This window comes from Periplaneta americana, chromosome 16, assembly GCF_040183065.1.
Source record: "Periplaneta americana isolate PAMFEO1 chromosome 16, P.americana_PAMFEO1_priV1, whole genome shotgun sequence".
NCBI lineage: Eukaryota > Metazoa > Arthropoda > Insecta > Blattodea > Blattidae > Periplaneta > Periplaneta americana.
This window is the reverse complement of record NC_091132.1, coordinates 79064086-79208264: the sequence shown is the minus strand read 5'-3', so window position 1 is coordinate 79208264 and position 144179 is coordinate 79064086. Positions and strand designations below refer to the sequence as shown.

The 144179-nt window shown below is 35.3% G+C and overlaps 2 protein-coding genes across 2 annotated transcripts; one reads left to right on the top strand and one right to left on the bottom strand.

The window, feature by feature from the left end:
- Window positions 1–26700: 26700 nt before the first annotated feature.
- On the bottom strand, window positions 26701–77501 carry LOC138716521 (inhibitor of Bruton tyrosine kinase). Its single transcript, XM_069849669.1, has 17 exons — window positions 77277–77501; window positions 74821–76140; window positions 63613–63834; window positions 62820–63050; window positions 62087–62332; window positions 61778–61932; window positions 58913–59092; window positions 57663–57888; window positions 54610–54732; window positions 54070–54275; window positions 49532–49792; window positions 47978–48179; window positions 43566–43888; window positions 40509–40699; window positions 38138–38717; window positions 32862–33252; window positions 26701–27214 (listed from the first exon to the last, which is right to left on the bottom strand). The coding sequence occupies exons 2-17, from the start codon at window positions 75148–75150 to the stop codon at window positions 27083–27085; spliced, it is 3999 nt and encodes a 1332-aa protein (XP_069705770.1). The 5' UTR covers window positions 75151–76140; window positions 77277–77501; the 3' UTR covers window positions 26701–27082.
- A 7329-nt stretch (window positions 77502–84830) lies between these two features.
- LOC138716519 (SET and MYND domain-containing protein 4-like) lies at window positions 84831–116198 on the top strand. Its single transcript, XM_069849667.1, has 6 exons — window positions 84831–85708; window positions 85802–86066; window positions 89515–89636; window positions 93676–94320; window positions 99629–99792; window positions 101412–116198. Exons 1-6 carry the CDS (start codon window positions 85136–85138, stop codon window positions 101707–101709), a joined length of 2067 nt encoding a protein of 688 aa, XP_069705768.1. The 5' UTR covers window positions 84831–85135; the 3' UTR covers window positions 101710–116198.
- Window positions 116199–144179: the final 27981 nt, after the last annotated feature.

The following is a 144179-nucleotide window of genomic DNA, read 5'->3' as shown; positions in this document are numbered from 1 at the left end:
AGGTAGGGTGTGATGATAGAGACTGGATTAATCTTGCACAGGATAGGGACCGCTGGCGGGCTTATGTGAGGGCGGCAATGAACCTTCGGGTTCCTTAAAAGCCATTTGTAAGTAAGTAAGTAAGTATGTAAGTAAGTAAGTCTCGTAGGATTTAGGAATAAGAAGTTGCTAATTGTATTAACAAATATCAAATGCGAATTGTTTCAGAAGGTTAGGAAATAGAACAAGCCTTGCTAGGTATGCTATTCATAAGATTTGGTTTTGACAAAACCTGGTACATAATATATGATGGTCATTCCGAAAGTAATGCCTGCTATTTTTTTGTTTTGACCTGTAACGTCTGAACCGGATGTTAGTGTCGTTATGGTAAAGGTTGAACCTTCACGCTAATGTTCTGTTAGTTTGGTAGCAAAGCCATCTACCAAAATGGCATCTGGCATAGAGGTGCGTAAGAAACAGAGAAGTGTTATTAAATTCCTCACTGCGGAAAAAATTGCACTCAAGAACATTCATCGACGCTTGTTAAAGGTGTACGGAGACTATACAGTATAGTGGATGCGAGGCACAGTGAGGTGGTGGGTAGTGCGTTTCAACCGTTTCAACAGTGTTTAAAATGGCGGTCCTTTCGGATAGGCGGGGTATGTTTCTTTTGGATGTCTTGGAGCCTGGAGAAACTGTAAATTCTGAACGCTACAAGCAGACGCTGGCTAAGCTGAAAGCCTGAATTTCCGGAGTCAGGCCAGAAAAGAAAATCTTTCGCTTGCAACACTGTAAGTCCAGGCCAATACCAGTTTCGTGACCACCGAGCACGTTGCAAAATTTGCTGAAATGTCCTAGCACAGCCACCATATAATCCGGATTTAGTGCTTTCAGACTTCCATCTCGTGTTGTTGGTGGTGGTGGTGGTGGTGGTGGTGGTGGTGGTGGTGGTGGTGGTGGTGGTGGTGGTGGTGGTGGTGGTGGTGGTGGTGGCGGCGGCTGCGGTGGCGGTGGCGGTGGTGGTGGCTGCGGTGGCGGTGGTGGTACTTGTGGAAAAGAGGAGGAGGTCGACTAAGATACCGATAACAAACACGATTGCCATCTGTCCGGATTTTGTTAAGATTGTCTGGATTAAAAAAAATCCACACCTTGATAATGTTCCGTTATTTTACAAAATGCCGCAATTCCATACATCAATATTAAATAAATTTTCAATATGCTTTAATTTATCCAATTGACGACAAAATTTGAGTCATCCGAATGAGATCATTTGAGACTGAAATGGGGGAATAAAATTTAATTTTGCTTTTTCTTCCGTTATTAAGTGGACTCTTTTTTCATGTTGAGTTGTATGCTTATTATAATATACGTATATTGATGCATTCCAATTACTTAAAATCTGTTTTCCTAGAAATTATTATGATTGGGGAAAATGGAGAAAAAGAGCACAAGAACGAAAACGATTATATTGTCTAAAAATGTATCTAAAAAGCTCAACTCTTTCTTCTTCTCTTCCTTCTTCTTTAATTTATTTTATTTGTTTATTCTGGTAGAGTTAAGGCCGTGAGGCCTTCTCTTCTACACGATTATGTTGTCTAAAAATGTATTTAAAAATCTCAACTCTTTCTTTTTCACCTACTTCTTTAATTTATTTTATTTGTTTATTCTGGAAGAGTTAAGGCCATAAGGCCTTCTCTTCTACACTACCAGAAGTGAAATTATACATTGAAACAATAAAACTTAGTAATATTAGTAATAGTACTTAAATATAAATCGTTATTATGCACATTAGGAAGCTTGCCGGTACATACTGTATAATGAAATATTGACTAAATATGATACATAATTAAGTAATTACAATTTTTATCCTATTTCCACTTTATAACAGATCTAAATGACAATTTATACAAACACACAGAATAACCTATAAAAATAGGCTAACACTCATAAATCAATTCCATGTAAAAGTATGTAGGATAAAGATTGATAATATTGTGATATGAGTAATATTGTGAAAGTTTTTTTTTTTTTTTGAGAATTTATTACAATTTTACTGAGTTAGAGAAAGATCGGTTTTTTTTTGTGTCAACGTATTAAGGGAATGTTCGTGGACAAGATGCTGCACAAAACCGATCTTTCTCTCGCTCAGTAAAATGGTAATAAATTCTGAAAAAGAACTATCTCAATATTACTCGTATCACAATATTACCAACCTTTACCCTAATTTAAATTCATTGACCGTTCGGCAGTCCCTAACATGACTAGGTAAGGAGTTCCATAGGCGATAAACTGACACGGTGAAAGATAATGAATAGAAAGAGGTACGGTGACGAGGAATGGATAATAAAGCCTGATGTTGATTCCGCAATGTTGTAAGGTATTCAAAGCGAGTTCTCAGATATTTTGGAGTAGAAGTGAGTAATATTCTAAACAGAACAGATAAAGAATGTACTGTTCTTCGCACCTTTAAGCGAAGCCAAGAAAGAGCTTCAAAAGATGGCTTATATGTTCAAATCGAGGAATATTGCAGATGAAGCGGACACACACATTATGAACACGTTGTAGTCTTTCAGTTAAATTGACAGTTATATTTGTCAAGAGAGCATCGCAGTAACCGAAATGGGGCATCACTAGCGATTGAACAATGTTTCTTTTTATGGAAAGAGGAAGATAATTTTGGAAATGATTTAGAAACTGGAGCAATGAAAATACTTTCTTACACATGTCAGTTACGTGGCTATTCCAGTTTAGATCTCTGTCCATTAATAACACCAGTCAACAAAATTTAACTTTTTGTCTGTCACAGAAATGAAATCAGCTGATTTTTACTAAATCGACCCTGCTGATTACGAAAATGGCAGCGAAAAATCTGTAACACGTAACATTTTTGTGTGACAGAAGGGGAAGTATTTTGATTTAAAAAAAAGTTTTCGCGCATTTCAAAATACGTAATTACAACAGTGAAAATAAATAAATTCCTAAGATACAAAATTTATACACATAATACACTGACGTTTCACAGAAAAATAATAACGCTGCATAAATAATAATTACAATAAGAAAAAATAGCATTATGTTCCTTTTTTTCCCTTCAAAATAGGCATTTACTTTATTAATTTAAAACTGGATCAAATTAACTATAATTTTGTAAGGTTTATAAATTAAATTGATTAAAATCTCAAATCAAATAACTTAGGAGCCCTACATTGAAGTAAACAACCATATACAGACTTCAAGCTAGATTTAAAAAAATGTATTTATTTACTTACAGTTATTTTTTCCTCTTGTAGTTTGAGTCACCTTCTCTGAACAAACAGTAGTCCCCCATCATACTAGAATCCCACCTTCCTTGATATCGTTGTTCCATCCTGTGTATATCTTGATGAAATCTTTCCCTTTGTTCATCGCTTACAGCTCCTAAGTTCTCTGGGAAAAAGTCCAGATGGGAATGTAGAAAATGTATTTTCAATGATATTCGACAACCAAGCTTCTGGTAACTATGCAGGAGTTCTTGTACAAGCTGTTGGTAATTGTCAGCTTTATTATTACCTAAAAACCCACTAACAACACTTCCAAAGGCATTCCAAGCTTCTAGTTCCTCAACACTTAATTTTTTTTCGAAGCTCTCATCTTTCAAAAGTTTCCTAATTTGAGGGCCAACTAAAAATTCCCTCTTTCACTTTAGCCTCACTGAGTTTCGGAAACATATTCCTTACATATGCAAAACCTTCTCCATTTTTATCCATAGCTTTAACGAAATTCTTCATTAAACCAAGCTTGATATGTGAAGGAGGAAGCAGTACTTTTTCCGGTTTCACTAAAGGGACATGCTTGATATTATGTTTTCCTGGGACATAACTTTCTCTGGGAGGCCAGTCTTTCACTATATAGTGTTCTTCAGTCACTCTACTATCCCACAAACAGAGAAAGCAACAGTATTTTGTGAATCCACCCTGAAGTCCGAGCAATAAGGCGACAATTTTCAAATCTCCGCAGAGTTGCCAGCAGTATGTTTTATATTGGACTGCATCTAGTAACACTGACAAATTTGTACAAGTTTCCTTCATATCCACTGAATACGCCACTGGAATTGATGGTTTAGTGTTTCCATTGTGCAATAAAACTTATTTTAAACTTATTTTGGAAGAATCTCTGGAATGTGCTGAAATCCTAGTTCTTCCATTAACCCTCTATATTTACACACACGCACATAGAATTCTTCATTATAAAATACTTCGAAAACCGTTCATGTCTCTTCCTGTACAATGAAATTCTAGTATCTGGTGCTAGCAGGTTCCATTGTTGCAGTCTAGACCCTAAAATCTCAGCTTGTTTAGTGAGATTAAGATCTCTTATTAAGTCGTTCAGTTCACATTGTTGAATTAAATGGGGTTCTTTATGATGTTCAGGACTATAGGACGGATCAGAGGATGTTGATGGTTGAGCCAAGTCATCTGTTTGTTCTATTGGAAGAACCAATTCCTCCAATTGCGAAGGAGGATTAGGAATTGGGAGTTTTGGTCCATGTGGTACAGGTCTTATTGCTGATGGAACATTAGGATATTCAATTTTAGATCGTGTTTTCTTTTAAAATCCCGTAATCTTTGTTAAACAGAAACAACAGTCTTCTGCATGACTTGTCGGTTCACGCCAGATCATTGGAACTGCAAAGGGCATACTTCGAGTCTTCTCTCCATTCATCCATTTTATCAGTTTTGAGTAACATGTTGTGCAGCACACATGGGGAGCCCATGATTTGTCCTCATCACACACATTACATTCAAAATAGCAATAATACGCTTGTTTTAACTTATCTGATAAAGGCCGACGCTGCGATTTTGCCGTAAATTCTCCACATACGTAACAAAAGCTGTCCGGCGAATTTACACAAGCACGACGAGATTTTTTCATTGTGAGAAAACGTAAATGAACGCGAAGATGAACACTTAAAACCACCGATACAACTTGTCACAAGCTCAAACAATATTCAACTAATCCTAAAATGTAATGTATGTCACTCTAAAAGCCCACCCTCTCAGTGCTTTCTGTGGGTCTAGCGTCATAAAGCAATAAAGTAATACAGATATATATCACCCACTACGCGCCTTATTAATGCAGACTCATGTATTTCAAAGAATCTATTCCTTAAAATACACTTCAAGTATATTCTGAGCAACAATAAGTTATAAAACGTGTAAATATACTGTGTAACCGTATAAATGAAGTCCATAGTTCGATACCCAAGTTCTTTGGTAAATTCATTCTTTTTTTTTTTTTTTTTTCAAAATTTCCAATTTTTCTCTTAAATGGTGCGTGATGGAAAATTTTCAAGTTTAGATCCACTATCAGCACACAAACATTGATCTAAAATGACCTTTTTCACCTTTGTGACAAAAACCTTGTTGACTAGTGATAATCCAAGATTTTTTACAGTGCCGTTATATTTAATAAACGACCCATTTAATGCAAGCATTAGCCTGTTACGTCTCAAGTGGCTGATCACACCACCAGCGTTTCTTCGGACGTCACGAATTCATTCTTCCTTCCGATCTGTAAGACATTCTTTTAGAGATTCGATCTTCATCCATTCATTCCACATGCTGCAACAGGAGTTCCTTTATTCATCAACTGTGTCATTTAGGCTTCAGCTAATGCCAGTATTCCTCCTTTTGTGAATGTATAACATGCTGTGTTATCTTACAATTCTCATCTCCGCTGCTTGCAACCTTCATCTGTCTTTCCGTCTCATCGTCCAAGTTTCACTACCAAACAGGCATTTTGTTATTTCCATTAGGCCTTCTTTGTAATATTTCAGTCAGATATCTCTTACTACTTTCTTCATCAATATTCTTCTTATTGTATCCGTCATCATGTTAAAGCTTCATTTTACCATGGACATCTACTCCTCCATGTTAAGTTACCTCACATTTTAGGAAATTTAAACGATGAACTAGTTCAATTGATTTATTATTATTATTATTATTATTATTATTATTATTATTATTATTATTATTATTATTATTATTATTATTATTTTATATCTTATTGGTTTCGACTCTTCTGAAGAACATTATTCTAATTTTTGCAGTTAAAATATTTAGGTTATAAGTTTCATTTGCTTTTTGTAATTCGTATATCGCTTTCTATAGTGTATCTCACTATCTGCTATACTAAAACTGTTGTTTTAATTTTCATATTTAAAAGTAATCATAGTCATCATCTTCCCTTTATATCTCTCGCAGAAGAAATGTGTTACATTAATTTTAAATATATTCTCTATGAAAAATATATTCTGCAGGATATGCATTAGCTTGAGCAAAATTCATGATCCGCTATTATAATTTTACCGACAGTGACTGTACCTGTACCCCGGGTCTTGAACACTTTGCATAATCTGGTTTAAGTCCGAAGCTTTCATCCTTCAGTGGAGCACAATGAATGTTTATACGACGTCAGATCCAACCAGCCGGGCTCCCACACTCGACTTGCTGAAAACAGCGCGTATCAGACTTCTCGACTGTTGCTCGAAGCAGAAGTCTACCAATCGATTCATCCCTCTGGCTGGATAATATTTCATTTTAAGGCAATACATTTGCAAAGTCTGTTTTGTAAAGTGTATTGTGGCAGTTGTCCGAGCAGCGTCCCCAATTAATTGTTACATAATGTTATATTAAAGAGTCCTGTCTTCGATGCTTATGAAATATCAGCAATGCAAAAATTTCAAGAAATTCTTCACACGATTTAATTACCATACAGAAAAGTTACATTGTTTAAAGTATTCCAAATGTTTCAATGTAATTCTCAAGAAATAAACATCAACTATTTAATTAACTACAAACGAAGTCTTGAAACAGAACTAGATCAGAAATCATAACAGAATAAGAACCTATAAATAGCCTACACGTAAAACTCTAATTCGACTGTAGTATCAGTAATGGAAAAAGACTCGCCGCCTATTCAGTGTAATTATTAAAAAAACAGTAGCACAGGCTACATAGAAAAAGAATATTTTCCCACGAATTAAAAATTGATGCATACATGCATGCATACATACGCACATACATACATACATACATACATACATACATACATACATACATGCATGCATGCATGCATGCATACATACATACATACATACATACATACATACATACATACATACATACATACATACATACATACATACATACATACATACATACATACATACATACATGCATACATACATGCATACATACATGCATGCATACATACATACATACTCACGTACGTACGTACGTACGTACATACATACATACATACATACATACATACATACATACATACATACATACATACATACATACATACATACATACATACATACATACATACATACATACATACATAACAAAAGGAGCAGAAACCAAGCAGTTCTCCCAATCATCAAAGACAGGTTAAAAACAAACATCAGGCCCACACCAAACTTCACTGCAATAGTCACAGGACACGGCAAAACAAGATCATATCTCCACCGCTTCAAGATAGTAAATTCTCCAATGTGCCCCTGCAACAGAGGGAACCAGACTGTGGACCACATCCTCTACAAATGCCAAGTGATATCGAGTGAAAGAGAGAAACTAGTGAATAGTGTTCTAAAAAGTGAAAACTGGCCAGTTTCGAAAAATTGGTTAATAAAGAACTGTAGAAACAGTTTCATGCAATTTTTTAATTCAATAGACTTTGAGAAACTGAATCATATATAGATAACGAAAGGACATGTTAGGCTAAACTAAGTATTTAATAATGATAGTTAAATGTTTAGAGAGGCATGTAGTGTTACCCACGAGTAACGGAGCATGCCGATTATGCGTATTTAAATTAAAAAAACACATACATACATACATACATACATACATACATACATACATACATACATACATACACACACACATATACGCACAAATTACATGCGTAAAACTGAAGTGTAAATAATGCGTTTTCGATTGACGATCCTAGAATTCCACATTAAACTCCATATTACAAACCTAAGGAAATTCTGCCGTCAGAGTATTTTTAAAATACAGAATTAAACCATAACACGCTAATAGTGGGTAATCGATGCCAAGATAGGAGAAACACTGAAATGATTGCATCAAAAAATGTAAGACATCGGTACTTCAGTACATTTCTTAAGACTTTATCTAACCTTCCCATCTTAATAATACAGCTTAATACATCTATCTTTATTTAACTTTTAACAATTATCAAGTTTTGAAGGATTTCAAAAATAAAAATATGAATCGTTACCTGAAATTTCAGACCGCTTATTAGCAATCTAAGAATAAGGAAATCTTAGAACTGATACATTTAACAGACACGCAGTGAGGCTATTTCTCACAGACCTCAGGGATATCCGTCACATACCTCAGAATACCTGTTACTGAACGCGAGGCTCTCTGCCACAGACCTCAGCCTACCTGTCAAAAAACTCGGAGATATAGGCCTATGTTACATACTCCGGCCTACCTATCACTGACAGGACCGACCTAAGGGCTTTCTGTAGCCTATTAAAATTCTTCTTGTATATTCTTTATTTCTTAGTACTGTTTTAGAGGTATAAAGGTGTGATGCTTATTTATAATTATTTTAAATATGGCATTCAGAACTAAGAAAGCATTAGCCACATTTTAATTTTGAGATCTACATACTTATTAAATGATTAAAGGCTAATGATCAAGATTTTTTTGTAATTTATAAGTAGGCAGAACTCGCAGAGCTCACATTTGCTTTCTTTGACTACCGGTATAGAAGAAAGTCCAGAAGTAAAATTGTATCTGGTTGCAGCAAATATCGGTAGCCTCTTCTGTACAAACTCTTGCAAGTATGTGTTATTTTAGGGGATTTCGAGGAAACGGCAGAAAGACCACTTATTGTTTTAAAAATTGCACTCTCTGACTATTGATCATCTCTGCTGTAAATCAAAATTTAAAGCATGTGTATAAGAATATAGGAAGATAGTTTTCGAACACAAGGATTTTCGTAAGTCACTCGCATGACGTCTAATCACCGAAGCTTCGTCATATGTTTGTTCTACTAACTTATCTGCAATTCACACACTGTACGTGAGAAAATAATCTATCAGAAGTCCTACCAGCACTAACATCTGTAAACCCTAAAAATCTTACCCCTATTTTGCTTCTATGTACAAAGCGCAAAACTATATATGAGAAATGTCTGTTATTCGGTTGAGGAGCTTTTGTCATCCACTTTGCACTCAAAAAACTTTAAGTTAGAATTTATAAAACAGTTATATTACCGATTGTTCTGTATGGTTGTAAAACTTGGACTCTCATTTTAGAGATAGGAACAGAGGCTAAGGGTGTTTGAGAATAAGGTGCTTAGAAAAATATTTGGGGTTAAGAGAGGTGAAGTTACAATAGAATGGAGAAAGTTACACAACGCAGAACTGCACGCATTGTATTCTTCTCCTAATATAATTAGGAACTTTAAATCCAGACGTTTGAGATTGGCAGGGCATGTAGCACGTATGGGCGAATCCAGAAATGCATTTAGTGTTAATTGGGAGGTCGGAGGGAGAAAGACCTTTAGGAAGGCCGAGACGCAGGTGGGAGGATAATATTAAAATGGATTTGAGAGAGATGGGATATGATGGTAGGGACTGGATTAATCTTGCACAGGATAGGGACCAATGGCGGGCTATGTGAGAGGGCGGCAATGAACCTCCGGGTTCTCTAAAAGCCATTTGTAAGTAAGTGCAAAACTATTGATAGTTGTGGTTTACACAAAATATCGGATGTTTCATAAAGTATTATTAAAATAAATGTAGTAGAATTTCATCTCTTATTTTGTCTTTGATGTCAGAAACAACTTCTACTATATCATGTTGTTTGGTAGCGGAAATTTTTCTAAAAACTATGGATGAATTTAGATGGTTTTCTAAAAGTGAGTCATATATTTTTAAGACATTAAGAAATTCCAAGCCATTTCCTCTATTCAAAGAACTTGGGACTCATCAATCATCATGAGAACTTCCGATTAGACAAATAAGAAACTGCACCAATTATTTAATACAGTGCTCTCATTTTACGAATAGACTAGATTACAGAGAAACCCCGGCGTACACTTTCCTGCGTATCGTGCTTGCACTGGTAGGGAGCGTGTACCATTACTACCAGCAAATCAAGACATTTAGCAACTACAGAATAAAATAAGTCTACCAATTTAAATTATTATTATTATTATTATTAAAAATACATGTATACAGGTTTATTACTCACCATTTATTTGAAATATTATTGAAAATGACTTACTTCTAACCGTGTCCGAATATCCCCAAGTTTATCTTCAATTAAAACATGTCTTTTTCGCTTCCTGTGTATAGGGTATTTCAAAAGTCAGTTCAAATATTAAACCGCTATAAATATTATAATATTTGAGATAGGGAAAAAACAAAAACATCACAGTGTTGGGCAAACAACGGGGTTTACAAAACATTGGGTAGATATCCGTCGTTCTCTTATTCAACGTACAGCATTCTGTCTGCGACACCATACACAGCATTTTGCAGATAATTCTTGGAATATTGGCAATTTCTTGTGAGATGGCATCTTTCAGTTGCAGTAGGGTTGTTGGATGTGTCAGGAAAACTCATTCTTTAAGGTATCCCCACAACCAAAAGTCGGCCGGATTGAAATCTGGAGATCGCGGAGGCCACCTTGTACCATTTTCTCTGCTCATGCCCACGAGGAGACTTGCTCAGGAATTCGAGACACCCAGAAAATTGCAGCCGTCTTTGTCTTTTCCCGGAATGGTTACGAAGTCCATGAAGAAGTGTCATGCAGTGCTGAGGAAGGTAGGAGTAGAAGAATTGACATCATTGCCTTTAACCGCACACAGGACACTGCATATATTTTGGGCCCCACCAACAGATTACAAGCCAGCTGTAGTCAGCCAGAAGAAGTATATCAAGAAAAACGGGTGATTTACGATTCGATTCCCTATTTCAAAGAGAAATACAAAATCTCCTTGACTAAAGGAATAGGACTTTTCCTAGGAGCAAGGGGGACAATACAAAAATTTGTTGTGGATTCCTTCAAAACACTAGAGATTCCTAAAAATGAATATACCGATTTATCCATCTTGACTATTAAAAATTCCTACAGATCATACGAAATCATTTATACAATACTGTATGTAAACATATTACTTCATGCAATGTTTTCCCTTATGCAACCATACTGTTTGTCTAGATCCCTTCTTTTGATTTTATTAAATCAGGTTATATACGGTACACTTTGTCATATCAGGTAACCTACAAATTGTATAATAATAATAATAATAATAATAATAATAATAATAATAATAATAATAATAACCCAGATATGCCTACTGTCCTATTAAAAGGACAGTTGTCAATGTTTCAAATTACCCTCTCTACAATTAATGCATTTACTTTTTCACCGGTGTCACTATTACTGGTCTTAATTAGAGGCTTGCTAGGTGTGGTAAGACTGGTAACTAGAGTTCTGGTCATCGTTGAGTTTGAGATGTGGACGTGAGAAGTGTTCGTTTATTTCAGCTATGGCATCCGAGACGCAAATCAGATAAGAATGTTAAATATTTTTACAGTTCGGAATTATTTTACAAATTGTTGTAGATCAAATGACTCCTAATAAACATAAATATAACGTGAAACCACAATGCGTTCGAAATACCTATTCATTGCGACATGACAATGACGAAAACTTATGTGTCCTTTTAAAAGGACAGTAGGCATATCACCATATATTTTTTAAATTGTTTCGCTTTTTCAATTTTAGTGGATTTTCCCTGCATGAAATGCTATCTACGTTTGAAAATTATGCTACGGGCGAAATTTCATCTCAAATACAGATATATCACTATAATGCAGCCTACAAATGCCACACAGAGTTCGTGTGCACTCAAAATTGGGTTTCTGGCGTCTTGTCAACCCACTGAGGTGTGTGGATATGAAGGGAAAAGTTGAGACAGTGTCGGGTGTAGTTGCTGGGTAGCTAGTTGGTAGAGCGTTGGTGTGCTAAGCCAAAGGTCCCGGGATCGATACCCGGCTCCGTAACAATTTTTCCTTTCAAATTATTCAAGTCTGCTTCACAGGGAGATATACCTGAAAGCCAGAATTGCACAGCAAGATCTGTTTACAAGTGGAGGACTGGTAACGTTCTGGAGGGAAGTATTGAACGGACATAAGTTTCTATTGTTTTTCATTTAGTATTTTTGGAAGAGGTCTTATTTTCTATCTAAATTGTCATTGTCATAACACTGTAGATTTTAGAAAATGATTTGAAACCTGTCTTTCGACATTGCCACAGCAATTGCTTCATTATATGTATCGTAACTTCTCTCCCAATATAACCTCCTTCTCGAAGTGCAACACTCTTTTCGCCTATTACTTATTTTTACGTATCAATAGCAATACGGTACTATTCAATGACGAAAGCATTCCAGAGTTAATACGAATTTAGCCACAATGCATCATTCTTCAGAATAATATTAGTAGTAATAATAAAGAAAATATAATAATATAACAACGTAATAATTTGTTAATAATAATAATAATAATAATAATAATAATAATAATAATAATAATAATAATAATTGTAAATTACATTGTTTCCTTTCATGTAAACATAGTATACAATTATTCCTCAAAATGTATACTCATATGCCTATTGTCCTTTTAAAAGGACACCTGTTTCTAGCTCAGCCAGTTACAACTAGAATGTTTCGACACCATACATATACTTCAGTTATATACCGCATTAAATGAGACTTGAAAAATACACAAAAATTGCAAAAAAATATTTCAGGCACATCTGGGATAATCCGTGACGCTACAGTCCACGAAGGGCCAAGACTGACCAGCCAGCTGCTGGCCTCTTGCCCACATGCCGAAGCAGAGGTGGACGGTCATCCAACCAGAATGGAGGTATCGTGTGGTTAGCACGATGAGCCCCCCCAGACGTTATAGCTGGTTTGCGTAACCGGATTTCGCTACCTATCGCAGCTTCCCACGTGCATCACGATGCTGGGTGGGCGCCGGTCCCATACACTGGCCGAAATTTCATGAGAAAATTTCTTCCCCCATGAGGACTCGAATCAGCGCGCATTCCTAGGCAGGATGCCTTAGACCACGACACTACGGCGCGGGACACAAATTGTATAAGAAGTTTTAATAATGAATAAATAATACTGCCTGATGTTCCGATAAACTGTAAGCACATGTAACAGAAGGTTAATATTAAGTCTTGAATTTTGAACTGAAATCAATGTGAGATTCTTTTCCATCTGTTAGTGTAATTTGACATGTAATGAACGTTGACAACAAATCAGATCTGGCCATTTGTATTTCTCGCTGTTAAATCATGTCTTTATATCAAATTGTATTTGCTGAAAGTACCAATAACACAGAGTGAGTCAGCCAGGGCTAGACTGTCATCAGCGGAAAGTCGTATGCGTATAACTGCTGCGCTATCGCAGTGATCATACCTCTTGCTCGCGTACGTTTCGTATTTAGTTACGTAAACACGTTCACATAGGAGGGTACAGCTGTATACCGTACATTTAAAGTGCAGTAGTGTGTCCATTATGAAATATAGCCTTGAATAACGAGCATTTATTTACAACTTTGTGAAATACGACTCTTGGAGAACAGTTGCAACAAACTTCCGTTAGTCATTCCTGATTCGTCAGAGTCTTCTAAAGCAATGATTTGCAATTCAGTGAAAAAATTTCGTACAACTGGATCAGTATTGGATAAGAAACGAACATGTGTGAAGCCTATTCTCACTGAGGGGATGTTAGATGAAATTGGCCACTGACTAGAGAGAAGTCCTATATCATCTCGCCGTGTAGCTCAGCAGGTAGGGGTGTCACAGTTTTCAGTGATAAGAGGTACGAAACAATTAAAATTAAAACCTTACAAATTTCGCGTAGTTCAGAGTTTAACGGAACCCAATTATCAGAGCAGACTTAGGTTTTGCATGTGGTCCCAACAGTCAGTGTATGATGGACTATTTGACCCCACCTTAATTTTTTATAATTACGAAGCATGGCTCCACTTCAGTGGTTATGTTAACACTCAAAACAGTCGTTAATGGGACAGTGAAAATATACACTGTTTTCACAAACCGCTACATGACATAAATTCGAGCCATTTCGGAGAACGAACTGCTGCGAGTTGCTGGACATGTCTTCAGGAGATGTGCAGCCTGCCAGATATCACAAGAACGTAATTTCGAACATGAATTGTGAATTCGGTAAGTACATCATTACGTAATACTAACTGCATAAGCGCAGAATGAATCCTCTGCATATGGTACCAACGTTACATATGAATCAGCCGCCGTGAGTGCTGTTAGGAGCCTAGCCCTGGCTGGTTCACTCTCTATTTCCTGTATGAATGTGTATACGCGATTTTACTTCATACCCTTTTGTTTATACCTACTGTCGGCAACTCCCTTTCCAATATAAAGCCCGATAGGTCATTTGAGGGGCTCACAACCAGAGTGGACCAAGTCCACCAGTGGTCAGTTTGTGGATTAATACAATTTCGGATCAAGAAAACTTAGATTTATACATTGCCATAACAAACCAAGTCCATAATTCATTTGTTACTCCACAGAGGGCAGCATTTCCTATGGAAGGTGAAGGTTGCTAAGCCTGAGTCTGGAACTGTAAGACTCAATTTCTCAAAATTATTCCATAAGGACTTGGTCCACTCTGGTTGTGAACCCCTCATTTCATCTGAGCTTACGCTGTTGCCAGAAGAAACGTAAATTACTAATCTTTAGATAGAATTTAATAATTATTGATAATTTACCACAGAAAAAAAATTATTAGGGATTGTGTGTCTGTTTTGATGTATTCTATTGACTCAGCCTTTATGTAAAAACTTAAATCTTCACTAATGTAAGAGAATATGCAAATTATCATTTAGTCAGTACATCATCATATTTATGCTGAAAAACTGATGCACCATGATGTTAAATGACAAAATGAAAAGACATGTAAGTCAATAATACATCATATTTTAGGGAAGTAAGGACTATGACCATGAGTATGCTTTGACAGTTCCGTCTCTATTATACAGAGTGATTATAAAGTCTCGATCCATTTTATAGAAATAATGGACATGCGGACATGAAATTGATATGGGGTTATCATGATGATGGTAGTTACATAAGAAATTCATCGTAATTCAACATGTCCGCCATCCATTTCATAGCATTGTCCCCACCTTTCACCTGTAGCCCTAAAGACAATCGGCAGCATGTTGCCTGTAATAGCTGCACATGCTTCCCGAATACAATTCCTCAGGTTCTTTAGACCTCGTACTTTCGTTTTGCACACTTTTGCCTTGATAAACCCCAAGGCGAAAAAGTCTAATGGCGTCAGGTCAGGTGAACGTGATGGCCATACTCGTGATGAACCTCTATGAATCTATATGTTAGGAAAGTGCTGGTTGAGGTAAGCTCTAACAGTTAACGCAAAATGCAGGGGTGTTGCATCGTGCTGAAAGAAAACACTGTCAATAATGCCATCCTGCTCTAGTTGTGGTTCCAGATTGTGTCATCTCTAACTCATAATTAACTTCTCTGTTTTACAAAGAAGCTAAGTGAAGAATTAAAAAAACAAGATTAATTTTAAAGATTTGCTTTTAATGACAGAACACTGCCAAAAACAAAAGAGTATCTATATGACACATGACGTACATATATTAAGAGACAAATATAACCTGAAAACTTTTAAGGACATAGGCCCAATTGCCACACAGCCTCGCACAATAAGTCATGCAACATACTAACAGTTCTAAACTATAGAACATGTAGGAAAGGAAGCGTTATCTACACATAATTACCATATACAGAAATAATGGCTTGTACATAATTGTGCAGCTGAAACAAATATACATATATGTAATATATCGACAACAAACAAGAACACAGTTACATCGTGACCAATGTTTCCTCCAGGATTAAAGATTTAGCTATGTTACTCAATTTGAAATTTATTTGTGTAACAGAGGCTATACAGACAAAGAATTTTGAATTAGTCTCATGCACACTGTCATGTTGTTCACTTTTTCAAGATCTTACAGTGTCTAAATACTTCACTTTTACAAGCTTATAAATCGTGGAGGAATCATTTTATTCATTCTCGATTATCACTCGGTTTGAAGTTCATTAATTCAGCAAATATGTCATCATTTGTTGGAATATTAGCTTCTTAAATTTATAAATTTTATATCATAAAATATATATACGTATATACTTTGTGTTAATCATTTTTACATAAGCTCTAAGAATATATTCTTTAAAAATAAAATAAAATGTTGACATGGACATTCTAGGAGATATGCCTAGGAGAGTATTATGTTTACAATATACCCATTCTTCTCATCTTATGCTAAAATGTATTTACACAAAACAATGTAAATAAAATGTGACAATAATTACAGCTAAAGTAATTAGGAACATAAATGTCATATTTTACAAAAAATTAAGTTACAAAGTTACAGGAAATCGCTGTAACGTCATTATATACACTGACTGCAACAATGAGACAATCATATTAAAATATTCACTAACTATGCAAGTTTCATTGTAAACTAAATACAGTTTAAGTCTGAACTTTTAAATTTGTGATATTTTTGGATAAAATGTTCTGAAATAAAAATACTTAATAATATTTCAGGAAAAGTATAAATACAGCTCATGCATTTTGTCAAGACACTCCCGATGTGCAGTACAAGAACAATATTTCAGTGGAGGGGGTAGGAACAGAAGGGAAGGTTGGGCGTATGTCTACCGAGTTCAAGGTAAAGACAAACTCATTCCCCTATAATTCATAAGTAGACTCATCCGATCTCGTGTGCAGCTCTGTAGGAAGAGTGGGGGAGTGTCTGGATATAATGGATGTGCTGCACCTATATGGCAATTAAGGAATTATATATCTTCCCAATATATTCATGAAAAAAATTCCGAATTTAGAATGTAATGTTACTTTGAAGCAGGAACAAGCTCGCTGAATATTAACTATAAATCACTAATGACTTTAATATCAATAAACACTTTAACAATAAGCTATAAATTTATGTAAAAATAAAACAATGTAATATTATCAAAATGTAATCAAAACAGTCCCAAACGTAAAATAAATCACACATTACACAAGTAACTGTCTAAGAGTAAGTAATTAAATAAAATTCAGTATGATACATTCAATTATTCAGACAGGTGAAGAGCAAGGACAAACTGATAGTCGTGACAAACTAACAGCATTGATGAGTGAAGAAAAGTTACATTTAATTACGAATTAATAATGAAATCTAAAATTCAAATGCAACATTATATAAATTAAAAAACTTTTTTTACTATTTATACATTTTATTATTTTTTAACACATTCAAATGCAGTGATATGAATTGTATAAGTTTTAAGTTGAAAACAGAACATTCTTGCAATTTAATGGGCTTAATTTCTGCTCCTATATTGTCTATAAGAAGATATTTCAAAGATAAATCTAATAGGATACAGTTCTATACACATTCATTAAGAAAAGCATTTTCTATTATTGCAAACAGAGTTTCCTTAAACCACACAAGAGTTGTTTCTTCATTTGCTTTATATCATACATTTATTACAAACAATCTAAGCTACATAGATAATTAAATAAGATAAGAAGAATGGCTTTTGATAGTCTCCAAAGGCTCTCACCCATGAGTGAAAGATCGTCTTTCTGCTATGGACCTGAAAAACCAATCTCCCATAAAGGCCTAAACCAGACAACATTCACTCAGTTATGTAATCCCCAGACAAACAAATTTTATATAACATAAAAGACATAACAGATTACATTTATAAATTATTAACAATATTTAATTCTCAGGCCACTTGTGCCTAAAATAAGGGCAAGCATAAGCAAGCATAAAATAAATTATATTTGAAAAGTATATGTACATTAATCGTTTGCTGTAACCCATATCTACTCAAAAACAAGACAATAGATACCTCAAATGCTCTGATATATTTAATATCTTGCATGGTAATGTTACAATATGGAAGAACTGAAGTTCAGATATTATTTCATTTAAAATGTAGTCACAAACTTTCTGCAGCATACAGCCTATAAAATGTAAACATCATTTACACCAAAATCCTTAATCTGTGAGATGTAAGGAACAAAATATTATCAGAAACAATGGCCATTTTCAAGTAACATGAATAACATCACTGATGTTATGAGGCTGCACTTTTAAGAAAAGAACATAATGGACCCACCTATTAGATGCATTTCATCAGTTTCATCTGTCAGTCTCTCAAATTTCAACAGTCCAGTTCAAAAGGGAAACGCCTCAAAATTTAAAGTTTTGTGCAACCTGCATTTTAAATCTCCATCAAAGGATTGTTGAAATTACTTCAAATTCTGTTAATGATGTTTTATAACATACTATAAGTTTCAAATTAGAGTATGTTAAGGTACGGTCACACATCGCTACTTTTGCAGTGCAACTTTTGTACTGCAGCTGCAAAAGTTGCGTGTCGTGTTCACATGTGCTGCGCAACCCGAGTGCTGCAAAAGTTGCAACTGGAGGTTGCGAATCTGTTTACACACAAGGTGCTACTTTTGCAGCCGCAGTCATGCTGCAGGTTTCCATCTCTGTGTTGACTTCTCAATATACATTTTGTGGTTATGTTCGCATTATTAAGAAACTCATGCGAAAGCTTCCTTATCTATTATTTGCTTTTCTGTCGTATCTAGTATTCAGAAATTGACATTATTTTTACTATAAAGCTTTTAAAAACGCCTATATACTTAAATGATAACCAACAGTATATTCACGTAATCAATGTTGGCAACCCTCCTGTTTGGAACTACGCTACAGAAAATTTAAAAAATGAATTATATTGTCAGCAATTATGCTCAGACTGTGTTGTGTATTTAATAACTGTTACAAATAATTTATTTTCATCACATTTAACATTAAAATATATCCAAACAATAAAAGTATCATTGGCACATTTGGGTGGTAACACTGGTTGCAACTGCAGCAAAAGTTTCAACAAAACCGATATCAAAAATGCTGCGGCTGCAACCCTGAGAACCTGTTCACACGTCACTACTTTTAAGCTGCGCGCAGCATGGAAAAGTAGCGGGCAGCAGGTTCGGCAGCCGCTACTTTTCGGGTTGCACCGTTGTTCACACGTCGCAGTACAAGAGTTGCACAGTTTTTTGTACTGCAGCGCTGCAAAAGTAGCGATATGTGACCGTACCTTTAATTGGATTTTCCACAGTAACAGGAAGCTTTAAAATTCAGGTTTTTCAAAACTTAAAATTTTTAGTTGTTTCCCTTTTGAAGTGGGCTGTCAATTTAATGCTTTAATCAATACCAAAGTAAATGGTAAATGACTGTACTGCCGATTTATGGAAATTCTGATACACCAATAATTTTTATTCAGTATATTACAATATAGTGCATACAATGTCTTTCCCCATCATTCACTGTCCACAGCTGTGTCCACTCTACATCTGCAAGCAGGGAAGATACAATATATCTAATATATTTACAATTACTAATCACTATAATATTCTAAAAAATCCGCATTTATATGCAAAATGGATGTCATATAAATAATTCTGGAACATATATCATTATTAACAACATTTTAAAGAATGTTTGAGAAAGTTGTACATAAAAGATTACATAATTACTTGGAATACAACAATATATTAGTTTCATAGCATTTTGGATTTAGGAAACAAAAATCGACAGAAAATGCAGCTTTTGAGCTGATGGATGAAGTAAATTGAAAATGACATGTAAGAGGGATATTCTATGATTGAGCTAAAGCATTCGACTGTGTTGATCACAATATACTGGTAAACAAATTAAAGATTTATGGTACAGTATTAAAGATAAGACGTTAGGTTTGTTTACACCTTACTTTCCCAATATATAACAAAAAGTGGAAATAAATATACTAAATAGTCACGAAGTTACTGGTAGTCACTTAAAGTTAACAAAACCAGTGTAGTAAAATTTAGTACACAATAATGCTGTTTTCCTACATTATTAGATTAAATAGATCTGATCTCAAAGCATCTGTAAGCAGTATATTGAATAATTGTGATTTTCTTAAATTCCTTCAGTTTAATGTAAAAAGAACAGAATTACGTCATAGGCAACCTTTTTTATTCCAAATCCTAGAACTATTTTCTTCAAGAACTCTCCATTGTTTGTTATGAGTAATACTTACAACTCTCTGTCTTTGAACTGTGATTCTCAATTAGATTTCAGTTTAACAGTTAAAAAATATTAACAAGAATTGTATTTCCTTAGATATTTAAATTATGAATAAGTGTATTATAATGTTTTTTACTCTAGTTTTGAAATAATTTTGCATTATTATATTGACATTTGGCACTATATTAACTGCAATATCATATTCTGGCATCTATTACCAGTATGTATTTTCTTTCTTTTATTTGTGTTGTTTGTTTTGTTTTTTCTTATGTATCAATGTAAGTCACCTATAATTGGAAGCTTGCTTCTGTTGGTGGTGCATTTAAATAAAATAAAAAATTAGATCAACTGTAACAGCGTACACATAATGCATATTTCAATATATTTGTTCATATTTGCATAAATATGTAATTATTTCTTCTTATATAAATATATCTGGATTCCACTGTATCAAAGTAGCCTATTTTTAATAATTCTGAGTGTCTTATATTTAATTTAATTTCATCTTTTTATGTGCTTGTGGTAACTGAATGCTAACTGTATGGTATCTACAGTACAGCTTATTGTTTCCAAGTTTAATGATTTATATATATTATCCAATTAACTTTTTTCAATGATAAGCTATCCTGTGTTGTACTGAAGTGTCTGATGATGTATTTCATATTTTCTGTTTACAATAAAAAGTAACATATTATCAGCAGTACAGCCACTGGGCCTACTTTTTACTTTCTGAAAACTCAATTATATTTTAAATGCAGTTATAAGAATTTTGTACAGGTTTTCAAGGAAACTGAAATGCACACACACACACAAGCACGCAAGGACACATACATACACAGAAAATACGCACATCTTTTTCCACACATTTCTTTGTAAGTAACAATATCAATTTGTCAGTGAGTAGACAAGGGCCAAGAAAAGATTGTTTATGACATATTATGCAATATATCATTAGAGGACAAATTAGTGATATTGTCCATAGATTGCTAGTTAATTACAAAATACAAGGAAGGAATATTACAGGATGACAAGTTCCAAGAAGAGAATCTTTACCAAAACTTTTTATTCTTGGAAGCACTCTGTAAAGCAGTGTTTCTCAAATTTTAAAGCATGGTCAATGTTCCTACAGGGTTATCTCTAAATTTACAAATTTGTAAATTATTAAGTTACAATGTACTGAAAATTCATCCCTTCTACTATTTTCACAACAGTTGTGTCAAATATATATGTATGTATTTTTACCCTCCACAGTCCATAATTCAAGAAACACTGTTACATGTTTATTACATGCACTAAAATGTTGACTATTATTAAGCAATGTAAATCCTCATTAATCTGACTATGATTCTTAAGAAAATGTAGATCAATCATATTAATCATTTACAGCAATTCTAGTTTCAGAATTAAATGTCTTCTATATACTGGAAGTACAGAGAATCAAAGTATTTCTCTGGGGAAAAAGTCTGCATTATTGTTAAGACACCTTGCAGAAGTTTCATTACTGCATATTCTATTAGAAATCTATTTTTCAAATATTTATTATTCATTATAATTTATTATTTTTCGTGAACTTAAGTACTTCACACAAAATAATATCAGTGTCCTAAAGATGAAACAGACTTTCCCATTACACATTACATGCATTTTGCAATGATCCAGTTTCTTATCACATTATCTATGATATTCCCATTTGTAATTTATTTTCTTGAACTATAAAGCCATACAAGAATGAACCCATATACTACTGCACACCCAAATAAGAAAATTAAGTTTTCATTTTCTGTACTACACGTAACTTTTTTTTTTTTTTTTTTGTAATTCCACAAAATTAGACATCTGACTTTAATTGTAAATTATACAGTTTAAGTAGTTTTATGAAATTAATTTTGGACAAATTACCTTGACTTCTACTAATACATTACTGTTCACGAAATAGTAGTATTCAAAAGTGATAGAAACATGAAATACCGGTATGAAATGTATTAGACGTTTATGATTCTATGTTACTTGTCAGACGACTAAACACTAAAAAAAAATCATTAAAGTGAAAATAATTCTCATATACTGTCATTTTCGAATACAAAATTGATGTTTAAAACTGATATGAAAAGGAGATAATCCTTTCCAATCACAACTTATGGCCATTTTCCTAACTTTTATTTGTGGCAAGGAACAATTTCTGACTGTACAGTTAGCACTGTATTTACTCAATTATAAGACGCACCTTTCCAGTAAAATCACTACCTTCAAAACTGAGGTGTGTGTTATATTTGAAAGAAGTGATGCATCTTCAGTGTTTAGAATGGTAGCAAAAAAACCTACTTTTGGAAGATGACAATGAAACAGATTTCAGATTTGACTCAAACTTTTTATTTTTCCTTTTACAATATGCCTTCTATGCATATTTGGCATGGGTGAGTGTTATATTCGCCAGCAAACTTTTTTTTTATTATTATTTGGGGTTCTCAAAATTGGAGTACTTGTTATACTCGAGTAAATACAGTAAATTAGTTAATTACAGTAAAACCATATATACTTCTTCTCGATCTCTCAAAACCAAGTTTCCTCTTTATCATTTCCCTTTTCTTTTGCTCTATTTCTGTAACGTTAGTTTGGAAAAATAATTCATGTAGATATGTTTAAGTCCTAAACTGTTGTCTAGAGAAGTTTTCAAATGAAGGATTAACCTTGTAGATATTAAAAATAATTAATAAATCAATTTCTAACAAAAAAAAAAAAAGGAAACTACTGTCTATACCATTCCATTTATTACTTTATCTTATGTACAACAAAACAAAAATTGACAGGGAATTTAAGGAAATCCCAATGAATGTATTAAACGTTTATACTCGAATTAATGTAATAAAATGAAATATGTACTTTCTTTAACATTGTAGTGTATTTTATTTTATGTTCGACCATGCCGAAATGTAGTAATTATACACCTGGTAGCAGCCCTTTAATGGACCTCATTAAAGTACACCTATTCATTAAAGTTCAGGTGTTCCACCAATCAGAAAATACCATTGTAGCAATATGAAAGCGCAAGTATCAATTATTCTCGGATATGCAATCGAAAGACAACTAGCGCGAGATTTAGACAATATTAAACTCAGTCAAAAAAAAAAAAAACAACACACACATTAACATCAATTCACCGTCATCTTCCAACCTTTCACAAAGCACATTCCCACAAATTCATTTCACCAATTGCCGGAAAAAATCAATATGGTCGAGCATAAAATGTCGTATGAAACTTGACTATAATGGTAATTAAGACGCTCCTATGAAAATTATGAAACTCGCTTGCGCTCGTTTCATAAACATACTCGCATCTTAATTACTACCATTATAGGCTCGTTGCATAATGTACTATTATATCAATGTATATACATAAACAAAATACTCAATGTTTCCATGACTATTGTATGGAAAACCACTCTGTTTTCCATGGTAACATAAATGACGTCAGAATAAACATTTAATGGTCAAAAGTTACAACTTTTCTCTATTGTTCCTCGAACATTAAAATTTCACATAAAAAATGGAAAAGTATGTAAGTGATTTCTAACTGCATTGCCATTTTGTGTTAATTTTGCAAATAAGAAATCATTAATTTTTTAATAAAAATTATATTATTTCATGTGCATCCTTCCCAGTCGAATTGACACATATACCCTACTGAATAAGAACAAAATGCAGTACCTATAGTTCAGGAAAAACACAGACAAGACAGACAGCTAGCCGAAAACTACTTTTTTAATACCAAGGATGCCAAAACGTGTGTTTTCGTGAAAATATTGAAGTCCATTTCTGTATATCACAAAACTCTCTTTTCATGCTCCGTATAATGAGAAAGTAACATTACAAACATGAAAGACATTACTAACTGTATACCTTCTCGATATAATATCAATTACTAGTTCCCCTAAAAAAAAAAAAAAGGCCCTACTTGGGATTCTGTTAAATTGTTACAATGCTGTCAGGGATAACTATGTCTGTATTTGCAATGTAGAAAGAACAGTGACGTTTCTGCTGTCAGTTGTGCTGCCCTATGTAATATTATGTATAATAATAATTTTCTTGATATTATTAAAGCAACAGATCCTTGAAAATGAAATCCCCTTCATGTGAAGATGTCAAATAGGTACACTTGAAAACAAAATACGTGTGCTTTAATTTTAAAAATTCTATCACAATTTACAACGATTAGTCTATAGTTTAAAATTAATAGTTGATAAATATTGCATGGAAATATCCACGAAAAAAAAAAAACAAAAACAAAACAAAAATTATGGCATTCTGCGGCAGAGAACTGTACGAAGCAAAATTTGTATAAATGGTAGCATTTTAGAAAGAGTTAATAAATTCAATTATCTTGGTTTCAAGCTTTCCTTTCTACCTCATCTTAGATATCTCACAAAAAAAATTTGCAAGCCCTTATCAACAGTATATTGAAACCTTCTTTAGTCCAGAAACATACCCGCACTGTCTGCACAAGACCTTAGCAAGACTTATCCTTTGTTACGGCAGCGATGCTTGGACCTTACAAAAAAGCGATGAAAATAGAATTACTGCCAGTGAAATGAAGTTTATGTGCAGAACAGCAGGATAGACTAAATGGGATCATAAAAGAAATGAAGACATCCTACAAGAACTGGGAATGGAACCTGTACTGCAGTATATTCATCAATATCAAGATAACTGGCTTCTCCATGTCAAGCATATGTCTAGAACAAGAATTCCTCAAGCAATCTTGAACTATTACCAAGATGAAAGTCTATGAATCATCTATCGAAGGGAAAGAATGAAAATTCTTTGCTGAGATCATGACAAGCCATAGGGCGTAAGTTAGTGCTTTACTCAGGAATACCTATCATTGTATATTTGCTCTAGGATTCCCAGCATTCTAAAATAGAGGAAATTCGAGATCCATGAAGAGATCTCTTGTATTACAGATGAAGAAAGCAGCCACCATATTGGCATAATAATGATCAATAGAAATAAAACTGCTCTAACACTTGAACCAACAGCACGGTGTGAAACTAACGCAGATCAACCCCATGAAGTAAATTCAGGAAAGTGCAAAATCTATGAATCTACAATATACTATTTTCAAGATTTTTACAAGGCTTAACTATCAATGTGGTGGGTCTTTTGATAGGTGCTTAATATCTCAAAAGGATTAGGATTGGGCAAATAATTATTTTTAGATCTTGCTTCAATTTCATTGGAAGGGTCTTTACAAATTGTTCGAAAACATTTTATAAGTTATAATTCTTTTTAATGTCATTCTCATACAATCTTCTTAACAACTTTTATTACATTGTTGTCACTTTATGTTTTTCTTAGTCAATTCTTCTACAATTTCCTTCTTTTATTTCTATCTTATTATCTCTAGTTTATCATATTTTGTACAGCATGTTTTGTCTGTAATAACAGCGCAGTAATGAGAAGTTTTTAAAATAAAATATAGGTTTGATTTAAACAGTGAGCTGTAATGAAAAACAAGATGACAGACGCAAATATGGATTTCTTGCTTGATATTGCATTTCAACCTTGTGTAGCTCAGTCAACAGGTGCACTGGCCTGCTGATCCAGAGATGCACTTGGGTGTGGGTTCAATTCTCACGTGGACTGATTACCTGGTTGGGTTTTTCCGAGGTTTTCCTCAACAGTAAGTTGGATGTCAGGTAATCTATAGCAAATCCTCGGCCTTATCTCGCTAAATACCATCTATTTATCACCAATTCCATCGTTGCTAAATAACATAGTAATAAATTGATACAGCATCATTAACTCACAAGTTGCATTCTATAATTTATTAGCCTTTGTCGTCTTCCCTCATGTGTGTTTTAAATAATTAAAATACAGAGCAACACGTGCACACATAATTTTAACGTAAATAATTCATAAATTATATTTAGTTAACCAGCAGCTGTGTATGTAATAGCAGGCATGTGTAACTTAAGGATTGCCTGAAGTTCACAGTAATGGTTTCGAATCACACCTACAACATAAACGTTTTTCCATAATTAATGTGATGTCTGGTGTTTTTTTAGGTGGAGATCCCACGTCATGCTAACTTCATTTTACAGGTGCTAGTGTGGGTAGAAAAATAGTCTCCCAAAAAAAGGCTTGGGTTAATTTCCAGAAAGGATAGGAAAAGCCCTAGATAGACAGATCTTTATTCAGTTATTCAAAAAACGATACTGTTTCCTTAGTGAACTTCTATGTAATTAATCACAATGAATACAACAAAATCAAGTAACATTATAAAGTTTAGGTGTCTTATATAATATTTATGTGAATTTTAGAACACAAAATCTTAATGCTCATCATCACTCACATAAAAAACAGACAGTTTTTTCTAATTATATTGAGAAGGTATAGAAGAACAACATTGTTGAAGTAGTAAAATGTGTTTCATTGTTGAAATAATAAAACATAATAGAAAAAAAAATGAAGTTCAGATTTAGTTCTGAGAGAGTAAACCTAACTTTCCAGAATAATTTACACAGTATTTTCCTCTACATATCAAAGAATGTAAATATTCTATTAATATGATCTGTAAATAGTTATATTTCTAGAATGCGTATTTAAACAAAATGAGATATCAATAGTGGGCTCACTTAGTACATAATGAATTTATTTTAATTCTAATACACAAAACAGAAACTATTTAAATACTTCACTGTAAACACACTCCTACTGTCTCAGATTTATGAGGATTTACAGCGACAACCAAGAGACAAAAAATAAATTCTGCATAGCACATAGTAACAAAAAACTGAGGCTTTCCCACAAACTTCAATGCTAGTGGTGCGAAGTGATCCAGGTCGGCGGAGCTACATTTCCTGTGATGACACGTTTTACTGTGATACGTTCTTCAGTAGCTCCTGCTGCATTGTAGAACACCAGCAAGTCTTCGATGGCTTTGTCTTCCAACTGAAGCATAAATGAACACTGTGTTATTCACACAAACGAACTCTGAATAAGTAAATTGGTGATGGACAGTCTGCTCAATCAGCAATTGTGGTGGAAAGTAACTATCATAACAAGATCATTGACCAGGTACGTGTAGACGACAAAGAAATAGCTGAATTACAGATAGCACCAGAGGAAGCGAGACAGAACCAGGAAATGCTGAGATCAAGAATACATAAGAAGCAAACATATGTGAAGAAACCAGATAAGAGCGACTTAAGTACCACAATGGCAATGAAGTTTAGTGACACGAGCAAAAATTCAAGTGATTCGGGGAGTGATTTATCCAGAGTAGTGGGAAGGAAGGTCAGTGCTGAGAGGAGAAGTGAAAGTGTTTCTATGAGTGCAAAAGCGGAAATGGTGAGAAGTGAAGTGAAGAAAAAGAATGACGAGTGTATAACAGAAAATGGTGAAGTGAATGTTTCTGGTCCAGAGACGGCTAAGGACTTAGTAAAGAAAGTGATAGATGAATTAGAGGAGTGGAAGAGGAAGTTCAATTGCAAGTAGATAAGACGAGTGAGTTAATGAAAATAGGTTAAGAGTACTGTATGGTGGAGAAGGCTAGCTAGGACGGCGAAGTATAATATGTAGAAAATTAGTGAGATCGGAATATGAAAGGTATGCATGAAACAGACAAAAATCGAGCATATTGTTAATAGTGTAATATGTTTTAGTAACAAGTATTATTAGAAACAGTATGTCATCGATATAGTCTAAGTGATCTGAAAATCAAGAACAGAATGATAAAATGCCAATTGTGAATGAACTAGAGAAGTGTAATAGGAATTAAGTAAAGCGATAGAGATAATGAAAATAAGTGAGATCTGAAAATGAAATGTACACAAGAAACAGACATAATAACGAACTTATTGGACAATGGTACAGTACGTTTTAGTAACAAGTATTATTGAAACAGGGTATGTACGATATAAGTGTACTGAAAATCAAGAACAGAGTCGTAAAAGTGTAAATTTTGAATGATCTAAATTAAGTTGTTGAGGATTTAATGGGACAATACTGATCAATTTAAATGGGGTCGAATCAAGTATAAGAGCATCTACAAAAGGTATATCTGTAACGAATGTAATTGTGGCACCAGATACAAAAATTGTGAGGTCCACATACATGGTTGTAAATGTTGACATCAAATATATCATATCATATCAATAAGTAAATTATGTTAAAATAGGCAAATAAAATATGCATGTATCAAGTCAATAAAAGTTCAGAAGTCACTGTCATGCAATACTGCAATATGGTATGTCCATTTTTACTTCATGGTGACACAGCACACAGTTTGGTATGGTTGTTAATTCCATTCTACACAAACATTAGCTTAAGCAGTCAATATCCTGAATATGGTACAGCTAATTGACATGGTGCATCAGGTAATAGATTAGAATCTTTCAGAATTTTTCTCCAATTAGAATTGTATTCATGGGTAGTTTTCTTTTTCAAGATTCTCTTAACAGATTCATACGAGAACTTCTGGTTTATTTGACGACAATTTTTTTTATCTCTTTTTTTATAACATGGTAATCATAAATGAACCAAAAATATTGTTATCTTAACTAAAAATGCTATAATGCTATAATAATATGTTCAAACATTTTTAACAAGAGCCAGAACAGGTCACATTGTCACTCAATTGTACATACACCGATTTCACATTTTTGATAATCCTACTTGTCTGTGGTGTAATAATCATGATGAAGACCTGGAACACATTCTTACATACTGTCCATCCATAAACAACAAAAGGAGTAAATTAAAATCATCAGTACCAGTTGCAGAAGACACAGCTCTGCAGTATATATTGACTACACCCCAACTCTGGCTACTAGCAACAGGCATCTATAATGAACACCGATCAAAATACCCCTCATTTCTCGTGAAAAACAACAAGTGAATAGACTACAGTGGACTATAGTGGACTTTATGTTGTCAGCAAACAGCTGGCTACATTAAGAAGATTGATCGATTGATTGATAAAAATGTTATAATCATACATAAGTAGAATAAATTATTAATATAAAAATTATCTGCTCTCTCATTTCTGTTTAAGCCACAGTGTGCTGTAATCCATTGAGAAAACTTTGTTTTTACCTAAATTTTTCATTCGTTTCATCACATTATGAATTTCTTTAATTTCGTCCATTTTAGGACATGTAACTGATGGTATTGCTTTAATAACAGCCAAAAAATCAGATAAATAACACTGTTTTTACAAAAATAGCGTTGTAACCACATAAATAATGTTTAGTATACTTTCTTATAAAAAGAGATGAACCAGCAAGTTATATTTGCTCCAGCTCCTTCAGCCTTATCTGACAGAGATCCGTCATTATATACATATACGTCCATTCAGTTGGAGTTTCTATTAATTCAGAGGGGATGGATAGTTTGTGTGGATATTGTTCCTTCAGCGGGGAGTGTACAGAGAGTTCCTATGCAGACCGGTCCCACTCCAACCTCTACCTTACAAAATACGTTGATGGGGGCGAGCAGTCGTACACAGGCATACGAACAAATCCATAGACACTTCTCCACAGACTGATTCCACTCCACTCTTTACCGCTTAGCTTCCTCAGGACAGGAGCTTCATACTACCATCATTAAGCTGGCGGAACATTACTACCTGGGATCAGCTTGCATAGAAACTCTCTGTATATTTCTTGTTTACACTTTTGTTTAGGTCTAGTTTGTGATTTATTGGATTATTGCTACAGTATATAATAGAGTTTCTTCATGTTTTGGTATATCTAATTTATCCTTTAATTTGATCACTTACTATATAAATCCAACTTGTATTTTTAATCTGGGCTTGAAATTTCATTTGTTTCACAGTTTTGTTGTTTGATTAATTTTTCATAAGCTAACAGGGATTGAATGTCAAATTCTATATTGATTGAAATATCGACATGAAATGCTTCGATGGGTTTACCTTTAATTATTGCATAAGTTATTAAGTGCAAGACTTGATTTTATATTTTTTCAAGGGATTCTCTTATATTTGTTGTAGCCTAGGTTGTTATGAACACTTCTGAACAATATTTTAGAATAGGTTTTATGCATACATAGGTCAGCTTGTGGAAGTTAAATTACATGTCCAAGTGATATAAGCAAATTTAAAATCTATAAAGATTGCCAGTGTATCTTCTTTTCTATTGAATGTTTCTTTGATATCTTGACTCAACACAACTATATTAACATTTGAATCAATTTTTTTATTAACCATACACATCCAAGAATATTATTATACAACACCACTACACTTGCTATTATTATATGTACAGTAGTGGCAAAAAAAAAAAAAAACCAGACCGACCCTTGTAGCTGATTTCAGAGCCTTGTTCACTCAGAGCATGATAGACTGGTAACTAAGACTTTCGTGGTTCGAATACTGCCTGGGAAGGAAACTTTTTTTTGTTCCTTATTCAAATTTATTCCCAATACTTTTCGATTGCAGCAATATTTTACTACTTAATTAACTTACTATTCCCAGAAAATGAATTTTACCAGCGATTGAAAAGCATTGGGAATAAATTTGAATAAGGAACAAAAAAAAGTTTCCTTCCCAGGCAGGATTCGAATCACGAAAGTCTTAGTTACCAGTCTATCGTGCTCTGGAGTGAACAAGGCTCTGAAATCAGTCGGTCTGGTTTTTTCTGCCATTACTGTACACTGAAGTTGATAAAGGATATTAAATGAATAAAAAATTTAAATAATGCAGGACAACTTATGTACAAATAACATATATGTTATTCTTTTAGTTTCATGCTAAACATAATTTAATTACATATACAGGGTGGAAGTAAAATAGCCTTACAGATTGTAAGGAATTTTAGGTACACTGAAATGAAGATAAAACATATATTAGGCTTTGTGATTAACTGCACGATTAATTAGGAAATTAAGTTTGAAGTTTCAGCAGTTCGGCAACATCGCTGCCACTAACAGACATTTCTTGTGATACACATGTAAGAGGTCAACAAACTCAGTAACTCGGTGTGTCTCGCTAGACGAGATGTTCACTGGTGCTATGTTGCAATCAACTTGAAGTGCACAGCAGCTTGGATTTAGAGGTTTTTAAAATTAAATTCACACGAAAACCGTCCATACTATTGAAATATGCCAGAGTCATAAATTATTCTTTATTAGTTTTCTTATCGATATGGACAAAAATCACGATCCTACTCGCAATAGTTACTGAATAAGGGGTTATTAAAATCTGAGAAAAAAAAATTTTTTTCTGGAAAAAAAAAACTATTAACTTTCCACCAATACAACATTATAGTTTTTTGTTACATACAACATGAGCTATTTGCTCTGAAAATCTGCAAGGCTATTTCACTTCTACTCTGTATGTATCAACACTATCAACAAAAGTATTTAAATCGAACTTGAAATGATATAAAAAACTATAGGGCCTGCAATTAAACTATCACTACATACTGCAGAAGAACAGCAGTACTGGTACAGTACCATGTATACCTTAAATATTTTTATGCTCGACCATGCCGAAATGTAGTAATTATACACCTGGTAGCAGACCTTTAATGGACCTCATTAAAGTACACCTACTCATTAAAGGTCAGGTCTTTCAGCCAATGACGACTCAGGTTACAACTGTTCAGCCAATGACAGGTCAGCTTTGTACCGTTATAAAACCGCAAGTATCGATTATTCTCGGATATGCAATCGAAAGACAATTAGCGAAAAGTCACCGAGGCTGGAAATCCAACACTGTCGCAGAAGGTTATGTTCTGTTACTATAATAATTAGCGTTAATTGTAAATAATATTCAAATAAATTCAATTTGTCATCTCGTTTTTCGCTTGCGCTCGTTTCATAAACATCCATACTCGCTTCTTAATTACTATCATTATAGGCTCGTTGCATAATGTACTATTATGCTCGACCATGCCGAAATGTAATAATTATACACCTGGTAGTAGCCCTTTAATGCACCTCATTAAAGTACACCTATTCATTATAATTCAGTTGTTCAGCCAATGAGAAATCACCATTGTACCATTATAAAACAGCAAGTATCGATTATTCTCGGATATGCAATCGAAAGACAATTAGCGAAAAGTCACGGAGGCTGGAAATCCAATACTGTCGCAGAAGGTTATGTTCTGTTACTATAATAATTAGCGTTAATTGTAAATAATATTCAAATAAATTCAATTTGTCATCTCGTTTTTCAATTCTAAATCAATTTCCAGGATATATCAAGACTAATCTTTATGTTATTCTCTAGATTATATCAAGGTGAATGACATTCGTGCCTTGGAAAAAATCAATACTTTTGCATCTGCGCACATCTCATAATTCAGGTCAGTTCCGCTCCTCACATAACCATAAAATGAATACTTTTGAATAATTTCAAGTTAGAAATATGGTCGAGCATAAAAAGTCGTATGAAACTTGCCTATAATGGTAATTAAGACGCTCTTATAAAAATTATTAAACTCGCTTGCACTATTTCATAAACAAACATACTCTTGTCTTAATTACTACCATTATAGGCTCGTTGCATAATGTACTATTTTAATGTTACGGTGTGTTGCAAGTTCTGCCTTAAAATGGACAAGATACGAACCTGAGTCAACTGCAGTGGTTTTGCTCTCATGCGAGTCCAATTCTCCTTCTGCTTCTTTTCATCAGCAACTATGTCTGAGAAATTCACAGATGATGAATTGTTACTAAGCTGATGTGGTGATTCTCCCCCTCGGAGCCAAGGGTTAGGTCCAGGTCCTGGAGAAGTGCTCAACTGCGATTGTTGTTGCACATTCTGTGGCACTTTTGTCAGCTGCATTTCCTGCTTCATGATGTCCAGCAGGGAGAAGCTCCCACTGGCTGAAGAACTGCCCCATGCTGGTGGTGAATGGGCAGGCACAGTAGCAGTATGTTCAGGTGGTGAGCCAACCATCTGCTCAGCAGCAAGTTTCTTACGTTGTTTCTGAGACAGTTTTGTTATCTTTTTGTTTTCACTAAAACAGAACAAATAAGTACTTTAGTACGATTCTTGGCATCTCTCAGTGCAGTCCCTACCTGGAGATCCGATTGAGGGACTATTTTATCTCCGGAGAATTTTACACTGACGGACTCCATGAATATAAACAGTGAAAAATAGTGGGACTGCATTGGTGGGAATGCAGCTTATGTGGGTACCTCTTTGTTACTTGTTAACTTAAACAACAAGAAACAAGAAAGTCGATAATATTACAAAACAGGCAACATATTTGCAACTAAGACCTCTTCAAGTGATATCTCTATCCAATGCTTTTGCTTCAGTAAACTCTCATTTTACAAACCTATGGATCAACAATTAGCTCTCTTCTGACAAAGGAAAAATTTTACAGTCTATACAAAAGAAACCAAATGACCTGGAAATGTACAAAAACTTGCCCAGACATATTCAAACATTTTTAACAAGAGCCAGAACAGGTCACACTGTCACTCAATTGTACCGACACCGATTTCACATTTCTGATAATCCTACTTGTCTGTGGTGTAATAATCATGAAGAAGATCTGGAACACATTCTTCTATACTGTCCATCCATAAACCACAAAAGAAGTAAATTAAAATCATTAGTACCAGTCGCAGAAGACACATCCCTACAGTATATATTGACTACACCCCAACCCTGGCTACTAGCAACAGGCATCTATAATGAACACCGATCAAAATAGCCCTCATTTCTCGTGAAAAACAACAACTGAATAGACTACAGTGGACTTTATGTTGTCAGCAAACAGCTGGATACATTAAGAAGATTGATTAAAACAGAACAAGTTTTTTTTTTTTTGATATGTTATACAGAGAAATAGGCTTCCTGTTGTGACTGCTTTTATTTTCAACATGAGTCAATAAATTTAAAAAATGCTTTTATGGACACATCAGCTTAAGCACTCTGAAAAGGCTTGCAAATTGACACACCACAAACTCTCAAATAACGATGAGATATTAATTTTTCCATGGAGACATTACAAATACAGGGAAAAACTGTACTAACAATGTTAATTAAAATTTCAGGTGGTATGTACAATATAAGATTATTAAATGAATGTGAAAAATACATACCAACATTTTAAAATAACCAATGAGACAGAACTGACAATTAGTTTTGAAACACAAATACAATGGATGGCTTAGACCTTGTAAGCCCATGTAAGTCAACGATACTGTGAAATACATTTTTATGAATTTCAGTTGATTTTGTATTTCCTGCTGTTTCATAATTTTAATTAATTAGATAAATATCACTCTCATGAACAGCTACAAAAAGCTTTAATTTCAATTCGAAAAGAATGGAAAAATTATTGAACTTAATAATATTAACCAATATAGAATGTACGTTGAGAGACCATTACTATAGAGAAGAGGGAAGATTTTGAACATATGTAAATATGCCTCTAGACTCTACTCCTACTAACATATTTCCCAAAAACATACTGGGCAAAAAAAAAAATATGTGCTTGCACTTTATTAGTTTTGTTCTACTTCCGTTTGTAAAATTTAGAGGGAAATTATGCGAGAACTACAAAATATTGAGAATAATTCGGTCATAAATAACATCAAATAATTTACACATCACTCAAATCAATTGTATATATATACATATATACATATATACAATTTTAGTAATTATGGACAATTTTGTGGTTTATCTTTGTACAACTGCATCTAATGCCTTTAGCCCCTGACAACTATCTCAGATCATGGTAGTATATGTCATGCATAAAGTATTTGTATCAAAATTAATTTAATTGCGTAATGAAAATAAACACACATGTATGCGTATTTTACACTGCATTACTTTCAACAGACAATAAATCCAGACCATCTTCCTTGTCGTCAGAGGCATTTTTTATTACACAAGGGATGCATAGAGATCTTGGGTTTCCCATGCTCATTTTTCCAGTATTTGGAATCTTCATGAAAGACACTCTTGAATGGGAAAGGAGAGTCCAATTTTATTTAATGTAAGAGGGAGAAATTACGCGAAGAAAATAAAATTCTGAAAAGAACATGTCCTAAAAATTTTAATGTGATAAAATTCATTGAAGAGAAAATTTGTTCAACATGATTGATTTATAGCTACTTTTAATACATTTACAACATACTTAACACTGAATTCGAAAAGGGATTTAACATATGATCCGTTACTAAACTATTGTAAAGCATAACTTTACGACTGACACAATAATTATTATTTTGTTCTGTAATAACAGGAAAAGCAATTGAAGACCTCGGTGCAAAAACCAGTCAAGTTCAGAAATGAAAATTTTACAGGAGATAAAAAGAAAAAAACTTTCCACGAAAATTGAATGTGCATTATTTTCAAATTGATTTTTTACACGATAATTTAGGAAATTAGTGGGTTTTTATGTGTTACCAATATTCTTGCTAGTTTTCTTTTGTTCATAGAATTTTTTTTAATGGTGAACTTCAATGTTTTTTGTCCCAAAAATACAACAAATTTCTTTGTCATGCTTGAAGTTCATTTATTTCTTGTTTGAAAACAAATCTACGAAACTTACTTCAGTCTCAAATGAGTTTCTGTTTAGTGGTTTATCAGCGGATATATATTTTACATATATTATATATTTCCAAACAATTATTATTGTACCATATTTTAAAGCTTTAAGTGTTTAGTGCAACCAGTAAGAGTAAGCTAATAATTTTTCTTAATTGGTTATTTAACGACGCCATATCAACTACTGGGTTATTTATCGTCGATAAAATTGGTCATAGCAAGATGGTATTTGTCGAGATGAGGCCGAAGATTCACCGCAGATTATTTGATATTCCCCTTACAGTTGGGGAAAACCTCAGAAAAACCCAACCGGATAGTCAGTCCAAGCGGGAATCGAACCCGCATCCGAGCACAACTTCAGATCACCAGGCAAACACGCTATCTGTGTCTGATCTTGGGGGACTAAAGCTATAGTTAAAATTGGTATTAAAATATAGGACTGTAGGGAAAGAATATTCCATCTAGAGCAGTCAAAGAGAAAAGTGCCTCATTGTGTTCCTTCTCCTCTGTCCATGTTTTAACCCCTTCCACCCATTACCACGACTTGCTTACCTTTACTAGGCAAACACCAGTATGTCTTTCATATCATTTGAGTGGGCATCAGTGGTGGAGTCATGTCTCGTGGTAGAGCAAAAAAAATATGTTTTCAAACTCGAATGGGAATTAAAGTAGGCCTACTTTTGTGTTGCTCATAATGATAAGGCATCTTGTTTATTCTATTGTGCCCTGTTTAATGTGCGACGACATTTTAACGCTGTTCACGCAAAAGATTACAGTGAACTATGTTTTTCAGGTGTATTTCAATTGTTATTTCATTTCATTTTTCACATTGTGGTTGTCATATAGATAGTTAGTTGGCTGTCTCATATATGTGTACTATTTTTTACAAAATGTTTGTGATTTTAAGATATTCCGAATTACACATATTTAAAAGTGTACTTTTTATATTCCTTCTGTATACGCCCAAACTGTCTCAGAAAGTTATAAGAGTTAAAGTAAACTAGACGTGAGCCTGCTTCAGTTTGTTTAGGAATAAACATAATTCGAGTCAGTTATCTTATTTCGAAGCATACAGCCGAAAATTTGAAATGTTTCTCGGAAGGAGAATTTATTAGAGAATGTTTGATGATTGTCTCCGAGCATCTTTGTCCGAAAAATCTGAAGTTTTTAAATCAATAAATCTCTCTCAGCAAACTATTACAGACAAAATTACGGAAACAGCTAAGGACGTTGAAGATTAGCAAAAAGTACAATTGAGAGAGTTGATATGGTACTCTTTAAACTTACCTATCGACGAAAAGATACAAAAGACATTGCGCAATTGGCCATTTTTGTATGGGGTGTGGATTCTGAACTCAACATATTTGGAGATTTTCCTGATTTTGTATTTTTGAGTGGCAATACAAGGGGAAATGATATTTTCGAAGCTGTCTTTGAAGTTGTGACAAAATATGAATTATCCTGGGAAAAATTGATTTGTATAGCCACAGATGACACGCCAGCAATGATAGGGAAACATAATGACTTCGTAGCTATATTACGATGATTTCTAAAATCCATTAATGAGTCATCAGATGAATTAGTTGCAATTCACTGCATAATACATAGAGAGGCATTATGTCCTAAAGCACATTGTCTGGATAATGTCACGCACATAGTCGTATAAACCGTAACAATGAGTATTATTTTATGTTTTATAATAAAAGATTATTATTTTCATGTTATGTAATAAAATAGTATTATTTTCATGTTCTGTAATGAAAGAGTATTATTTTGGTTACATTTAATTAAGTATAATATATTTATGTGTAGTTGTGCAGTACCTTATTGATTTGAATAATAACAGATCGAAATAGTTATAATTCAATTGCGTTCTGCCACTGGTGGCGTCTTGTATACAAACAGAATTTCAAAGAAGGAAGTAAATGTGTTGCTGCTGTTGGAAAATGGTGTGGGTTAATAAAACAAAAAGCGAGTTTCTCTCCTTTTCCACATGCCTGATCTAGAGGGAAGATCTGTCTGTTTTTTGACACAAATCAGTGAAACAGTCAAGTCCTTTTCAACTGTAGAGACGTTACTAAAATTCAGACTTGATGGATTCTTGCACGAAAGTGTGCAGCATATATTTGTCTATGCAGTGCATACTAAAGGCCGATTTTGAAAAAAAAAATTGGACTTGACCAGTTTTTGCACTGAGATCTTCAATTTATGTCTGTAGTCTCAAAATTTCCACACAGTGAAATTTTTAACTGATGTTTTTATGATGAATGGTAGTGTAATGTGCCCCCTCCTCTATGACGTCACACAAGTGCAAAGACATGCTAGAAGCCTACCTGTGTTTGTAACTTGATGCTTTGCTGTGATCATGATGAGTAGGTGGAGAAGATCTCTGCAATTCTGGAAACTCTGCTGCTACATTGATAGGAGATGATGCCTCCACCTGACTTCTACCTTGCTGCTGCCTAGATAGTGGTACTAATCTCGTGAATGATTCTGGAGTAGGCTGAATTGGTGTATCTCTAGCAGCTGTGGCAACCTTGAGCCGTGCCTGGACAATCCTCTGATGTTTATCATAGTTATTGAGGATTGTAACCCAGGGTGAGTCACTTTTCGGAGGCGTAGAAGGCAAGGTTTGCTCAGGACTTGTGGAAAGCAACAGATTGCTCAGGGACAAAGTTATATTCTGTGACTCGTTTGTGGGCTCTGTCCTGTTGTTTTTCTCTATCAAATCATCCAAATCCAAGTCATGGTGATCTTCATTTGTTTCGTCACCCCATGAATTATTTGATCCTACAGATTCATTTCTTGCTCGTGAACCAGTTGTTCTATTACCACCACCTTCGCCATTACTGGATTTTCGAATACGACTTTTCTTCTTTACAGTTTTAATAACTTTCTTCAGTAAGCCATAATCTGTAGCAGAAGGAACAAATCATATGAAGGTTTAGAGCATTACAATATTTTCTATGTACGAATTTGTACAAGGAACAGAAGTGGAATTACACTGGTAGATATTCAGAGGATAATGGAATTTTAAGGTGATATAAAATCATGGTTTACTTCAGAAGGGAAGCAGTCTATAATCCCAAGTCATAGATTTATGACACATGAAGAATCCTGTCCTTAAATGAAAAGGATCTATGCAAATTTACAGCCCATTTCCTCACCCAAGTTTCTTTCTTTATAGATGGATGCCTCTAAACTCTAAATGCTCTGTGAAATTGCAAAAGTCTCTGGTCTCGAATTGGGATAACAGAAAAATCAACTTCTATCATACTACCAAGATTCTGAATACTTCTACATAATCGTCTAAACTTGCAGAGAGGAACAGAAGATAGACACAATGGATTCATATGGGCTAATGTGTATAGGACTAATCTAATCCATTTCTAGTACAGTAAAACCTCCCTAAAACGAAACGCAATCGTTCCAGAATTTTTTTTTCCGTTTTCACAGGTTTTCCTTTTACAAAGGGTTGAGTTTTGGCAAAACTAAGAATAGACTACTGCAATATACTCACTGTAGAAAGAACACAATGAAGAAATAATTGAAAATAAAAGTTACTTCAGTACATGCAAAGTGAATTTTATTTTCATAATTATTAACTTACGTAATTGCAGCCTCTCTTTTTCCCTCTCTCTGCGCCCTAGTTTCTTGGCCCCCACATTTCTTTTAAAGTGCATTGCTACGACTTTTTTTGAAAGGAATGTTGTAGGATTTCCTTCGCGTCCTACATCAATTCAGAGTGTAAACTGCGCCCTGATCCATCGGTTGTGTAACTGAAGTTGTGTTCGATGGAAAATAGATTAACTTCATGTTAGACAAATCAATCCTTAGATGGCAGGTAGCATTGTCTAAAAACAGTATGACCTTACGACCTTGACGTTTCATTGCTCCATTAAAATTATGAAGCAACGCTTCCATGATAGAACTGGTCATCTAGGCTTTTTTGTTAAATCACACAGTTTTACTTTATTCCCACTGTTATTTAACACTGTATTGGCATATTAACACAAAACTCAGAATAAATAAACGGAAATGTGAAAATAAATTGACACTACACTACAATTATTCACAATTATTCTACTCGCACTGTCCTTTATCACTGTATTGACTTGTTAGCACAAAACTGAGAATAAATGAAAGAAACTGCAAGAGGGTTGGAAGAAGTAATGGCACAGGAGGTCAGTAACCTGCCTGGGTCCTTGACAATAAGCACAGAATAGTGACATGGTTAGAGAAGATTCACCCCTAACGCCTGACAAAGAATAGCGAAAGTCTTCCACATCATTGCATGTGCAGTCACACAAAAAAATTATGTCATGCTTCGTACAGTATTATCGCAAAATTAAAAATGGTTTGCAAGAATTTAGCAACAGTTATGCTTAAAATTATCCGTTTTAGTCAGGTTTTTTTACCTAAATGGTGTCCAAAAATAATTCCGCGTTAGACTGTTTTCTGTTTTAAAGTATTATTTTACATGGGAAATAGTTCCATTCCCAAATTTATTTTTCGTTTGTACAGGTTTCCTTTTTATAGAGGGTAAGTTTTAGCAAGGTTTTACTGTATAATCTAAATCATTTCTATACGAATTTAAAAAAATTTCTTACCTGTTAACTGCATATAAACTCTCATGGAGTCATGATCTAAAAACTGGTGACATATAAAGAATACAGATGAATATCTTTTTTAATTATTCTATACCTTCGTCGTTGATGTTGGCATCATCTTCATCCCATGGCAAGATAGGATGTGCGTCATTAACTGCCTTCAGTAGTTCATGACTTGGAGCAATGGAGTAAGGTGTAACAATTCTACGATTCATGGCAGGAATGAATTCACAGTAGTATTTGGTCAAGTCCTGCAGTAAATCTCGGTTCACAGATTCCAGAATTCTGCAAAGATAGTGGAATATTAATATCTCATATAATTTTGTTATTAATGCGATTATACCATTTCAGAATCAACTTTTTACGGAGTTTTCTTTTGCAGTTACTGTTAACCTAAGCTCTGTAACTATACAAATCCAGAAGGATAACGTAATTGTATCTTAAATGACATGTTTGGCAGAGATTTTCAATGAATTAAATTTGTTTTAACATTAGTATAAACCTTTTACAGAATTTAATTATTTTTAAAGGTTTTTTTTTATTATTTTCTCAATACATTTTCCGAATTTACATTAACCAGCCAAACATTTTAGTACAGTGATAATGTAATGACGACCTCATATATGTTTAATTCATAAAAAAAACCAAAATTAATCTCTAAAAATAGATGCAGTTAGAAATGTTACTTTATATATTAAGTAAGATAAATATTCAACATGCGATCCTTTCATCATAGGAAATCACCACAAATAAAATAGATTCACCAGAAATTTTTTAATTACTTCCTTTCTATGTATCATACATCAAGTCACACAAAATCCTAAGATCAAGGACAATCAATCACAAGAATTCATCTCTAATTAGAATGCTTTCTTCTTTTAAAACATTAAATTATTTTAATAATATTGGTTTATTTTCGGGAACAGAGGATGCATTTAAAAAAAATATTCAAACATGATTAATTAAGTATCGACTTTTCTTTGGCATTTCATTCCGATTTTTCATTGTCATACTGTATTACAAATTCTGCTGTAAGCATTGTGTTTAGAGAGATAATCTCAAACGAGATAGCTATCATTCTAGGGTACCTAAAGGATTCAACTACTTGTAAATCCAAAGGACAATTTAACAATGAATAGGTTAAAAACATAATTATAATTGTTATTTAATTATTATGTATAATCAATTGCAAAATATGTAATAAACATATGATGCATCAATGGGCAGCTACAGTCATGTTATGGTTAGCCAGAATAAAATACATTAACTAGCACTGTACAAATGATTGTGTAAAATTCCCAAGATATCTTTAAGAACTTTTAAGGCCATCTCCTGTAAGTGATTGATGTTAAGTACAATCTTCTGAATGCTGAAGGTGTTTTTATAGATAACATGTCGTGTATTTTTAAATGAGATTAAATAAATAGATATATAAATACAACTTGTTTATACGTAAGCATGTATTTTGATATTAAAAATAAAAGCCTTTATAAAAAGTATTTTAGTACCCAATATAAGAACTATGCTTTCCAAATGAAACAAGTCATTACATGAATGTGTGATAAAATTAGGACAAACTATAGTGTCGAAAAATTCTGAGTGTCGCATTATCTTGATCACTTTCAATGATTTTATTTTAAAATCTTCACATCAAAGTATCTGATTGAGATTCTGGCTGATATGTACACTTATTATCAGGCAGTACATTTCACTTGACGAAAGTGTCAGAGGAAGAGCAATTGAGGACCGTTTTTGCAGAACTTGCTAACTGAAAAAACTAAATTTTACAGGAGAGACAAAACACTATAGTAAGCAAGTTTTGCTGTATCTCTCACTTATAGCAGAAAGTAAGTTTTGAAAAAACGATCACACTTTGACACACTACAATGAAGAGAAATAACCCAATTTTACTAAGACGTTTTGAACATCATGTAAAGGCCTGCCTTATGTTAACAAATCTATCAAAATCTCAATTTTGCAAATTTTGCAGTTAGCAAGTTTTGCAAAAACGGTCCTCAATTCTTTGTATGCATCTCAAGTCTGACTAGTGTAATATGTAGCTAGTCGGCAATGTATGCAATGCAGGGGAAAGGAAATGGCCAAGGGTGACCAGACGCCCTCTTTTGTCCGGACATGTCCTCCTTTTTAGGCCTTTGTCCAGGGTCCAGGTGGATTTTTAAAAAATCAAGAAATGTTCTCCTTTTCGTAACTTATATGCCTGATATTTTGAAATTATCTGATTTGATGCCTTTTTCAAGTAATTTGCCTGTAGGTGGCAGCAGCATCGATGGAATATACTGTTTGCCAACGATCATAACTCTCTTTGCTCCTCCTTGTTATAGTCTTTGCTGACAGGTAGCGAGTAAATCGAGAGATTGAGGTGCAAATATAAATCTAAACAGATATTTTCTGTTATCTTTAATAATTATACTTTCCTTGACTTTCATATATAGCTAACTGCAAAATCATTATTATTAAGTTTTTTCGTAATTATTTTGTAATAAAATAGATATTAACATACGTTTAACTAAATCTGTACTGTAAATACTTTGTAATAAAATAGATATTGACATAATTTAACTTTTAATTTGACTTTGTTAACTTCCATTGTTTGTTAGTTTGTTTGTTTGTTTGTCATTTTACTTACTCTTACATTTCATTGCCTATTTGTTCTTTTTTTGTTTTGTATGCTCTGTCTAATGGCAGCCTCTGACTTGAGGAAGCTCTGGTAATTAACAAATAGGCCCAAGCCTAAATCTAAGTACATATTTTCTGTCCTCTTTTTTCGAACAATGTCCTCCTTTTTGAAGCTTTGTGTTCTCTTTTTTTATCGATGTGAATCTGGTCACCTTAAACTGGCTATCCTATCCCATTATCTTCTGGTCTAGTAGCCTCATAAGTGGTGCCTTCTTGGTATCACTCGTGAGGTTCAGACCTGTCTTCGGACAGTTGACTAAACAACAACATCAAAGTATATAGTTTTGAAACAATGTGAATGTGGATGCAGTATGCCTCTTATACAAAATATTTCATATTTGATTTAGTGCCAGGGGTGACAATGAAAATCTTCAGCTGATCAATGTACAATGAAGAAACTTGAAATTTGAATGTATGGAGAACAGTGATGTAGGAGAATAAACAGTTTACATACCGAGCTTCAAGAACAGCTGGCAAGTTGAGTGTGATGTACTGCAGACAACATTGTTTCAGTTGTTCAGCATTGTAAGTGCCAGAGAGTTGCAGCACTTGTCCCACATTGCGCAGAGTAAGCAGATTCGCCAGTGCGACCTCAGCAGCTTCCTTGAGTCGCACCACAAACAATTGGTCTGCTACCACCAATACATTGCTCACAAATTCCAAATCCTCAGATGTAAGTACTGTTGGAGCAGAATCAGTGTAAAGAAAGTCGAGAAGAACTTCTAAAACTGCATATGGAAGTGGAAGACTTAAAACACAGTCTTTAGTATCACTTGTCTGTAAAAGAAAATCATCAATTGCATATCAGTAGTAGTCGTGGTGGAGGTGGTGGCATTTCATTTAATGAAGCTTTCAACAGCAGAGGATATTCAGCACAGAAATTCAACATGGATGAGAAATGACTTACAAATTCTGCTTAAACCACTCCATTAATGTGAATATGGAGATGAATGTAGTGTGTGAAATGGACACAATAAGAAATAAAGCTGTGCTAAAAAAGAGTGGGTGAAACTGATCAGAAAGAGAAAAAGAAATTGGTTGGGCCACTGGTTAAGAAGAAACTGCCTACTGAAGAATGCACTGGAAGTAATGGTGAATGGGGAAAAAAGTTGCCGGCAGAAGATGATATAAATGATACATAACATTAAGATATATGAAGCATATGCAGAGACTAAAGGCTGATCCACAATAAATCGAGAACGAGAATGGAATGCGGAAGACGTGAATGTGAAGAATTTTTTATTCACAATATACCAAGAATGGAAAAGACTATGCATGTCAATAATGATATCTAAAATCGATATTACGCATTCTGATGTCATTTGTATATAACTGACCATTGGTGTTCTCTCATGAGTACAAGCCAGCCAACATAAACACAGGTTAATCAACTTCGAAATTTAAGGCAAGGAATATTTAAGAATTCAATTCATGTGATAGTCTGGTCACACATACACGTAGCATATATTGAAAGTGATTCTGTTGAATTTCTGAGTTAGACACAATGCATGAAGAATAAATTGTTAAAATAAATGTATTTAAATGTGAGCATTCACAATTGACGAGAAGCTTGCTGGACCACAGGAACAGTAACGTGAGATTTGGCCAAGTTTTAACTTTGCCATTCTCGTTTCTGATCACAGCCTATTAGATTCATTCTGTTGTCATCAAAAAGCTATTTGGTCATCGTATATTTTGTAGCAAGGAGGCTGTGACATAATTTCTTGTTCATTCATTGCTTGTAACTAACCCAGAAATTCAGTAGAATCACTTTCCATATATACTATGCGTATATTGTGACCAGACTATCATGTCAATTGAATTCTTGAATATTCCTTGCCTTAAATTTCGAAACTGATTAACCTGTGTTTATGATGGCTGGCTTGTACTCATGAGAGAATGCCATTGGTCAAGTATACACAAATGACATCAGAATGCATAATATCAACTTTACATATTGTTATTGACATACATAATATTAATATGCATAGCCGTTTCCATTCTCTGTTTATTGTAAATAAAAAATCTTCATGTCCATGTTCTTAGCTTCCCGATCTCGTTTCCAGTTTATTGTGGACCAGTCTTTGCTTCATTATCGAGGAAGCCATGCTAAGGATTTTATTGTCCTTCAAAATCCATTGTCCTCAACCAGATTTGAACCTACTATTCTTAGATCCAACATCTGTATGGAAATCATTTTACCACTAATAAATATTCAAATAAATTCATAATATGATTACCAGGGAGCAGATTTTGATGACATGTCATTTTTTTTCTTTATGTTCTTTACAATCCCTGTAAATCCTGGATACGAGCTGCTGGTTAAATAAATGTATAGTTTTTACGCCATTTTTTGTCATTTTTCGCTGTTTTAATCTTCTAGGTCAGCATTTCTCAAACTTTTTTCAAGTGTGGACCACTTTTTAAAGTCAGAACAGTTCCACGGACCACCTTACTCTTGTTCCCTTCGAAAGCAAATTTATCATTTCCGTAGCATATTTTAATACCAGTATACTTATATTTTAAAATTGAATTCGGGTGGTCCCTGGCTGGATTACAGGCATAGCGCCAGATGTGCAGGGAAAAGATGTCGAGAAACACCACGTGTATAGAGCTTTAAATCCCTCTTTTGTTGCTGAGAGTAGAGTGGGAAGTTGATAGGCAGGTAGGGTAATAATTTCATAAAATGTCAGTACTGGGAGAAAAAGTGAAATTCGATTGCCATGTGTCATTTCCAAACTCTGTGATTTTAAACTATAGTGAGATACACAATTCGTTTGAATTTTATTTTTTCTTGTCTTTTTTGAAGGACCACAAGGGCAGACCTCAAGGACCACAGGTGCTCTGCAGATCATAGTTTGAGAAACGATGTTCTAGGTCATTTTTTACATTTTGAGAGCATTTTTTTTTGTCTTTGTTAAATTTTAAGGTGACATTTAAACTAAAGACTTCAATGACGAATATAGGAATCTCGCAAAGTTAGTACTGACACTATCCCATTCAAATACGGAATCTGAAAGAATTTTCTCGATAGTAAGTGATGTCAAAAGGAAGAAGAGAAATAGAATAGGAGATGAAGCTCTTGGCTGAGTTCTTGTTGTAAGCTCTGCCTTCCAAATAAAGGAATTATGATAGACAAAAATCCAGGATACAAAACTTTGTGCACAATCGTTAAAATGCTCTCAGGGGAAAGCTTTAAAACAGCACAGATACAAGAATAATTAACACCCAATGTTCTGTCGCTCTTCAAGTATGCTCCTGTGGTCAGCACGAATGTGGAAAGAAGCTTCTTAATGTATAACAATGTCCTTGCCAACAGCCGTCAGTTGTTACATTCCAGAATCTTCGGATGTACACTGTCATCTGTTGCAATAGAGAGGAGAACTTTTAATTTGAGGTAGGATTTTTACTACTTATGTGTAGGATTGTTTATATTTAGGTCATTTTCTAACATTTTTGGGTCATTTTAAGGCTTTTTTAGGTCATCAAAATTCGCGCCCTGATGATTGCGGTAATTTAATCATAACAGGCATTTAGAAATAGGATTTAATTAAATATAGAGCAGCTATTGTTTGTTACTCACGAGTTGAAGACTGCAGGATGAAACAGCAGGGAAAATTTATATGTTAGTGATATGAATGCTTACATTAAGTGACGTAGTGTCGATATTATTCATTAAAAAATAAGCAAAATTTTTCAGTTGCTGGCAGGGGCGGCTTTAGGGGTAGTGCCCTTGTGTCATGGCACTGCCTAAATAAAATATAATTAAATCTTATTTTTAACTGTACATTCAGAGTGCAATAAGATCCCAAATGCTATTAAAAAATATGGATTTATTATGGAGTAATTCCAGCAGAACATCGATTTGAACTACCACGCTGCACCACAATGCCGTTTGCCCGTTCATGCGCTGCGGTATAGCTGTACATATCTTAGTCATTCGAGCCAGCTGCCAACCACCTCTGTACGGGCATGCACAGATGTGTTTTGTAATCCATTTGATGGAGCTTCACGATGGTGCAAAGGGCAAGGGGAAAGAACTTACCTGTGCCATTCAATTGATAACTCGATTCGAGACGGCAGCACTAAATAACGAATATTTGTTCCATGCCAGGACTAACTTTTTTGCCGGCAAATACGTTATTGAAAAGAGCACGAGCATAGGGAAAACAGTGCGGTATCTGGCATCCCCCAATTTTGACCAGAAAGTCATTGAACCCTTTATTATTATTATTATTATTATTATTATTATTATTGTTGTTGTTATTATTATTTGTATAAAATATTCACGATGTAAAATGATACGTTATCATTACTTTTTGTTTCTGACTTTAATGTTCTGGCACTACTAAGACAAAGTTGCTTCAGCCGCCACTGGTTGCTGATCATTGCTCTTGTGCTTAGGAAGTGGGAAGTTGAGCTATTAATCACAATTCGTACTAGACTAAGCAATTATTAATAGTTAACCTATTAAAGTAATTAGTATTCTTCAATTTCCATATGCATATTGTTACTAACGTTTTCGGCAGAGTAATAACCTGACTACTTGGATGTCTGAGTAATGTTCATGCTAATCAGCAGTCACAGTCATGTAGGTAATATTCGTTCCACTCCTCTTTTCGTGAGTAACCAACAATAATAGAGATTATAATTGTTTGTATGCATCTGAAGTCTGATTAGTGTAATATGTAGCTAATCGGTGATGTAAGCAATGGAGAGGAAAAGGAACTGGCCACCCTACCCCATTATCTCCTGGCCTAGTTGCCTCCTAAGTTTTGCCTTGTTGGTATCACTTGAGGTTCAGACATGTCTTCGGACAATTGACTAAACAACAAACATCACACTCTTATAGTGAATCAAGCTTACCTCTACCCATCGCCCACTCAACATGCTGTGAAAATACTCCAGTCTCGCTACTAGCACACACTTATGAGCATTCAGCAGTTTTCCATCCTCACTGCGGATTGTAACATTGTGAAGGTTCTGCAAATCACTTCTTCTCAGTGTAGGAGCAGTCAATTGTGTTGGTCGACAGCCTTGCTTCATCAAAATGTAACCGTCTTCATACCTAAGCAAAATATTTAACAATACTTTCATAACTGTTAAACTAAAGCATGGGTACTACTTCATTTAGTAAGTAAATATTTAAAACTTGATGTCATAACAGATTCACATTCATATTAAGGTGCTATAGGTTAACAACTGGCATAACTCCACTGAAGGAGGTTACTACCTCACCACTGCGCTGGAGGCAGAGTCTTCCTCCATTAATCTGAACCATTGTAGCTACTGACTGACAAATCATCTGATGCTTCACTGCTATCACTTAAACTTCTAACGAAATTATTCTGTCAGTTTCACTGCCTAATACATTAGCACTAGAAAAATATTGTTCTTCGTTATTTTTAACGTGATCAACACATTTTCTCCACTTGTTTTTTTCATATTCTGCGAAAAAACAGCGACAAAATCGTTCCTTTACATTTACCCAATTTCTGTTACAAAAATTCAATTGAAAGGACTGGAGAGACTGACTAAACATTTTAGTCTTCCCTTAAGTAAATTAAACCAATCAAAACAATAAATGGTTGGATTTTGAAGATAAATAATGTTTATGTACGGTATGCACTACTTGATGTAGCAGACTGGGAGCAGTCAGATATAAACTTTAAACAAGTGATGATATCTTGTGGACTCATTCTATTAACATGCGTTTTTTTCAACATAAAGTATAATCTATTTAGATGATTTCATACAATGCAACTACCCACTTATCTCTTCAAGAAAAAAATTTATTGCTGATTGAGTTTTCTACTTCAAAAACATATTTTCCCACACTGTAATAGTATAAAACAAACCTCAATTAAGAAGTCTTACATTTGTTATGATGTGGCGACTTAAACATCTTAAAAATCTGCAAAAATATTCTTCAACATGCTTTTTTCCTTATTACAATCTGACTACTACTTTTTGAGTTATTATTAAGTATATAAAATATGAAAATATTCTGCTTCATTGAAAGTTTATGTAAGTAACTCCTTCTTCCGTTACTGGCTAACAATTAGGGAAGAGGAGGTGAATAGTATATTGTGTCACTCTTTAAGATTGATGCATGCGCAGACCAACGAAGTTTACTAAGTTGTTCCCCTATAATGTAATGTACCGGTATTCATTCTATGCAAATAACTAACATAGTATAACAAAAAATCTTTATGTAAGGCAAAACGTTTATTATAAAGAAAAAAGTATCCCGAAAGAAGGGAGAAATTAGAAACTTCCTCACACATTTTAAATGTATTGCTTTTTCAGCTGTAAGACACAATGATTAAGACTCAGATATCTGAACCAAGAACATGTTAGAAATGATATTTGCAACATGCTACAGTGAATCATTTACTACACATAAAAATCGCACTCTACCTGATTTTTTCCAATTCAGAGCTCAGCAATGATAGTCCAAACCTTTTGGCAGCTTCTTGAACCAGTCGCACAGGGTTGTTGGTTACATTCGTGACTGGTTTCTGTTTGGTGCTACTTGTTTTACCTTTGTTGTTTTTCTTGCTATAAACTTCAAATGCAGATATTGAATTGGGATCCCTTGAGCCAAGAATCTTATTAATTTCTATGTGGTCTTCTTCACTAGCTGTGCTTTTATCATCCACAGTGTCTTGGGACACAATCCTATCAAACAAATTAAATTAAGTATTATCTTTTTTACACGCTGGCATAGCAAATTATGGCAAATGTGGGTATGTTAGACAAGCAAATTATGGTAAATGTGGATGTGTTAGACAAGCAAATTATGGTAAATGTGGGTATGTTAGACAAGCAAATTATGGTAAATGTGGGTGTGTTATACAAGCAAATTATGGTAAATGTGGGTATGTTAGACAAGCAAATTATAGTAAATGTGGGTATGTTAGACAAGCAAATTATGGTAAATGTGGGTGTGTTAAACGATGATGTCTCTGAACTAAACTTCAATTATTTGTCCCAACATCTGCAGAAAGTAATTTTCACTGCTGCATAGACTATGAAATAGCTGCCTGCTTAAAAAATTTTAAACTGAATGTTGGTAATTACTGATTTATGAATGTAATATTGAAGCATGGCATACATTTCAGAAGTAAAGCAGTAACAAATCACGAAAGAGATTCCTAAAAGAAACTGTGTGGCTAAATAGTCATTAAATGAGTCTTAAAAATTTCAAAGAATTTTACATGTCAAGGAGATGTTGTATTCGATGATGGAGTACCAATGAAAGAATGAGAATGATGGGGAAAAGTGACAGGGGATTCACTGAATACCTGTATTAAATGTTTATTCTGTTCATGATTGTTATTGTAGGCAAGGTTAGATTGTAAGTACCATACGTTTGGGATCTGAAATAAAAGTTTGATATTTCTTGTCATTTCCGTCTTTATACACTTCGCATTTTTTTTTTCCGAATCCATTTCTTGGTTTGAGTTGCACAATGGGCAGTTAGGGGACTGATATATTCCTATTCTATGCAGGTGTTTGGCCAAACAATCATAGCCTGTTGCCAATCTAAATGCAGCTACAGACAATTTTCGTGGTAAATCGGGAAATTAACTGTGGATTATGATGCAGAGAGTTTCATTTTTTCTCTTTTTGTCCTGAAGGACTTTAAACTTTTTAAATCTGTGCTCCAGTGGCTGGCCATGATAATATCTTTGAAAAATATTGGAGTGCAAGAGGTCAAATAACTTCATTGTCAAACGCCTGGCATTAGACAACAACAACACTTCGCATTTAAATTTAACATAAAAGTTTGATATTTCTTGCCATTTCCGTCTTTATACACTTCGCATTTAAATTTAACATAAAAGTTTGATATTTCTTGTCATTTCCGTCTTTATACTCTCTGCATTTAAATTTAACATGGTGAAGTCTTCTAGTTAATTACCCTAATTCATAACTGCTTCCTCATTCCATGAGGTCTATTTCCGAGAATAAAATGATTACACATCAATATGACGCCAATGAGTTGTTTTAAATTGTAATGACTAATGAATTAATATGTCACTGCAGAGAATTGGATTAATTTGGAAATTAATACCACAGTTAAGTATTTGTAACGGTATGTTTGAGTGGTTTCTTTTGTAATCCGGCAGAATGTAATCATTTGTATCACTGTGTTTCTTTATGATCTTTGAATATGTGTGTTCAGAAAAGGACTTTCGATGTAGCAGATTCTGACGATTTCAATGAAGCACTAACCCACTATATTACTTATTCACTGGAACCTTAAATAAATTCAAAATATGAAATTTGTATCAAGTTAAACAACCTCATAATATTTGAAACAAACAACCAAAAGTATACCAAATTACATTTTTGAACAACATCAAAAATTGACAACAATATCTTAGGTTTAAACAATAACTGTTAAATTAGAATTCAGTCTTTTAGGATTTCCTTTATCTCATATCTCAACACAATTAGCAAATGATCCTTTAAACTCTCTCAATCAATCATAATCTATACGAACCATTACAGCATACAGACTTCTGATGTAGCTTCATTCCAGCCTAGCAGAATCCTGTATACAATTACCAATCTCTAACCATTGGTTAAATATCTTGTTACCAACCCATATCAAAGCCCCTTTCAATCTGAGCTGATGGCTCCGACTGTCCTCAACTCCCCACTCGCCCCACCTCCACCATCCAGGTGGGGGCGAAAGGCGATCGACGCGTGCACATAGAAACAAGAAATTGTCAGAATCTGCTATGTCGAAAGTCCTTTTCTGAACACACATATTCAAAGATCATAAAGAAACACCAGTTATACAAATGATTACATTCTGCCGGATTACAAAAGAAACCACTCAAAAATACCGTTACATCCTTAAGAGTTACACTACGTTAAATTAGCTATTGCATTTATTAATCAGACCCATTTGTATATGAATAACAATTTTTTATTAAATTAAAATTAAGTTGAATATATCAACAAGCTTTACATTTACTGTATGTATTCCCAGCTTGAGCAGAACAGCACAGCTCTCATTACTTGCATGTCACCATACTAACAAAGTATGATCAGATTTCTCGAATGTCGAGTGCATAAACATGAAAAAAATTGCATTACTTTGACAAACTAATTACAGTAGTTTTCTTAGGAGATATAAACCAGTGAGAAGCAGTTATTTGAATTATCTATAATTGAATCGAGTTTCTCGAACATTAAAATTACAAAAACTAGGACAGCAAAAGATATTTCTAAGTTCAAAGAATATACTCAACAATTTTTTTTATATCAGTGAAAGTACTATAATAGATTTCACTGATTACTTCCTTAAATGTAAACTTTCTATTCAGTCATATAGTATAACCCTGTTAATACACTCATCAAGAGACTGTGGCCTTAAAATGTAAAATGCAGGACAGCGCAATACACAGGAAATAATTTTGACACTACTTCATAGGAAACATATTATATTGTGCATTAGTTACAGTGCAAAACGTAAATAAGAGTTCATCTCATATGAAAAAAAAATATTAGGTTGTTGTTTGCCACGTATTTGTACTGCTATTATGAATAATAATATTTTCTGTGTGGTTCAAGTAATTACAGATAACTTCACTTGATACACCACTATGAGCAACATTAATGTTGTTGTTGTTGTTTTCTAATGCCAGCTGTTTGACAATAAAGTCATTTGACCGCTTGCACTCCAATATTTTTCAAAGATATTATCATGGTCAGCCACTGAAGCACAGATTTTGAGGTGTTCCGAATCCATTTCTTGGTTTGAGTTGCACAATGGGCAGTTAAGGGACTGATATATTCCAATTCTATGCAGGTGTTTGGCCAAACAATCATGGCCTGTTGCCAATCTAAATGCAGCTACAGACGATTTTCGTGGTAAACCGGGAATTAACTGTGGATTATGATGCAGAAAGTTCCATTTTTTCCCTTGAGATTGTGTTATCAAATTTTGTTTGTTGAAGTCTAAGTATGTTGATTTAATAAATATTTTCACAGTGTAATATGTAGATTTAGTAACAGGTCCGTAAGTAGCAGTGCTGCCCTTCTTTGCTAATGCATCCGCATTCTCGTTTCCCAGGATTCCACAATGGGATGGTATCCATTGGAATACAATTCTTTTATTGAGTGTTATTAATTGAGAGAGCATTTTAGTTATTTCTGCTGTTTGAGATGAAGGTGTGTGTTTAGAGACTAGTGATAGAATAGCTGCTTTGGAGTCTGACAATATAACTGAATTCTTAAATTTATTAATGTGGCATAGAAGATTCCTGAGACTTTCACTTATTGCAACGATTTCTCCGTCAAAACTTGTTGTTCCATATCCAAGAGATCTATAAAGTGAGAAGAGACAGCAGTAACACCTGCACCGGCACCTTGTTCTCTGGAGATCAAGGATCCGTCGGTGTATAAATGAAGCCAGTGCAACATTAATGTCATTTTTCACTTATACATAGAAATTTCCGCTTTGCCATTTTGCACTGTCATACTTACTGCACACTCCATAGAATTCAAACAACGATTAAATTTTACAGAAATGACAGGAATGTATTAACAGGAAGACTTTGGAGTGTTAAATCCTTTCATACAAAGGAAAGTGCCGGTAAGTGCAACTTCTGACAGTGCCCACAGGGGAGTTTTTTTCAGGTAGAGAGTGAAATTTCTTTCTTGCACTCGTGGTGCAGTGATCCTCAGTACAGTCATAGCAACATATTACTTCACCACGTTTTTAAAACCTTACAAGTTTCGCAATTTATACGGAATTTTTTACTTATTTCCGATCTGAAAAAAGGTTACAAGTAGAATTTGGAAGCATTACAAGGGAGTAAAATTATACAAGATTATATATAAAATGTCCAGGGACTGTATAAAAAGAGGGTAATGAATTGGATAGCATTATAAGTGATAGAGTATTAACGAGGTTTTACTATATTTGCAATACTCACTTAATAGGACATTCACCAGGCTGAAGAATAGCACAGTGGTTGGTGTAGATAAACTGCAGAATCTGTCTGAACACATCAGCTCTCATATCCTTTATCTCTACCACAGGAACGTCACTTCCAGTACCCTGTTCTGTCATGCGTTTCTCCAAGAATTCGCAACGGCACGCCACAATGTACTGATGAGCCGGAAATCTGGTAGTTCCAACCTGTGAAATCGAATTTTATCGGTGAAAACTTTGTTTCACTTTTATTTCTGCACTCTATGGCTTTCAGAAGTGGTAATGTCCATTCACGAAATTAAGAGTTCAGCTTTCATTTCCCATTTATTACTTGATTTGTATCATCTGCAAGGTACCCTTCCAATATTACCTAGATGTTCCACATTCCATACCAAGGTAGTTGAGATTTATCAACCAATCAGCCATTTTTATTAATCTTAAAATTTATAAAAACGAGTCTTGGTATTTGAAACTATCCTTAGCTCACCTGAAAAACAATCTTGAAAGTTATAAAACGAGTATTGGTATTTGAAATTATCACCTGGAAAACAATGTCATGAATTGTATCATCCTCACTGGTTTCCTGAAGTAGGTTTTCTAAATGTTGTCTCATGTCTGTTCTTTCCATCTGTGGTACTTCGAGAAGGCAAGAAATTGGATGTGCCTGCAACCACAAATACAGCGGTTCCCATCTAAGACATTTTCCAAGTGATCAGCATATGTAAACTTCTTATAAGAGAAAATATTTTAAAAAGGTAAACAAAAACTGTAACAGAATTATAACATAATCACTGTCGAAATTGAATAAAACGTGCATTAATACTTTTGTAATGCTGGAAATTATAACTGAACCGGAATATTGAGAAACCCAACATCTAGAAAACTAAACTTTTCAGGCAATATAAAAAATATCTCAGGTCCTAGATTTGTGCTCAAATTATTTTTTTCTTAAAACTTTAGCTAAATGAATGTTGATGGGAATATGTGGAGTTTCTCTTCATAATATCATGAGTCTACATATTTAGAATACGAAATCATAAACAACTCAATTTCGTAAAAAAAAATGGACATGTGAGGTTTCTCAATATTGTGATTCAATTATGCCAGCGGTACTCATTTCGTGGCCCACGGACCGCATGCAGCTCTTGAGGACATTTATTGTGGCTCTTGGAATAATTTTACTTTCATTACATTTACATCCAATTCTAAAGTCTAAATTCTAAGTATAAATATATCTTTATTGAAATTCTACAAAACTTTGGATATCCCTGTATCATTCCTAGCAGTGCAGTACAGTAGCACACGTGTTCAACAATGCAATGTATTAAATTTCTATATTCAGCCTTATTGGTTTTGATGAAGTGTACGTTTGTTTGGCAGACAGTTTGAATTTGTTCATTGTCATCGGAAGTTTTCAAAATGAAATATACATTTTTCTTAGTTTCTATTAACAAGCAACTGAATACTCGGTTACTGTTATACTCCTATTCAGTTGAACAGTTAATTGATAGTGGTAAGTTTATTGCAGTGCAGTGTTTAATAATGGCTGGTGTTTTTTCGAAAGGAAAAACAAGAAAACTGAAAGAGAAGGAAGAGTTTTCCAGGATAGTTGGGAGCATGATTTTTTCTTCATACCTACTAAAAAGGAAGGCAGTACCATGTGTTTATTTTGTCGTGACACAGTTCAAGGTTATAAACGATTTAATCTTAATAGACATTATAATACCATGCATTCAAATTTTGACAGCAAGTTTCCTAAAGATTCTAAATTGAGAGCAGAAAGACTAAAAACATTAAAAATGTCAATAGTCTCTGAACAAAAGATGATGTTTGCTATCATAAGTAAAATTAAATTGACAACAAAAGCATTGTATCAAGTAGCAGAAATTTTAGCATGCAAAATGAAACCGTTTACTGATGCAGAGATTTTTATGGAGTGTTTTCTAGTTGTATGTGACACATTATTTTCTAAATTTTCAAATGCAAAACAGATAACAAGTGACAAACAAAAGTTTCAACTTTCTGACTCATGAAATGTCAGGAGACATGCTGTTTTGTATTCTCAATGAAATTCATGAATGTGACTATTTCAGCCTTGCTCTGGAATCGTCTACAGATATTGATTCCACTTCTCAGTTGCTTTTATTTGTCAAATATCGTAATAAGATAGCGATTATAAAGGAGGAATTTTTAACTGTAATACCTATCACAGAGCAGACACGGGGAATAGATCTTTTTGAAGCAGTTAAATCATTTTTTGACAAATACAAAATTGATCTGAACAAACTTTTATCAGTGTGTACTGATGGTTGTCCCTCAATGGTAGGTTGTCACACAAGCTCAAAAGAAGCTGTCTATTGAAGAATGCATTGGAAGGAATTGTGAATGAGAGAAAAGCTGGGGCAGAAGAAGATATCAGATGATAGACAACATTAAAATATGTTGTTGTTGTTGTTTTCTAATGCCAGGCGTTTGACAATAAAGTCATTTGACAGCTTGCACTCCAATATTTTTCAAAGATATTATCATGACTAGCCACTGAAGCACAGATTTTGAGATGTTCCGAATCCATTTCTTGGTTTGAGTTGCACAATGGGCAGTTAGGGGACTGATATATTCCAATTCTATGCAGGTGTTTGACCAAACAATCATGGCCTGTTGCCAATCTAAATGCAGCTACAGATGATTTTCGTGGTGAATCGGGAATTAACTGTGGATTTTGATGCAGAGAGTTCCATTTTTTTCCTTGGGATTGAGTTATCAAATTTTGTTTGTTGAAGTCCAAGTATGTAGATTTAATAAATCTCTTCACAGAGTAATACGTAGATTTAGTAACAGGTCTGTAAGTAGCAGTGCTGCCCTTCTTTGCTAAAGCATCCGCATTCTCGTTTCCCAGGATTCCACAATGGGATGGTATCCATTGGAATACAATTCTTTTATTGAGTGATATTAATTGAGAGAGCATTTTAGTTATTTCTGCTGTTTGAGATGAAGGTGTGTGTTTAGAGACAATTGATAGAATAGCTGCTTTGGAGTCTGACAATATAACTGCATTCCTAAATTTATTGATGTGGCATAGAAGGTTCCTGAGACATTCACTTATTGCAATGATTTCACCATCAAAACTTGTTCCATATCCAAGAGATCTATAAAGTGAGAAGAGACAGCACGTAACACCTGCACCGGCACCTTGTTCTCTGGAGATCAAGGATCCGTCGGTGTATAAATGAAGCCAGTTTTGTGGAGGGTACCTAATATTAATTGTCTCTAAAGACAATTGTTTCAGTATTTCAGTGTTTACTTCTGATTTCAGTATTTCTTCTGTTAAATTTAGATTATATTCTATATTTAATAGAGTTAAAGGGTTTGGTTTAATTTGTAAGTTTTCTTTTAAATTCGGGATATTAATTTTCTTTTTAATTCTTGAACAATGGATATGAAACATTTTTGAGTTTATATAGATCATATGCAGTGACTGAGAGAAAGCCGGAAAAGAGGAAAGACTGGAGAAAGCTGGATTTGCAGTGAAGGACCTATTCTTGGACAGAAAATTATAAATTAAATGATAATCACACATTATATTGATGTGCTAACCTGCACAACAGCAAAATTTCTTCCTTTAGGGTCAGAAGATACGGCAATGGCTCTGTGGATATGAGAAAGACGTTTAACTCGCACCACTGTGGACTCTGATGATGAACGTTGCACCTTTATTTCTCCTTGAAATGCCTCACCATCTCTAGTGACTAACAGTAACTGTCCACGAGTTTGAGCAGCCACAGCAGTCACCATTAAGGCTCTTCCGACAGAAAACAAGCACCTGCACAAATTAAAAGACATGTCACAACTCTAATATACTTACTTACTGGCTTTTAAGGAACCCGGAGGTTCATTGCCGCCCTCACATAAGCCCGCCATTGGTCCCTATCCTGAGTAAGATTAATCCATTCTCTATCATCATATCTCACCTCCCTCAAATCCATTTTAATATTATCTTCCCATCTACGTCTCAGCCTCCCTAAAGGTCTTTTTCCCTCCGGCTTCCCATCTAACAATCTATATGCATTTCTGGATTCGCCCATACATGCTACATGCCCTGCCCATCTCAAACGTCTGGATTTAATGTTCCTAATTATGTCAGGTGAAGAATACAATGCGTGCAGTTCTGTGTTGTGTAACTTTCTCTCCACTCTCCTGTAACTTCATCCCTCTTAGCCCCAAATATTTTCCTAACCACTTATTTGAAAGATTCGTAACAAGCTGCTTTTTAGAGTGATGGGTTGTTAGCCCTTCGCCCAACCCCCAAGCTGGAGGACCACCACTAATCGGCTGTCCGTGACTGCTTATTCAATATATTCACAGCTACCCTCCATATCTGGAGGCCGTCTCTTTGATCCGCAACCTCAGGACGCTCCATGCCGTGGTGATAGGGACCCACAATACATGGACAGCGCTAATATTAATTAAATATTTGTAAGTAAAAGTTTACTCAGCTTCCTGTATTTTAATGTTTCAGAAATGAGAATAATTTCAAATAGTATGTCTATTTGAGCAGACAAAATTTCAGTTTTATATCATTTTATGTATTTCTAGATATAACAGATTTAAACAAAACAAGTTTCACTTAATGTTTCATATTATTTTTATTTTCCTTCGAATGCCATTGTTTCTTTATTAATTTGGTTACTAATGATAAGAAAAACATGAAATTAAGAAAAAGTGTAACTGGTACAGTGATGATAATAATAAGGAAATAGGTAACATAAAAATATGGGTCATGAACATTCTGTGAACTAACAAATGAATAGAATAATATTTTATATTTTAACTTTTTATCCTAATACCTCGTAAGATGTTGAGTGGCATTTTCTTGCCACAGAAACAGATGTCCTCTTTTATCCAAAACAAGAACTTGAAGCTTCTGTTCTTCTTCATGATTATTTGTATTTCTTTGTTGATCTCGATCCAACATTGTTGAGTCAAGATGCCCTCCAACAACAGCAAGTTGCACAACTTCCACCAGTCTGTAAAATATCACATACAAACATGGTTAAAAAAATTCTTCATTCAACAGCACGAAAACATAGTTTGGGTCACAAAAAAATTGATTTTTTTTTTGCATTGTAACTTGGCTATTATGTCCAGCTGTCTTTATCATCTGAATATAGTTTATAAATTAGCACAATAAAACCTACTGAAATACACTGTTCAGCAAAAAATGAAGATCACTTAATTTTTTAAAGAAATATATTTTTATAGCTTTTTTTTTTCTACAATTCTCACAAAAGTCTATTGTAAAATTAAGTTAACATGTATCCTCCACACTTCATTCCCGTCATCAAGATGCTTTTTGTTTTCAGTTATTTCTAATTCTAAAATGTAATTTATGCAAAATTTCAAGTAATGTTTTTCATGGTATTATTGAAGCAATTAACACAAGATGTGACAATGAAACTGTTCTAATATTGGATGTTGCAACCCTTGACCCAGTTTCTGTCTGGTGATTTTCCAATTCGCAGTGGGCTAAAGCAAGGAGATGCATTATCACTTCTAATTCTTAACTTTGCTCTAGAATATGTGATCAGGATAACAGAGAGGGCTTGGAATTGAATAGGTTACATCAGCTGCTTCTTTATGCAGATGATGCGAATATGTTAGGAGAAAATCCACGAATGATTAGGGAAAACATGGGAATTTTATTTGAAGCAAGTAAAGAGATAGGTTTGGAAGTAAATCCCGAAAAGACAAAGTATATCATTATTTCTCGTGACCAGAATATTTTGGTACGAAATGGAAATATAAAAATTGGAAATTTATCTTTGAAGAGGTGGAAAAATTCAAATACCTTGGAGCAATAGTAACAAATACAAATGACACTAGGGAGGAAATTAAATGGAGAATAAATACGGAAAATGCCTGCTATTATTCAGTTGAGAAGCTTTTGTCATCCAGTCTTCTCTCAAAAAAGCTGAAAGTTAGGATTTATAAAAAGTTATATTACTGGTTGTTCTGTATGGTCATGAAACTTGAACTCTCACTTTGAGAGAGAAACAGAGGCTAAGGGTGTTTGAGAATAAGGTGTTTATGAAACTACTGTATTTGGGTCTAAGAGGAGAATTGAGATTGTTACACAACACAAAACTGCATGCATTGTATTCTTCACCTAATATAATTAGGAACATTAAATCCAGACATCTGAGATGGGCAGGGCATGTAGCACTTATGGGCGAATCCAGAAATGCATAGAGTGTGTTAGTTCGGAGGCTAGACAGAAAAAAGATCTCTGGGAAGGCCAAGACATAGATGGGAGGATAATATTAAAATGGATTTGAGGAAGCTGGGATATGTTGCTAAGACTAGATTAATTTTGCACAGGATAGGGACTGATGGCGGACTTATGTGAGGGTGGCAATGAACCTCCAGGTTCTCTAAAAGCCATTTGTAAGTAAGTAAGTAAGTAAGCAAGCAAGCAAGCAACCTTGACAGTGATGACAGCCTCCATTTGTCATGACATACTGACCACCAGGTTCTGAAATGTTTCCTGAGGGTTAAGGCTCCTCTTCTACAATGCTGCCCACATTTCGTTCAGGGTATCGCAGTTACGACATCAGATATTTTACCAGAGCATATCCACAGGTGTTCAATAGGATTTAAGTTTTGGCTGCGTACTGGCCAGTCCACGGTTGATATCCAGATGTCATGAAGGTAGTTTGTCATGCAGTGAGCAGCATAGGGAAAAATATTGTCATGCATAAGGATGAACTTTTGCCAATTGAAAGAGCAGAGGAGAATGATTACATGGTCTGTTAACACCTCCACTATGTATCTGTGCACATATAAAGTATCTCCATTGACGAAAACAAGCTTTGTCTGGACCCTAAGGGCGATACCACCCCATACCATGACAGAGAAACCTCCAAATGGAATTCTCTCAGAGAAGTTGCAAGGTAAATATTGCTCCCCATACCTTCTCTATCATCAGGTGACTCAAGGCAAAATCGTGACTCATCTGTGAGCATCACCACTGACCACAGTCTAGTTTCAGAGGTAATGCATTAATTGTATTCCTGCTGCCTGGTGCTGGGATTGAACTGTGGAGCAATTGAGATCAAATTGGCTTCCCAAACTCTTCATTTAACAGTCCTCTCACTCAGAATAACGCTTCTCACTGCTTCAAGACGATTTCCGGTCTGGACCACAGTCTTGTGATGATCTCATAATATATAGAGAACCACAAACCCGTCATCCCTATGAATGTAGAATTCCCACGACCTGTTCCCACTTAACTGCGGTAGGTACCAAATTCATGGAATCACTACATTCATCTATAATGGCCATCCCACATATGTAAAACTTAAAAGGTTTTATCGCTAGTTGGTGTTATAAAACCATAAAAATCATGGCCTGACAAGGGTGGCATTTGAAGACCTCTTATCAACATATTTATCTCCAAAAATTTTGAATATATCTTTCCATAGTCATAAGACCTCTTTAACTGAACAATGCTTTTCTATAAATTGGTGGTTTATTGATGATTATTCAGTTTTTACGAAGTGATCTATCTTTTTTTTTTTTTTTTTTTGCCATCCAGCGTATGTAACTTATTACTTCTTATGACTACAAAAATGTAGAAAAATTGTATCTCTAAAACTTGTTAACTATAACATTTTACTATATAATCAATTTTCTTGCACTGACATGAATCTTACCTGGATGCAATTTTGCGACACATGAACTCATGTAACAAAAATATGTCAGTAAAAGTGCTTCCAGCAGACGCAACTCGTTCAACAGCAACAACTGTAGCACCATCACTAGCAGCCACCTGTACTACACGTCCACTTTTATAGGGAAGAGTAGTCACCTGAAACAACACGTTAACATAAAACAATTATACTCGTGCAATATATGTAATAACTGACATCAAAATTAAAATGTTAGAATGTATTGTAGATTTTACTGAATCCTGTATTAAATAAAATTCGCATGTAAGATCATAACAAAACTTGATTACCAACCTGTTTTGGAGAAATAACAGTGGGGTTGGGTCCCTTGGCATGGCCTAAATGACCAGCATTGAGACCACACGTAAGTACAGCTTTTGAGCCCCAGATAACAGTGTGAAAACGAGAAGCACAAATTCCGAGAACTGATTCTCCTGCTGCAAAGACAGACCGTGGATTCAACTGGCGAGGTGACAAGAGGGAAGGAGGAGGAGGTGAATGGCCCAACTGATGGTAAGAGTTGAGACCACAAGACCATACCTGAAAACATAAAAAAAGACAAATTTATAAATCAATTATTCTCTATGTTGTTGTTGGTCAACTGTCCGAAGACAGGTCTGAACCTCACAAGTGATACCAAGAAGGCACCACTTAAGAGGCAACTAGGCCAGGAGATAATGGGGTAGGGTGGCCAGTCCATAAGTTGTTGTACAATGTCTTTGAGAAACAAACTAAAGTGTTCATGGGTAGTATATTAGCTTTAATGCTGAATTGTTGGAGTTTCCTTATCAAATTACATCTCCAGATATTATTGTAAACTTATTTAAGACAAATGAATACTGCCAAATATGTATAACTAATTAAAATACAATTTCCACTAATGTATGTTTAATTAATTAAAATAGTTTCCAGTAACATACACTTTCTTCTATTAATTATTCTCAAAGGACTTTCACATTCATGATCAAAGAACTAGGCCTACCTACATTAAATTGTAGGCATAATCACATCTCAAATTGTAACTTACTGTCCCATTCTCCATGAGCAAGACAGTATGGTCACGGCCTACACATGCCATGGTGCATGACACAGCAGAATTATCAGGGCTGTGGCTTCCAGACTGCTGCAGTCGCATTGCACAGGGTGTGAGTGCAGCTGCTTCTGAGCCCAGACCCAGTCTTCCACCTTGACCATGTCCACAGGAAAACACTCTTCCATCATGCGCCACAAACACAGAGTGAAATTTGTGCATTGCCACCTACATAGAATAGGAAAAATATTCATATAGTCATATGAATGTAACGCTATATATATATATATATATATATATATATAATATAACTCCACAACTAATTTAAATAATTAGAAAACAGTTCTGGATATGGAAACAAAAAACAATTCATAAAGGGGTCTTTAAATGGAAAATAGAAGTATTAATATTGGATTGGTGCATAAGTTCTTAGAGTTTTTTTGTACTTTAATTCATTTAATAGTACTATAGTGACACAGCTACCATAACAACGAAAAATGCTAAGAACTTATGCACCAACATAATACTTAACAGAAATCAGAGTAAAAATAGGACTTCTCACGGGATACCACCCATGAAGTATCTACACAATATGGAGTTATAAGAAAGAAATCTAGACTGCAGATTATGAAGCTCAAAGAAAAATATTTTTGTGTGCATTTCTGCATAATGAATTTATGTTTTAACATGAGAGAAATAGAAAAATATTTTTGTGTGCATTTCTGCAAAATGAGTTTAGTTTTAACATGAGAGAAGTAAATGAAGTGTTGCAAAGTAGTACGATTTTTACCTGCTTGATACTGATTCCCTGCTTCCTGAAGGCATCCAGAAGCTCAGGTAGAGAGCGACTTTGTTCGATTCCAGTTCCTAAGCTATAGTTATTGTTGGTGCCCCATACATATACTTCACACAAGTTGTGTCCACTGAACTCAACAATTGCTGGTCGATCCTTCATAGCATGATCTATTGGAGTCAGTCCATCATGATCTCTTATATTCATGTTCGCACCCAACTACAAAATTGCAAGAAGTTAAGACTCATACATAATTGAATCATACTACACAACACATTATTAGAACAGTTTTGAAGATTAAATGCATATCTGTAATTATAAGAATCAAATGTCAAAAACAATAATTAAATATCTGCCAATATAAAAGCAATAGATTTATTTATACCAAATGAACAAGCAAGCAATAAAATAATTTAAAACAGTCGTAGTTGTCACCATCACTGTTATTATCATCATAATCAAATCATGTAGGAATTCACTAAGTTAATTTTATTATAGGCTAAAGATATACATATAACAGAAGCAGTGAAGTCGTTTCGAAATTCTAGCATGGCTTAAATCTCTGCATTCACTAATGGATGAGAAACATTAGTAGGGATACATACTACCAATTTCAATGAGAAGATGGTGGTGGAAGAATAACCAAGATTACCTTGGCTAATTACCAAATAATCTGTTAAAAATTAGTAAGTGATTAATAACATATCAACATATACATTTTTAATACATTCACTGTAATACATCCATAGATTAGTACATGAAAAATGAGACTGAAACTTAAAAGAAAAGGAAGAGAAAAGTAGAGAAAGGGACACAAAGGGAGCCAGAGGGGAGAGAAGAAGGGAAAGGGGAGCAGAAGGAGAGGGTATGGGAGGAGAGAGAACCAATGAAATACAGATGCGTCTATTGTAAGGTACCGGTATTCGTGCCTAAGTGTATGGAAAAAGCGACAACAGGAAAAAAAAGATAAAGAGATAAATAATAGTAAAAAATCACTTTTTTGAAGCAGAGATGAGATGATATCAAGATAATCAAGACATTTCTGTAAGAACGTTGAAAAGACTTTTGACATCACATCATTTAGACTGTGTTTTATATAATGAGAAATAAAATAGTAAAAGTAATCCCAGTAAATTGATATAAGATGTACTTAGTAGAAATGAAAATATGCCAATATTTATGACACTTCCTACAACTGTAAACTTCCTTGCACATAAGTCAAATTGTTGTTGTTCAGTCAACTGTCCAAAGACAGGTTTGAACCTCATAAGTGATGCCAATAAGTCATCACTCATGAGGCGATTAGGCCAGGAGATAATGGGGTAGGGTGGCCAGTTCCTTTCCCTCTCCATTGCATACATCGCTAACTAGTAACATATTTCACTAATCAGACTTAAGAAGTACCAGTATATAAACAATTATTCTTCCTCTGACACATATCGTCAAGTAAGATGTACTACCTGATAATGCATAGCAGGTTACACAAAACAAGTTTAATTCTAAATAGAAGCTACTGTCACCTTTCCTTCAAATCAAAAAGGGAAATAAAGATTGAATCAAATTATATGAACATTCATTTTCATTGTTACATACATGAAATGATATTTTAAAACGTGGCATATTATACATCCATCTCAGGAGTTGTATATAGATCAAACCTAAACAATAATTAAAGTAAGAAAAAAAGACAGTGTGAAACTAATCTTCAGTAACTTGAATTTTCTACCACATTTCTTTATATTGGTTAAATAGGTCTTTAAAATACAGTGATTCAGACAAAGAATGAAGTTTCTGATACACCAGTTACTTATGGAACACCATGATCACAATGAAATGATTTCACGACAAAATATTCATTTAAAATGCAGACTTTTATTCGTTTTGTTCACGCAACAAAATGGAAAGTTATAGAAAGTATAATCAGCAACATCAACTACATCTTTACCAAAGTACATTAAAAGCAAATTCTAAACCTATAATGGAACAAGAGTTGACCAATTGCTGCTAGACCTCTGGATATTTGTGTTTGCCAACAAAGCATAATAAATTAATTAAAGGAACTGTGTATGTAGTTATTTGAGGCATATTTAATTTTGAAGCAATTCCTGATTTCAATGTTATTGAAATCATGATAGCATTTGATAAAACAAGAATATTATTGAAATTGATCATTTCTATTTCTTATATAATAAAACAGGAATTAATGAAAATCTTATTACCTAACTTAACATTGACTTTCTTATAGTTAAATTACAAGGTCATTATTTTAAATACGTACTTTATAACTAGAGACGAGAATTCCATGCAAATGAATGTTTTTATTGATCATAGGACAAAGCTCAAACTTAGTAGGCCTACTTATCCACTTCACTACTTTCCAGTTACAAATATGTGTACTTTTTCCGTGCATGTCTGCATGTTTTGGCCTTTTTGGGGATAAAAATATGCATAATGCATATTTAAGCAATTTTTAGCATAATCATGCATATAATAAAACATTACATTCAGTTTAAATGCATGTTTTAATGGTTTTGAGTGGACACCTCAGTTTCTAGATTTTTATGACCCTCATTTAGCTTCAGAAATCAGGACTGAAAAAGAAAAAAAACTAAGTAACAGAAAAAGGTTCATTCAAGTTTGCACCCATAAATTTTTGCGATGAAGAGAGGTCATTCTCTGCCTACAAAAACATATTGACTGACAAGAGCAGGAACCTTAGGTGTTAACTGTGCAAAAAAAGAAAAGTCAAGTGAAATAAAAAATTTGGAACAAAAATGAAAGTGCATGTCTTAATGTATTTTTCACTTGATCGTGCATGTTTCATAGTTTGATACTGCATGAATGCATGCATATTCTGGGTTTTTATAGTGCATGAAATTCTCGTCTCAATTTGTAACAATAGTTAATTTTATTCTAAAAACTTTTTTTATGATTAAAAAGTTGTTGACTTTAACTTTTATTCTATTTGTCTTAAATCACAATACAACTTTGAAATATTGACAGCTGATGGTTGTTCTCGTTTTTAATGGCTGTATGTTAAAGAAAGTGCCATCCTAGTACCAGAGTTATTGCAGATGTTGCAATGTGGTGAATTTTTATGTTCATTTTGTGAATATGTGCTCCTATGCTCCTAGGCTAAATATACCCTGTCATTGCCTTGGTCTTTCTGAATGCTTTTTTGAAGCATGCTGTGTATCTTCCCAGGTTTTACTATCTGTTATAGTTTTATGTAACTAAATATGGAAATATAATATCATGTTAAGTGATATGAATATCTTCTTGAATACATTTCAAACTGCCTTAAAAAGCAGTTTGACTTAGATAATACAAAATTCTGAAGCATAACATCTCGTAATAAATGTCAGGTAACCACCTTACTGCTCAGTCTAGTATTTAACTTTGTTCATGCTGTAACTAGGTATATTTAAGTAAACAAAAATCTTCTTGTTACTTTTTAAACATGGATATTTGAAGAGCATTTGTATGTATCGTTTACAACCAGAACAAATAATCTGCTACAGGTTCTTTTTTTATTTATTCTTAACCAAATAATTAATATTTTAATCAGTTTCTTGATTACGGCAAAGGTAATGTAATGTAATGGAATTATTACATTGTTTACAATCATTAGAAACACTTCTAAAATAATTAATCTATTAAAAAAAGCTAACAAGCATCCCAGTCGTTATAAAAGAGATTCAGTTTAGCCTTTCTGTTTCATGTACAAACAGAATTCTCATAAAGATAAAAATAAACCAATAATGGATAATTATCTTAACTTTGGAGTAGCTTTTATCTTTACTGATGGCCTAACAGTACATAAATGAGAGAAGAACAGTGTTCACCTAGAATGATTGCAGATAATGATGTCATATATTGTCAAGGTTACAAGTTTCAGGTTCGCTGCCCATAGCATCCACTGCAAGGTAGACGTGTTTGAATACCAAGGTCACTGTATGAAAGCAGACCTTGCACTTCGTACTTTCCATTGAATTACCAATAGAGAGCACAAGCAGGGTACATGAAATTATAAGAAGTAACTCTCATTCTTATAAAAATACACAAAAAATTTCAGATTTATAAAGAAGAAATACTTTTTTTTACTTGGTTATTTAACGATGCTGTATCAACTACGAGGTTATTTAGCGTCGATGAAATTGGTGATAGTGAGATGATATTTGGCGAGATGAGGCCGAGGATTCGCCATAGACATACCTGACATACCTGACATTTGTCTCATGGTTGGAAAAAACCTCGGAAAAAACCCAACCAGGCAATCAGCCCAAGCGGGAATCGAACCCGCGCCCAAGCGCAACTCTTGATCCACAGACAAGCGTGCATTAGCCAATTGAGCTACGCTGGTGGCTGAAGAAGTAGAGAACTTGAAAAAAGTGTACATGTAAAATGATAGATACGAATAAAATTAAACTTCTAGAAGTTGTTAAAATAGTGCACCATACTGTAAGATATAAAACATAAGAGCATATTTCCCTTTTGAGGGGAAAAAAAAAGTTTGAGTTAAACTGGAAACAGAGTTAGAGAACTTATAATAAACAATAAAGACAGATGATGTTAACAAAAAACTGTTTAATTAACCATCGCTTAGAAAGGATACTAAACAGATCGAATTCAGATCTGTATGACCTTACTGACTCATACACATCACACATCATTTAATACTTAATGAATACTTTAAAATATTACAGTACACCTAACAATTTCTGCCCACTATCCAATGTTTGGTATTAATTTTATTTAACTTGATTTTGACATAACTATCACACAGGTAGACTATTATTTATGTTAGTGAACAAACATATTTGACTCTAAAATTTAATGTAACATACTCAGAAATTAATTTAATGTAAGTGATGATAGAGACTAGATTAATCTTGCTGAGGATAGGGACCAATGGCGGGCTTATGTGAGGGCGGCAATGAACCTCTGGGTTCCTTAAAAGCCTGTAAGTAAGTAAGTAAGTAAGTAAGTAAGTATGAAAACAATATTTTAACTGTGTAGAAAGTGACGCATATAGCATAATTATTACTTACTTACTTACAAATGGCTTTTAAGGAACCCCCAGGTTCAACACCGCCCTCACATAAGCCCGTCATCGGTCCCTATCCTGTGCAAGATTAATCCAGTCTCTATCATCATATCCCACCTCCCTCAAATCCATTTTAATATTAACCTTTCATGTACATCTTAGCCTCCCCAAAGGTCTTTTTCTCTCCAGCATCCCAACTAACACTTTATATGCATTTCTGGATTTGCCCATATGGGCTACATGCCCTGCCCATCTCAAACGTCTGGATTTAGTGTTCCTAATTATGTCAGGTGAAGAATACAATGCGTGCAGTTCTGCATTGTGTAACTTTTTCCATTCTCCTGCAATTTCATCCCTCTTAGCCCCAAATATTTTTCTAAGAATTTTATTCTCAAACACCCTTAACCTGTGTTCCTCTCTCAACATGAGAGTCCAAGTTTCACAACCATAAAGAACAACCGGTAATATAACTGTTTCATAAAATGTAAAATAATGTTTTATTGGCAAACAAGAACAACAACAAAATAAATTAATATGTTATCAAAAGGAAAGTGATAAAATGGACGATTCAATAAATAGTTCCAGCTTATAACTAAGGCTACTTTTCGCTAGTCCACAAATTTTATTAAAATTTCCCTTTCTTAGCTTTTTTTAAATCTATTTTGGTTAATGTCCATGTTTCTAAGTCAAATGCTTCAGTTAGAACTTGTAGATCTGTATCGAGATGATGGTCATGAGAGCAAGGACAAAATATTTGGTTTTATTTCAGTTTATCTTCAGACCTGTGCTTTTGAGAAAGTTTCTAGTTGCACTGTTTAATTTCTAAATTTCATTTTCTCCTAGAAGGGCTAAGTCATCTATGTAAGCTAATATAAAAGTTTTGTTTCTCAATGTTGTACCTATATTTAATTGTCTGAGTTGGTGTATAATTTTTTCTATCACAACATTTAAAAAAGTTGGTAACAAAGAATCTCCTTGTTTAACTCTAGACTGAGCATCATGCTTCTCTGAAGCGACATTTCCACCCTTAATTCTACCTAAATATCACATTATCTGTAAACAGCTAACTGATAAGTTCTTGTGGAATTCCACATTCTCTCATGGTTTGCTATAAATTTTCTCTATTAATATTACCAAAGCTTTCTGAAAATCAATAAATAATGTGTAATGAACTGGGATAACTTTGCCCTTGATATAGTTGGTCTTAATAAAAGTTTCCAAACAAGAAAAAAGGAAGGCAAAGAAATAATACTAGAATACTGTTTGGAGAGTAAAAAAAAAAAAAGCTGAAAATATAATCATTAGTCATTACTGTGAATGAGTTGATATCTAAAAATTTAAGAATTATGAAATATCTACAGTAACCAATGCCAATAATTAATCCCTTTGAAGCACAGAAAGCAATTCTCTTGGTTATACATCTTTTGTCATGAATTCTTTTTTCAGTAGATTATTTTACGACGCTTTATCAACATCTTAGGTTATTTCTATGGTGTTTGGGTAAAGGGAGATTAGTCATAAAAATGAGTTTGGAGATAAATGAAAATTGAACTTCGAATCCTTATTACAAATAATTTTCCACACAAATAAAGCACATCAACTGCAATTATTCTTTGATTTTTGCACACTCATTTGTATAATTTAACTTGTATGTTCGTCTGGGGAACAAAATTTCATCTACACAAAAAAAAAAATCCCCCTTTACCCGAACATCACAGATTTAGCATCTGAATGAGATGAAGGTGATAATGCCGGTGAAATGAGTCTGGGGTCCAGCACCAGAAGTTATCCAGCATTTGCTCATATTGGGTTGAGGGAAAACTGTCATGAAGTTCCTGAACATGGATGAAATATGAGTTGGTAACTGATCCATATATGCGAATGGTCGCAAACTGTGATTCCACCAAAATATTTTCGTAATAGAGAATTTTGAAATCATCATCATCATCATCATCATCATCATCATTACCATTGTTGTTGTTATTTCGTCAACTGTCCGAAGACAGGTCTGAACCTCATAAGTGATACCAACAAGGCACCACTTACGAGACAACTAGCCAGGAGATAATGGGGGAGGGTGGCCAGTATGACACAGAAAACAGACTCAGGCCCCAGTATTTATAAATTCTATGGAGTATACAGATGTGCAATAATGCACCATCTAAGTTAATATTCTTTTGATGCTTTTCAACCTATTGCAAGAATTGCCACTGTCACGTCTGAATCTATGTTCCCTTACAGTAGCATTACAGGGATCATAAAATGTGTTCAATCACATTTTGGATTGGACTTTATAGGAAATATTTTTACATTAATTTCTAAACTTGAAACATCCCCATGGGAATAGTAAAGCTCCACTTTAAGAAAATGTTAATGAATCAATCACAAAGTTCTAAACGAAAATAACTTTATGTCCAGTTTAAAATAACCAGTACAAAAATAAATTTTATATTTTTAATAATAGTTCTGCTTGCCTGTTTCTAGTTGGCATTTCAGTCGTGTAAAAGAATCATTCAAGTAAAGCTTCATTCATCTATATCTGAAATGGATAAATGGTTCAAAAGTAGCACTTTGAAATAGAAAAGAAATTACCAAATTCTATCATTCTTATTGCATCAAGCTCATTGAGTGATACAGCTTTTATTTATGTGCGTCAATTCGACAAAAGTGAGCCAAGCATTAAGGAAAGAATGATGACAATTTTGGATTTACTTATATAGGTGACAGAGACTGTCTGCGACCACATGTTGTTTGTGGTGATATCCTTGCTAACAGAAATCTGAAACCTTCTATGCTTGGTGCTATTTAGAAACTAGAAACTCTTGGAGAATCTTCCACAAATAAAGATGAATACAGTCGCCACCACTGTTTGACAACAAAATCTACTGCTGGATTAATGACATGCCAAACTATATCGAAAATGCAATTTTAGGAAGAGTTCATAGCAGTCTTTTCTCTGTAATTCAAATTGACGAACTGGCTGATTTTGGCAATTTAACCATTTTGTCATTTTTTGTTATGTATATCAAATCCGTAGAAAAAGAGCTCCTATTCTGCAGACCCTTAAACTAATGAAAATGATATATTTAAGTTAACCAATCAATACTTTCGTGGAAATGCAATAAACTGGACTTGTTGTGTAGGCATTTCTTTAGATCAGCGGTGACCAAAGAGTGTGTTGTGACATTCAAACGGGTACGAGGAGTTTCCTGTACATTGCTGTGTGTTTCATTCACATACTGAAGGCAAGCAGTGGCGGTATCATGTTGCTCTACAAGCAGTAAGAGGTGATTTCGTAAACAATGAGAAGGAGAACTTTTTTGTTGTTCTGTCGGACAAAATGTAATATGTTTACTTTGCTCAACAGTTCAATTAGGAGTATACAGAAACATTGCCACACTGAATAATGTATTATTATTATTATTATTATTATTGGCCACTAAGTATGTGTTTCTATAATTCTTCTGTACGTGCATGAATATTGATATTTTTAGATATTCTCCATAGAAGGATAAATTATTGGGTTTTATCTCAATTTTAATCTTCTTAAACTTTAGATGAGGGTAACTATTTATCAGTTATTCATTTAATAATAATATTATGTGCCAACGAACTGTTAAACACCAGGAACTGACATGTCTTAAATCACAGCCAGGAAGAGAAAGATGAGATAAATAAATGTAAGGAAGTCAGCTACCTAATGGGGTTTGAAATATCTCGTGCTCTAAAGCCTTTTAATAGAACAGAATTTCTAAAAAAAAGTAATGATTAAAATAGTTTAAATAACTTGTCCATAAGAAGTTTTTAATTTTGAAAAAACTACGAATTTCTCGACCAAGTATCAAGAGAAGAATTTAGAAAATTCCTGATTATATTCAAGAGGAAGGTTAAAAAAAGAGAGGCAAGAAAAATTGTATATTATTCACTAGCTCTTAATGACAGCAGTGACATTACTGATACAGAAAAGTTTGAGATTTTTATAGCAGGATTTATCGAGATGTTAGTACAGGAACCACCACTGGTTCTAGTTTTCATGCCAAGTACCTTTCCACTGTCTCCTTACTTCATAGGCTGTCTGTCGCACGTAATCACTGCAGCTCGAGTTTTGGTCACCGCTGGTTTAGATAGTGCGAAATCTCTGACAGGAACTTATAGGCTATCAGGTTTGTTGCCAGAATGAAATCAGCCAACATTTCTTGGACACAATGTTGCATTCACAAATTAGATCTTGTTCCCAAACGCATGCCCAAAGGACTAAAAACTGTGCTAGACAATGCAGTGTAAGTAGTTAATTTCATGAAGACCTTCCTACAAATTCCCGCATTTTTGCAGCATTTTGTGAGGAAATGGAAAGCATTTACCGATATAATTGTTTATTGTCTGACACGAAGTTAGGTGGTTATCTCGTGGAAGAAATAATAAGATTAGAACATGAACTTGAACATGAAGTTTTTCGTTTTTATTTTCAATCTTCCCTTTGAAAACGCAGGTGTATGCAAGATGGTACCAGACTTTTCTAAAAAATTAACATCTCTTTTCAAGGGTCAAATATTAATGTTTTTATTTTCAATCTTCCCTTTGAAAACGCAGGTGTATGCAAGATGGTACCAGACTTTTCTAAAAAATTAACCAGACTTTGGCAGACTTTTCTAAAAAATTAACATCTCTTTTCAAGGGTCAAATATTAATGTTTTATCTTATCAAGTAATTCATAAAAAATAAAATTACGGTAAGTTAACTTTCAGTAGTATTTAATTAGCAAGAAAACTAAATGACTTGATGATATCTTCCCCGACTTTCTGGTAGAATTTCAGCTTCTTTGGACGAAAATGTTATTAACATGATTATAAAACACTTGAAGACATTAATTGGATTTACAAACCTTTGGAAGAGACAGCAGTTTTAGGAATCCTTCAAATTAATTGTGAATGAAAAAGAGCAGCTTCTTGAAATTTATATTGATTTTGAATTACAACAAAATTATAAATTTTTGCATTAATCTAGTTTCTAGCTAAGTTTAAGGAAAGAGTTCCCAGTGTTAACGAATAATGCCATTAAGTTACAGCTTTTCTTTACCATTTTTTCCACGTACTTTGGCAAGAAATCCTTTTTTTTTTTTTTTTTTTTTTTTTTTTTTTTTTTTTTTTTTTTTTGTGTTAGTTGGGAGACCGGAGGGAAAAAGACCTTTAGGGAGGCCGAGACGTAGATGGGAGGATAATATTAAAATGGATTTGAGGGAGGTGGGGTATGATGATAGAGACTGGATTAATCTTGCACAGGATAGGGACCGCTGGAGGGCTTATGTGAGGGCGGCAATGAACCTTCGGGTTCCTTAAAAGCCATTTGTAAGTAAGTAAGTAAGTAACATTCCTATTTAAAAATAGATACAGAAACAGACTTAATACTGAAAGTGACTTGAGACTTTATATACCGGTACCTTCTGTGGTTCCTGACTTTAAAGTTTTGTGATATCTAAAGCAAGAGTATCCTCCTCACTGAAGTCATGTGAGAAGGTGAGTAACTATTAAAACTTGCACATATAAAGAAAGAGGTCTAAAATTCTGAATTATAATTTTGTGATTACAGAAAGTATTTCAGTAACGTCAAGGCAGTAATTTTCGGTATAGTACCACTTCAATTTTAAAATATATGAAATGTGATAATGCTGTGACAAAGATAAAAAATGTTATTCGTGTATTGTTCTGTTTATTTAATTTCAGTTTTAATTTTTAAAATAAACAGATAAACATTTTGAACTTGTACTCACTTATTTCAATATTTTAAGCATTCTTGGGGTATTCCATAGTAGGCCTATCTACCAGTACCATAACTGTAGTACAACTTCAGGTTAATTTAAAGTTTAAAGGTAGGCCTATTTAAACCTTTAGATTGCAGTTATTAACTAAGTTAGATTTTCTAAAAAGTAAGTAGGCCTACTGGTACAAAATAATACGTGTGGCTGTGCACATTAACTCAGGTATTTATGATGATAATGATGATAGAATACCGGTAATGGTAATAATAATATGGTAATAATAATAATAATAATACAGTAAATTACACATTAAAAACAACCTGCACAATATGATAAAATTTCCTATTAATATCCCAAAGTCATTACATTGCACTTGTAGTTACGACAGTAAATATGTACTAACCTTTATTAAATTAGCAGCTACATGGATCTGACCATAAAAAATACTGCGATGAAGAGCAGTGTAGCCAGATTCTGCATCACGAACATCAATATTAGCATCTGCTCGTCGAAGGAGCCAGCGAACAACAGCATCATGTCCACAGGATGCTGTCAGATGCAATGCTGTGCGCCCAGCGGAATCTATCACACGGCCACATGTGCCACACAACCAACGCATGTACGCTGCTAGCTGGGATTCCTCTGCTCTCATGGAAGCCACAGCTGCCAGCTGACCTCCATGTTGCACTGAGGAGCATCTCCCCACAACACAATCACAGTCAGTCCCGTTCATCTTTCGTTACTTGCTTGTGTAACAAATACAAAAATTCCTGTTCTTTCCTCTTCTTATGCAGCAAGATATTCTTAGATGGTATGTGTTGGTCTTGTATGATCACTTTCACCACAGGAGTCTTCCTCAAACAGCTAGCGCTGCAAATTATTCCAATCTTGTACTTTGGTATGTGTTGCCAAGTGTTATGCAATCTTGTTTTTGTCGTACTTATATGCTGAGGTTCTTTTAATTCAATATATTATCTTTCTGAATTAGCTTGCATAAGACAGATGCTGTTTGTGAAAAACTCATGTAGGGTATATGTTAATCTGTACTCTTCATCTGTCATAGGTGCAATACTGGATCCCTTCGCACCATTTGCCAAGCTTAGCTTCCATGAAAACTGATCATGAGAAAGATGGACATATTATTTAGCATTTGTAGAGAATACTTGGCGTGAAGAATCGTTGTAATCAAATTCATGTTACTTAATGACTATAGTTGCAACGAATTATAGAAAATTGTGTCTTGAAATGATAAACAAAATTTCTCTTTCTCTATTCCTGTCACCTGTGTGGATTACTAAACAGACATTTATATAGAAAAATAGAATATAAATAATTCTCTATTTATCTCTATGTACATATCTATACAAATAGGGGTTTGTGCATCGATTTAGGCACCCCAGCAAAAAATCAGTCTTTCACATGCCTTCAAAACCAGAATTCAAGGCAATAAACACTTCCAAAATATTCCACAAAACTTGTAATATTAATGATCTCCGTGACTAGTTAGTGTTTGATATGGTTCCATTCAACACCAGCAATGTTCTGGACACCTTTGTAATGTTTAATATTACTTCAATCACAGATGGAGGACCTAACTTCAGGTACAAAGCTATTCATTCACTGTCCAGTAGTTGGCACAGCAAGTTGCCCACACTCCCCTCACCCCAATTGGGGCAAGGGATACGAAATTTACTTAGGCAGCCATAATAGGAAAAACTTCAGCCTGGAATTAAAAAATAGCAATATAAGTTAAATAACGGAGCATACAAGCAGGCTAAAAATATAAGATCACACAAGAACACATAGGCCTACTATGTAGGCTACGTAATTAGGGCTGGTAGTATAAACAATTTTTATTTTTATTTTTAAACTAAATTGTTTAAATGAATTATTAACTCCCTTATTTTAATGAGTGGCGACAATTCAGTTTGAGGAACTAAATAAGGAAACTCAGAGTTTCATTACCTATTTGAGTATTAACAAATTACAACAACAAAAAAACTAAATCAATTGGAATCGAACTAGCGACCCTCTAGCTTCAAGACAATCACCTTAATGACTGAGCTACGAAGATCGTAAGTCATTTACAGCTATGATGATAATCTACTGCAAGTACAATAACTTAATGATGAAAAACATTTCTTGTGAAGGGTACACTCAAATCCAAGTAACACTAAAACATTAGAGTTTATAGTAATATTGAAAGATTATCACACACACACAAAATAATTGATACTAATCATTAAAAAGAATATCAGTAAATGAAATCCCGCAAGATAAGTTAAATAATATGGATAATTACTGCATTAAATTGCAATGGCAACAATTATCTTAAAATACTAAAAAGAGCAGATTTGTGTTTGTCGAATGCGCATCATCATGCTTAGGGAAAGACACTTTTTAGTGCCAATAATTTATTTTGTGTGCACAAGATTGGAATTTTGGAGTAAGGGGGGAAACGAAGGTATCCGTGTTCTGAAATTTATTCCATAATAACTAAACAATATTACTTGTTAATGCATTAACATGTAATGTCAAGACTGATGAAGGCGTAACTACAGAGGCCTAATATCACGAAATTTGTCAAGAGTCAAAAATAATAATACAATCATTAACTTAATAATTCGAGGTGAGAAGTGTTATTGCAAAATATGTATTTTCTTTTACTCATATTAATACTAGACGTTTCATAATAGGACCTATATAGGAACAATCAAATTAATACTTCTTGTGATAAATATTAAACAGATACCCTATGATTGGTTCATTATTATTGTTGATTGCCAAAGTCGGTGTTGTCAAGCTACCAGTAGCCCGACAAGCTGTCGCTATTGGCAGAAAAATGGTGTTTATTTTTACCTTAACTAGTGACGAAACAAACATCCAACACTGGCAAAAGTAGAAACGGAATTGCGACCAGACAAATAAGAAACTTCACACATTTTTCCAGTTGTGAACATTACAGATGTTTGCAAATATTTTTTACACCAACAATCACTCTTCATATACCACTGCCAGCTACAGCGCTAGCTACGCTTGTGGTAGATTTAGAACTACTTGGCATTATCGATACGTCAATGTTATGCACAGGGCACTGGCAGCAGAGTCCGTGGATATCCAGAGTACGCCGGAAATGACGACAAATCAGCCATTGTTATTCCATCGCGCGCTATTTGACGTGTACAATATTTGTTGGATTGAAACTATTCAACACACATTCATTAGAAATGGAAAAAACTTGCTGCCCTCAAATTAACACTTTCAAATTATTAGTGAAATATTGAATTCACCATCTTTGAGTTCACTGATGTAATCAGAACACCTGGAATACCATGTAATGTAGCCTACTTGGATATATAACAAATTCAAGTGAAAAAAAATCCGACAAAAAAAAAACAGAATATGAAATTCGCTATAAACGACGCAACAGTATTAATTCGCGAATGTGTTCATATTTCGCTATTAGAACTCGATTTCCTGATTTGTTGCGATTGTTTTATCCACATATTAATCAAAATCACTTAATTCATAAAGATTAGTAAAAACCTATTGTATATAGTCTCTATTATGTCGTAGATTTTCGCGATCTCCATAAATACCTGCCCCGAGCATAAGATATAGAATGAAAGTAAGCCCTAACTGTAGTCAACAAAAATACTAACAACAATACGGTCTACCCCAGAGTTTTGAGGAATTTTGGATGCGAGTGTCAAAATACAATTTTATTAATGAAACCTGTTTTTTCTATATTATTTGGTTTCTAAGAAACAGCAATTAAATATCGAACTTTAGCTGTTTTGCACTTATGGCTTAATTACTTTATTACGATATTTACTATTGTTAATGTAGTTGTTATCCACTCACGGTTTAGTTTCTTTTTGACCATGAGTGTTGGCAACAGATGAAACAGCAGATGATTTTCCAATTTGAACTGTGAAAAGAACGAGCCAGAGCCTTCAGTTACAAGCCGGAGCCATACGTCGGCAACACTGTAATTAACTGTCAACTGGAGGCCTACTATCCAGAACACGTGTTTGTGCTAATACCGATTTTCAATGTAAATTAATGTTACAATATAAGTGTGCGTCGAGGGAATTATGTTCGCGGTCGTACCAAACGTTAATTGTTGATGTATTATAAACTAAGGCCGGGTGCACACAGAATCAGACGCGACGCGGCGCGGCGCGACGCTACGTTTTGCTTTACAACGCCTCGCGACAGCTTAAAACTGTCTGCTCGCGACAACTGATTTGGTGGCTGTGTGGGTTTGGAAAACTGGCCTAGGCTAGAAAATGGCGTCAATAATAGAGGACTGTCTATATGAAAAATTCTATTGTAGTTGCTTATTATTTCCTAAGGACGCAAGCTCCTAAAAATCTAGGCTATACGATTGAAAGAGTCTTAAAATTAAAATGTACTGCACAAACGTCATTTTTTATGTTATGACTACTTCACGACTCACAATAAAGAAAAATAATATATTAAATCAATAATGAGTGATAGTTTAGAGCAGAGAATTAGGCTTACTACAAATTACACTGGTCAACAGTCATTTTGCGCCAGACATAAAACTAACAAATTCTTAATAATTTAGACCTCCTGAATTAAAAAATAACAAGCAAAATGTTCCATCACTTCGGGTTTTCGAGATGCACAATATAATTAATTTTTTGTGCATTTTATTTAAAAATCACCGTATTAGGTGTGTAAATATTTTGTTTTACAAATGTCAAGACCCATTATGTGAAAACAAATGTAGTATATGTAGGGCACCATGTTAGAAGCACTTGTAGAAAGGGCAATTATTTTATTGCCCTTCTACGAGTCTATTTCGAGGGAGTGAAACAGGTTCGCGGTATAAATTCACTCGAGTTTACCTGATTTTACTTGAGATGTGCATTTCTTTCACGGTGAGCTTAATTACATTACTGTAGTTTATATTATGCAATATATCACCATGTCAAAACCACTTCTAGAAGCGGAAATTGTTTTGTTGGCCTTTTCGGTTCCATTTGGAGGGGAAGAAATAGGTTCGCCGTATGAAAACGCTTCAGTTTACCAGGATATTTCTGTGGTGTTAGTATTCTGTGTAGGACGTGTAGGCTATTTCTTTAAAGTGTGCTTTAATGATAATATTCAAAGTACGAATGGTTTATATGTGCGGATTTGAAGGTTGTAGCAATGCTTTTTGGGATGCAATTAGGCTACACAAAATTTTGCTGCTTTCTGTACGAATTGGACAGTCGCGCTCCAGATATTTTATTTTTATTTTATTTTATTGGGTTATTTTACGACGCTTTTTCACGATCTAGGTTATTTAGCGTCTGAATGAAATGAAGGTGATAATGCCGGTGAAATGAGCCCGGGGTCCTGCACCGAAAGTTATCCAGCATTTGCTCGTATTGGGTTGAGGGAAAACCCCGGAAAAAATCTCAACCAGGTAACTTGCCCCAACCGGGATTCTAACCGGGCCACCTGGTTTCGCAGCCAGACGCGCTGACCGTTACTCACAGGTGTGGACTCGCGCTCGAGATAAGCATTATAAAATAAAACGACAATCACTAGAGCCAAGGAAGAAAAATGTTATACATCAACCCCTTGTACCTCAAAGCGAAGTAATTTTACTCCTTTTACACAATAAGTTAGGGTTAATGAAGAATTTTGTTAAAGGGATAAATTATAAAACTGAAGCATTTAAAAATATCCAGGAAAATATTCTTGCTATTAATAATCCGTGGCGCTACACCCCGTGAAGAGCCCAGACCGACCAGCCGGCTGCTGGCCTCAAGTCCACATGCCAAAACAGAGGTGGACGATCATCCAACTAGAATGGAGGTATCGTGTGGTTAGCACGATGATCTCCCCAGTCATTATATCTGGCTTTCACTACCTATCGTAGCTCCCCAAGTGCATCACGATGCTAGGTGGGCACCGGTCCCATACACTGGCCGAAATTTCATGAGAAAATTTCTTCCCCCATGAGGACTCGGACCAGCGCGCATTCCTTAAAATTTCCTGCTATTAGTGATTCAAAAATAAAAGAGGGAGTTCTCAATGGACCACAAATTAGAGAAATAATGGACAATCACTTCGAATCTTTCCTGGAAGGAAAAAAGAGAGCCGTCTGGATTGCATTCAAGGAGGTTGAATTAATTTTCTGGATAACTGTAGAAGTGAGAACTATGAAGAACTAGTGAAAAATTTACTGTTGGCGTATTAAACTAGGGATTGTAAAATTTCCCTGAAAATTCACTTCCTTCACTCACATCTTGATTTTTTTTCCCCCGAGAATTGTGCGAGTTCAGTGATGAGCATGATGAGCGCTTCTATCAAGAAATTTCAACTATGGAAAAAAAGATACCAAGGACAATGGAGTACCAATATGCTAGCAGACTATTGTTGGACTTTAGCTCATGATGTACCTGATGCCCAGTGTAAAAGAAAATGGAGAAAAAGAAAGCTGTAATCTTCTGAACAGTGAATATTTAGCCTTATTGTCATTATATAAAACAATATTTTGAATAGATAGAAATTCCAAAATTTCTCAAAAACCGTAACCAACAACTGTTTTTATTGCCATACAGTATTCGTATTCAGGAGGCTCAAATTATGTAGAAAATATATATCACATGCCTAGCGCAAAAAAAAAAAAAAATGTTAACATTTGTTACGCAGTGTTATTATTATAAATATTATAAATTATTATTCACCTGGTGCTTTCATCTCATTTGCAATTTTTCACATATTTTCAGAAACCACATTATTCTCGTGATATTGTTTCAAAGATTGTACAGAATGTATCTTTCCTGTATTAAATCAACTAATTTATCCTCATCGAGCTCCATTATGAATAATGTGCACTACACAACAATAGTATTTTTTGTAGATAATGAAAGCGTGCAATCATAGCCACTACTAACGCATGCGCAGTACACTGCCGCTATCAGACAGTCTCCTCGCGACCAACTTCAAGCAGTAATTCGATGTTGTCTCTTCGTGTCGCCTTGTGTCTCCTCGCGACCGTCGCGCCGCGTCTGATTCTGTGTGCACCACATCATAAGAAATCAATGGGAGACAAGTACCACGAGACAAAATGTCGCGTCGCGCCGCGCCGCGTCTGATTCTATGTGCACCCGGCCTAAGTGCGTGTTGGCGATAAAAACAAGACAATAAATGAAAATATGGCTGCAGTCTTCGGCAAGTTTTACGGGTATTAATAATGACAAAGTAATTGACAATTCTTCTAAATGTTAAATATTGTATAAACTACATTTTTATAGTCTTACTTGTGGTTTGTGGTGTATCAGAATTTTAGCCAAATTGTTGGGTCTCGCCTGCTATATCAATAAAGTTATGTCATTGATTTTCAAGTTCATTGTAAACAGCTGTTTTGTGATCCCATAAATGTTGCAGTTTTGTTGAAGATTCGGAATACCTGCTATACGTCAGAACTACCTATAATTTGTAGATGCATACACTCAATTTGTTGGTTTTCAAGGTTTGTTGATTAATATTATTTCTTTTGTAATAAATTAGTTATAAACATGTTTCTTTTCACTTCGTATTTAGAGGATTTAAAGTTCACTGAGTTTACGCTCATTGGCACATACTTAATAATGTGTTTGGTTACGTATTGTTGAAGGTATGTTTCTTCATTTTTTCATAGATCTTTATATTTGGCCTAACTGTATTTACATCCTCATATTTTGTTATAATATGTCAATAGTTTCCTCTATTTACATTTTTATTTTACTTGCATAATTTACATTCTTAGCTTGTTTTCTGTAGTTATATTTATTTAAAATTATATCTTAAAAAGTTTATAACAAATAATTTAGGATAACAGTATTGTTATGGTGAATAGCCAGGTTCAAACTAAAACTGGCTTCCTGAGCATCTGAAATATTTATAGAAAAGCACGACAGATAATCACATGAAATTAAAATGTATATGATATCCTAGACCTTTCACGTCAGAGGTGAAACATAATAAAGTCGCAAAACATTGTTAATTTGCTAGCCACAAATTTGTTATCTGAATGGAACTTATGAATACTGCGTAGGAACTTACGTCTTTATTGCATTGTTGATTTTATTATTTTCGGTGCAAGGAATATCTTATTCGTTTATTTACCTTTGTACTATCAATAAAAAACATGTTTTATTTGTAATTATTTTAAGTGGCAGTCTTTGTATGTAAGTAATCTACTTACGCCGTATTCAAAGTATAGCTAATTGATCGCAATAAAACACTATTTTCGAATCCATAATCATTTACATAACTACTCTGAATCTTGATCTTACTTTTGTGCATAAAGTAATATTGAAAAAATACACGTTGCATACAACGAAACCAATGAGCAAGCACAATTACATCAATATCACTTTAGAATTTCCCGCCTCCACTCAGAGTTGCCAAACCTACCCGTCCTCCGGCTTGTAACTGAAGAAGGCTCTGAACGAGCTCATCTGCACAATATTAGCATTGGTACGTTTCGTCTTTGATTCTCTGTCGATTTTTGTATTGTTTTCTTACCTTCGCGTCAATTGCCAATGAATGTTTTAACACAGTCTACTATATACAGTCGCGAAGCTTGAGGTGTTTTTTTGCAAATCTCGTGATAAAGCGCTCCAAGCGGTTAGCAACTAGAAACAATAGACTGTCCATGGTCGACTTTGGACTGTGTCGTATTTCTATCGAGTGCTAGCTCGTTGCATATTTCACATTGATGCTTGTGAAATGTTCCTTATTGGTTATAATGAAAATGTTAATGGCTAAAATACATTAAAAATTATTGGAATAATAATATGGGACAAGGAAGAGACTTTGTAGTGCTATAAATTGTAGCAACAATAAGAGAAAGAGACCAGAGTTATCCTTTTTCCGATTTCCGAAAGATTCAGAAAGGTTCCTGGGTTTCCACAAGAATGCCGTGCAGAAACAAAACTGCTAATTTGAAGTTCTTTGTGACTGTTAGAATACATTATATCCTTAAATTTCACAATGAAATGTTTCAGTCTAACCGAAAGTACATTAGATACCGGTTAAAGTTCTGTCACTTAGGCTGCTAAATTTCTAGAGAAATAAAGGTTAGGTCTACTTTTTTTTTCAGAGGATATATTTTTAATTGTAGCTATTAATTTTATTATTATTTTTGTGTTATTTTACTAAAGACGTAGAAAAATTAAGTTTGTTTTAATGAAATTTATTGATCACGTTTTATTTTCAATTCTGGTGGGATTATTATTGCTTAGGTCTACTTTTTTCTTCAAAGGATATGTTTTTAATTATAGCTGTTAATTTTGTTGTTATTTTTATTTGTTGCTTTACTAGAGACGTAGAAAAAGTCTGTTACAATAAAATTTATTGATCACGTTTTATTTCCAATTCCGGTGTGATTATTATTGCTTAACCTCATCCCACTTTGTTAACTACGTAAGCCTACGCTACAAGTACCGGTAACGTAAGTTACTCCATTAATTCATATTTCCATTATTATTGTTGTAAAGAGAAATGCAAATTAACATTTAATGGTTTCATAGTTAATTATCGCTATAATCTTGAAGCTATTATAGTAAATTTCAGTTCGTTTTGCACAAACAAAAATTATATTAACTTATTTCTTGCAGGTATCTTCGAGTTTATGGTGGAATTTAATATACTTCATTAAAATAATAAATTAACTTTATGCATTTAATATTTCAATAATGGAAGGAAGGTGTGAATTTTTCCAAAAGAACACAACGAAAGTGTAACATATTTTGTCGGCTGCTAGGAGAGAGATCTGCGATGATGAGGCGATAGTAGCGATCCTAGTGGTGGGCAACTACCCATATTTGCATTTTTACTGCATATTGACCTTCGCGACTGTATATAGTAGACCGTGGTTTTAACGTCAGCCATCTTTACGACAATTGCTAGCTTCTAGCTGGCAGCTGGTAGTCCATGTTGGCAACATGGTACTGTAATTCCAAGCTCGGCCGCTTAACTGTCATGTCCCATCCAACGAGTTAGATAGTATCCTCTTGGATAGTATCCAACTCGTTGGTCCCATCTTAAAAAAAAAAAACAAGTATTTTTTTTCTCCTCAATATCATTCATGCACGGGCCGGATAATAGAGTATCCGCTTGGGGCGCTATTGTCGTCTTGTCTGTCAACGATTCATTTTGCTACTATTGAAGTTTCGTGATTGCATATATTATACTGTGACAATACTATAGTATCATTTTTTACAATATACACTTTCTTGTAATTGGAAATTAATTATTTTATCCTAATCTCCTTTTTTTCTTGAATGATTTTCTCCCGATTTTCGTGAGTATGTTGTGGCAACCCTGGCAAAGCAGAGAGAAACAGAAAGAGGTAGAAGAATAAAAAGTTTGCTCTATGAGATCAGAGATGAGAGTTTCGAAGTGCATCATGCTTCGTGCATATGGTGTGAAATGTGTTGTGATGTGATGTAGGTTTTAAACAAAGTGAAGTAAGATAGTTGTAAGTTGCGAGATAGTGAAACAGTACAAAATAGAATATTAAAAAAGTGCTCGTGGCTAACGGAAAGTGCTAATGTGATGTTACCGATGAGCAAATGCCAAGTGTTTCTTTTCCCAAGTAGAATACAATTGGAAGATAGACCCTCGGTGTTGAAATTGGGTTAGTAATTTACTAAAATTCTGATTACGATTCAGAGCAGATCTCTTTTGAATAATAAAATAAAAAAATGGAAATATTTAGTGTGCATGAATTGTATCAAAAACTATGCACCAGTCTACAAGAGCAGTATAGGATAGATAATATATGCGAATTGTTTGCAAAACTGAATAATGATTTTGATAGAGTTGAAGTTGGAATGGAACTTTTGAAAGAAAACGGTCTTTTGGTACCATCCAATAAATTTCCAAGATTGAATATGAAGTCGACAGCATTAGCTGTTGATTTGAGAAATTCAGGAAACGGAGCATTTCAAGTAAAGGATGACAAAAGGGCACTTATGTTATACACAGAAAGCATTGCTACTGCTCCAGTTCCAAGCTTGTGTACGAGAACATCAACCCATGAACAGATAGATGCAGGGCAAAATGAGAGTGCTAACGATCCAGCTGCGTTGTCATTGGCATTTGCTAATAGATCGGCAACTCTTTTTTCAATGGGCAATTACAAAGAATGTCTTAAAGATATTGAAGAAGCTTTGAAATATAATTACCCAAATAAGTTGTTATACAAGTTATTTGAGAGACAAGGAAAATGTTACCGCATACTAGGCAGGTTAAATAGTGCAAAGACGAGTTTGGAAGTAAGTATAAATGTGTTAACCATAAACGTAAGTTAATTAAGAGGATTATCGAAGTGATTGTTTAATTGTTTCAGTCTATTGTATGGTTTACAGGAAGCAATAAATTGGCTGTCATCAGCGTCTGCTTTGTCAAGTGAAAAGAAACAAGTAACTGAATTAGAGCTTAAAAATCTTATGCAGAAACTTGAGAATTTTAACTCTGAAGAATCAAACTTTCTAACTGACAGTAAAGAAACACAGCTGCCACACTGTTCTTACAACCCGAACAGCGAAATTCCGAGTGCCTCAGATTGTGTCGAATTGAAATATGTTCCAGAATTTGGACGATATATTGCAGCAACAAGAAATTTAGAACCAGGTACACAAATATTAATTTTTGGTAGTTATTTACTTCAGTGATAGGTACCGTACTTGTTGATGTGTAATTGAACAAGTGGTGAATGACATAATAAATAAGTGAGTGTGTGTGGATGTTGTGAATGGTCAGTGAAAGTAATAGGAACAGTTTTGTTTTTAATTGCGGCGAATATTATACACTGCCAAAAACTAAGTCTAGAAAGTGTGATTGGAAGGTTTCGAGGCGAACATAACCTAATCTAACTTTTGGAGAATGAGGGATAGTCTACAGCATAGCTGGATGCAAGACTGTCTCCAATACTCAGACCATAATACAGAAACAAAGATGGCCGCCACTATGGTCCTACCATTTCCATATAATAGTCTGTTCTACCATACCCCTATGTCAAAATAGTTATATTTTTCGTATTTATTAAGTTGAATGACTAAATTGTGTCTTAAATAAACGTCCAACATTAATTTATGAGCAGTGTTAAGTTCAGTTTCAAAGGCGAGACAACAAGATAAGTACAGTACCAGTAGAAACACATTGCTATAGGCTAATATTATGAACTTGACAGTGCAACGCAGTGAGAAAATAGTTTTCAATAACTTGAAAATCATACCCTGAACTCCATACAAGTTACTGGAGTACATGCAAACGTTCACTAATAGTTGTTGGGCATTCAAAAGGATAACACATACCCAAAATTAATAACACAATTAAACAAGGTCAGCCAATATTACTATTAATACAACTATTGCCGCTGTTATTACTTTTAGGCCTACTTCTATTACTATAGTACCAGTGCTACTACTACTGGTACTAATACTTACTTATGGCTTTTAAGGAACCCTGAGGTTCATTGCCGCCCTCACATAAACCTGCCATCAGTCCCTGTTCTGAGCAAGTTTAATCCAATCTGTACAATCATATCCCACCTCTCTCAAATTCATTTTAATATTATCCTCCCATCTATGTCTCGGTTTCCTCAAAGGTCCTCTTCTCCCCGGCCTCCCAACTATATATGCATTTCTTGATTTGCCCATACATGCTACATGCCGTGCCCAACTCAAACTTCTGGATTTAATGTTCCTAATTGTGTCAGGTGAAGAATACAATGCATGCAGTTCTGCATTGTGTAACTTTCTTCATTTTCCTGTAACTTCATCCCTCTTAGCTCCAAATATTTTCCTAAGCACCTTATTCTCAAACACCCTTAACCTCTATTTTTTTCTCAAAGTGAGAGTTCAAGTTTCACAACCATACAGAACAACCAGTAATATAACTGTTTTATAAATTCTAACTACTGAATACACCTCATCTTTGGAATGTGGCTGCTGAAATATACAACCAGCATCGTGCTTTTTACCCATCATTTGTGAAACATAGTGGAACACATGTTGTCAGCAAACAGCTTGATACACTACGTAGATAGAACATAAATTCTAACTTTCAGGTTTTTTGAGAGCAGATTGGATGGTAAAAGCTTCTCAACCGAATAATAATAGGCATTTCCCATATTTATTCTGTGTTTAATTTCCTTCCGAGTGTCGCTTATATTTGTTACTGTTGCTCCAAGATATTTCAGTTTTTCCACCTCTCTTCAAAGGATAAATTTCCAGTTTTTATATTTCCATTTCGTACAATATTCTGGTCACGAGATATAATCATAAACTTCGTCTTTTCGGAATTTACTTCCAAACCTATCTCTTTACTTGGGCGCGCTTCCGAACAGGGGCAGTGGCATTTACCCTAAGGTTCTTTATGTTTTGTCACTTTTATACATAGGTCTAACTCTTCATGACCTCTTTTCACTTTTTTCGATAATTGGTTTGAAATCTTTTTTCCCTGTTCAACATCTTTGCATAGTTAACTTATTAATGATTAAATTTTTTCTACACTGTTATATTTCATATTCATAACAGTCACCTCAAACAACAGTCATGAATGAAGCCACACTTCTTTCTTGAATATCACTTTGAAACAGATCAAAAGTGCTAATAATGTTCGTTTTACACCATTCCCTGAAAAATTCTTCTCTTTCTCTCTCTCTCTCTCTCTCTCTCTCTCTCTCTCTCTGTCTGTTCCCCTTTCTGTTGATCTGGATTTTTCTGGGTGCTAGAATGACAGACAGTACGATATGAGAGTTGGTTGGGAAATATGGTTAAGGCATCATTGGTAAGATTCGAAATTGTTGAAAATTGGTTTATAACACCACATTGGCAGTGATAAAAGTGTGCAATATTTCTTCATAGCCAGTCAATACTCTACCTTTCACAGTATATCACATTGTATATTTCCTTAACTCCTGACCTGTTCCAGCATAGCTTCTCCTTCTGCTTATCCACAAACTATCCAAACTACTTGCACAGTTCTTTGTTAATGGTGGGGGTACTGTAATTGACCTATCTTTTGCCATGCTTGGCTGTTTCCATTTCCCATTGGTGTACTAGCTATTGCCTTTTATTCTCTTTTACTTTTTTTGGTTACACTTGTACAGGGTGGCACACAGGAATGGGAGATTTTGAATCGATTAGCAAAGTCAGACTATTTTTTAGGCAGTGCCATTCAGTGGATGGGAGAGCTTCGTGCATTCACAGTAAATAAATGTTGGTGTGAATCTGAACGTCATTTTCAATTTCGGCATCATGATTTGGTTCCATCAGCCCACGATGTGAAGACATGGGTTGAAAGATATGAATCAATAGCTGCTACCCTGAGCAAGTAGTGTCCAGGACCAAGAAGAAGTGTTCAAATGCCAGAGACAATCCAAGCAATCAATGCCACCATCCAGCAGAGTCCACAACGTTCTGCACTGTGGCCTGTCATTAGGTTTGTCTTGCCGCACTGTGGCCAGAATATTGCCTTCAGATCTAAAATTGCATCTATACAAGCTTCAGCTCGTCCGCCAGTGCCAACAGATTAGTAACTTTTGCTGAATTGTTTTTAGCAAAATGTGAGGATGATGAATATTCATTGGTGCATTACGACAGCTTTTTGGAGGGTCTCATGTTGAAGAACAGCAGCATGACTAGCCCTCGTGATCACCTGATCTTTCAGTGTGGGGTTTTTGGGGGATTTTTAAAGGGTCATGTGTATGCTAGTCGTCCTCTCACACTAAATGAACCAAAGGCTAGGATTCGTGGCAACATTGCATTGATCATCCGAAATTTTCGTTGTGCAGCTTCACAACAATAATTGTTTTTACTGCGAATGCACGATGCCCTCCCGTTCTGTGCCTCATGGCTTCTGAAATTACATTGTCTGAGAAACAGTATGGAGGTATCACAGTCTTATAATCTTCAAGTTTGAGTTTGTGCTAATCAATTCAAAATCTCCCATTCCTGCATGCCACCCTGTATTACAAGATCTCTTCATAACAATTGCCTCGTCCATGGATTTATATGTAGAAAATATTAAACTAAAAGTTATGGATCCATTTTTGTATAATGAATATTGCTTTCAGGAGATGTCTTGGTTGTTGAGAAACCTTTTGCATCTGTTCTCCTGCAAGAACATTTCAAAACACATTGCTACAATTGCCTGCAGCCATCTGTCTGCCTCATCCCGTGCTTTTACTGTTCTACGGTATGTGAGTAAACATATTGTAAAGTTACATTGTCATTGGTGATCTAGTACAATAGTTACCATATTTGTCTGTGGACCCAAGTATCATGGGTTCAGCTTTAACTGAGGTTAATGAAATTTTAGTCAGAAATCCTAAGTATTACTTCCATCATATGAGGGAGTGGAACAGTTCCCTTCACTTGTTATTTTTTCACACATCCCTTCATGTGTACTTATCTGTTCAGAATGAATAGTGCAGAATGCTGAAATATAACTATTGAGAATATTGACGTTCTTATAAACGTACAGTGATGAGTAACTTGGTAGGTTGCTAAGCAATATGTATATGGAGCTCTAACTTAAGCTAATGCAATGAAACCTAACAACTTCTGAAATTGGTATGCTTACAGCAAGAATAATAGGCATATTCATACACATATATGGTGATTCCAAACGGACTATACAACTTTGTAAGCTTATAGAAATTTATTTAAAAAACATACAGATTTGGTTTTAATGCCATGTAATAACAAAACTTACTAAGTTTTTACTCAGTGTGGTTGAATGTGACTTCTGTTGATCTTACGACAGTCATCCCACCTGAACTCAATTTCTTGCCAAACTCGCTGCAGCATATCCGGCGTCACTAACTCAACTGCGGCAGTGATTCGGTTTCTGAGCTCAGCGAGATTGGCAGGTAAGGGTGGAACGTACACTTGATCTTTAAGGAATCCCCATAAGAAGAAATCAAGTGGTGTCAAGTTGGGGGGACCGACGTGGGCATGATGTCGGTTCTCCACGACCAATCCACCGACCAGGAAACTTCAAGTCGAGAAAATCACGGACATTTTGGAGGTAGTGTGGAGGTGCACCATCCTGCTGAAATTGGATTTCCCCTTCTTGATCATCTTCATCTATCTGCTGGATGAGAAAATTTTGTAGGATATCCAGATAGACAAAACCGTTGATAGTTTTTTCGTGGAAGAAGAAGAAGAAGGGGCCGTACATTTTAGTTTTACTTAAGGCACAAAAGACATTCACTTTTGAGCTGTCACGAACATGTTGCAGATGGAGATGTGGAGGCTCAGAGCCCCAGATCCTGCAGTTATGGGTATTTACTTTACCAGTGACATGGAATGTCGACTCGTCGCTAAAGATCACGTGGTTCAATAACGTCTCATCTTCTTCAATCCTACCAAGCATTTCTACACAGAAATCCCGCTGACTCAGCTTATCTTCATCAGTAATGTGTTGCACCATCATAAATCGGTATGGTTTTAAGTGCAAACGTCTCCTTAAAATGCGCCAAATGATTGGTTGCGGAATCCTAGTCTCATGAGAAGCTCGCCGCATTGATTTTCTAAGACTTCGAACAAAGCTTTCCCTCACTTGTTCGACCACAGCATGAGCCACATGTTGTTGTTGTTTTCTAATGCCAGGCGTTTGACAATAAAGTCATTTGACCTCTTGCACTCCAATATTTTTCAAAGATATTATCATGACCAGCCAATGAAGCACAGATTTTGAGGTGTTCCGAATCCATTTCTTGGTTTGAGTTGCAAAATGGGCAGTTAGGGGACTGATATATTCCAATTCTATGCAGGTGTTTAGCCAAACAATCATGGCCTGTTGCCAATCTAAATGCAGCTATAGACAATTTTCGTGGTAAATCGGGAATTAACTGTGGATTTTGATGCAGAGAGTTCCATTTTTTCCCTTGGGATTGTTTTATCAAATTTTGTTTGTTGAAGTCTAAGTATGTAGATTTAATAAATCTTTTCACAGAGTAATACGTAGATTTAGTAACAGGTCTGTAAGTAGCAGTGCTGCCCTTCTTTGCTAAAGCATCCGCATTCTTGTTTCCCAGGATTCCACAATGGGATGGTATCCATTGGAATACAATTCTTTTATTGAGTGATATTAATTGAGAGAGCATTTTAGTTATTTCTGCTGTTTGAGATGAAGGTATGTGTTTAGAGACGATTGATGTGGACGTCCGGGAGATTTGACATGGGTAGTAGAACAGCCAGTCTCAACAAAATTACGGTGCCAAGAATAAATTGTTGCTCTGATAGGAGGATCCTTGCCATACTGGGTACGAAATCTATGCTGAACCACTGTCGCAGATTTCATTTCTTCAAACAAAAACACACAGCGAACTCGCTCTGCACCTGTGAAAGCAGCCATTTTGAAATAAACTATGTTAGCGCACGCGGTGACAGAATTAGGTATTACAAAGTTATGTCAGTGAAAACTTGATCAGTTTTGCTATCAGATGGCATTGCAAGCAGCTTCGTATGTTTTCTAAGTCAATTTCTACAAGCTTACAAAGTTGTATAGTCCTTTTGGAGTCACCGTGTATAATAACTAAGTTTTAATCTGGTGAAGCAAAGTGTTTGTGGAGGCAAACCGCAGCAGAATGTGGGGATCTTACTGCAAGTTGATGACATGCATTATGTCACCTAAGACTCTCTGTATTTGGCTATTCTTAATTAGTAGTTTTAATTAGATCTACAGTAAATTATTGAATGTCCCATCATATATTATCAATAAGTAAATTAAAATAGATATCTTTGCTTTTTGTTTTGGTCAAATTTAATGTGGGATTGTCTCATTGATCTGAAAATCATAATGTGTTGGTAGTGTCACTTTTAATTCAAGGGTTATAGGCCTATGTAAGTTTATGTATTTTCCTCAAACAGTGATTGGTTATTCAGTTTATGAATATGAGCACTTCACATAAAAGTCACTGGCTCTTCTAACTTGGTTTGTGGAAATAACTACCCATCCTGATTTTTCCTCAGAAACCAAGTTAATTTCTTCATAAAAATTAATCAGAAATGGGTAAATTAATTTTTAAAAGTAACCAATCTCATGCCCCGGTATCCGTTGGACGTCCCTCTGCAGAATTCCTTAGTCGCAGGGGAAACGGGAGTGACGGAGACAAGATGGGCCGAAACTTATGGGGGGGGGGGGTAATGATGGAACAATGTTAGGCAATTGTCATGCGCCGGTCTCCGCTGATGTCCCTCTGCTGGATGCTATAGTTGCAGGTGTTGAGAGGGGAAACGGGAGTGACAAGACAAGATAGGCCGAAGTGTGGGTGTGGGGATGATATTGCGATGTTGAAAGGCAACGCTCTGGTTACAGATACAGATATTTATTTCAGTAATTAATTTCTCCACTGGACCACGGGCAGGGGAAACGGGAGTGTCGTTGAAATATCTCTAATATTGAAATGTATGTTCCTATGATTCTGACTGAGACTAGTTGAAGATGTGACGGAGCTAGGATGGAAGATATAAGAAGCTAGGGGTAACGGGAGTGTCTGCAAAGAGGTGAAACTAAACTTGCTCGAAAGAAAAGGGGGCGACTATGGTGAGCAAGAGGGAGATGTGAACTAGGTACCTTCACCTATCGAGCTCGCAAACATGGCCCGCGTCTCCGACCGATGAAGAGATGGGATGCACTTATCGAGCTTGCTAAACATGGCCCGCGACTCCGACCACTACAAGGGGTTTGAAGTAAGGACTAGGGTTGAGCAAGCCGGAGTGAATGTGGGAAGAGAAGGTGAGAGAGTGGAGTGCTCCGAGGAGAAGAGAAGTGGTTAGTTTGAAGATGAGAGGCACTCTGAATTCTAATGCATGAAACCTACGGTTATATAGACGTGGGTAGGCGGGCTACCCCCACCCATCACGTGACTAGTGATGTGACATTGGCGCGGACCAATGGGGAGGAGGCAGTTACAGCCTTTTATCCAAAAAAAAAAAAAATTGTTTCCTAGTGATTACGTTGTCTGAGATTCTTACAATAGAATATATTACAAGCAGGAAAAATACAGTAGTAACATGTATCTTCGTAACTTCATTACTGATAAAAGTAACTTCATTACAATTATAGTTACTTCATTTAAATAATAATAATGCCATTACTGGGCATTACTTTGAAGAGGTAACTGTTACTAGTAATGGCATTACTTGTAAAGCGTTACTCCCCAACTTTGAAAGTAATATTATATAATAGGTAAAAAATACATGAAATGTATTTTATTTTATTGCAGGTTATGTATTGCAGTGAAGAATGTCGAGCTTTGTCTTGGAAAAGTAACCACTCTATAGACTGCCTATTATTACCTGTTTTGCAGAAGCTTGATATTGGTAAAATGGGTTTTTTGGCTTTGAGAATCGTCATAACAGTATGCAACAGTCAAGGTGTTCACAGTTTAATAAAGTCATTAGAAGAAGGATGTAAAGTCGAACGAACTAAGGGTTTCAGCAGTGATGGTACTTACAGTTCTTTGGATTATAACTCAATCTATTGGTTAGTAGGTAATACCGAGAGACGAGGAGTTACTGATTTGCTCAGAAGATCAATAACAGCAGCTTGCATCCTCAACTGTGTGACAACCATGACAAATTTGTTTTCAAAAATCAAAACTACAGAAGTAGATGACTCTAACAGTTCATTGCGTATTGTTGGAGGTTTACTGTTAAGACACCTGCAAAATTTGCCCTGTAATGCGCATGAAGTCTCAGAATTGGTTAAAACTGAAGGCCCTACTATGTGGGAGAGCACAGAGATTGGTGCTGCGGCATATGCAGTGTTGAGCCTCATAAATCATTCATGTGATCCCAATGTTGTTCGTCACAGCTATGGAGACACGGCCATTCTGAGAGCAATCCGTCCAATTGCTAAAGGCGAACAGGTGAGTGCTTTTCTTTTCTTACTCAAGTATTTGTTTAAATATCCTCTCCATTGTAAGGGATGTGGTATGTATATAATATTAATTTCTTGACTTCTGTGTCAGAATTTTATTCTGAAGGAATTGCTTGGGGGAGCTGCATACTCTAATATAGGAAGAACATTACTCAGTTTTAATATTATGGTACTGGCCGCCCTAACCCATTATCTCCTGGCCTAGTTGCCTCATAAGTGGTGCCTTATTGGCATCACTTGTGAGGTCCAAACCTATCTTCGAACAGTTGACTAAACAACAACAACAAAAACAACAACAATAATAATAATAATAATAATATTTAATATAGTTTTTATTTTACTCAGTTCTTGAACAATTTTGTTGCACAGAAAGATGTCTAATATCAAAAGGAAATGTAGCAAGTGATCTGAGTTTGTGCAATAATTGATGTTGGAATGAAGCATTTTATGTAATGAAAAACGATTTTTCTATTTGTTTTAGCAATATAGTTGCTTATTGTTTTAGAAAGTGATTTTAAATAGTGAACAATAGATGGTTTTGTTTATTCAGAGAGCGTAAGTTCTGTAGGTGAATGCACAAAAGATGGAAGTGTGTTACTAAATTTATAAAATGGCAAAAACAAAATTATGATTGTCTCTTGGACCAATAGAGGTCAATTAATTTTAGCTATTGTATTCTGTTACATGTTTAACTAATAGAGACACATATACCATTAAATTTATGTCTGAAAGTAAAGAGATATTGCTGTAAGAATGGTTTTCTAGCTCTCCTGTAAAGATCCATGAATGGGCATCCATCCTTTGTAACCCTATAGAGTTGTGTTTTATATAAAGTACAGCAATATATAAGGAATATTGCCGGGTCGTGAAAATGTGGTGAACATGCTTAGACATGGACGAAATTGTACACAAATATGAGATGTTTATTTTAGTGTCTGAACTTTTATAAATATTTTCATTAACTAATAAGAATGTTATTGTCAGATGGAGAAGTTTTCTGAGAGCTCTTATGTTTCATACTGGAATGATGGGAACATTTGATTGATTGAATAAGAATGTAATTTCAGCATTCTTCTGTGTTCTTATAAAATATAATTATATTTTAACTTCACAAGTGTGACGTGCTAATATTGGGGGCTCCAGGATCTTAAAATTATTATTATTATTATTTTTTTTTCTCACTGTTTTTTTGCGGTGCTCGTGTAAAAGGAGTTAAGTCAAATTGTAAGGTATGTAAACTTCTCTCCCTAGGTACTGAACAAGACCCCTTTGTCACAAAATACAGAGCACTGTAACTGCATCATGGATGGAAGCATGATTTAACCACTTTAACACAAGACAGAAGTAATCATGGAGGGTTCAAATCTTTACTTATCCTGCTTTAGCCAATTCATACTTAAACCCCTTTACACAACCACCTGCGATTTATACTCACTTTAACATCTTTGGTCATATCGCAAGTTAATCTTTTGTTGAAATCTGAAGGCCTGTGTACTATTGCTGAGACTGATTCTATTGTTGTGAACTAGATGGTGACTGTATATGTATTACTGATTTGTTATGAATATGATTTCGGTGATGAATGAGGCTGGTGGTATTCAGGGATGTTGTGGCCCGAATTTCCTGGCATTTTCCTTATGATTGAGGAAAAATCTCAACCAGGAAATTCAACCCAACCGGGAATCGAACCTGGACCCTCTGCGTAAGAGACCAGCATGCTGACCCCTACACCACAAAGGTGGTCAAAATTATTATAACTGTGGATAGATAAATCATATGTTATGTTTGGAAACAAAAAGGAAGGTGGTGGAAGGAAGTAACTGTGCAGCTTATAAGTGACCAATTACTATCATCTGGAAATAATAATCATTTAATAAGAATTAGAGTTGTCGTTTTAATCGATCAATCCAATCAGTGAAATGATAATTTTAAAATCTGATTAACCAATGAAATGTGTTTTAATCAGTTAGTTGAACCGATTAAAAATTATCGTGTGGTAAGGAAACTAACTGCCTTGTGAAGTCTGTGTAGCACAAAATGTCTATATCATTTGGTGCGGTAAACTTTTAAGCTGTGGTTGACAGGTCATTGTCTTATTGCTTTAGAAAGCTAAAAGCAATATACTGTAAGTACAACTATTCAAGCCACTGGCGTAGCTTAGGCGGCTAAGGCGTTTGCCTGCCGATCCGGAGTTGCGTTCGGGCACGGGTTCGATTCCTACTTGGGCTGATTACCTGGTTGGGTTTTTCCGAGGTTTTCCCCAACTATAATGCAAATGTCAGGTAATCTATGGCGAATCCTCGGCTTCATCTCGCCAAATATCATCTCGCTATCATCAATTCCTCGTAGTTGATACAGCGTCGTTAAATAACCAAGTAAAATTATAAAAAAAAAAAGGTAAAGGTATCCCCATAACATGCCATGAAGGCATTTGGGGGGCATGGAGGTAGAGCCCCATGCTTTCCATGACCTCGGCACTAGAATGAGGTGGTGTGGTCGGCACCACGCTCTGGCCGCCTTTTACCCCCGGGAAAGACCCGGTACTCAGTTTTATAGGAGGCTGAGTGAACCTCGGGGCCGTTCTGAAAGTTTGGCAACGAGAAAAAATCCTGTCACCACCTGGGATCGAACCCCGGACCTTCCAGTCCGTAGCCAGCTGCTCTACCAACTGATAATGCTTATAAATATACATTACATACATTAATGAATTAAATAAGTGGATATTATTATCAATTAAACTTTTAGTTTATTTTATAAGCATTAATTCCACTTAATTATGTTATTAAAGCATCGCTGTAAATCACAGATCCCCGTATCATTGCCTGGGGAAGTTCTCTATGCAACCTTGAGAACGTTAGTCTACCATCATTTGAAAATTAAGAGGAATACAATAACTGACGAATATTTATGTTCTGAAGAATATTATCTACAAGGGATCACAGTCAGTCTTGTGAAAAAAATATTTTAATTAAATTATTTTTATAATTCAAACATTAAAGACGCCAGAAAAGTAGCCAGGTGGAAAATTTCATCTCCACAAGGTACATAAAAGGCGCCAGAATGGCAAAAGTAGCCACATCTGGCAACTCTGCTCAGGTTGACATCCCGCCAATTAATGGAAGCTTTAATCTTATTGGTTAGTTCCTTTGCCAACTGGCCAATAGGAAAGAATGTTTCATATAATAATGCTAAATCAAGATGGCTGAGTATATGAAGCACTTTGAAGTTATAATGGATGAAAATACAAAGTCTGTGATAAAAACACCGAAGAAGAGGAAAAGATGTTCTGAAACATGAAAAGAGAACATTAGAAAGAAGACAAAGAATAGTGGAGGGAGGGAATGGAAAGTGTGTGCCAGCCAAATTGCGATTAGATGTGAACAGTTGCAAAACAATGGTGTAAATACAAATTTTCGAAGGATGACAAAGATGCTTTGTTTTGTGATTGCCATGAACTTGGTGAGTATAATATTCAGAATGCAAATTGACTTGAGTGAAACGAGCGTTGAGCGGATTCCGCCGATTTTGGAATAGACACCAACGTACGTGAACTGCCAACATAGAAAACAAAAAATCACACTCAATCGCTTTCACCTTCATCTTGACGGGATAATAAAAGCCTAAACTAACTAACCTAAGTGCGTCGGTGTCTATTCCAAAATCGGCGGAATCCGCTCAACGCTCGTTTAACCCTTATATTAGTTGTGTTTTGTGTAAACAATATTTTGAAGTTTCTTTTCCCGTGATATGCACAAATTGCAATATTGTCACACCCCGCATTATTAAAGTCAATAATAAGTGCCCAGGCATAAATACTGCATTCTAAAATTCCGTGGCTTACCAAGCATGAATTTCTAAAAGAAAGAAAGAAAAAGAGAGAGAGGGGTAGATAGGAAAAAAAAAACATAGCTCAAGCTCTTCCTCTTTTTTTTTGCCATGTATGACAGTGCGAGAGAAGTCAGCTTGCAATAGAAAGAATCTTATTGTTTTTCATTGCTCTTCAACAATAATTAGTCCTAGTTAATTAATATTGTTATTGTCAAAATAGTCAAAACACCGTATCACCACAGTCTAGTAGGCTATATACAGTCACGAAGTTCAATACGTAGTAAGTATGCATCCATAGATAGATGCTAACCACTAGTTACCGGCACAGTCTATTGTTCCTAGCACCCTCACAACTCAAGCTACGTGACTGTATATACTAGACTGTGGTATCACTATATCATTGTATCAGTTGTCCAGTGTGCGAGCTTATGCTTGCGTATCACATTCCAAAATGGGGGAGCAGTTGTTCTTGTGCTTACTCATTGGTCTTTACCCTCCCTTCAGTCCTATTGAAACCACAAGAAGGTCTTGGCTCTGTGGACAGTGTACGTGCTTCCCATCCAAATGGTCTGTGATTTGATTTCTAGCATGGAAAATGGACTTGATGTTTGTCCCTTGTCATGTGCTATCTTGTGTTGTGTCAGCTGTGGTCCTATGTCTTACTGACTACATGACAGGGAGGCCCAAATTGTGAGTTCATCTCCAGTGTTGTTCTGAAGAGACAACTCTCCTATAACGGATTGGATTCTAAGTCTAAATTGAAAAGGAGAGGTAGAACAGATGAAGAAAGGAAAGAAGACTAATTTTTTCCTAAGCACATGAACTAAAGTAACACATTATTGTATTAAGTAAATGTGTTTCATAGTGTGGCTAAAAATCGTTTAACTGTTTAAACTAGCTTCAACCTTACATTCAAGGATCTATCATGTTTCTGGCGTCATTTTCCTGCATAAGAGTGGTTTAAACATTCTTGTGTGCAGAATATTATAATCATTTTCTGGAATTTTCCCTGTTTTGTTGGTTATGGGAGATTTCTACAGAAAATTCTGGGACATTGCCGTCAATGCCTCGAACTCTGGATGAAGTATTCCATTCTGGGACAATCCCAGTCAATAAGGGACAAGTTGTAGTCCTCAGTACGTCATTAGAGATATTCTCAGAGAATGTGATTGGGAAACTGACCATCATGCCTCTCTCCCCCCCCCCCCTCTCTCTTCCCCCTCACCATCCCACTCTCCCTTGTCCTCGTCTTCTTTTTCTCCTTCCTGCCTTCACATTCCTTCCCCTTTCTCTTCTCCCTTTCTCTCCCTATCGTCCTTCCTCTTTCCCTCAGAACGCAATGATTTGGCCACATTGCAGTGCTCTGCTATTGGGTTACACCTTATGCAGGAGGTTTACAGCAGAGTATGACTACATGTGTTACTGTCATTTTATGCTGATGACATAGACTTGGGATGATTTGTTTACAGGTGCTGGATAACTATGGATACCACTATGCACTTCATGGCAAATTGGAACGAAAATCTCAGTTAAGATCACAGTACTTCTTTGATTGTAACTGTGTTGTATGTGAGGAGGACTGGCCACTTTATGAAGATCTGCCTTGCACAAATCCCCAATATCTGTGCAACATGTATGTATGCCATTATATCTGTTATCCAAAAGAAAATTATACATTTATGGTCTTACTAATAAACCATGTATACTGTAGTTTTATGAAACTTACGCAGAGTTGGGACAGAAAACTTACTAATAAACCATGCATAAGCAGTAGATGTAGAAACAGCCTGTAACTATACATGGGAATTACTTTGCAGTCATACACACGAAACTCCTTGTTTAAGTGTTGTATATAGAGAAAAAAATGGCCGCCTCTCTAACAGCTGTTCATATCAATTGTCATTTTAAGATGATGGTTGCCTTGTAACCACAGAAGAACAAACCAAAGAGCAGAAAATAATTAGAATAATATTGCTGCAGCTGTACTCTCTGACCAAAATATAGTGTTGTAATCGATCAGGCTCAATTGTACTATTGATATATATACTTATATTCATGATTGAGTTGGTAGGTTATTTTGCGACGCTTTATCAACAGCTTAGGTTATTCAGCGTCTGAATGATATGAAGGTGATAATGCCGGTGAAATGACTCCGGGGTCCAACACCGAAAGTTACCCAGTATTTGCTCATATTGGGTTGAGGGAAAACCCCGGAAAAAACCTCAATCGGGTAACTTGCCCCGACCGGGAATCGAACCCGGGCTATCTGGTTTCACGACTAGACCTGCTAACCGCTGCTCCACAGGTTTGAGCTTCATGATTGAATAATCAAGACTACTAGTTAGTAGTCAACATGTATATACGAATTTTTCTCAAATTAATAGGTATGTACTATTGATACTATTGTATCTTTTGTGCAATTAATGGCCGAATTAGCAAGAGTCTATTGCATAAACTATTGAGAGTTGTAGTTACAAGGATATCATTTATTTTTTGTAAATTAGACATGCAGTGGGCCTTCAATTCTGTTTAGTTAGATGGGCTTTACTATAAACTCAACAGTATCAAGAGTTACCCAGCATTTGCTCTTAATGGTTTGAGGGAAAACCCTGAAAGAAACCTCAACTAGTCAGTTGTCCCAACTAGGATTGTATCCTGGGGCCGCTAATTTCGCAGTTAGGCATGCTGACCACTACTCCAAAGTTCTGGACATGAGCAAAAGATTTTTTTTTTTTATGAATTCCCATGTTGTTATGAAATGGAATTACTTTGTATTCAGAGTCTTTATTTATACTTAGTTTTTTATGTGATAAATGATAACTGTGATTAAAATATGACTCATTAACTTGTAACGTTGACAAACAACAAACACCAACTTCTGTGATATAGCAATGGAAGAAATATAGTTAGGCCTAGTTTTGTAATATCCTAAGATTCAAGATAACATTCTGGATTGTCTCGATGTTAATGTTATGTTTTATTTAACGATGCTCGCAACTGTAGAGGTTATATCAGCATCGCTGGATGTGCCGGAATTTTGTCCTGTAGGAGTTCTTTTACATGCCAGTAAATCTACTGACATGAGCCTGTCGCATTTAAGCACACTTAAATGCCATCGACCTGGCCCAGGATCGAACCCGCAACCTTGAGCATAGAAGGCCAGTGCTATACCAACTCGCCAACCAGGTCGACAATTGTCTCTATATTCACATATTTGTGATGTGGCTAATTATTTATTTTCGTGATGTGCAGGTGTGGATGTGTTTTGTCTGAGCCAGTTGTTGACTCTGTTGGCCATCTGATTACCAGTTGTGCTACCTGCAATCAGCTCCACAACATAACAAATCTTATCAACGCAATTGAAGTGTCTCGTGAAAAATTTCAACAAAATTTGGACAAAGTGATACTAGGAAGTGAATGTAATGTAAGTGAATTACTGTCTCATCTTAAACTTCTTGATAAGTGCATTCATCGACCTTGGAAAGAATACAATGATTGTCAAGAAGCTATTAAGCAGTGTTTTGCTATGTCTGCCAACTGTTATAAGTAGCATGGCAGCCTATTTAAAACTTACCACTTAAAGTGTAACCAAGCTCAAAACTCGCACATACTTTCTGTACCTTGTTGGTGTGAAGAATGGCCAAAAGACAAAAAGATTCTCGAAAGTCATAGTTTTAATAAGAGGTTTTTGGGTATTTACACTGGGTCATAGGTTTTTGGATATTTGCACCATGTCATAGATGTCTGTATCAGAGTAATGCATGGTAGCCCACAGCTCAGCACAGCTATTTCGCATGTGTCAACAGCCCAGCCCACCCAAGACCAACACTGCCCGATGTGGCCGCTTCCTAGCCTGTTGCACTGGGCTTCGAAGCCCACTGTAGCCCACCGCACTGCTCAGCACTGCACTGACATCAACCCACTAGTTGGTTGCATTCTACTGCTTTTCCACTTGCGCACATTGGTTGTTATTCTGCTTCATGTGTTGCATGAGCGTACAGGTCCCTGTATACTGGACAAGATACAAAATTAAATTATTTTCCACTGTTGTTGAACACATATTTAAAAACTGTCCCAATGGTACTTTTTTAATTTCCATCTGACTCTTGTTGTTTTAAACTCTCTAGCAGTGATTTTATCCTTCACTACTTTTTCTCTAGAGAGACTGTATTTTAGAACGTGTACTTCCATCACTGGTGCCTGTGATGAAGGTTTTCCGGGCTGAGATGCCGTGGTCTACCATTCTACCAGTGTACCAGTAGACCAGCCTAGAAAACATTAATCACAGAGGCTGTATTTTCTTTGTGATGCACCATTATTTGGACTCATCTCGAAAAACAGAAATCAAAAACTAAAACAAAAATGTTTGAAACAGTAGCTGATTGTTGATCGAACTGTACATACAAGCACAAGCTTGTGCAAATTCAATAAGTAACTGATAGAAGAGGAGACTTGAGCTCATTGCCTTGATACCAGCACACCGCACAAAACTGCTATGCAAGCAGCTCCTCTGGTCAGTGCAATGATGTCACGAGATTGTTTCGTGCGAGACTAAAGTCAAGTGTGATGCAGTGTGAAAGCAACCTATGGACTGAGCCTTTGTGCAGGTCTTTGATCTCTATGTCTGTGATATAATGCAAATACTAAAAAATCTCGTACCATGTTGAATACTGAGTTTGCAGACTATGAAAAGAGAACATTGTGGCATCGAAGTTTGTTCTTTGAGTACAAGTATCATGAGTTAAAACCCAGCTGATAGGTGATTAACTTTTTGTGTGAGATTACTGTATATGATGAACCTCCATATAAGAGAAGCACTGAATAGTAAATCAAGACTCATCATAACACATTGTTGACAGGTACTATATCTCCAGCTGACTACCCTGTTTCCTGGCTAGTTCTTGACAAAATCACCCCTTACGCACATGCTTTGAAATAAATTAATTTTACTTCACTAACCTGTATTGGAATATGATGAATAGGGACCGGATTTTTATGTAATATCAGGGTGTGAAATATGTAGGGGAGACCAGGGATACTTGATCCCCTTTTTGAATAATTAGCCCTTGATTGATTAATCATTCATTTTTTTAATAACTGTCGACTTTTATTACTAAATGAAACATTGTTATAACAAATAAAATGGAATTTAGACTTCTTAGAATTCAATTGTTAAAAGAAAATGTATATATAAATGAAGAAACAAAAGGGATCAAGTGTCCCTCATACTAGGGAGAGTTGATCCCTCAACTAGGGAGACTTGTTCCCACTCTTGATTTTACATTAGAACATTTTTAAGACAAAAATTAAATACAATCTTAGCATAGATCAAGCACCTACAAAAAGAAAGAAGACAAATCAAATTTAAAGGTTTTTAGTCCTGCCGTTCTCAATGTTCCCGGTAAAATAGATGGCTGTGGCAACTTGGTAACACAATCTTCTACATTTACAACACTTTTGTCTATTTGCTCTGGGAAGTAAAATTGATAAGAACCTTCCTTTTTCTTTAAAAAATTTACTTCTACCTCAGAGTCGGGCCATATTATTTTTTCAACTTTTCCCACAAAATGTTTTACTGTCTTTTTTGTGGAGAATCTGACAATCACAAAGTCATTCACTTTAAGCTTTTCACTAGGTTCATTGTCTTCTGGGCTGCTTGATGATTCATAGAAGTCATTGTCATCACTGCTGTCATGAAGACTTATTTTCTCAAGTTCTTCTGAAGAACTGTCAGTAACATCTAGTGCAATCTTTTTTACACAGGTGGCATTTCTATATTTTTTCATGGGCCTACGTTTTTTTGTTTTTGCTATGACGTTCTCAATTTTATTTTTCTCAGGTGTGTCCGTAAATATGCGACTGCTACCACGTTTCCTTCCCCTGGCAGACTGTGCTATTCTTGGTGGAGCCTTGGGAAATGGTCGAATTTCTTCTGGCGTAAAGTGTTCCTTTGCTTTAGGCAATTTAGTTGGAGTTGTTTGCCCAGATATTTCAGAAGATGAGGCTACTGAATTTTCCACAAGAGGAAGTGGTTCTTTAACAGGGTTTGGTCTATCTGTGACATAAGACGTCAAAAACTCATCATCAGTAAAAATATTAGAATTTAATGGCCAAATACCACTTGAGATAAAACCACTCATTATATTCTTTGGAGTTACGGCTTGAGGAAATGCAATCCCTAAGAGCCCTGCAACTTCATAGATTGTTATGGTTTTACCAGGGTTCATTAACATCCAATCGGCAGTAGCAGTATTATAATACTTTTTCAGGGGACCAAAGAGCGACCTCTATCTAATGGCTGCAGCTTGTGTGATGTATGGGGGGGTATGGTTAGAAGGACTATACCATTATTTTTAGCATAGTTCACTCCATCAACACTAATGTGGCTGTCGTGATTGTCCATAATCAGGAGCTGCTTGTCTTCTACGGAACATTTTGTATACTTCACAAAATGTTTTAAAAAAAGGAGAAAACTTGCTGCTGTCATCCAGCCACTTGGGTGAGTACACCCACTTGTTTCAGGTGGAGCTCCATGGAGCATTCTGTCTTGCCAATTCACTCTTGGAAAGATAAGGAAAGGGGGTATGTGATTTCCACTGGCATTTACTGCAACACAAATCGTTACCAGAGATCCTCTTTCACCAGATGTCACTTTACCAACCTGTTTCACACCCTTTTCTGCAATTATCTTCCCAGGTTTATGAACAGTAGTGAGGCCACTTTCATCTACATTCCAAATGGAACTTGGAGGAAACTGTTCTCGTGCCAGTACCTCCCTCAACTTATCAAAAAACACTCCAACAGTGTGCTTGTTGAAGCTAGTACTCCTGCTTAGGCTAGTTGCTTCTGGTGTTCTCAGTGACAATACAGGATTTCTTTCCATAAATCCTCTTAGCCAGTCAGAACCTGCAGCCTCATTTCTATCCCAATTTTTAGGATAGCTCTTTCTATTCATTTTTGCATATTGATAAGCAAGTGTTTTTGTATTATTGTTGGTCAAACCATAATAAAGACGTGAGGCCATCAATAAATATTCTGTCAGTTCTTCTTCTTCTTTCTTTGTAAAAACTTGTGATTTTTTGTAGTCTGGTGTGCAACTTTTATTTGTATTATCTTCACCTAACTTCCTGCACAATCTCTTAAGTGTCATTAATGGGACCTTAAAAGCTTTAGCTGTCTCTTTATAGGTCCCCCCAGCTTTCACAGCAGCAACAGCATTCTTCATTGCATCACTGTCTATTGGTTCTCTAGGTTTAGCACCCTCTTTTCTTTTGTATTTGTGTGGCATTTCTGAAACAACACAAAATACTTATTTTAATATATACTAGGCTTATCTAGGTATATATCATTATGCTGGGGACACTTGATCCCAGGAACATGTCTCCCTGATAGTTGTGGGATCAAGTCTCCCACTCAGACATGATTAATAAAACCTCTCTTTTTGGCCAACATAGAACATATTCTAAAAATTGCAAGGAATGTTATAAGAAAGCCAATAGACTAGTGATTTCAATAATTGCTATGAGAAAACTTAACAAATATACAATTAAAATTAATATGCAAATGTTGCTTACCAAATAAACTTGTCAAAATGTCTGGAAATCATAAAACATGTGCTAATCTTCAGTACATGGCACCTGTTCAAACTGGCAGAAACAAAACACAAGCTAGCAGTATAGCCAACCTGTTTTCCTAAAAAGTAACCAGAATAACAAATTTTTGAAGGGAGATTCAAACGAGGGAACAAGTCTCCCAGGGGATCAAATCTCCCTAGTCTCCCCTACATATTTATGTAAGAAAAATAAGCTGAATATATACCAAAATATGTAAAATCATGAAAATATTTAATATCAACATCTGGCAGGTATAGGATAGGTAAAACTCTCCAGTTGTGATTTCATAGAGCACCCGACTTTTTTTACCGCACACTTGACACATTATTATTTTTCCATCGGTACTGAAAGCTTCGTGCATCGCAATCCATGATTTTATTTTTGTCGTTAGGGTTGAAGATACAGGAGCCATTTTAGTTAGGTAAAAGCAGTAGATAAACTCACTTGCTCTTTATACAGTAAGTATTAAAACTAGAAAACTGAGTGAAATGAATGACACAACAGTACTGCAAGCACTGTTTCGCTTTACTGGATTAGGAGAAAATAAGAGGAGATGTGGGACACATGCATTTTAGCTGCTCCCTGTAAGAAACAAGTACCTACTAAAACCTGAGACTATAGGCACTTACAAACTGTTGTTTGAAAAGTGACATTCCTGTCTCATTCAGAAGAGTAGGATTATTCCAGCTGAGAACTTTCTAATTGCTCGGAAAATCCCATTTCCATATAGGTCTACTAAATTTAAAGTAAAGAGGTCAAGCAATAACCTGAAAAGCTGTTTATTTTAATCTTTGAACATCTTTCCAGTTTGTTCCTTTACTCCAGCTTCTTTTCAAAAGTTGGCTACTTTATTGCAGCTCATGTCAGACTTGACACGGGTTTTCCCTGGAAGGATTAGGAAGAGGGTGGGTAAGGTTGCAAATTGCATGGGAATGGCTTGTTAAGACTTGTGCAGAACAATTATAGTTCGAGACAAATCATGTCATCCTCGTCCCACTCCACCACATTAAGGCAACATTACTTTGAGTGATGTTTACAATACAAGGTAGTTATATGAGAAAGGTTGCCTTTTGTTCACTCATATTTACAGTGGGCAGTATGGGGTGAGTGCCTCTATTACTTTCTGAAACTAAGGATGTTATGTTTCGTCCCGAAATATATCCTTTCTTGAGTAGGTAAAAATGCTTTTTAAATCTATGTTTTTGAAATTGTAAACTTCCCAAGCAGAAGTTTTTTTTTTTCCTTTTAGAGAAGTAAAAATGAATAAAACCCTGAAATATGTAGATTTATGTAATACCAAGCCATAATATATAATGTGGGGTAAATATGTAAAAATATGTAGTATCAAATTTTAATATATTACTGGTAATTACAAGATTCGCAAAGATTTGTTATTTATATATGGTTAGGTTGAAAGGAATATAATATGTAATTACATAGAAATCCGGTCCCTAGTGATGAAACTTACGGAGCACATTCCTAAAGCTCTAGTAGTTTTTCAGGGTATGGTAGGCTGTGTTGCAGTCTCCTTTCTGCAGGGGAATTCCACAGTTTCTGCATATCGTCGCATGGCTAACAAAACCTCGTAACTCCAAAAATCAAAATTTTACAGGAGAAGCAAGAAACTAGATAACCAGGTTTTTAGGCTTCCTTAACGAAACTCTGCTATGTTGCAATAAAATCAGTCCTCTTGATGATGAGGTATCTGATTTTATATTGCTTTTTCATTTTGAGCCGTAAATGGAGTTACGTGTTTTTGTTTCTTCACTTCCTAATCAAAAATGGACTTACGAGGTTTTGAAAGGAAAATTGGTGGAATAATTATTACACTACTAATACTTCTAAGCACAGTTCTCATGTTTATTACACACTATATTTATTGAAAATCATATAATAATATAGGTAAGAAATGAAAAAAGAATTCTAACATCCATTTAGACAAAAAATATGTGAAGTATGAAACGAAAAAAGAACTGGAAATTAAAGCATCTAATAATTATTTTGAATTGTTAAACTCTTCTACTTCAATCAATTATATTATAAACCAAAACCAAGGTAACTTCTTCCATTTCAATCTTTAAGATGCCCACATGATTTATCTGAACAAACATGTGGCAAATTATTGTAAAATGGATGGAAATCACGTGGTATTATACACTTAAGTTGTTGTAAATGTACAAATTTCTCTGTGTTAACTTTAATTAGTTCATTGTATAGTCTTGGCACTGAGGTATCTGGTTTGTTCTGGTTGTTCATTCTTTTTGGAAGTGGTTGCCAGTCATCCTCATAAAGATGTTTGTAGTCAATTACTCCACTAGGATTATATCGACGATATCTGAGGTGAGTCACAGTGGGATCGCCAGCTTTATTCCCAGGAAGAATAGAGCAATGAGAAGCTTTGAAGAATGTTTAATCAAGATACACTGTCTCATAGGGTTTGGGATTCTTTCGAACAGTGGCAACATAACCAGCAGGGGTGAAAATCTGCCTATTCTTAAGTTTTCTTTCTATTGTAGTGTGCATGGAGTCGCCCTTTTCAAGAAACATTTGGGCCATTGTAATGGTTTTTGCGCATAGCAAGTGTCACAAGAGGATTCGCTAAAACGTAGTTTCAATTTTGATAAGTACAACTATCACTATACAAAATAATCTCTTTCTCAGTTGATCTATTTTCGTGTCTATGAAATCTACTACAATGCTTGCAAATTCGTCTGTGTTGAGACCTCCGCCTGACTCGGTTCCACAGAAAACAGTATCCATCGTTTGAGTGCAGATCAAACATGGTAAAGTTGTAACTTTCAACTTTGTCTTGTAATACAAGGCCGACGCCTTCAGGAAAGGAGACAGCAAAACAGCTTGAAGATCCATAGTACATACTTTTGTAGATCCATTCTTGTCAGTCTCTTTCTCCTTGTGTGCCTGATCTTTTTGAAGAATATGTTGTGAATATTCTTCCTGTGTAATGTTTCCAGCCTTGTAAGCACAACAGAGATCGCATCGTTCTTTTTTTGGAGAGAAAAGGCTAAGATTTTCTTCCTCAAATGCCATTAAACAATTCATTGATGCTTTTTGTAACTCATTTAGGGCACAGTATTTCTTCAACTCTTCAAAGAGAACAATTTTTGACTGCCAGTTCGCCTCAAGATATAGTTTCTGTGATGTGGATCTACATTAATATGACTTCAGTTACGTTAAGTTTTGTAGAAACTGTTTTGCACTGTTGCGCCCTGTCTGGTTATGAGAACCACGAGGAAAACTTCAGATAATGGGCGTTTCTCGTAGCCTTTTCTCACCCAGTTCCTTACACTACATTCTCCAATGCAGAGTTTATTAATAAACATGATTTCACAAACCTCGATCCTTTTACCATTAATTAATAAATGAAAATGCAATATGTAAGATCTATAGGGTGTCTCTGTTGTATTATCTCTGCGACGTTTAACACTAACATACTCAATATTCTTGTTCGTTGTAACCATCTACTAAAATGTGGTCGTACGGGGCAAAATCCCACGTCAGAAATTAATGCTAATTGTTGAATAAAAATAGAATACTGCTAAACTCCTGCTCCAGCTCACTAGCGACCTCTATGGCTGCATCAACACCTTTGTCCCAGTCGTCCTCGAGTTCGCAACTCCATGTAAACAAGGTAGACGCTTCCTTGTGGGAGCAGTTGTCGGCAGCTTCCTGATGACTGGATTGGGAGTTTTTGCACATTGTCTTCTTAGCATCTGAGAAACTATCCAGTGCAGCCTGTTGGGCGGCTATCCGTGCATTCGGTTCGTATTCTTTCTTCAATACGTCATGTATGGCTGCTGCTGATAGATCACTCAGGTTATCAATGGCATTTTCAGCCTGGCTGATCAGTTCGCATGATCTAATCGCGACTTGCTCCATCATCCTTGTCAATCTGTCGGTTCCTCTGCCGAACATCATTTCGTGCATCTTTTGTCTGTCCATGGTATTTATCACCTCTCTGACCTGTTTTTCAGGTAACACAGACCTAATGAATGCAGGTCTGAGTTCAGGTGTAGTTGGTAGGTAGATATCTTCTTGTAGTCTTAGCATTGCTGTGTGGGTTCGAGCATACACTCTACAACACATTTTAAAGGTTTAAAAATGACCTACCAGGACCAAAGGAAAATCACCGAAGCTGCAGCGTGCCTGGGATGGACCATGTCGCGTGGTGACTCAGATCAACAACGTGGTGTACCGCATCCAGCGACAACCCCGAGGGAAGATGATGGTGGTGCATCTGGACCGACTAGCGGCCTACCAAGGGACTGTCCGGGGGGAGACGAAACCTCCCGAACAGAATCGTGAAGAGACGAAGCAGCGAGAACAAGTCTCTAGAAGCAGAAACTTCCAGGGTCGTACTTTCTGGAAACTATGATTTAGTGATAAATAGGAGATGTGAGGAAGGAGCGAGCCAGTTGTTAGTTTTTGGTCAGCAAGCCAGTCAGTCTTGTGTAGCTGTGAAGCCAGCATCGAGACCGGAGTTCAACTTGAGTGTGTGTCTGCAACTGTGCGAGCGTCCAGACGAGTGTGGCGTATCTGGAGTCTGTTGTTCGGTGTGTGGTGGACTGCAGTTGGGGGACCTGAGTTCGAAGTTCAGTGGACTGTCTCTGAAAGTCTTCGGTTCGAGATACTGTGAACTTGAGTGAATGAGCTAGAATAACTAGCCAAGGCAAACGAACTGAGAACTGACAGTTTTGTTTTGTAAATAGTGTTTTGTGAACATTAGTTGAGATTAGCAGTACATTGTTGTTTTCAGTAATCCAAGTGAATTGTCATTGTCGTCTGTGGAGTGCAATAACGAATATTGTGTTGCTGTGTGGAGTGGAAATCCTGTTGTTGACGGGAGTGTTTAAATTAAATCATAGAAAGTGGTTATTGTTGTGACAAATATAGTTACATTATTGTTTGAATTAAAGGTTACAATATGATTTTCAATATCACTCGGACATTCGCCAATTTATCAGCTTATAATTCTTAAACAATTCCGTCATCATTCAAAATAACTGGCTTACTGGGTAGCAACCTCTTGGAAAACTCTAGGTTCTTTGACACATGTAAACAATCTGTCAAAACACACAAGGAAAGGAAAAAGACTGCAAGAAAACCAAAGATATACGAAGTCACATCCTCTTACTAGAGCATACAAGTAACCATGAGAGCATACATTTCCATAGCCAGCCAACAGATGTCAGAAAGTGAAGGTAAAAGGTAAAAAATTGTATGCACACATTTCCCATCAGCAACAACTGGGAAGGAAAACACGTACTGATACGGGACCAGTCAACAGTGTGTTAATATCACAGCATGTAATTTAAAGTAATAGACCTATATCTTGAATCACCAATTTTATTAAAGTTACAAAAACAGACATTTTATGTAAAACAACAAACTTCAAAATTTAAATCCACCATCAGTATAGGTTGTCCCAAGAACATCAGCAAAAGTTAAGTTCCATTTTTCTCTCCTAAGATGCAGAGTTGGTCATCATTTCCTCAAAGAACGACTCTTTTACTGAAGAGAGATGTACTAACAGAAATAATGTGTACAGTAATTACACTGATTGAATGATTTATTGAAAATTTGTTTTTATAGGTTGAATTAGTGTTCAAGAGTTTTACAAGATCATTTGTTTTTTTATTTTGACACACACAAACTATTAGATCTATAGACTGTAGTAAGGTAATTGAATCGATTTTTTTGTAAAACAACACAACAGCAACAACTGGTTTTGAGTTAAACAGGAAAAACTTCTTAAAAAGTTACTTGAAATGAAATACAAATTGTATGTGTAAATGTTGTACATATGTAGGAAATGTACATTCTACAATAAAAATATTTCTTAATGAGCTGTCTTGGAAAATTAATAGCTTTCATGTGCTGCTGACTCATGCAGTTTTGAAAAAAAAATTATTACTACAGCACAACAATTTTAAATGCTTATTGTATTATGTTTAGTCTCATCTTATACGTCATTTTCACCTCTACATCATCTTTAGTAACAATATCATCATAAAAATGATTATACTCCTCTGGGATGTAATGTAATTTATCTAATGTTGGTTTATTGATATCTTTCCTTCTGGATAAACTAACTGTTTTGGAAGGCTTATTTCATTTAGATATTTGACTCCTAGCTTAAATATATGTTTGACTATGCCATCTACACAGTTTCTAGTCTCTGGGTACATGAGCAGAATACGTGGAGTGAAAGTAGAAATCTAAAATTCTGCTTTTGATCTCTTGGTACTCCCGGGCTACTAGATTCAACTGATAAGTTTTCTTGAATAATGGAGGCCACCAAGACTTATTCTATTATATGGGAAGATTCAACTATTTTAACAACACATTTTCCTTTGCTCGAAGATGTCATCATTTCTGTATATTGTTTGGAACATACACTTTGTCACATCGGCTTATGACTTTTGATCATAGCAAAAAGTCTATAATTAGGCAAATAGGAATGTCCTCTCTGAGAGGAGTGCTGGTTAAGCTGTATACTTCGTTAACATCACATCAAACAGTTGACAATCTGCAGTAGAATGTTTTACCGCTAGGTGCAGTTCACATGCATTTCATATTTCAAAGACAAACTACATTACATATGTCAGTGACATGTGCAGTTTCTCCAAACATTGAATGTTCCCTGATATTACTATAGCATTAGGTTTGGCACTGACATGTGTATTTACTACACAAATATGTAGATTGACGCTCAAGGAACAAGCTAGTGCCAATAACTCAATTTCGATCAAAACCAGAGACATGTCTTGTTTTACAAAAAAATCTATTCAATTTGTGAGTCGAACATTAAAAGTGAATTTTGGAGAACTCTTTAGTATGTTGTTGTTTTATTGTCTAATAGTGATTGAGGTTGTTGATTTGCATTACTGTGTTCCTCTTGCATCTCAATATAGTCCAGTGTGAGTTCTTTTACTTCCTTGGTGCAGTGTTGGTGTTCTTTGATCCTAGTTTATACTTTCAGTCAGTTGCTTTCTTTTTGCCAGTACATCTGCTGTACCGACTTCATTTCCTTTCAAACATACATGAACAGAAATACATTGTAGTGTTATTTTTATCTTTCTTGCTTTCAGGAATTTTATGCGTGTTCTTACCTCCTGTATCATTTTTTAGTGTGATTGAGTTATAATTATTGATTACCTGTATTACATTGTTTTGGAGTAGGATATTTTTCAGGCCTAGCTCTAGTGCATTAAGTTCTCTGACAAAGTTGTTTGCATTGTGATGTATTGTGCAAAGAGTCCACAGAATACTCCTGCTGCTGCTTCTTTTATGTTTCTTAAATAGGGTCCATCTGCATATACTCTTTAGTTAGTTTTGTTCTTGATATCTTCCTTGAAGTGTTTTTAGTATTATTTGGTGTAACACGTTTGATAGGACTTAATGTTTGGTGGTGTGCAATATTAGTTCTGTGCTTTCTGCTTCGATGGTTAAGTGTAGTTCACTTCGTTTGTTTTATTTTAGAAATCTTATCATTTGTGAGCTCCACAAGGGAGAAAGAGTACTTTAAGCATATAAATATGATTACGAGTTCATTGACCCATCGATTTTGTTTTAAAGGGTGAAGTTCCTACAAATACAGAACTGCAAATACATTTTTTAAATTACCTGGGTAGTATAAATATACCAGTTTTGGAGTGAGATGAGTATTACGAAAAAATAAGTACTAATGAACTTAGTTTCATTATACATCTTGATTACACAACTTTTAACACTGTATCACTTCGGAATATGTATGATAAGACTTTCTTGTGTTAAATTTTAACGTACCTTGTTTACATGTTTCTACCTATTTATGGGTCATCTTCAGAACTGGTCATTGTTGGTCTTGGCACCTCTTGTTGTTTCCTGTGAGGGTGTGCTCGTAGTGTAGAGTCTAAGAGTATGTGTTTTGAAATTGAGTTGTGTGTTGAGAATATCGTTGGGTTGTGTTTTCGTGTATCTGTATATTTCATATTGTTCTAGTGTGTTGAGTTTCTGGCTTTTTGGTTGGATGTGCAGTATTTTCATATCTGTGTTGATGTCTCTGTAGGTGTGGTTAGCATTTGTGATGTGTTCTGCACATGTTGGTTGATTTCAAATGCAGTGAAATTAATTTTCAAGCTATTTTCCTTCTTGCTTTCCAATATTTTGTCACGATACTTTCCATAGTGTCCAAAGTTAGACACTTAAGGGGGTTGAGTGGGTGAGGTCCATCTGTCACAGCATCCTGGTGGCACAGAGGCAGTTTGACGATGCTCTAATTCCATTCCTATGAAGATGTTGAGACAGTCCTAATTTTACTACAGTGTTTTATGAGGGAGTTCTGGTATTAAGTCCTGTGTTTTGACTGCTAATTCCAAACATTTTCCTTTCGATTCTATAGAAATCTATTATTTGTGTTCCTTAAGTTACTTCTTTATGAGCAATTTCACTGATCCAAATGATAAATCGTTCACAGGTTTTGTTATTTTGATACCTTTTTGGCCAATGTGTTCGTTTTTTCATTTCCATGTAAGCTGCAATGTGAAAGAAGCCATTGCACACTATTGAATTGTTCAAATTACAGAGTTTCATCTTATCACGCATTTCTTCAATTTGTTTTGTTTGTGTTTCACATGTACTGCTTAATGGAATATGATGGAATGAAGTCAGTTTCACTGTGGTGAGTGTTATGTTCAGAAAGAGTTTCTTGGAAATGAAATTGAAATACAACATTCATTATAATGGTTGTCTTCTGATAAGTCTAAGTAACATTTTAATTAATTAATGACATCTAATTATTACAATAACAAATATTATAACATAATAATTTGTTTTTATTCTAAATATCTTATGCAAATGTTTTCGCCTATTGGCATCATTAGGCTATAAATTACAATATCGAAATGTTTATGTATGTCAATTTTTGTTTACAATAATGATTGACAATAAAATATTACATGCAAGAAATTGACAATAAGATAAAAACTACTGAAGCAATAGTTACATTGGTTATAATAAAAGATAGAGCAGAAACAATTAGACGATAAGTAACTTGAAAAAGAATATTTTAATAGCAAATTAAATTATCACTAACTACAGTGTGATAAACTATATTGGAAAGCCTAATTGTACAAAGTCACTTTTTGAATATTATGTCACTCAAGTGAGCTTCATTTGACGCCAGGAAAATCTCTGCACGTTGTCTAATGCTGTCCATGACTTTATGCAGTACATTCTCTGGAATTTTTCGGATTTTTTCTTGGATGTAATCCTTCAATTCTTGAATTGTGTGAGGTCGATGAGCATAGACCTTCTCCTTCAAGTAGCCCCACAGAAAAAAGTCTCATGTTGATAAATCGAGTGAGAGTGGAGGCCAGGCAACATCCCTGAAATGAGACATGACGTGTTGTGGAAACATTTCTTGAACGACTATGGATTCTCTTGCTGTATTGGCAGTAGTCCCATCTTGCTGGAACCATATCATTCCCATATCAACATGTCGCCGACGAAGTTGACATAGAGAAATTCTCGGAAAAGCACGACATATCGATTCAATGTTACCTTAACTGTCTGCCCATTAGGTTCTTCGAAAATGTAGTGTCCAATAACTCCAAAAACACTAACACCACACCATACCATCACGTTTGCACTGTGTAGTGGTTTTTGAAGCAACAGGCGTGGGTTGTCTGGTGCCTAGTATCTGAAGTTCTGTTTGTTGACATCCATTTAAATGGAAGTGCATCTCATCTGACCTGTGGTGTTGTTGCGATCATTGCCAAGAGGTTCCTGCAAAATTCAATTCATTGATTAAAATCTAGGCTGGAGTTCAAATTCTTGTGCAAAATGCATTGAACAGTTCTAGGCATTAAGTGTAGGGTGACTGAATGGCGACGAGTAGAATGCTGAGGACTGTGCTGAAATGCGGCTGCCACTTGTTGCATATTTTCTGGTATTCTCTTTGTTCAAGAACGACCAGGAGGCCGTTTGTTGCGAACAGAAGCAGTAGTTCTAAACTGTCTGATGCAATTCAGTATTGTTTGGCATGTAGGAACCTTGTCATTCCTTCTGATTTCAAAATGTCGTCTAAAGACACATTGTGTAATTGTCGTGGAATTGTTATTTAAAAAAAATGATTCCACAGCAACATCCTGTGCTCTTCTGACCAACGTTCCATTGTTACTGAAGACTAGTAACCACTCTACCGAATGACATGTGTTTCTGCATGCTACCTACCAACATGGTGGCATGGCGCAAAATTTAAATTGTCGAATTGTTTCTGCCCCACTTTGTACATATTGTATTTAAATACTAATACAAGAGAGACTCGAGATTATAATTTAAAAATCATAAAATATTTATAATATAATTGACAATTGTACATGATGTAAATGTAATATGACAGAATAAATTATCTCTTCAATATGTGTATAGTAACCTTATATAATTTCTTCAATGCAGTTTGTGTTAAGTAAAAACATTAGAATATATACAATTGTAAATTCTGCATATTTTATTAAAGTAATTGATTGTCATATCAATTGAGAGTGTAATGTGCAATAATTTTATTTCCTATTACAAATTAAGTTTTTACTTATGTTAATTATCATAATATATGTTTATGTTACAATTCTAGTTGTCATTTATTTACCATTGTGTGTTATAATTAAATAGGATGAATTGTGTTTTAAATTTATTATATGTTAAATATTTGTTGTATATGGTCTATTATAATTTCACTTAGGATGTGTTAATGAAGTGCCGTTATATGTACTTAACGTGCTATTGTTGATGTTCGTGTTCTTGATTATGTCAAAGTATAGTAAGTATACAACATAGATATTTGGAGACTGTTACTATGGAACCTTTCTGTTGGACCTACTGGACCTACCAAAATAAATGGACGTCAAATGGTATCTGTTCATTGTAATCGCGAGTAGCACTTGAGTCATATTCATTTTGTTGTATTAATTAATCTTAAAGGACGAATGGCCTATGACAGTGGTCATCAGCACTCGCTAAAATGGGCAACAGGTAAGCAGTGTATCCCCAATATGCACTGTCGTGGAGAAGGGAGAGGGAGGAAGCATATCTACCAGCAGCCATGGATGCACGCCAGTGCAGTTTTTTATCCGTGGGTAAGAAACGCTAGCCCAAGGGTGTCCTGTGCTGATGACCATTGGCCTATGACATTTGTTATTCTGTGGCTGTCTGTACTGTTATGACATGTAAGAAATTTCAGAGTCTAGGAACAGCCACAGTGAAAGAAGATGAGTATGAGGATGTTCGGTGGGAGAGAATAGATAATATTGAGGCATGCTGTAATTGTATGTCTAGATTATGATAGTGGATAAATTTTGAAAATTGTATGAGAGATAGAAGTGGAGAAATGCAATATATGAAAGAGGAGGAAAAGACAATACATTTTTCTATGATCTTCTAGACGAAGTCAGGATAACATTTGAATATTGCAGATGGTATTATGTACACGTTGCAGTCTGCACGAAAGTAATGCTTTGGTCAGTAAACAGAATGTCACAGTAACTGAAGTGGAGCATCACGATGTTTGCACTAAAATCTTTTTTCAGAGAAAAAGATAGAAAGTTTTTTAATTGCCTAAATGAGTGGTTTAGTGAGAATACTCCCCCCCCCCCCAGTTTCTGCAACTTGAATGTTCCAATTTAAACTTTTATCCATAGGTTCTTTATTGATTCACTGAATGGACTTCCAGTGCCGTTTATTTTAGTGGGAGAAAGATTTGGTGTGACAATAGTGTTTAACAAACATGAATGACCTACAATTATTGACTGATTTTTCTGGATTTATTTTGACTCAGAATTTCTGTGTCCATGTCCAAATTGAGTCGAGATCGTCGTTAATTTTAGTTATTGCGTCATTTATTTGTCAGTGTGAAGGTCGTCTGCGTAGAGATGGTATCGGCAGTACTTTAGAGATTCTGATAGCCTATTTCGTTTATGTAGATTTGGTAGATTTGCCTGCCTTTGACATTTTCTGTATTATATTGTTAATCCTTCCCCTGTGGTTCTGTAGGTCATGGATACTCATGAAAGATGTTTTGCACACTCGGTGAGTCTTCTCATCTATCTTAATCTTAAAAATAAAAATATCTGTTGTAACTGTGCCCATTTTCATGGGTTCCATATTTCCTTTTACAGGAAGAGCATCAGTATATCCGTAAATAAACATTTTGCCTATCGAAGTAGAAAAATCCATTGAACAGTGAGGATACATGTCTTTTTTTAATTTCGAAACACCTGAGAGAATGACACATTTCTCCTATTTTTGTGACTGCGACAATTTTTATTGGTTTTCCTTCATTCCTCCTCATCTTATTTCTGTCAACCTTCTTCATGTGGCATCTCCTTTTCCTGACCTTTTTCCTTGGGCTGAAGAAGGAAAAGATGGCGTTGGTACATCATTCACATCATCAGAGTCCTGTGGATCCTAAAGTAAAGGATTGTTTTAGTAAATGATCTTCCTGTTGAGTAGTATGAAGCAGGAGTATTAAAGTAAATTTGTACAGCTATGTTCAAGTTTGCGTAAACACACTCTAAGTTGCCTTTAGCCTTGGTATCATACAAGGTTATTAACCCGGCCCAGTATATACAGGGGCATGAGCTGAAACTGTGTATAACTGGGTAATTCTTGACAGGCGCGTCCTAGTCGCGGGGGTGGACACTATAAATGTAGTGACTAAGTTCTGTCAAGGACCCAGTCTCTCGGGGTATAACGAGAGCCCCTACCCAGGGATACGGGTGAAGACTTCACTGATAAGATCGACGAATTGAAGGCATTCTAAATGCAATTCAAGCAGAAAGAACCTTGTTTGTTGGGAGTAATACACAAGCAGGCTTGAAGAGATGTCGTAAAGTGGCAGTCCCACCAATATTCTTATCCTTCATGGTGCTGGTAATGAAACCAGGGGAAAATAGATTACAGTTCTCATGAAATTTGTAAGGACAGAAACTCTCATGACTACCAACACTATGAAAAGGGATGTAGAACTTGGAATAGCAAATATATCTAAAATATGAGTCTGAAACACAAGGGGACTTGCACATAAAGAACCTGAGTTGAAATTTGAATTAAAGGATATGAAAATCAACATTGCCATTATGCCAGAAATGAAAAAAGCGAAATGAAGTGAAGAATTAGAGCTCTCTATTTTACAATGGAAGCACAGTGATTCTCCGCATCCAAAGAAAGCAAAAGCTGTTCACTCGGCTGGGAAAGTCATGACATCCGTGTTTTGCGTTGCTAAGGGGGTAATCATGATTGACTATCTAGCAAAGACAGAGAATATTATTCAAATCTCCTGCAGAAACTGAAAGGGATAATTCATAAGAAGAGGCCGGGTATGGCCAAGAAGAAAGCGTTGTTTCATACAACAATGCATCTGCTCACATGTCTGCAATTGCTGTTGATAAAGTACACATTTTCATTTTTTACATCAGAAAGGAAGCTTTTGAAGTTTAGACACACTTAAGTACAAATGATGAATCCTTAAGGTCTGAACTGTAGACTTGCTGAAGTTTGGACGATCCTTCCTGGAGTAAGGTGCTTCAAGTTTGACAAAAATGGAAATGGTTCGCTGAAATCCTTGTAGGAAAAAACTCTTGTTCATTTCCAGGATTAATGCATTCAAAATCAATAGAAAGCATCTCTGTAGATTGTCTGATTCATCAATTTCCTTCCTGTCTGAATAAGATTCATCAAAGATTTTTTATTTTTCTTGTGTTTCTTTATAAAGAGATTTCAAATTTTTTCTGGCCCAGATTTTTGAGAGCTTCATATACCATTTTTATTTCATCCAACAATCCAACTAAATAAGTGTACAGTGGGCATATCCATGTCTGCCGATTGCAGTTGCTTACTTACAGCATCGTATCTTTCAAGAATGGAATACCAAATTACAGTCATGAAATGTGTCTCAGAACTACACAGTTTCTTCATTATGCCTCTAGCTTCGCCTTTCGACAAAGACTTTTCACTTTCATTCTCTGTGACTGACAATATTGTTCTGATGATTGCCTCACCATCTTTGTTCAAGCTTCTACATGCTTCTCTAGTAGACCACCATGTTATAGAGAAGAACTTGACAGTAAATTCTCTTTACTGAAAAATGAGCTTAAGAGATTGCAATGTTGTAAATTCTCTTTACTGAAAAATCAGTTTAAGAGATTCCAACGTTGACTACAAGCAGTGAAAAGGTTAAATATTTTCTGTAAAATGTGGAAAAAGAAGTTGCTTGGTTACATCTTGCTGCACTTGAACCCACCAAATTCAGAAGGTGTGCTGAACAAGGAATATAGTAGGCATAAGGAGTGACAGCTTTGATTCTAGCTTCTAAACCGGAGTAAATACTTGACATTCAGTGCTTTATCATAGCTATGTTCTTTACAGGTTCCCCCCCCTCCCCCAATGTCCACTCCGTGTCTCTGAAGAAAGTGGATAACTGCATCTGCCAGTTCCTGGCAATTGCCCTGATTGGTTAAAAATTCAACAAAACACTCTTCTGCTAACTCCTGTTCATTAACAATGCAGGATACAGCCTGACTTGTCACTATGCGCTAGTACATCATCTCGTGGTACCATCTTTAAATTTGATGTTTTCATTTTGAAATGTCACTTTATTTTGTTTGATTCCATTTATTGCAATTTATGTAGTTTGGAGTTTTAACAGTTTTTTCCCCCATGTCCAATCTGGGTCTCTGAAGAAAGTGGAGATGCTGACGCGCCCTTCAAATTTCACTATCTATCTATCTGAAGAAAGTGGATAACTGCATCTGCCAGTTCCCGGTCACCATATCCTTGATTGGTTAAAAATTCAACAAAATGCTCTTCTGCTAACCCCTGTTCATTAACATAGTGCAGTCGACCTGGTTGGCGAGTTGGTATAGCACTGGCCTTCTATGCCCAAGGTTGCGGGTTCGATCCCGGGCCAGGTTGATGGCATTTAAGTGTGCTTAAATGCGACAGGCTCATGTCAGTAGATTTACTGGCATGTAAAAGAACTCCAGTGTGACAAAATTCCGGCACATCCAGCAATGCTGATATAACCTCTGCAGTAGCGAGCGTCATTAAATAAAACATAACATTTTAACATTTAACATAGTGCAGGACACAACTGGTCACTATGTGCAAGCAATATCAGGGCTTGAGTCAACAATGATAGAATAATATTTAGCCATAAGCAAATGACAAGTACGACGTTTTTTCCCTTACCAGAGTCCTTATATCATGATATGTGACTAGCAAGAAGTGGGTCAAATTCAGCAGTTGGTTCCATGCACATTAAAAAGTTACCATTATGAACATTAACCAAAAATTCCATCATCACCACAGGACAGTCCTCGAGAAAGAATTGCCTTTAGAATAGCAATTACTCTTCGTGTAATATTGTGCAAATATTGTGCTTCATTTCCAAACAGTGTGATTTAACTTTTCATCAATCCTGGTCAGAGCACTACTTATATTTTTAAATCTAAGAACACAGTCTCGATGCTTTGAACTGTTTTAATGAGATGCAATCAGCTCTGAGTGCTTCCAGTCCGAGAAAGTATGAGGTCCTGCCAAGTCTCATGTACTGTAAAACGGGCTAACTTCAGCCACTTTGTAAGGTTTTTTTAATTAATTTGAATGTGAAGATAACTAATCGTCATATTTAAATTAGAGACCATTCTCCATGATCTGTTATGTATAATCCCATGAAAAGATAACTGCCATGTAACATTTTGTTTGCTATATTTATTTTTATTTTTTATTTTATTGGGTTATTTTACGACGCTGTATCAACATCTAGGTTATTTAGCGTCTGAATGATATGAAGGTGATAATGCCGGTGAAATGAGTCCGGGGTCCAGCACCGAAAGTTACCCAGCATTTGCTCGGATTGGGTTGAGGGAAAACCTCGTAAAAAACCTCAACCAGGTAACTTGCCCTGACCGGGATTCGAACCCGGGCCACCTGGTTTCGCAGCCAGACGCTGTTTGCTATATTAAATTTTTAATTGTGGCCAAAGTTTTCCAAGAAATGGGGTAACTTCGGCCACCAACGATATTATTAAAATACGAAGTTAAACACGCCTGTCTTTGCTTCGGCCGCTTGAAAATGTACAGGAAAACCTGTAAATTGTTTTGGATTTAAAGTTTTATTGGGAAATTAAATAAGTGTTCTAGTTTCTAAATTTATTGAAATAGTAAATTAGAACCAAATCACCTAAACATCATATAACATGGATCCAGCTGTTTTTGCTGTAAGATTTTACTATGTATAAACATGATAAATAGGAATGCACTTTAGGCCCTCAAAATATATCGGAACTGTCCGTTATAACTTCGAAAATGTATCTTTCACGCCTTACAGGAAGCTGCATTTGGAGTTTTCTCACAATTTGATGTTTGTTTATTGAACACACATCCTCGATGTCAGGAAAGGCAAAGAAGAGATTTTTCCCTGCTTTCTTGCTCAAGCACTTGATCACACAGGTGTCAGCAGCTTCTAAAACCTCAGCTGTGTAGAATCTTTGGTTCTTATCAGCATCACTCAAAAATTGGACAAGAATGAAGTCCCCTACTTCATATGAATCTGGCAGTGCAGTGGAGGTCTCAGCATCTGACCCAGCCAAACTACAAGAATCCTTAATTTCAATCAACTCCACTTCATTTGAGGTAAAAGCAGTTTGTTGGAGCTCCACTTCAGTTTGGATGATGTCCTTAACAGACACACTCCTTCCAGATTTTATGTTGATTTGCTTGCCCTTGGATTTCATATTTTTCTTCTCACCCAAGCATGCTGTTTTGAGGAGTTCTAAATGAGTCACTCCCAAGATTTCTCTGAACTACCTTTCTTTTGGGAATTTGGAAGTTTCTTCAGCACAGCCTCCCTGTTTACAGGATAGATTCCTGTTGATTGAAATCCAGATTTCAAGTTTTTTCCCAATTTTTCAGGACCAGTATCTTCAATTGCTCTCTTCAATATCATGGGAATTCAATTTTAGGCAATGTGCCCCAGATCTTTTTCCACTCACTGAGTGCCTTTCTCCACACAACCTTTAATGGGCGGAAGACAGCAACATCGAGGGGTTGGATAAAATGTGTCGAGTTTGGGGGCAGAAGGACATCCTTTGCCATTCCTCTCACACAGCCTGACTACCTCCAGTGAAAGATGGCTGGAAAGATTATTTCCGATTATGATTTTCTTTCCAGTCAATCTTCTCATGTAAGGAAGGCATAACTTCAGGAACCAATCCTCAAAAATGTCCAGATCAAACCATCCACTATAATTTCTGTTATAATGGGATCCATCGATGCCACCCTCAGTCCAGCCTTGGTATAAGTATTTTGCCTTACACAGCACATATGGCACAAGAAGATCTCCAGATGGTGTTCCTGCCATCATGACAAACTCCATTTTTGGATGTATCTGTTGATGTTTCATCCCTCTTTTCAGAATGACCTTCACCTTCCCAGGGTCATCAACAAAATTAGTTTCGTCATAATTGACCATGTTTTTGGATGGGGGGAACACCTTTCAGGGACTTCTCCAAGTTATCAAAATATTCATTAATATCAATTGACCCAACAGAACCTCTGGCACGTTAATGTTTTCTGAAAACCAGGATGAAAGATTTTGATGCCTCTGTAAATATCCTCTAACACAGTCTTCTCCAGGCAAATTTTCTTTGAAAATGGACACAGTTTTTCCTTCTCTATTCAGGTAGTTTTGTACTACCATTCTCATGGCCTTTGGTGTCAAAGGAAATCCCCATGAAGCATATTGGGGAAGTCCATGTACAAGAGCATCTTCTTCCTAATGAAATAAATTATGAAGTTAGACCTAATGTTTTAAGTCTGTGTTTTTAAACAACCAATTAAGTATGTCACGAAACTTAAACATTTCAGATATCATTGTTGAAATCACAATAATAATACGCAAATTAACTAACCTCTGTAGAAAGGACGCAAGGGCACCCGATTTTCCCTGTGTGAATCTCCTTCATTCTGTCTTGGAGGGTTGACTTTTTGGAGGCCTGGCGAATCGAAATTTTGCCTTTCCGAATCTCTTCCAGAACATTCTGTAGATATATGGGGTTATAATAATTGGACTTGGGATACTTGAAATGTCTGGCTTCTTAGGGTACACAAATGATAGGGATGGACCGCTGGGATGTAGAAAACTGATTAACACCTCCTGGGATGCTACATTCACATTTATGACACAACTTAGCCACCAAGCATTATTATAGACACAAGTCACAAATCCTTTTATTTCTTCCAAAAACAGTGCGGAAAACTTGTCTGCAGTTCCCTGATAACATCTGAAAACCTCTTCATTATTAAGTTATTCCTTTATCCACGTATGAAAGCATGAAGTGCTAGAGTACCAAGTACACAGATCAAAATTGTTTAAGGAACACAGTATTTTTAATTTAATTCTCAATGAAAAATCCACAACTATCCATAAATCTATAACAGAGTGAACACATTCACCTTCGTTTTGTGTGTGTCCCACGATGAAAAATTTGTGTGTTATCCTTTTAATTTGAAATCTTGACACGGCGTACAAGTAACAGGCAACAATATATTTATTTATACCGCTAAAAATTACAAAAAAAAAAAAAATTAAATAAAAAGGGAACCATTTAAGATTTAGTCTTCAAATTTTGGGGTTTGTTATCTTTTTGATGTCAAAATTTGGTTTCAATTGGTACCAAAGAAAAAAAGTTGAATTTTTCAGTGGAGTCTCCCCTTAATAACAAAATTTTTGTGTGAAGTTGAGAAAAACAGCAGTATTGTAAAGATTTCAAACCATTGAGATTTTAAAACTTCAAACTTTTCATTCTGAGAACAGTTGTGTGTGTTTTTTTAACATTATTACACACTTTCATACTATGCAGGATGTTATTCTATACATAAAATAATAATACATAATAATACTTGAATGTCATGTGCTATGAATTTTTTTTAGACTCATGTACAAGGAATAGTTCAACAGTTCTATGCATTCATTTGATGAAAAATGTTATTTATTTACTTCCTGATATTTTTTAAATTTTTTAAATAATTTTTTGTTCTATAATTCATGCATAAAAATTATTAAAAAATAAACAACTTATTTTACAATATTGATGCACAGAAGCATGCAAATATCACCTAACTACTTTCTGTAAAAATTTCATTTAATTTGGTTAATATTTAGTATGAAATAGTTGGTATTGAAATGAAAAAAAAAAAAAAAAAAATGGAAAAATGGATTTTTGTAAAATGAATATTTCTATGAGACACATACCCATTAAAATTCTCCTGCACCATATGTTTTTCCTTCCTGCTCCAGTAAGACTTCTTCATGCAATTTCATCTCCAAGATTGCCTTTCTCTTGAATTTTTCCTTGTGAAGGCTGTATCGTACACTGCTTCACTCGTCGTCAGTCTCTCGATAAGCAGATCTTCTTCTGGGAAGATGACAAAGGAGTGGTGAGTTCCCTGCTCTGTTCAGTCTTTAAACATCGCTTGTTAAATTGAGACACAGCTTCTACAAGACCCAAAAGTATCTTCATTTGTGAAACAAAAGTTTCTTTGAGACATTTGGACCAAATGATACTGTGTAAGCTTTCATTTGCATTTTGAGTCATGCCATCAGTACAGCTTCCTAATTGTATGTCTGATGCAAGCCTCTGATACACTGGTATTATTTTAGTCACAGTAGATGTACTAAGTGGAGTATGAATATTGTCTCTATGACGTCCTGGAACTTCGAGTGCAATACATTTATTGTAAAAGCACCATGACAATTTACCTTAGGGACACTTTTGATGTTGTGGTTTTTCATCTGTGCTCATGCAATGATACAGTGTGGCATATACAGCTGTTTTCATTTTGTAGATATCAGGGACGTTATTGACAATTGCTGCCCTGTAATAATTTGTCAACTTTATTGTCGACCCCTTGAGGCTGCCATGCTCTTTCCCTCCCAAAGTTGCTCGTTTTGTCTTCCAGTCTTTTACCATATTACACAGACCAGTGCCCACACACTTTGCAATATGGTTTACACATTCATGCTTTTCAATGATGACATCTCCATAAATTTTCTGTGCCTGGAGATGTAAATATGTTTTTGCATCTCCATCTGACACGAGCACAGTGTACCTGAACCCTGCTTCTTCTGAGCGCCTCTACAGCTTCTCTGCTGCATGCATCTCCATTGCTGGAGACGAACAAGAGAAATTTTTCTCACATGTAGATATATGCTCTTCATTCCAAAAGAAAAATTCTGGACTGTCTTTGCCTAATAATTTTTCTGTAATAACACAGGTATGGCAGTATTTTGACATAATTTCAAAATCCACGACTAATCCAGTCAGGACATCAATAACACACCTATGCCATTATTACTTCTGTGTCCTCTGGTGTGCCAGGTACCATCATAACTATAATTCATCTCATGGTGTTTGAGAGTGCGAGTAAACAATTCCCCATCTGCTGCACACTGGTCCACGTGCTGTGGCTCTGCGCTACTACTGATCCTACAAACATAAACATAGCACAGAAAACAATGATTTTAAAATAATGTTAAGTGAACTCACCAGCTAATCGTCTGTTTTTAGAGGTTCAATTCCGGACATGTCAACGTCACCAGAATCATCAGCACCATCATCATCTTCATCATCGCCACTGTCACTGTCATCACCCACGTTAATAATTAGAGGTTCCACCAACTCCTCTGTCAGGCAATCTAGACGCCACATATTCTCTTCTTCCCCACGGATATGGCGGATGCAATCTTCCCATTCACGCGACAATATATTTCCTACTGCCTCAAGCATGAGTTCTCGCACTTCTGAAAGTTTGAAGGTTTTATTGTTTCTGGCCACATGCCCTTTCAGTTGGCTCCAAATTAATTCAATAGGATTAAGATTGCATGGTACGGTAGTAGTCGTAGAACCAATCTTCCAGAATTTCCGGCAATTTTGTCTACTCTATACTGGTGGCATTCGGTTACGAGGTGTCTTGGGATACACTGCAATAGTTCCAGTTTGTGGTAATTTTCCTCAAAATACAGTTCTTTTGAAATCAGCCAGTCCCTGATTCTAATATTACTCCACGATTTATTGGGCATTTTTTCCACCATTACGCTGTGCTAAGGAGCATTGTCCATAACTATAACAGAGTCCTTTTCCAGGTGTGGAAGAATTTCACTAAACCATTTCTCGAATCTGTCCCTATCCATTTCCTCGTGGTAATCTTTAGTCGACTTGGACTCTAAAAGAAGAGGATCCCCATCCACGAACCCTTTCTCACTACCAATATGAAGCACTATGAGTCTTTTCCCCTTTCCGGTGGGGTTCCTTAGTCCAGTTGATAGCCCAGAGAGGAATGCCTGTTTTCGGGTTTCAATAGTTTTGTCCACGAGAACTTTATCAACGGTGTGCCCTGCATTCACCTACGTTTCGTCTAGGTAATATATTACCTCTCTTTTATTGCCCTCAAATATTTCCTCTGCCACAGCACAATGTCATCTCTGTCGAGCAACAAACACTGACGATTCCGTTTTTCATATTTAAATTGAAGCACTTTAGTGAGCAGTCGATGCAGGGTAGTGCGCGAGAAATTAGGCAAATTTTTGTCGTTATGCACCATGGCAAGAATTTTGTCTACAGTCTGTAGTTCATCACGAAAATAAAACTGATGTATTATACCACGAATTGCACATTTCGTTGCTTCATCATACTTTTCTCCTAGTTGTTTAGACCGGCGAATTTTTTTAGGGGTGGTCAACTTTTCGCCCGACTTCACCTTACTTCGTAGTCGATAAATGCTGGCTTTAGACACGCCTGTTGCTTCAGCAGTGAACTTTGTCACTTCATCAATAACCATTCTGGGATTGTTGGCAACAATCTTATTGAAGACATTTAGCACACACTCTTGTTGGCCTCATTGCAGCAGTTTGCCTTTTGAATGCTTCTTCAATATATATATATATATATATAGGAGAGGGGTGAGATCACTAGAGTAACAGCCACTGGCAGGCAGTCCAGCTCGTCTGCTAGAACATCACCGGGTGGGGGAGTTGTTTACCCGCACTCAAACACTGTGAAATGAAGTTTAGAACTCTTTTTTGAAGAAAGTGAATATAGGTTTAGTGGGTCCATCTGTTTGCTTATATCGTTCGTGAGCTGCAATAGTGGCATAACTATAAAAAATCGGGTGTTGAGATAAATGAATTTGAAGTTTCACCTTGTATTGAAATGCATCATGCATAGGATTCATTGATGGAATAAGTGGTAAATGGTACTAAATGGCTCCATAAGGGTTCAATTAATAATAACATCATAAAAATTGCACCCCCTCACCTTCCTTGTTGTTCCCATGACTGATGTTTTGAGATGTGCCACTATTGCTGAAAGTTTCTAATACGTTATGTTGGACTATCCTGGACATTTGTGGTTTATGAAACGAATGTACAGGCAAAAAAGTAAGCTTTATTAATGATGTAAACGAATTATTAATACAGTGTAATCAGCAGGGAACGGATTTATATGGACTAAAAATATATGAAATATGTAAATATATATGTAGTTATTTTTACCAAAATATGGAATTAAATATGGATTTTTACCAAAATATGGAATTAAATATGGACTTAAAATTATAAAAAAATGACTATGTACGTTAAATATTGGTACATTTTAATCAAACTAAACAAAAAATATAATGGACGTACCTTATCTTCCAATGTAGTTTCAACAAAACACAATTTTTATTGTCTGTTACCATAACAATAGGTTACAAACATTTCTTTCAAGTGCTGAAAAGTGAATCTTCTTCTATTGTCTCTGAGGATAGATTTATACTGACTAAAAGAGCGTTCGACGTCACAAGAAGTAACTGGTACATAATTCAATTTCACAATGTCTGCTGGGGATAAGTCCAAGTTAATCTTCACTGTTGATTCACCACTCATCACAGCAACAACCTTTTGTAGTTCTTCATATCCAGGGTTTTTTGAAAGTACAGTGTCCACCTTAGCTCTTACTGCATCTGCAACTTTACCTCTACCACGATTCAGTTGTTCCACAGTACTATTTATAATTTCAAAACTTTCAGATAGTGAAAGGTGCCTATTTTGGAGACTTTTGAGCGTTTTTATGATGCATGAAAATGTATGCTGAATGTGAGCTAAGTCATTCTTCACACTTATGTCACAGGTAACTGTTTTCGCAGTATCAATTGAGACTGCATCTTCAGAGTCCAATGCAAGGAGAACATTGTTAATAGAGTCTATATGTTCGGCATAATATTCAACTGCTTCTAGCCATGTACCCCATCTAGTTAAAATTGGCTTTGGTGGCAATGGAATTTCAGGGTACATTTCTTTCAACACGTTAACTCTACTGGGAGCTTTGAGAAATACTTTTTTCACTGATGAAATCAACAAATCTACTTTAGGGAAATTGTCTCTGACCACTTCTGCCACACGATGAAATGCATGCGCCACACAAGTAAAATGAGTCAATTTAGGATATACAACAGATAATGCTTGTCCAGCTTTGACCATATAAGGGGCAGCATCGCTAATAAAGAATAACACATTATCGTACATAATACCCTTTGGCCACAGGATACCCATAGCTTCGTTGAACAGTTTAACTATAGTTTTGTTATTGCACTTTTCTAGAACATCACAATGTAAAAGAATTCGTTCAGAATATTGTTCACTTAACAAACCGATAACTACATTACCAACAAGTCTACCTTCTTTGTCGGGAGTCTCATCAATGGAAACCCAAATTGAACTATCTTTAATTTCATCTCTTATCTTCTGTATTGTCTCATCGTAGATGGATGGAGCATACGTCTTCCTAAGTGTTGACTCATCCGGGATTGTATGTTGAGTATATTTTTCAAGGAATTCCCTGAAGACCTTATTCTTTAGTTTGTAGAGAGGAATATCATCAGAGATGAGAGAACGGCACAGGTCGATGTTAAACTCAGATCTTACATTCGATGTTGTTGGTTGTGTTAAAAACAATTGTCTCTGCTTGGAATTTAGTTGTTTGTTGGCCTGATGTTTACTAGTTGTAATGTGTTGTTGCACCAGGAACTTTTGTGTAGATGATACTGCACACTGACACAAATTACAAAATAATATTTTATTGTCAGTTGATAAACCATCTTCTTTAAATTCTGAAATGTAACTTGTTAGTTTTGATTTTAAATTGACTGAATGACGTACTTTTGGCATATTTACCGTCTTTATAGTATGATTTACAAAACTGAACCTATGTGTACTCTGACTGGCATTTAACTGTTGAGCTGCACAACTGAAGTCTGTTAAAAATTTTAAATTAAATTAATACAGTTTTGTAACTTACTTTCCTATTGTTGATAGGACTGCTAATTTTCAAATAACTCTGATGTTAAAGGGATTACTGAACATGTGTTTAAATCTCTATTGTTGAAATGTATTTTTAAAAGTTAATGGAATTTTGTTTTGTTTTATTGTTAAACCTAATATAATATGGACTGTTTTATATGAAATATGGAAAATATATGGAAATTAACGAAAATATGTACTAAACTCTAAAATATGGAAAAATATGGAAAATAAAAGTAGGATTTTTCAACCCTACACATTGTGAAACATAAAGATAATGCAAAATATAAATTATATTAGCTTTATAAGTAAATATGTATTTACATATAAATCCTTTCCCTGAATCAGTAACCAAGACATAATACAAAAAATAATAAATAAAAAAATAATACAAAATAAACACCAAGAAATAATATTCATATCCTTGAAATTTTATAATAGATCTTGGAAGAGCTTTGATGTAATTCTTTTTCATTGTATTATGAATGTTCCAATAGGCCTACCACATTATTAATCTTCACAAGATAAACAAGAAGCAATACCACGGACATACATAACTTTATGTAAGTTTCAAAGTGAAACCTATTCTTAGGATTCAAATGTTAGGTTGTTGTAAAATGTTGAATAACATCTTGGTACTGCATTGCTGGTGATCAAACTTTGTAGATCGTCGAATTTCTTCTTAGCTATTGGAAGAGGTTTGCTGTAAGCTTTTTTCAGTGTTGCTTCCTGAAACAATTCCAAACTCCTTCTGGATCTTGATGCTTTGATGTTCACAGTTTTAAACTCTATTTCTTTGAAAGAAGTTTTGTAGAAAAAGCAATCCAATGATTGGTTTTCTACCTTCAGTACAGAAATGTTGTTGAAGAGGACTTTATCATTGTCAGTGTTTACAACAAAATTATGAGATATCCTATCTGTGAGGTCCTTTACATCAACAAAATCATCGTATCCCATTTCGAACAGTTGGAAAGGTTTGCCTTTTTTTCTTGCCATCCTAATTAAAGTTGCGTATTGTGATGGGACGTATATTGGACCTGATTTGAGTGATCGTTGAATAGTTTTTTCTATAACAGAGTGAACACGTTCACCTTCGTTTTGTGTGTGTCCCATGACGAAAAATTTGTGTGTTATCCTTTTAATTTGAAATCTTGACACGGCGTACAAGTAACAGGCAACAATATATTTATTTTTTTGTTGTCCGCAGCAATTGTCTGAGTACAGTGTTATTTCTAATTCATTTGTTTTGCATGCAGCTGCTTTTTCTTCTAAAAATTTTAACAAGCATGTTCCAATTTCAGTATCACCTTTCTTTCCATTGCCTTCATGCCGTAGGTAGCAGTAGACATCATTCAGCCTATCTTTTTTCAAATCACAAATTGTGAAGTTGTAGGTGGACAGTTTGGACTTGTGATAAAATGATGACACTTCTCCACGTGGAGTAGGCAGAGCAGCTTGCAAATCAAAACATGATACTTGGAATGAGGAATTGATACAATTCTTATCACTTTCCTTTTCTTTTCTGCTTAATTCCTTTTCTTCTATGTGTCAAACTCAGTTTTGGCTTTGTTTCTATCATCTTCACTTAGATTCATGTAACTTGCACACTGTTGACACTGGTCCTTTTTAGGAGAGAAAAATGCCAAATTAAATTCATAATTGAATATTCTGGTGTACATTGTTAAATTTCCGACAGACTTCCCTTCTTTCTCACAAGCCTCTTTGTAATCTCTGTACAACTGCGCTATTGTTTTGCCACCCTCAATATACTGTTTAGAGGAAGTTGCACGTGTATAGTGGCTTTCTAACACAGGAATGGATGAAATGTGTGCACGAATGCCTTGTTTTATTGTCTCTGAAACTTTAACGTGGTTTTCATGCTTTCCTCTTAAGTCATTGGCTAAGAAACCATCCGCACTTTTGGACATTACTATTCGTATACACCTGTTGGAAATATCGAGAGTCGCTGTAAAGAAAGTTTTGCATACTCTCAGTCTTTCTTCATTCTTTGTGAAATGAAAGGCACTTTTGAACTTCCTAATTGGTTGTCCTGTATTTGACAAGGAATGTCTATACTGCGGGCAGATTTTTTGTGTGGCCTGCAGAATGAAACCTCTTTGAATATTTACGTCCCCCGAGGCCCAGTACTTATCAAAAATGTTCATTCTTTCCTCTTCAGTAAATTTAGTAGAACACTGCAATCAACATTTCACATCACACGGAGGACGCAACCTTCTTGCGCTGACTTCCTTCTTCGTTTGCAGAGATTTGTAAGACTTACCACTATTCCTCAACAATTTACACTGATTTCTTTTCCATTGTTCGGGGGCTGCTTTTTGTTTCTGACTTTTTTGCTTCTGGTTATCATCATTTCTTTCCTCATCAGATGGAGGGATGTCTGTTGATGATGATGATGACTCAGAATAGGAATAATCCGGATCTGCATCCGAATCGTCCACGTTTTCTGAAGCTGACTCGCCACTGGTTGAAACTGATGCAATTTCATTCCGACACTCTTCTCATTTGTCAGTTTGCCTAGCCTCTGAAATTAATAATAATAATAATGTGTGTAATAAAAGAAAAAGTCATAAAATAATAATTGTTCAGAGATAGAGACAAAATAGTACGATAACTCCTCAGTTTTCGATGCCTACCTATTTCTGCAAAAGTTGTTACTGGTACTGTAGAATCATAATTTTTTTTAGAGTTTGGACTCGATGTGGCACAGGACGTTATGCGCCAGCTACCTTCATTCCTATCTTTCTGCATGCTAAAAAAAAGGATTTACCACATTGCACATGGAAAAGTACACAAAATCAAGGAAGAAACAATAAACACCATGCCACACTTATACTCACTGCAAGCTTCCGTTCTTCTCGGTTATTCATGTTAATTACGCCTTTTGACGGATAGAACACAGATAAATTGGGAATATTTTATCTTCATGTAAAGCTGCAACAACGGCACAATTAGAGACGTCCTGCAGAAAACTATTAAATACTTCTGCAACACTGGCACAACTTGAAAAGTGTCACTATTGAAGAAACACCATGACGTCTCCCCATCAGGGCAATTCATGTGCTGGGGAACCTGGTCAGTGCTTTTGCAATGGAAAACTGTTGCAAATATTACATTTTTCATTTTATTGATGTCTGGTGCATTATCAATTATGGCTTTCCTACAGTAATGTGTAAGCTTGACAATGGTAGCTTCTTTCAGGCTGCCACAAAGTGTCACATTTTTGGTCTTCCACTCTTTCACAATATTTCTTAGACCTGTACCCAATCACTTTGCTACATGATTTATACATATTTTTCAGTATGATAATTACCATAAACATTTTCTTGTTGAAGATGGATATATGTTTTAGAGTCACCATCAGACAGGAGAGTGGTATAACGGAAACCAATTTCCATGGACCATTTCCATAACTTATGAGCAGCTTCTACTCCATGGCTGGTGAAGACGTGCTGTAGTTTTTATCACAAACTCTTGAATGTCTCTCAAATAAGATTGAAAAGTCTCAGGTTTCTTTTCCTAACTCCCTCTTAGCAAGCATACAAGAATGACAGTACCTTGACAGAACTTCATAATGTAAGAGAAGTCCTGTCAACATATCAATAACACAGCCAATTCCATAATTGCTTGTGAAACCTCTCTTGTTCCAGCTTCCATCATAAGTGACAAATATTCAGTATAGATTTGTCAGTGAGTTCAGGATTTTCTTCATTGTGTGCTTTCCTTACACGTTCTTGTGTGTCCTTCAATACTGACTGCACATTGAGACATTATTCCTGATAGTAATTTATAATAGCATGTATGGCTCATGCCAGACATATTCATAGCCAAACAGAAGTTTTCCATGGCAGCATAACCCTTATCAATCCTGTTGAATGCTGTCACCATCTGTTTATTTCAAAACTTTTCTTTTCTTCAGGTTCCAATCTTGGACTTGAGAATATTTGACTCAATGCATAATGGCAATAATTACACTTTACTACAATTTGATTTGAAAATCCCAATTTATGTCTTATTTCAATCACAACATTCTTCTCATTACACTCAGAACAAAGAACACTATTCAACATACTTTTCAGTACTTCCTTATGAATAAACATGTACTCATCATTCCTTGGTTGAGGTAACTCAGCTGCGTTTGTTGCTGTTTGAATATCGTCTAAATCCAATTCAATGTCACATTGTGTGTCATTATGGTCAGAACTTTTATTCCATCGTTTTGCAATCAAAAGTTTTGCATGCTTTGACTTTGAAATCTTGCCACTTGTTTTACCCATTTTTATTTATAAATATTGTATATAAACTTTTGTTTATATATAAGTAATGAATCTAATAATAATAGGCTGAATCGCATTATAGAGAACGCCAGTAAGGGAAGTTATCCCCACCCAAAGCTGGTTATGTAAAACTATTTCGCATTGTTCAATGATTGACAGATGAGGAAGCCACGCCCACTTTCTGTTGTTGCAAGCTTTTAATAAATCCACTTTTCAACTAGCCAGCCATTTGAATAGAAGAAAATTGCTTTGAACACTGATAGAAAACACATTATGGATGCGAAATCTAGTGAAAAAAAAAATCCCCAAAATGACACTTTTTATCCAATTTTTAAGTTGAGTGTCCCCTTAAAATTAAATCAACTTCTTGCAACCACTTCTCGATGCTATTCTTTGACACCGATGTACGTGATCGAGTTGAACTTTCTGCATGTTTCTCGGAAATTACAGGATTGTATTTCATAAATGCATGAAACCACGTCATTCCCGGTAAGTTATTCGTGAAGGGATTGGGTCGTTTATCTACATCAAGCACCCTCTTCACCGCATTGCATAACAAGTGCCTGGTGATTGGAAAACCCTTCCTAGCCAATGATAAAACCCATTGTGCAAGGAGTTTTCTTCAGCTGCTGTCAACATACATGCTGGTCCCATTCTTCTCTCTTCAGGAATAGTGACACTAAGCTTCCTGATTAGTGTTGATCTAGGCACACCGAAAGTGCGCGCAGCTTCCTGCTTTGTCATACCATTTCGTACTGCTGCTACAGCTTCATTCATCTTCTTCTCAGGATACTGGAGGATAGAATGTTTTAAGCACCTTGACCTTCGCCATTGCAACTAATGTAGGTCACAGTCTTGTATTTGAAAAAAACAATCCATAAAAATATACAGAATAGGTCTTATATTACTAATTCAAACAATTATTGTATGCATAATAAGAGGTTTATTATCACAAAGATTTTGATTCCCATATATTCTATTCCTAATCTTTCTAGGAGGAATATTAGTACTATTTCTTTATGTTACAAGATTAGCATCAAATGAAATTAAGCTATTTAGGCCTACACAGTAAGAAGCATCTCTAACCGAAAATGAAAACACCCAAGAATTGGGTTAAATCAACTAATTGTATTGGAAAATATTAAGATGTCCATCATTAAATACTGTGTGTCCACCACTAAAAGGTTATTTTAATAGTGGACCCCCAAGTGTCCAGTACTAAAATATTTTAAAAAGGCATGCTTCAGTACTGAACACCCCTACTATACGGACTAAATATATTTAATAACAAATATCAAAATCTGATTAATTCAATATGGCTTAAGCATTGCATTACACATGAAAGAGAAACATATGAGAAAAAATATTGATGTGTTACATCCTATGTAATCTTGATACAAACGTTTTTGCCCCTAATGGGGCATCTTCAGGTACAAATATAAGTATCATCTAAAATCAATTACAATAAAAGCTTACATTTAAAACTGCCTTGACTAGAATAAAGTATGACATAGTGACTATATTATCTATATCAACATTAATTGCCCTGTCAAAATTAAAAACGAATTCATTTTAAAACAATGTGAATGTGCTTAGCCATGCTAAGTAGATCCCTTGTATGGTGTCTCAGATGTATTGTATTGTCAATAAAATCATTAAAATACTAAAACTATACAAATTAAAATCTAATATTATCAAATGTGGAGTCATAAAGCATGTATAGCTAATTTCGTGGAGCAATTGGAATTCTCGTAAAATGTTCAATGCCCTCGTATCTGAAAACAAACATATATCTGTGATAGGTGAAATAGAGATTATTATGAAAAGTCATGTGAAGGTATGATATTACTTACAACATCATGCGAGTCTAATCATCATACACTTTTACTTTTACTTTTAAAATGTTTTGTATACTATTAATTTCGTGGCCTGAATCAATAAGATGAGTAGCAAATTTAGATCTATTCCTGTTATTTTGGAAATCTGATTTATGTTCTTTAAATCTAATGTGGAAATTTCGTTTGGTTTGTCCTATGTACTTTCTATTGCAATTTTTACATTGTAATTGATAAATACCACTTTGTGAGAATTTATTCGTTTTGCGCAATTTGTTGGGAATGATTCTATTTATTTTGTTAGTTTTGAAAGTGATATGTATATTTTCTTAAAAAAAAAATGAAGTTAAATGATTATTAATTTTTCCAAAATATGTCATTGGGTATCTAATTATATCTCTTTTTGGGTTTGTGGGTTGTAATGTGGTGAAAGTTTTATTTTTATTTCCTAGTTTCTTGATTCTATTTCGGATATAGTTTTCAGTTGTGTTTCTGTTGAAGCCATTGTTTGTGGCGAGTTGTTCTGAACCAACATGTCTTTCAAATTTCACGTTTCCACTTCGTTTGGAAGCTATTTCCAACATCATTTTCAAAATTTTCTTGAATGACTCTGTCTGTTAATGCAGCAGCATTAAGGGGAGTTGATCATCACTTGCAAAATAATGGTAAAAATATCCTATCTTCAAGTAGTCATAAATGTAATACTATTTATCAGAGCTATTTCATTCTTTTAGTGATGTGTGTATACACATTAAGCTTTAAATTAAAAAAGGATTTGTGAACCTAGAGTAAATATTTCGCCTGAAAATAATTTTTCAATTTAAACAATTTTTTTTATAAATTCACTACATGCATGTGATTAGGTACACTCTATTCACTTATTATAGGACACATTGAATTGAAACTTTAGCCACTTACTGCTAATAGATACTGAAACACACCCTACAAGATTTATTAATATATCTGCAATATTATGGGCATAGGGCTTATACCAAGCTTCACCGTTAAGAAAAAAGGATAGGCCTAATTTTCATCTCTGAAAAATATTATACATTCACTATTTAAAGGAATTATTTTATAATATTTGCAAGACAGTTTTGCAATGTGAAGATAAATAAACCCTGAAAGTTTCATTGATCATTGATCTATGTTTCATTGATCTATGTTAAAGTGTGAAAAATTTAAATTTCCAGGAAACTGAAAATAAAATCAAGCACATGCTCTAAGCTGCATTTTACACTCTTAATACTGCCCAGGACCATAGGAATCTTACTTGTGTGTTTCTTTGTCTTCGCACTTTCTCTTTTCACCTCTCCTCTTCACTCTTGCCTCCTTTGTCATGTCTTCTACCGCTTTATTCGCCTTGGTGATTCAGTCGATATCCAACTTTTCCAGTCCGCTCTTTATATTTCCACCTGGCTCAATGTCCATTGCCTTCATGACATGGACCCTGCTATAACAGCCATCATTGAAGCAAATAACAGTCCAGAATACCAATTTTTATAATTTGAGCTCCAACAAACACAGTCTTTGCAACCCTCTGCCAGATACAGCTGTTGAATGATTCATTCTGGTTTTGGGTTTTACCATGAAGGCATTTCTTCAACAGTCTTTCATCAGCAAGATGTCTGTAAATAGGCTTGATTTATTTCAAGCACAGCAGATGGTAAAGAAGTTTTGTGCTTGTACTCACCACCAGTTGCTAATGCTCGTTTGTAACCACACCATGATGCAGGTCCCGCTGGGCAGAGACCATGGCAGGGATTCTGATCTGTCGAAAGTTTGTGCAAGTATGTGGCCCACACTGCTTTCTTCATATTCTGCAAATTATTATCATTTACACGAATTGCCATGCCATAATAATTTTGTAGCAGGCCAACTACTGTACTGGTAAGCCGACCTCGTCCACTTATAGGCTTACCATCAGAAAGTTTTTCTCCTTTTTTATCTTTACAAAGCTGTCTCAACAGTCTACCCATCCTCTTCTGGACGTGACCCACACACTCCAGCGTCTCTATGGCTACATCACTTCCATATGGCTTGGCCTCAGATATAGTGAGAAACCCCTTCGAGTCACCATCACCAAGGTAACGCACATATCGAAGACCACTTGACAGTTCAGACTGCATACATATTGCCAGAGCACCTTCAACTTCCATTCCTCCACTATATCAAAGTTTTTAACACAATTATTATCACTTTTGTTATATCCTGTGCAATATTTACTGTACGTTTGTACATCTAACACCTGTGGTGTAGTAACCCTGTGAGGGCAGTGCTGCCACCAGGTTGTTTAGAGTTCAACCAAACTGTTGGGTTCGTTTGGAACCTAAGTACCAAATCAACGCCACACTTAGAAAATGTATAAGTATGAAGATATTTATTGTAGTCAAATATTCGTGAAGACATTTACAAGAAACTACTCCTTAGTGACGGGAATCAGAATAACAACTCTGTTACAGATTCAATACATTTTATACTGTTGCATACAAAAACTCCCAGCATATATCATGAACAGCCAATGAGTAAAGAGCACAGTCACACAATTTCCTTTAACAATAAGAAATATGGTCATGTGTCACATGAGGTTATGTGCCGATTGACACGCTGGGTGATGGGTCACTCAGTGGAATATGTGAGCTGTACCACGCTGCTCTGTATATTTTCTCAGAATTAAAGTAATAAGGAAAGGTTTAGGGAAAAGGAGTGTGTAGGTGTCATACTCTGGTGAGTAACAATCTTCCATGCATAACGGACATAAGGCACATTAAAAGAAGAAGTGACCTATGTACGCTTATACTATGACAATACTACGACACCTCCCCTTTTAGACAAAGTATAGTAGTCTCAGTGACTTTATACTTTCCGTTTAATCCAATTCTTAGCTTGTTCCTTGGTCATGGAAGAATGCTTGGTGTGAATAGATTCAAGGGATTGTGCTTTTATTTGGGATATCATTTCTTTCACGTCATCTGATGAGGGAAATAGTGTGGGTTGGGGTGGTTTATTTATAGGCTGGGTCAAGGTCAGAGTAGTCTCATCATCATCATCAGTTTCATTTACATTATGTTTTGATTTCTTTGACCGTATTGCCTATTTTGAATAATAATGGGTTGGCAACATGTGTTATATCCTTGTCTACAGTCTCTACAAGTATTTCTCCAATCACACTGTTTCAAAGTCCAAAAGAAACATTTTCTACATGATGTACAAGAACAGCAACACATAAGAAGAAAAGTACAAAGACTAATTATAGTACTTACATAAAACCATGGCGAATAAGTATTAAACCATCTGCTGCTTGAATTTTATTCTTTTCTAGTTTAAGTTTGTCTTGTACGTCATCAATCCTTAAACCCATATATTTAAAGTCTGTCGTGGTTGATAAAATATTGGAATAGGGCAAGGTCATATGTAATTCCGAAAGTTTTACATGTTCTTCATTGGTGATACAACAGTCTATATCAAGTGGGGTTATAGGAATAATATCTGTTAAGGTTACGTTTTTCTGTTCTAGTTGCATAGAATAAATTATACCGGCAGATGTTATTCCTTTACAATATGTAGGGATAGTAAGTTTACCTCGCTTAGTGTTTTTACAATTTTCTCTTCATTATCACATATAATAGTAACTTCATCTTGCTTTGGTGCTATAAAAAGCCAGTCATTACTCTGTGACAGTGGTATCCAACATGTTTGTATTAATGTCATGTACCGTTCTAATGGTTGACATTCATTTGGGTAATCATGCATTTGCAGTTGTAAAAGACCTGTGATACAGTATTTTCCTACAAGGTAATTAATAGGATTGATTTCTGGACATAAAATTAACATGGCTTATGGCTTTACATACATCGATATGTTTCTGTTTCATATAGACATATTTTGTTTTCATTATGTTAGTAGCAATATAATCTGTTTGGGGTTGAAGAAATTTGGCGGTTTGAATATGTGTCATAATTAAGGGGAATGGAATAATTTTATACACATTAAACTTTTCTCTTTGAAGAAGAGGGATCTTAACTTGATACACTAAGCGTGAGTTAACCTTTAACATGGAGGCAGTTAAAATATTATCTACCTGAGCATTGGGAAAAGGTGGTAGTTGTAACTCCTTAGGAAGGTCACCATGTATTAATTGTTTTATCTTTGCATAGGTAAGAATTTGTGGTTGTATAATCCCTTGTCGTCCATTAATCATTGTTATAAGTAGTTAATAATACTCGTAACAGTCATTCATACGTAACTCAATATGTTTTATAGTCATATTAATTCTGCGTATTTTTTCATTTTGAATTTTATCGTCCTCCCATTCCTTTCTCCACGTATTTACCATGACGTTGAATTGGTTTACAATAGATTGCGTATTCAAAGTTGTTTCTGTTAATGTTTCATTGATGCTAATTAAACTTGATTTTAATATTGTAAGCTGTTCCGAGCTCAATTGTAACATTCGTAAGTGTTCTTTTTGCATCTGATTCAATTTATCTTTATAGGTATCAATTTCTGCTTCTGTGTTAGTACCAAAAAGAATACGAGATATTTCTCCCACAAAACCTAAAATTGATCTGCGTTTTCTCTCTCCATATATAGGACCTAAAATTTCATCTATGGTTTCCTTAATACGTCCTACGTGTGTTTTGCTTGAATGTGCATTATATCATGATCACAATCTGTTTTGATACCATGTGAATTGTTTGACTCCAATACATTCATTTTGGAGTGTAACCATACCTTATTGTAGGGTTATGTACAAACTTTGTATGGGTTGTAAATCAATTGTTAAAACATTCCAATAGTGTGGTGAGAACCATACGTCTCTTATGTGATCAAAATAAATACCTGATTGACTATTAATAGCCTCAAGAGGTACATCAATTGCATTACAGGTTATACAAAAGTATATACATGCTTTCATCCACATGATGACCTGAAACAGAAAATACAAACTTTATTGACAATCTTTCAAAATCATTTACATTGTTTACTCATAATAATGTAATCCTTTTTCTTGCCCTCTTAGTCTATCATCTCACATAGGTCTAAGTTTATTTACAACGTTTAATCCTATTAATGTGCGCCTTAATTATTTTCTTCCCTCTTCCTCCTGTCTTACATAGGCTTACGTTAACGTTTTCTACTTTGATAATCTCATAGGGCCCTTCTCAGACCTTATCTAGTTTCTTCCTATTTTCTTTCTTTAATAACACTTGATCTCCTATTTGATATGTGGGCATTATCCTATCTTTATTTTGTTCTCTAGTGTTATTTCCTTTTGCTTTTGGAGGAAGTCTCTCGCTTCCTTCCATGTTACTCGCAACTTTTGTTTCATTATAGCTACGTAATCATAGTTATATATGTTCTGATCTTTTTTCTGCAACATTCCCGGAATGTTTGCTATTCTCTCGTATAATACTTCATAGGGTGTATAGGTAGTTTTCGTGTGGGGTGTGGTATTATAGGTAAATACCGCGAATGGAAGCCATTTGTCCCATTCCTCCTGTTTCTTTATACTAAAACATCTTAAATAATCCACTAACACTTTGTGGGAACGTTGAAGACTGCCATTAGACTCTGGGTGGTATGCACTTGTATGGAGTTTATTAATTTTCAACGTTTTACAAACTTCCTTAAACAATCCCCCCATAAATTGACTACCTTGATCCGTGAGTATCTCGTTACATATAGGCTACCTTACTGTAATATAATATCATTGATAAAAGTTTCTGCAACCATTTCAATCGTAATGTTTGGTATAGCAATGGCAATGAGGTATTTACTTAGTAAATCCTGACACGTCAATATGTATTTGTTACCCATCTCCGTAAGTGGTAATGGTCCTACTAGGTCAAGTGCAATTTTGTCGCTTACTTGTAGTGGTGTAACAGTAAGTTGTAAAGGAGCTTTCAGAGTGATCTGCGTTTGTTTTATCATTTGACAGGTTTTGCAACTCCTAATATATTCTTGAATGTCTTGAAACATATTTGGCCATGAGGTGTAAAGTTTAATACGCTCATAGGTTCTTTGAACATGCCTTGATAACCTCCAATAGGACATACATGCATTTCCTTCAGTAACCTCTTTTTTCCTCTCTTCTGTTATATCGTCAACAGAATATATTGTCCTGCTTAAACAATCTGCATTAACATTCTTTTTCCCTGTTTTGTGTATAACAGTAAAGTCATATTCTTCGAGCAATAGTCGCCATCTAAGAATTCGTGGCCCTGAGTCTTTAACATTCATCATCCATTTCAATGGTTTGTGATCTGTTACTAAGATAAATTTAGTTCCTAACAAATACGGTCGAAAATGCTTACATGCCCAAATAATTGCTAGTATTTCTTTATCCTTAGTATGAGGGCGTTAGCTGCTGGTGTTGCCCAAGATGCCTCTCTTTGCCCTCGGCTGCCAGCCCCGTTGTGTCCTGAGAGTAACGAGGCGGCACTTTGATGTCAATAATTAACGATGTACACTAATTAATTTGAGCGCCAGCCTCCTCGAGATTACTCTGGTAGAGATGAGGTTCCCAGGTCAGCTGCAAACGGTTGGGACATGGGGTTTGGGAGACGTGCTCGTTGATTGAAATGATGTAAGCGGAAACACCTGAAGTTGTTAGTAGTAAATCTCGATGAGAGCGTTTATTATTCTGCAGTATTGGTTTCTTATTAGCAGAAACGCGTGTCCAAGTGTATATTCTACTACTCTGCCTCTAGGTTGGTAGACCAATTTCCGTATTAACGTAATTCTATGTTTTATACTATAACACTGGTAATATATCGGAGAGTTAATAACGTGATGATAACTTGTTCCAAATGTGATACTAATGACGAGAAAAGAATTGTGTACTAGAGAAATTCACGAAGATCCAAGGTGTATATGTCTGCTATTATCGGACTTACAAGAATGATACAATACACACGACTTCTTCCTATATTCACTAAAAATTCTAAGTCCGTAAATTGTTCTGCACGTCGTCTCCTTCCGTATTATGACCGCCGAGAGTATGCGGAGTGCGTCTTTACCGCACACGTTCTATCTGCCGACTGTCCATTCTGCCAAGTCTACCCTCTACTTGCAACCACCAACTATCCTCATCTCGCCCTTCTATCTATGAATCACGTGTCTCGACTATGAATTCTGATTGGCAATAATTACTCTTACGTGACCCAAGACGCGCTGTTCAAAAATTGTTCGTTAACTAGATCCTCCCACGTTTCCGGTGTTTTCTACTACTCTCTAAAACACCCAAACCTTCTCCTTTTCGAACCTGGCTTGGCGTCATCTAGCCGACCCCCCCCCCCCCCCCGCAGGCAAGGTCCACGCAGCCCCCAACGGTCGATTCCAGGCCTGGACACTTGTTTCTTTGTCCGAGTAGCGTGACTTCGGTATTTCTGCCCAGCTGTTACTTCCTCATCATTCTAGAACTTTCCTACACGCATATGCTTCCTACCCAAATAAGAATATTAAAAAGAAATACTAATCCGATGAAAACCTCCGTATCCTTTACGATGAATATTCCCAAGGAAATATTCGTTGTTATGAGACGCCCCATAAACTACCTTCGCTACTTGTCTCCGGTGCCCCCTAATTAGTCACACTTTGATACACCTTTTGCTAAGCTTATAAACAATATACAAATTTACACTTATAATTATTACATATTTACAACTATTTACATGTATGAATCTATATACACACACCTCACGCCTGCTTACATCTCACACGCCAGTTTAACTGACCTTTACCTGACCTATATATAGTATCCAATCGTAACATTCAGGGCACATCCGAATACAATGGCGCTCTCTCACTCACATTCATGATCGGTTCCTTGATACATACTTATACTTATAACACAGAAATAAGAATCATGCACCACAATCG

What these genes read in the sequence shown, in the direction of transcription:
- LOC138716521 (XM_069849669.1), bottom strand. Translation starts at nt 75,150, where the DNA reads ATGAACGGGACTGACTGTGATTGTGTTGTGGGGAGATGCTCCTCAGTG. An exon ending in CCAGCTGTTCTTGAAGCTCG is followed by an intron (nt 40,700 to 43,565) that starts GTATGTAAACTG and finishes CTATCTTTGCAG; the next exon opens with AATTCTGGAATCTGTGAACC. An exon ending in TGCCAACATCAACGACGAAG is followed by an intron (nt 38,718 to 40,508) that starts GTATAGAATAAT and finishes CTTCTGCTACAG; the next exon opens with ATTATGGCTTACTGAAGAAA.
- LOC138716519 (XM_069849667.1), top strand. Translation starts at nt 85,136, where the DNA reads ATGGAAATATTTAGTGTGCATGAATTGTATCAAAAACTATGCACCAGT. An exon ending in GTGCAAAGACGAGTTTGGAA is followed by an intron (nt 85,709 to 85,801) that starts GTAAGTATAAAT and finishes TATGGTTTACAG; the next exon opens with GAAGCAATAAATTGGCTGTC. An exon ending in CAATTGCTAAAGGCGAACAG is followed by an intron (nt 94,321 to 99,628) that starts GTGAGTGCTTTT and finishes ATTTGTTTACAG; the next exon opens with GTGCTGGATAACTATGGATA.